Genomic DNA, 144,179 nt, shown 5'->3' on the forward strand with positions numbered 1-144,179 from the left:
AATATTCTAATTATCCATTCTGTGTCTTGTAGTAAATAACGGTTGATGACGTATGCAGATATTTTGTAACCTTCTTCAGATTCAACAATCAATTAACGACAGCCTTACACAAACGCTAGAAATAAATATTTACATGTCACTCTCTGTTTATCTAATAATTAATGCGATCAGTTGATAAACCCACCTATAAATAAGTAAGGGATCAATTTCTAGGTAAGATAATGCCACTTTGCCATCTACAAAACGATAACATTATCTTAACCAGGGGTCTAAATCTCTCGGTACAACGTTAATCCACCCCTGAAGTAATTAACTGAAGAGAAACAGTCTCGGCGAAGCACGCTTTATAAAGCGGGCGAGTCTTCCGGCGTATTTAGGGGTTTGTGTTGGGACCAGGGTGTAACCTCTGATGTCATCGCTTTTGTTGCAGGTCAAGACCCCATGAAATGACCAGTAAGACAATGATTGATCTGGTCAAAGATGACAGTTATGTTGTCTTGTGGGTCGGTCGGTTGACGCTCAGCGTGTTGACACTAGTCCCATGTGAAGTCCCTATTGAAAAATGATGAATGAAATTTCATAACAGTAAACAATGCGTGGCTGCCCGTGGCATTTAAATTTAGGTCATCGAGTAATGTACCATTCCTTTCTTCTTCGTGAACAACAAAAGTTACTTCTACCTCGACGTGTTAGTTACATGGGAAACTGTCTGAAAGACAGCCGTGTTTGCGCAGGTGATTTGTACGAACGTGAAAAATTCAGCGTTTGCACAATTGGTATTTTCGTTGATATTCAACAGTAAATGCACATGTCCTTTTTCAAAGGATTTAATTTGATGAAACTTAACAGACAGATTAATCTCCTCCAATAGAATTTATAATTCCATGCGAAAATGGATTTCATATCTCTTACCGATCGCCCTTACATTTCATCCTTTATTAGATTTCAGAAACATAATTTTAAAGTCAGTTTTATTACAGCCAGAGGGTTGATTACCAATATGGACGTATGGTCCGATCATACGCCCTAGAGACCCGTATGTAATATAAATATACGGATCGCACAACGTGTCGTTTTGTTTGTAATCAAATCATTAGCATTTAACAGCTGAAATATACAAGCATATACAAGTAAAGACGTACACGGTATACACTATAATAGGAATGCGTTAAGCTGTAATTCTAGAATGAAAAATTCAAAATGAGTCAGTTATACCTGTTTCATATTTCTGAAAAATATTCACATGTTATTTTTGTTGTGCAAACCGATCCTTAATGCATGCATTTTGTACATATTGTGTTGTTTCTATTGGCGATTAATTACAATAAAACATGAACTACGTATAATGACATACTATTTTAAACAGTATTTCCATACCTTTAAGTACAAATATTCCATAAACAATTTCGGACATAAAAGTAGTTTTGAATATTAAGTGCTGTACATTGTGTCACATGACAATAATTAGTTTGCAAAATGTGATGTGACATATCTTCTTTTCTGTATTCACGCATTATAAATAAATATGAATTCAGCAAAAAGGTGTTTCGCACTAATTGAATTTCAAAATAGTACTTTATTTATACATTAATGTGACATTAAATTTCATAACTTATAATGTATGTACATGTATATTTCAGAAGTATTTTATATCCAGGATTTGTGAATGTCATGAATATATTTGTCCTAAACGATGAATACTTCTACAATAATGAGAGAGAGAGAGACACACGGAGAGAGAGAGAGAGAGAGAGAGAGAGAGAGACAGACAGACAGACAGAGAGAGAGAGGGTGTCTGTGAAAGAGAGGGAGGTATATATATATATATGTGTGTGTGTGTGTGTGTGCGTGCGTGTATGTGTCCTTGTGCTGAATCCGCCCATACACATACACGTACGTACGCATAAGCACAATATGTATATGTGTGTGTCTGTGTCTGTGTGTGTTTATGTGTGCGTGTGCGTCTGACGGTATGTTAATCTTCATTAATGTTTGAGTGTTTGATAAACACCTGTGAAACACATGACACATGTCAGAATGTTGGTTTCTCCTGCAGAATGTGATAGCATCTGAAGCCGCTGCTGCTGATACAGCCCCAGTCTTGTAGTAACACTGACATTTGTTTTGACATGCAAAAAAAACTTCATTTAATTATGATATAGAAAATATTCTAGTCTGGGATGCATACCAGTTATGCAGTTACTTCTAGATACCTTTAGTATTTACATGTTCATAATTGTGTTGATGAAGCAATTTAGCTCTTTAAGACTTTCATAAACCGTTAATATTACACAATAGACAAATTCTCCTGGCACATATCACTTGTTCTAGTGGCGTGAAACATGGGTTCGTTGCTTACAGATGGGCAGTAATTTGTATACATGTCATCTTTCAAAAATAAATGGAATATATTTACCAAAATAAACGTTTCCAAATTGTAAGAAATGTAATTTATTTCCATTATCATTCAAATGCTACTGTATGTTTACGGGATATGCACTTAGACCAATTTTATGGATTTTCGTAAACCACAATGCGTTCTTCATCTACAATAATTGCAATACGTACATGATAGAAACATAGGGTAATGAACAAGTTGTACATCTCAGTTAGTACACATTCTAAACTGTTCTATGGGGAACACTTTTGGTTTTAGAAAATTAAGAAAATTCCTGAAAGTATCATAGTTAGTGGTGAGGGATTTCAAACCTAATTTATATCTATCTTATCTGATGGTAGTTAAAAGCATTCCCAAGTCTAACTATTTCACCGCAATGTACAGGATGAGGGAAGGCATTGCAACACCAGATGGTCGTCACTACTGCTAGATGCCAACTTGAAATGTACGAAATCTCTGACATACCCAGATATCAGAATGAAAAGGTACATCTTTCTGTTAAAAACAGTACCAATATAAAACATAGCATTATAAATAATATTCAGTGAGAAACACTGCTAATCAATATTCATAATGTGAAGGGAGAAAACATGAAACAAATCATCAGTGATATTTACACTTGTCAATAACAAAGACCAGTAACGAAAATTGTACAATTCTACAAGTTGGTCGTATCGCCAAGAGGCAAGGCTCATAGACACGGGGTGTAACAACTTCACGGATCATGAAACAAACAAATAGTTAATCAGCAACAGTTACGGCCATGTAAATAACACTTAAGTTTCTCAGTATACTAATTATCCCAACAATGCTCAAACAAATAACAACAAAATGCCCCGAAGAACTGATGCCGCTGACACAAACAATAAACAACGCCAGTGGCCAAAGCGTCACGGCCACCTAATTACCGTCGACTAATTAACGTCAGAGGGCCACTAACGTCACGGGCCCTGCACAGGAGAGTTGGGATGGAAGGTTACGAAATACCCAGGGGTATTCCTTGATGGTAAATGCATCGGAATCTCTTTATTAAACCATTATACATCGGTGTGACATGTAAACAAAGGCAATTAAACAGTATCTAATTACGTCACGTGACGTCGAGCATCAGCTTTGTTCTTATAGCGTTGGATGACGCACGGAGTGGCTCCTGAAAATGTTTCTTTGTATGTTGATGATCATGAGGTATATGCTGTATACGGAACGTTTATTTTCATTATGATATGACAGTGGGCGTTGCGGCTTTTACTGGTTCAGTAAGACTGCAAACATTAGCCTTCAGTTCTGTACCGTTTTGCCGATAAACACGTAGTTTGATAATTGATTTAATACTTAAATGTGATGGAAGTGTAGCTGATTAATATATTAGCACAATCCAGTTTCAATTTGAGATAGTCTAAAATATACATGGGTCCATCGGTTTCATTCGTTTTGACGTGTTCTTTTTTCTTCAATTCTCAACAACATGTTACATCAAGGCTTACATTGAAGATGGCTGCTTAATTATCATGTACTCTACATCCCGGGATGATCTCCACTTGTGTTCAAATTGTACATGAAACGAACATAAAACATGACATATTCCCCTTACGTCAGCCTGACACGTGGTGTTATCATACAGGTACTGATTCAGACAGTTTTACATAAGCTTAAAAAGTAATGGAGGTTTAAAACACGTCCAGCCGTTAGAGACAGTTCGTTAACAAGGCCTCTTGAAATCTCGGGGTACATCTCTGTAAAGTGATTTTTGTTAGCGACTGAAATAGTGTAACACAGTGTTATATTGCTGCATGTATTATGCCAGCTGGACCGAACCACAAACAGGGGCAGAAAATACCTCACTGATGCCAGTTGGGATACCCTTCCTTCTTATTTCGGAAGCTACTGGCGAACAAAGAAATCAGTGCAACAAACGAGATTTTCCTGCGTGAAAATAGACGGTTTAATGAAAGATGGTGGATGGAGAAGTTACAGCGAAAAACGATACTTCCGAGCATTCGTCTCCCCCTTCCCCTTTAGTTCTGACACCTACCACCAGTCTCATATTGTTTTCGGTACTCAACAGATGCTTGTTTAGCTGGGCAAGGTGAAAGACTGTTGGGGTGAGGACACGATTCCTGACCTCCCGGGATGGGGGCGCATTGTCACGGGGTGAGCTCGACTAATCACCACAATGTAAACGATCTTTGTCTCAGTTTGAAACTTACTCTATGATGCCACCGGTAGACTGTCATCAATTAATCCTCTTAACGGTTTGAGTGACCTCATCATCTAAATATGACCTTGACCCCAGATAGAGGTCCTCACCGTAAGAAAGTCTCCACGTACCCCGGGCTTTGCTCATATCCCTGAACGCATCACATTGTGACAGACGGGCGAAAATTTATTGTCCCTAATCGCAACTGGAATTTGGAACCCTAGGTTTTAGCCACGAAACCTATCGCGGAATCTCGCATAAGCGCCGTGGCGCGTTCAGAGAGAACCCGGCTGACGCTAGCTGTGTTAGTGCTGAAACGATAGTGGAACTTATCGATTGTGGAGTACTTTACTAAAGTTACTAAAACTTGGAGTAAGTTCACATAGCCCATCCCACGGAATACCATAAACCAATACCCTGTAAAACACACACGGGTCTGTGGAAACGGATTTACGGTCTGAAGGTAAGCAGCGAGATTAATGCGGAGCTAATATAACACAGGGAATCTCTTCTAATGTGAAATGTCATTATTTCTCAACTCGGGTAATTGAAATCTGAGGTTCCAGGGGTTTCTGGGATGTTCTGAAAGGATCCGATGAAAGCGTTTGGATGTGATAGAACGATAAGCTACTTGGATAGCCGCGAAATTCTGTAAACATTTTAAGAAAATCGTTTTATGGATTGCTCGAAGCCACGCGTGTGTATGTTTAAGTCGGTGGCGCATCAGCTCCGGACAACTTATCGAATGTAAACTTGCACCATACATCAAAAAGCTAGGAAATACCGATGTTAACTTTTAATTCAAACAATCTCCAAGCTTCACTCGAATCTTTGAGGAGCAGTGATTCACATAGAGAGCAATCTTTCACCAAGGGATCTGCCGCGAGAGTAGCTTCCTGCCGGCGATACAGCTACAAGCGCGGGAAATTCTTCGTTTCGTCTGCTCAGTAGCAGACGATCGCCGCCATGTCCGCGTTGCCAATTACGCCCGACACTAAACAACACCGGCTTCGGCACAAACAATAGTAAGATTTGTTTACTTCAAACGATCGAAATTCCAATCTTGTCGATCTCACAATCAACAATATCTGGAGATTTTGTATACATTCAGATATGAAGAGCGTTCGACGCTTTATATAAACTAGCACTGGTTACTTGCTTGGAAATTAACACCTAAAAACACAAAAGTTAGCCAGGGCCAGCTATCAAAGTTTTACATAGTGTGGATTTCACGTTTACATGTATATTTTTGCGATTGACAGGTGTTCAGGTGACGGTTCGATTATACATCCGGAAGGTGAAAAGGAAACTTTTGATGATAATATAATTGATGATTTATATATATAATGGCAATATACTATTATATACATAATGTGTGTGTGTGTGTGTGTATTAAAACAAGAATCAGAATAATTATCAGTCGTGTTACGATTTTTCTTGTAAAATAGCAGGTAGCTCGTTAAGGTAAGGTTCCCATGTTTATTGCTAGTTATATTCTAGCAGTACAGCACAGTGAGTGCCATGAAGCCATGTGGTGGAAATAACGGGAGGTGGTACATAGAAACTTCAACCATATCACAGAATCAAATAATGAGCGTTTTTGCGTGTGAGACAAAGAAATTAAACTTTAGAGTGAAATATTATTATTTTTTTATTTCATTCTTTTGCTGTAGCCTATTTTAATCTTCAAAAGAGTAAACTTTCGAATCATTATTCTGTAATTCCTCTCTAACGAGTATGTATTTCACGAATGCTGATAAATGAATCAATTGTACATGTAGATATAAACAATTATATCTACGGTTATTTATGTATGTGTAGATAATATGGGGAGGGGTAATGCGGATGCATTCATTCAAATTAGTATACTCATGCCAATAATGGTTGTCACACCCTCCCCTAACCCCCCACACACACACACACACCTCTCCAATTAAAAAAAATTGAAGGGGGTGACAACCATTATTGGCATGAGTATATAAAGGATAAACAGAAATGCAATATGAAATGACAGAGTATGTAAGGTAGCTATACAGATATATTCTGTGTCTCGCCCGACATTAACATGTTTTCATGAGTTCCATTATTCAAATCGATATCTTGAATATTTCAAAATATACCGTTATATCTTATCATAACGATATCTTCCTATTATATATCAGATATTACTAATCAAATTATTAAATATAGAAATACTATTATCTTGACACACGAACAATTTTGAAATCACCAATTTTAGAATTGAGCCACGCAAAATATAAGCATCTGGCTCTCCCGTCACTGAAAACACTTGTATCAATATGTAATTCAAAACTATCCGGTTTAATAGTCAGTGTAATTGCACAGCCTATATTAAATGCATCAGACTGCAATGGTTGTAATAGCTTTAGGTTAGGATTTATTTCTAGACCTATCTCCATATGTTGCTAACTTTTAACAGCGTACCATATAAAACGAGACACAATACACCGAATGTCTGTCAACACGTCTATATAATACTATGTTTACTCAACATTCTATCACATTCTATTGTTAAATGATTTAATACTAAATGTGATATTGAAGGATGGAATTGTATTTTTGCATCAAACAGTCATTGTTGAATATCCAATTTGACATATACATTCTTAATACCCAACGTGACAAACTAATGGTACGTATTAACTACGAACACTGCCAGTAAACGTCCATGTTGAAACTGAAATGTACATCATACCAGTTATGTCAACAATGGGAAATGAAAGTTTCTTGGTATAATGAATTGAGAAAGTGACACATGTAAATTTCAATTTGGGATGTAGTAGTTGTACCTTTCAATCAGCTTCCCTAAATTATTCCACGACATTTCAGAGCAGCGTTCTCGGCTCCATATCGTCTCGTACACTAATACAAGTTCTATGTATGTTGATCAGTCAACGTTGTTTACAAAGCTCTAGAAAACAGACCCATTGTTTATCGTATAACTGAAGTGACCCAGCCATTAAGTTGGGGCGTGCACGCGGATGAAATATACAAGCGGCTGCTTGGACGATACACAACATCGACAACGTAGCTTGTCCGGCACTGATGTCGCTCGGGCTGCCTGGGTCATTAGCTCGTGCTTAACAATGCCGGCTCCACCCACCTACACTCAGTTGTAAATTTCCTGGAAGTGATTTCACTGCAGGACTTGCTCGTCATGACGAATGTCAATTTCAACACCACAGGTTCTGTAGACGCGAAACGCGTGTTTTATGTATTCCCCACAATGGCACAGAAAAAGCTGGTGTAAAAAATATTTTCTTAGTATGAACATTTAAATGAGAAGTTAGTGAGGCGTCGAACCAAATTTTGCGCATCATTTCAAAACACCCAAACTTTTAAATAGACATCAGCGAAGTGATTGCCAGAAATAATTTACTCTGAAGATGTGGACAAGTTGGACGACGTTATCAAGCCTGGAGAAATATAAGTTTATAACGGCTTTTAACACATATTTCATGTTGTATTGTTCATGACAAGTACTTCATCAATCTTTTTTTATATATTAAAGTGAAATTAGAGTTGCTTTATAGACTAAGGTAAAGACAAAACTAGGCTAACTGAAATGGCAATGTGATTAAAATGATGCTTTTTGTAATAACAATTCTTATAAATAATTATGTGTTTATACGTTTAGGAAAATATACTGATAAAGATTATTGAAACCAGCTATCTTAGCAGGTATAAATGCATGTTGTTTTTTATGTAAGAGGGAAGAAACAAGTAAGACACCGTAGTTTATGTATAAAAAACGTAGTTGATCATAACACACACGACTATGATTATTTGTCTGGTAAAGTGGTACTTTTCCCCAATAACATGGACACATACAACCTCCTGCCAGAATAAACAATTTGACATACTCTTGTAAACCCTGCTCCGAAACTGACATCGGCGAGCCCGTGCCACTTACATCACTTTGCATCAGTAATCAATTTCATAATATACCGTAATGTCAACAAATTGAAACTAGCAGGGCGGGAAAACAAAATAAACACAGCAAGTAGGTAGACATTAACTTGCCAACGAGTATGTCCTAATTGACAGGCCTGTGAAATCGACAACAACCTGGCTATCTGGCGGTAATGCATTTCACCTGCAATGTACATTTCTCCCCTGAATGGTGTCTATATCATCATGCAGTCGATCAATGAATCGCTCTTGCAGAAATGGGTGGATACAAAAGCTGTGTCGCCTGACAGATCAGCGATTAATGGAGAATCTTCATCGTCAATAGCAGTTGAAATCAACAACCACATATCGAGTGGCAATAAGTGATTATGAAAGTGTAGGTATTCGTGAAATTGACATCTCATGCTTCGCTGTTACGACTGGTGCGTGATCGGTGATGATTAAAACATAAATTCATTTATTCCGAATGTTATGGTGGTAATTTGATAAGCGGAAGAGAAAGAATAGCACAGTGAACTGATGTAAATTTCATGAACTACTGAAATCGATCGAATTGTCCCGCACTGTAAACATGCAGGCAACGCATTTAATCAGTGTATTCAAATGTATTCTGAATTAGGCAAGCTTCTGATCTACTCTCCTGTTTAATGAGAATATATTTGAAATTAATTTACTGTTAATATAATCATCAAACGAAACAGGCCAAACAAAACATTTGCGGAAAAACATAACATATATTGTCACAGTAATACGAACAAAGAGCTAATGTACTATATTTCATGTTGTTGTTTTGTGTTGCAATAGAACAACTTCAGGGGTCAGGATGCTGTTATTATTCAATACATGGGTAGAACCGAATTTTCCTGAACAAAGAAGTTCCCTGAAATGTTTTTTTGAAAAAAGTGAATTTCAGTGGGCAGTGGGCTATTAATTCCAAGTGAGACTTGTGACGAAAGATAAGTGACACTGACTGGCTTGGACAATGCGACTTGAGTCTGATTTGAGTGACAGAGTGGGAGTAAGGGGGACAATAGCCAACTTGGTATGTTTGTCAAATTTCATAATCAATTTTGACAAACTTTTGATGTGACATTTGTGACACGGGAAGCTCCCACCAAGGCAAATATGATTAATTCAAGAGGAACGAGGTACCGTTAGAATTTACCCCGGCTTATTTTACAGTGAAACTTTTAGCGTTTACAAACTGTCAAAAATTAAAATCTTTTATTTCGGACCGTCGGGAGCAGCCCCCCTCGACTCGTATCATTTTCACGGCAGTGCTGTAATATTCAATTTGCTCGGCCTATCCATCAAAGGTTTCATTACGAGTCAGATTGTTACGAATGAAAGCTTGTCAAATGAAGAGGTTACGAAATTGAGGGGCCACCTCTTAGACATCTCGAAGTCGCGACACAACACTTGCCGGGAGAAACAAGCGCTAAATACTCTCACTCCCCTATTAAACGAATAAAATCATCTTCAAAACACTTGATATGTCGAAAGTCCCTTGTTCTAGTAATTTTCACGTGCGCAAGACTAAGTCAGGAATGTTTGCGAACGTGCGTACGCACGCTATAGTTTGCGCAGTGTCGAGATGTAAAACATTGACTCATCGGAAGGAGGAGTTGGCCTGAATCTTCAGCCTGTCTCGGGCCAATAAAGGAAATGAAGGAAGACTGACAGAAGAGACAAGTTAAGGGTGGACGAATGATGGAAAAAGTATTCTCCAGATTAGGCCAAGGGGATGCGTGACACTTTCATTCTACTGGGACCAGCAAAGCAAATACAACTCAGTATGTTTATCCGATATATTGAGTAAAGAATGTCTGGGATCCTTATTCGTGACCTTACAATGTTTAGTATTTGATAGAGAAGGGGAAAAGTCCGGTGTTTAAAATACACGAACAAAACACTTGGTAGAGGGGTCGGAGTGTAATAGAACATGTCACTTATCCTTGTCATTCAAACAAAGTGTATCAGTAACAAAACTACACATCTCACTAATTGTCTTAAGGTATATATTATCTAGATAGTCCGTCACTATCGAGGATAACTTCTTTTTTTGTGAGCGAGATGTGATGTGGTGGGTGGTGTGGTCAGCGACTGGCCCAGCTTGAAAACTGTGATGACAGGTCGCTGTCAGGTATGTGGCTGTCTCGTCTGTTTCTCACAGTGTGTGATGGTCACAGACAGCTTGTTTATTTCTCTGACATTGAAATGCTCTACGTCTTCTAGCATGGATTGTTACGCGGGCAAAGATGTGTGGGAAAGACTGATTCAGATATAAACTTCATGTCGGTGATCTCATATTTCGATGTATATTCTATAACCCGTGCTACATACAGCGCCAACCTACGTGAGGACCCCTGCCAACATACATCAATATACTTCTTTTAGCTGGAATTGTTCCGTAAATAGTACAACGGAATGTTGCCAACTTACTTCGCGATACATACGATGATAAGTTGTCAATTTCTTCCAACTGCAAAGTACAAAGACTTCGATATCTGCACAAAACGTAAAATCGTGTTTGATCGCACCCCCACCATTAATCTGCCCCCTCCCCCAACCCCGTAACTAGATCCATGTGCGAAGAGGATATGAAACGAGGCTAGGGAATGAAAGAATGAATAATAGATGAATAAATGACAAACTTATGTGACGGGCGGCGTACTTTGCAGGAGTAGTAATCAAGTCTGGGAAAGAATATCCATGATAAGTCGGCCCCAACGCAGGGTCTGAGTGAAGCACTAGATAGACAGAATGAATAAATGATAAGCGGACGACAGCAGGATGAAATGTGAGTGTTTTCAATGCACAGTGTCAATTTCGCCTGGTGCAGATGGTACAGGGTAGAGTCGACCCTGATCCGCGTGACCTAATTGTTGGAAATCGATGCAGCAGTTTATTTGTTTATAATTTATTGATATATATGTTAACCATTAAAAGAAAACATCAAAAGAACTACGGCGTACATTCACGGGAGATTTATTTTTGTCAGAATTGTGCAGCAATATTACAGTGATTCAGGAAGTGGGTTGTTCTTGTGAAGCAAATTATTTACGTTGTTTATAGGAAACAATTTCTCAAACAATTTCACGTAATTGCTTACATGAGCCCAGTGAAGTTGTATAGTTTCACGGGTCTGTAATATCTGCTTTTAAAACAATCCCCATTGTTGGGGATGGCGGACTGTCACGAGCTGTTCCTGAATAATCTTCTAATTCGGAGCTGTAAGGAGAAAAATGAATAATGTGGTTTTCTAATGGATCGAACGTAATGTGAAGACTGAGAGTTTTCCGAAAAATACAAAATTGAGTTAAAGAAATCGTTTTCTTATCAGAGAGTGTCGCGACATGGGCAGATAACCCAAACAGACTCTATGGAGTGAGTGAGGGGGAGAGTGACAGATGGATGAGTGATAGACAGAGAGAGGAAATTGTGTCGTGTTACTAACGCAATCAATCAGTATTTCATTGAACAATTCATACCGGCTGGCGAAAGCGGCAGGATCGAAAACTTCACTGGAGCGTGTGTGAGCGAAGCGCAATATCGTTTGTTGCGGACGGCTTAGGGAGATAGTGAGAATTTTCTTATTAATAAACTGTGGAATGAAAGAAAGACGGGATTTGGGAAGTGGGAGAGATAGTGCGTGAAACGGATAAGCAGCGGTGAGAGGTGAATACGACATACATGTCACAGAAATCACTGGAACGAAAACAGAACACGAATGCGTGGCCGATTATTGGTAGATTTCCGACTCGGAGCAATTGACAAGTTCTGTGAGGCGAGCCCCAGTTCGATCGTAGCTCTAGGATGCGCGTATCTTCTCGTGAGATTGAAATGAACAGGGAAACGCCAGTGTCCTTCTCACCAGGACCGCGCCATGTGCGTTGTCGATTTCACCACGGATAAAATAAGCATCGTGTAGATTTCAATATCACGCCATCGTGTCCATTTCGCTTTTTAATTGTATAATTCACCATCCCGCGGATCCTACCTGTTTTGTCGTGTCAATGGTAGCCGTTTTGTCTGCAGTTGCTCTCGAATTGTTAAGTCCTCTGCAATTCTAACCCCCGTTAGCCTCGCAAACAGTAGAACCACGGTGAAGGCGGATATCTTGCTTCATTGTCGTCATGCCCTTTAACTGAACGTGTACAAATGACTGAATAATGAATGTATGATTGTATTGTACCTTGCTGTTAGGTTGATCATAATCCGAACATTGACAGATTTGTGTTATAAGAATAATTAATCTCTATTGAGAGAAGCTCCATGTGTAAAAGCGGTTACATCTACATGCGAAACGAAACGTCAGTTTCATCTTCAGTGATGTATATGATTGCACTGACAATTCTGCAGCAGCAATCTGTAGGTGAGAGGCCGTCGGTAAGATACACCAGCCCAGTGTTGAGTTTACACAAGGAGTAGAAATAGCCGAGTTCATAAAAACCACATATGCACAAGTGCAAATATCGCGCACCAGTGCTTTGTGAACGGCATCAAGACGGCATTGTTTAGGTCACCCGAATCTGATTGTGACATCAAGTAAGAATGACGTCACACTAGAAACGACGTCATAGATGAACATTGTTGACGTGGCTCAACAATTGCGGTTTGACGGCATATTTGATCAGTGTACTATTTTCTAAAATGGAACTCAAAAGGACTAAAAATGATAAGTAATAATGAATTACTACACTCGCACGGGTCTCATATTAAAATTACGAAACTGTGTGTGCACATTCATGCAATACACTGGCTCTCGCTCGTGAAAAGTCTTACACTCGTTTCGTAAAAACAGTATGACACACGTGCTCTTTTAATGATCTATTGACGTCTCGGATTGTCGATAACTGTCAGTCGACCTGTATTGTCTTCCTGGCCAACTTGGTGACTGTCATGCCACTAAACACAGTCATGTATGTCAAATAAAACACGTTTCCTTCAGTATAATGTACCACTGTCGCCGTCATGTACATGGGCAGCAGGTGGGAGACTGGGTTGTGCGGAGTTACGAACCGTCATGGTTTTGTTTCATATTCTGTTGTTGTTTATTGTGAGATCGTCTGTATTTACCGGCCGGTAATGAACGGTACGTTGATATATGGCTGGATGTTGGTTCGGAATTACCCGGGGGATGTTGGGATGTTGCACGTGCTTCTAAAATAACTAACAGAACAGTATCCACTCCACACATCCCGACATTTCCACGACAACGGATGTTGAATTCGCACTAAATTAGGCGTCTTGGGGCTGGCAAGCTTGCCAGTCTCTTTGCGTAAACGGCTAGAATTGCTACTTATGTTTTGGTGAAATCATTTCGCCGAGGGGCTCGTTTCGCTGTCGCCGAGTTGACGGTGGAGTCCTGACACGTCAACACAGGTCGTATTGTTGAAGTTAGGGTGCAGAGCCAGGGTGCCTTGCGCTGGGATGGGCCCCAGGGCTTGTGGGGAGGGAGGGAGGGGGTCATCGGTAACGAGCGCTCATTAAACCACCCAGGCTAAACACAGAAGTGTCGCGCCGAGCTAAACGCAATTTCGTTCGTACAATCTCGTCATGGCGAATATGTACAAGGACATCTCGTTACACTGAAGTCAAAATATCACCCGTGAGAGCCAGGCCCGAAGTGTGCCCATAGAGTAATTTCACGGTATCTGCCTCGAAAAAAGGCCAACCCTCGACGCTAGGTGAAGAATAGCGGGCCAGCTCATTAAAGCAGCAAGTCCATCGACAGTCATTTAGGGCCGCTGCGAGTGTCAGACAGGCCAATACTCCCAGCCACACCGTTCACTTCGGGGTGGCATTACATATCGAGAGGATAGAGGGGTCACCCTGTGCCACGCGCATTCGGCGTTGAAGTGGTTTCATAAACACTGGTCAGATACAACAAGCCCTGAAACAAACTGAACACCATACACCAGTTCTCTTTTCCTGAAATATGCATGCTTCCTTGTAGAAAAAGTGAAATGTACCACTGATGAGTGATGTGTATATCAAACTGCATGTTGATTGATGTAATTAATGGCACTCATTTTGTTGGATGCTTATCATGATGTAAGCAGATAGTTATCCTAGAGCTGCTTCTTGCCTCTGACAAGAGATAAACACGTCGTGTTTTAGTCGTTACGTGTCGGGGAATATTTTTAACAGGAATTAACAGTTATATGGTCTTTGGTCACATGTAATGTGCTGAACTGCTGATTATTGCTGTGTGGGATTTACATTACTGATTTATAGGCAGCGTAATACTACCACCCAAAGGTTATAGCAATTGTAATCGTAGAAAACGCGTTTTCAGGAAAAATGGTCGACATTAAGATACTTCTTTTAGAGACATGTGAAACTAATAGCAACATTTGCAAATTGCATAATTAATGATTATCACATAATGTGCTCATATTTGCTCAATTTCGTGAGTCACTGATACCAATTATTGGCCAAATATCAACTATAAATGGAAATCACCAACACCCTATTGACGAGACGTGATGCCTGGTTCGTATAAACAATTTGTTGTATGTTTCACCTTGCTAATTGCACAGATATGTACATGATACATACATGACGTTGTGAGTGCACTGGGAGCCCTCGTTACTCTCCTCGTAATGACAGCTCTGTTTGTGTAATAGTTACGACTAGAGTACTTATTGTGAAAATGCTATGAAATGATGGCAATATCGAGACGAATGCGGGAATTACACGCACTGAAACCGACATGACACCTGCATAGTCAAATACACGACCAAACTCATTTGACACAACATCAAAGTGATATAAAGCTGATGTATTTTGTTGCCGTTATTCCCACATTAATACGTGCTTTCAATGGCTCTTTTTAAAGCCCCTCGCTAGCAATGAGAACCAAACTGTTGGCGAGTGCCTATTTCATCGCCCAGTTCTATATTGCATGGGCTATATACAAACCATGTGTTATGAGGAGGCTATATTGGTATTGTAGTACCGCCGGTGTCGGCGAGGGCGGTTTACTTTGAAACAGACAAGGTGTATTTCACTCCAGGCTTGATTGACAAATCCCCGCTAGTTGTCAATATAGGCTATCCTATGCTATATGTTTACACATTTGCTAACAACAGCGGTGTTGGGGATATGTTATTTTGCTATTGGCTTTCGTGTTGATTTCATCCTTAGCTGAAACAGACAATTTCACATTGAGTTTCTAAAACTGGTTGCAATAAATAAGCGTTTCTTACAAATGACGTATACTGTTATTCAGTGTTGCCGTCCCTAAAACACGTGGAGCAGTATCTGGCGACGAGGCATGTGGGCCTAGGATCCCTTAATTCACACTTATTGGCAGTTTGTTCACTAGTAAAGACTGTCATTCCCACGAGGCGTTTTCAGATTATAATCACACACTGAATGCAACTAATATGGGACGTACACCGTGGCACACACAGACAAACGTATCATTGCAAGGTTTTAAGCCTCCGTCCTTCGTATGAGCTTTGCTTATTTCTATGCATGTAATTTCTTCTGTTTGTGTGAGGAAACGTGTATCATTATTCTTCCACCGCTGGTTATCAAAGTTTTCCACAACCTTAGGTAGGACGTTTAGCCATTAGCTGTTCACGAAGAGTATATATAATGCGAATAGCGAAGGTTCAAAATCCATTCTATTTAGTTGACCCCAGCTGACATACAACTCATGTGACAATATCCCGCAACATACTTGTCACATATTTGGAATAGGTAAGAGGCAAATGAATCTAGCTCTATTTCAAAACATAGAATTCATTGTTTTGACTAAATGACGGGCTTATTCTGGAAACATGGTCATGTGACCTACTCGAAACGCCCTGGTCTACGGAAGGTATAGACTGACGAGAATCTCACTCCTCTCTTAATGTAGTCATCCCAGATCAACCAACATTTCAAAATAAACCAAAACTGTTTTCTCATCAATAAAATCGTGTTTTGTCAACAAATCATAATTTATGCACCAATCAGTCTGCGACGGGATTCTCTTGGGACAGATTAGAAACCCCTAAGGTACTTTTGCCAAGTTATTTTAAATGCGCAGTGCTAAAATCAAATTTTGAAAATGATACTAGCAGACGTTTATTTTGATTAATTACGTTTAGCATGTGTGCTTTAAGGTCTTCTACGTTTTATCGCCATTAACAAATGAAATGTTACTGGAATCAGCGTAAGCTAATTATGAATTTAATCAGGGGTTCCATCTTAATGAAACAATAGGCTGGTGTTTCTTGGAGATTCAATTTTAAGGTGTGAATTTAAATATTTTTTCTTGTATATTTTAAGTTGAAACACCAGTTCATGACTTGTAATTTTTAAAGCTAATTTAAAACCGACATATAGTGTACGAATGTTTTCCCTGATAATATGATTGAACAAATTCATTGTCCACTGGAATATGTTACACAAATTTCATTACATTTCAAATGATCTATAGGAATAATTGAGTTAGCTTCTGTCAAAATACCAGAAGAAATCATACAGCTATTTTGATATATAATGCATTTTATAATAAACTCCGAAAAACATACTCAGAAAGTTAATATGATATTCAGTCATCGCCACAATATGTTCACGTAGAACGGCTTAACTCGCCTAGTGTTAAAATCAACTTTATGTGTCTACAACAGGCACTGATTGTAAACTATCCAGCGCCTCGTGTGTAAACTGTAAATGTATTTGAATGTATGATTAAGCGCAATTTAAATTCTGTCCATACCGCTGGTGATAATATACGTATTTGTCCCGCCGTGATGTGTATGTGTATATTCATTATAAATGCTTGAAGTATGTGTCTTTTAGTACCACGTTGAAAGTGCCGCTAACTGTACTAAAGCAGTTCTACGGATGTTAAACGATACGCAAATTCCAGTGAAATGACCTTTCTACGTAACTAGATAAATGTTACCTCTGTAGGTATGCCCGACAGTTAATCTTGTGGCCAAATAAGCCAGTCTCGGTCGTTAAAATTTGAGAAAATGTATAAACAAATTCGCAGACAATCGCCGGAGTGACGGATACAGAAAGACCTACGGAATTCCGTAATTGTCCCCGTAGTGGATGGATACTATTCGCTCAGTACTTATTGTCTGTCTATCTCAGGGGGATTTGATTTATTCCTGTTAAGCTAATAAAATCATGGCGCGGAAAATTGTGACGATTTCGCTAACCGATGCCAGGTAGGTGGGACTTAGCACGACATGAGATATTTCAGTGGTCATACTGTGAGAACGTCGTCACTTTATAATACCACCCTGTTTAGTAATTAGTGGGTGGTATTAATTATACCTTCTGTTAATTATATCAAGATGGCTAAAGACATAGACACCGTTTACAAGGGGTATTACTGCCGACATGTTATACTGGTATTTTATTACCCCAAGTGGTGGCAATCTGGTTGTATTTGACAAGAAATTCCTAAAGATCATTGTCGATAACACTAATGGCAATTTCAGATGCTCATTTCATGCAATCCATAAGCTGACCAGCGTAAAGCGTTAACAATGATTTATTTTTAAAATCAATAACTGTTTAAGCTGAAGATTAACTTTAAACGACAGAAACTGAAAAACACTTACAAAAAGGTTAGCATGAAAGAATGCGAAAATGTTAGTGTCAGTAGAATCCTCCTGAACAGCAGAATGCGATAGGGGCCATGCTTTTCTTGCGGTGTTCGAGTCTATCATAAACAATGGTAGTTCCATGAGTACCTTAGTTGCTTATTCCAGCAGATCGAGATAACAGACTTTCCTGTATATTCTCTTTTCCCTATATCAAATATTTCCCAAGCACTGGAACGTCACAAGCATTGTACACGGACCTAGTCCTTCTTGTCGGAAAACTCGGCCCGAAACCTTGGGAGCTGAGCCGAAGAAGTCGAATTTGCGCGGTGTATAGGCGGTCGCGCTGTGATTGGCTGGACGCTAACGCCCGATTACCCTTGAGTGTCATAGCTGAAGGGGGGCGGGGCAAGGGGCGGAGCGGACGAGTCCATTTCAGTCCGCGTGGCCGAGAGGGCGGAGTGTTAGGGATACGGGTATTCAGTCACAGTATGACAGTCTCTCTCCAAGTCCGATGATAAACAGTAAAGAAATATAGTTCACACACTTTGTCACAAGCAGCGATCGCGGAGAATACGGATTTACACCAAGACGACAGCTTAGGTATATGCATGGTTTAGTTATATTTTGCGCTAACGTGGACGAAAACACGTGGGGAACCTAGATTAAATTAGTGCCGGGCCTGTAATTTAATTCCGCTGAGTAAGGATACTGGATACTTTAACCGACTGGCGCCGAAACGATTTTCCTCGCATGCTTAGTTTTTCTGCTGTCGAAGAAGACTGCTATCGGATGGTAGATGTTATCGCTGGTAGCATGTAGGAAAGGAGTGCCGGGGAAAACGGGGTTAGGCGAAAAACTATTACAGCGCAATAGAGATAAACAATGGGCAAACTCGATACGACTGAAGTGATTCGGCTGACTGAGACCGATTGCCAGCAGAAATAGCAGCCAGGGATCTGGATAAAGTCTCCGACTGACTATCGGAAGCTCCGGTAGCTGTACTTTCCATAGTGTTTCTCCAGTTTGAACGTCTACGGCTTGCCACTGATTCAGAGCGTGCGTGAGTTTGTGTTATGTTGCAAACTCGGATCCCCTACTGGTTGAAGTCAGATCGCCCAAGGCAGGGCAGGCCTTGACAGCTCATTTGTTATCCCGTTCTATAGTAACCCTGGCTTGATTGACAGATTTAGTGGTACTAGCTATAGGCTGCGACAGGCCAGTTGTTAAACTAAGGTTGTGATGACGGCCGAGCCCAACGTGTTTGGATCTATGGAGCTTTACAGTGTTTGACAGTTTGTTTCTTCTTTGACAGGGCACTGGATTTGTTTATACCAATCTGGCGGTGGAAGTGTAAAAACTTACGCAATATCTGGACTTAGATTCGAGAGTGGAGACGCTCTCTCCCTTCGCGCCGATGGCTCAGAGGGTGAGTATTATACCTACACTCTTGTTTTAAATGAAATTTACGAGCTCTGCCGCTCCTGTTTATAATATTTATGAGAAATTGATACTGTGCTTGGTGGCACGTTGTAAGGTGTTGGTCTCTCTTGCAGTTTGACAATGAACTCCCACATTACGGGAGTATGGACGCCTCGGCTATGTACTCGGACCCCCGGTCTTTGCCCAGTCACCCTCTAACCCACTCCTCCACGAGTCTCAACCACGGCCCGTCCCCCATCCACCAGTACCCACCCTACACGTCCAGCAGCACTATGCCGGGGGTAATGTCATCCACACAAGACAATCAACTAAAACGGGATAAAGATTCGATATATTCGTAAGTATATCCGCTTGTGGTAGGCAATATTATCACCGTGTAGCGCGTCCTGGTCCAAAGTTTAGTTCACAACACACGGCACGTGTAGCCTTGCCTGTCGTCTATGTAACTGTAACACATTGAACCAATGTTTTGGTTCGGTCGCGGCTTTCCGGGTTTGTTTTGACTAAATCAGTCTTGACACTTGTGTAGTGGCCCCGTCTTTTGGCATTGCTCTCTGTAAATGATACCTCCAGTCCTTATGTCGGCATATTTTGTGGCATTTAGGGCCGATTTTCAGTGATGATCACGAAAACACGCTATCATTACCCAGTAACTAGCGGCTCCCAAAATGGCGGCCATATCTGTGATGTTAAAAAATAACTGTATCTTTTCCGCTTCTTTCAGACACGCACTTTTCCCGCTTCTCGCATTAATTTTTGAAAAATGCGAATTAGCCACATGTACCCCCCGAGAGCCAGGAGTAGCGGGTGGGGACGTGTGTTCATCAGAATCGTTCAACGAAGATATAGCCGTCTTCAGCAAACAAGTTCTCGTACGTATAAACATCATTGTCATCAGCATTTCAATTTCCCTAATAATTCTCAATTATTTCCAAGTCGTTATCCGGAGAAATCTGATCCAGGTTTTAATATTTTTACGCACACTGAATGCATCTGCAATTTCTAGGTCGTCTAGTTTTTTCGTCAGTTCTAGTAATCATGTATAGGACAGAAATATTAAACCAGTCGGTTGGCGACGCATTGTACGATAATGATTTCCAATCAAACCGGCACATTTCATTACATGTTTAGATATTCCGCTTCCACCGTAGACAATAGAGGAAAAGTGAGAATTTTATTATTGTAACCTTGCACAATGCCTCAATTTATTGTCCGCCTTTTATTTCATCACTGCTCGCCCGAGAGTTATAGCGCTTTGCAGAGATAATGAGGAACATAATAAAATAAAATGGTCGGGATGGATGTTGCGATGTGATTTGGTTGAATTCTGTATATAGAACCCCATACTTGACATGGCTGTTAAAAGCGAGTGTGGTCTAAATGTAGAGACAGGGAGAGGTTTGTTCCAGAGATGTGTAATAACATTGAATTTATTCGGTCAAGTCGATAATAAAATCCAACTGATACGTGCAAAATGATTCCTATACGATTCTTTTATTGATACATGGATCCAAACATTTCCATCTTCCATATATATATGTATTACTACTCTTTTTCCCGTTTTCTAATTTTTCCTTGGCAGGCCCGGTCGGACAAACCCTTTTTCTCAGCAAACCACGAATTGGACAGTTTGGTATGTTTTCCTTTTTATTTTCCCTCAAATCATCAGTAATTTACTTGCTTCCGACTCGGAACTAATAACGACCATTTCTCCTCATCCCCAATGCACCATTGTGGCCAAGTCGATGGAGATTTGTGATTCGGAACGGTCTAGTTTCATCAACTCCAAGTGCCACATCGCCAAATGACCGTTTTGGAAATTTCTTTCGCAAACGGAGCGAGTAGTTTGAGCCTCAACTTGCCCCATGTTTTCGCTGGAAGGTCGAATTCGCCAAGTCACCCTAATGAACCGTGAGACGCGAGGGAAATTCTGAAAATAGCGCCTGGACTGAGTATTTTACTTTAGACTGATTCTGCCCGAGAAAAACGTTCCAGATGGTTTTATGGGTTAACCTCCACTGGGAAGACCGTCTTCCAAAACAAAAGACTCCCTGTAACAGATACGAGACTTTTCCATCTATCCTTGATTAGACGGCGGGTCTCAACCAGCTACCAGAAATGATACTTTTAGGGCGCAAGTGTTCAAGAACCCAAGAGGCATAAAATAAAATAAATTAAACTTTAATTGGCATCTGGTTCGAGTGGAAATTGAGAGCCTAAAATCGCCCATGGTCTGTTGTGAATTTGCTGTATCGTCTCTAATATTTGATGGGGTATTATAGGTCGTGTTTTTATCGTCCGTATACGTTTCGTGCTTCTATATGAAGTTTCAATTTTTCCATGTCATTTTTTCCAGATGATTCAGTCAATCCAGGTTTTACGTTTTCATCTGTTGGAATTAGAAAAGGTGGGTTGAAATATATCTATATGAATTGTTTCCCTTTGTATATTGCCGCTGAAACATCGTGGCGTAGTATTGTTTAATTCACGCTGTAAACAGCTGAACAAAGAAATTATTATCCATTGCTGAAATCTTGTCTAGTTTGCATGTCACGCGGGTATTTTGACGGTGTCCATTACAATATATGTCATGAAATTGGCAACTGTATGCGTTGGCGATAGATTTTGATTAAATCTCAAAGCGGATTAACTAGCTGGCAATTTTGTTACATGTGAATAATTAACTGTTTAATCCCTGTTTTATTCACACGTATGAAATTAGGCGTTTCTTACATGAAATACGATGTATAAGAAATGTATGCCATAATTTCGATCGTGGATGTCGCTTGTTGTATTAAGTGTCAGGCCGATATCCACCCTGTTTCTTGGTGATATCGGCATGAACTCCACTGAAGAAAATTTCCTTCATTGATAACAGCATTTCCTTCAAGTTTATGCAAACACATAGGACCCGAAACGATAACGCGAAGTGAGTCGCACTGAGCTGAGTGTACTAAACGTTCTATACAGTCGTCGGTAGATACCAAGTCTGTCACCTTATTACTAGGAGGCATAGAATCTGACATTGTCAACAGCGGATATGTTGTTTAGAAAATATCATCGGCAATTTAGTTTTGACATTTAATATACAAATTGCGTCCTTTTTGGAAACCACACGGCGAACGAAGCGCCCGAGAAAATCCGAAACTGCATTTGTTTTGGTCAATGCCTCGTGCCAGCATGGCGGTCTGTAGCAGACGACGCATGTTCGCCATGTTGCCCGAGCCACTGGATACAATAAAAGGCTAGCTCTGCTCGGAGCGTTTAGCCGTGATCTGCATTCGAAAGACGCTAATAAGGCATAAGGATTACTAATCTAATAAATGAGGAAAAATCCCTCCACGAAATGTATGCCGATTTTGTCCTTTTTGCTGACCAATTTTCGAATCAAAATTTCAGATTTGCGAATTAGCAATGGACTTTCAGTGCGAGTCGTTTCGCTTGTTTTCATTCGTGGAAATTCGCATGGTGCTTTCTCTCTCTAATTGAATAATGAAAATACAAGAATGTTTCTGTAAGAAATATGTCTTTAAGGAAAATTGGTATAATTTATTTTGTAGGTGCACGAACTCTGTGACAATTTTTGCCATCGGTACATTAGCTGTTTAAAAGGCAAAATGCCCATAGACTTGGTGATCGATGACCGCGAAGGTGGGAGTAACAGCACACCTTGCAAAAGTTCATCATCTTCAACGACAGTGAATTCTTCAAATTCTGATAACCCCATTGAACATAATTCCGAGACAAATAACCAGGAACAGGTAAGCACACGTTTCTTTTTCTCCATTTTGTTCGTCCGTAGTTTCATGCCTTTCCGTGTGTCATAATTCACAGGTGCCATTGTTTACATTGTGGTAGACATAACATTAATGACACTCGTATAATGTTGTGTCTATACGTCCAGTTGGGCTAGTCACGTGCCAATTAAAGCAGACAAAATCATACCCCGACATATACAACGCATCAAATAATATTATACCTGAACACTAGTAACAGTAAACGGTATATCATGAAAGTTGTTTTTTATGGTGATATTGGTTGTTCGACGGTCACTTTAAGGGCAGAATGAAGAAATTTAAAGCCACCGGCGCCGCCAAGTGATCATTTTTATGAGCGTTAATGAATAAAAATCTCAATAGGCCTATCGTAAAAATGACATTGGCGCGCAGTGTCACCATGACACCGGTATTGGACATTTCACCTGTAATTGGCAATTCTTATTAACATACAATTAGACATTTTCAGTGAAAAATGAGATAAATGTATTTGTTTGAACCAGTGCTTCAATTTGAATAGTTGTTTGGTTCAGACGGGGAATTAACGTGGGAAAAGATGAACCGCTAAAAATTAATTCAATTAGCTATGTCTGTTCCGTTTCTTTTTGCAACTCAACCGTTGGTGTATTATTAGATTAAAATAGTTTTGTTTTGGAGTTGGTTATCATTTGAAGGAAGCGCTGTTTTTGATACAGACATAATTCAATTATTTCATTGAGGTATACAATTTTCGTTCTTTCATTGTGGTTTATTTTACCAACATTTCGTGAATATTTAATGAAATGATATCATTTGGAAACTGAAAACTTTGGTATTTTATGAGAATAAATGTTAAGTTCTAAAATATACCACTTACTCCGCATTTATGAGATCAATTATTGACAGAATGCAGTTAATTGTAATAAATACACGTGTGAACTATCCAGTTGCATATTAGTCTGCAGTTCCTGAAAAACTTATACTCTTGGTAACGTCCATATTGTCCGATTTGTCAAGTTTCCGATTTTTATTCGTGTTGTGATCTGAAATTAATACTTTGTGCATTTCAGTGAATGATGAAATGTACACTAGTTAGATATTAATGGGCCTTAGTTGTCTATAAAGATGACCGTTTGTTTAGTCTTTGAGATTAACTAATAATAATTTGATTTTATCGAGATAATTCGGTTATTGTACTCAGGGGATTATGTCAAAAATTGTCAATGATACTTTGGTCGAACTTGAAGGTTTTGGTTAAGAAACAATTCTTTTCATCCCTCTGAAAACTTTTCAAGTTGTCTGTACTGGAATCTACCGGACACGAATGTTGTGGAGTCGGATGTCTTATCTAGTGGCCATAGACTTACAATAGGCGTTGTTGGTTATCAGGTAAATGATTATTATTTGGTGCTACACCAGGGCGGGATGTCTGTGGTCGTTGCCCGTAATAATAGCTTAAATGATTCTTGTTTTGGAGGGAATTTGAGGGGCGGTGTTGTTTCTATAGGGACCTAAGACATTTCGTGGAGTTTTCTTTCTGCTGAACTTACAGGCGGGTCAGTGGTGTGAATTGGTATAAATCGTGTCGGTACATGTGTGGGTGTTTTTAAAATTCCTAACAATAAGAATTCACATTAAGCGTTAATTTTCTGCGGTAGTTCGTGGCAAATTCTTTCATGGGTATTCGTGTCAAGTCCTCTAGTATAGCCGTGTTTTCTACTCTGGTAGTTTTGTTGTTCGATTTTGCTGAAACTCGTTGAAAGAAAATATACTTCTGCATGAAAAGTTTCACGTAAAATTAATGGTGGGTAAAACTAAAGAGCTAAACACAATCCCCGTTCGTTTTATTGTCGTTTATGGAATGACTTTTTAATATTTCCGTAGGGTTTTGGGTGAACAGAAAAGTCATTTGTCATGCAACGGTATTGTTGTTTTAACAATCGACAAGTTAGGAAAATTTACCCCATTGATCCAGCACCACAGTGCCTTGTTTTATTTACATTTCCAACTACAATAGCGATTACGACTAGAGTTTAAATTCCCAAATAAAAACTTGTGAAAATAATCAAATAGATTAGGAGCCAGCCTTCCGGCTACGAAGTCGGGCTATCTTTTTCAAGTGGAATGGAACTTTCACTTAGCACTGGTTTGTTATTATTGTGCCTGCGATGGTCAGTTACCATTGTACCTCTCTTCAAGCAATCAGTGCCCTGAACAAAAAGAAGTTAGACTTAACGACTATAAAATGACCCATGGTAAAACGTTTATCTCGTTTCAAAAGCAGTGTTTAAATTTGACTCGTCCGTGTCCCGCCTGCCAAAAGACGGTCACTTCGCCGTTGGCTACCGTTCTTCTGCATGGCCGATTCCATTGATAAAAGGGTGGGCCGGGCGCACCACCCATACCCTTATACCCTTGAGAGAAATGGGGGTTACGGTTGAATAGTTTTGTCCAAAACTGCCCTTTCTAGAAGGGAACGATTAGTGTGGCTTGCCCCAGAAACAATTCCCCAGTTGTAAACCGCTAGGGAGCCGACACCAAAAAATTCCTATATCTTCTTATCATGGCCATTATCTGTTAATTAGGAAAGCTCTCGAGGGATATCAAAGTGTTGACATTGGCGACCGTTTGGCCACTTCAAAACAATCCCCGATTTGCAAATCCGACGAGGATTTTCTTTCTCAGATTTGAGTTTATATTTCTACCGGCTTTTGTTTAGGGTGGTTATTTCTATTATACATTTTAGCAATCGCCTGTCTTCTTTTGACAAGTAGCAACTGATGTAGCAGTTTCTCTCCGATCAATTAAAGATAAAATAAATTGATTTTGCTGGAGCTTTGATCAACGATATTGGCGCTATAGGAAGAATGAAGTGACGCGCCAGGATCGTTCAATTATCTTGTTCCCTACTTAGAAGACCGTTGCTAAATAGTTAGAAGCAGATCTTGATTTGTACATTGCCATTGTTAAATAAATACACACACCATTTGTGCTGGTGGACGGACAGCAGGATGAAATGGCATAGGTTATAACAATAGATGGCAGTGTCTGTATCTTGCACATGCCGGAGCTGAAATATTCAGTTAACCAAATTTATACATTACGGTATATGTGGTCTAAGGTTTATGTAAATAAGCAGATGTATATTTTTGACTTTACGGTTCAAAACAATAAAACAGGAAGCCAGTGTTCTAGTTAGTGGAAAAACTCTCCGAAGCTGCCAAATAGGAAAAAAGAAACCAGCTTGTATAAGATATTTTTGAAGATAAATTTCATAAATCATGCTATGTCAACTGATGTGAATTTTACAGACAGATTATGAGAAAAAGTTTTAAGTTCATTTCGGAGAAATCAATTTTGTGTTGTTTTGTATTTTTTTCACCAGCGGGAAAGTCTATTTTGCACCGGGAATTGTGTCTGTGGGTATAGTTACAACAGCTGCTGGTAACAATATAACACAAGTGAAATTTGAGATGACAAGTGTTAGAGTCCTATGAATGAGAGATTTTATCTGTGTCTCCTTGGAATAGACTTAGCCTCTCTTCTTCCCCACCCTCCCCAAGTTCCCACCCCCACAGCTGGCGATCTGCCCCTGGGTTTATATTTGACCTACTATCTACCTTCCACACTCACTTTAGTTTTCAATCAAGAAATAAACTGATAACTAGAGTTTATGCTGTTAATATAAATTTACTCCTGGATTTTGTTGTGGATTTCTTCTTTGTTGAGATATTTTTGGAAAAAGCAATTAATTGCAACCAAACTGGTATCTTTAGCTTTCCCATGGGAAATTAGTAAAAATGGTAAAAATTATAAACAAACATAGCATGCTTTTAGAATGAGTAAACATGGATTGATGTTACCTTGCTGTGTACTCCATATTACTTCATTAAAGATTCATTGTGGCAAACTAATTTTTCTCTTTTGTTTGCATTTTATTGGCTGTTAACAATTTATTGTTTTGTGATGTTCTGTCATTATTTCATACTTGGTTAGGAGATGGTATCAGTTAATGTTAAAAGTGATTTAAAATTAATGTTAAGTCTGTTAGTTAATATTTGATAGTGACAGGTGATTGAAGTTGTCATAGTGATATATCTACCTGTGATGATTGACAGGTCAGTTTGAATGGGCCATGTCTGTTTCAGTTGAATTCTTGAACATAAATCAAAATGCCAGTTCAGTGATGACACACATTTCAGTCAAGATTGGCAGATAACTCAAGTTTTTGTTGAAAATTGACATATTACTTGAAATAATTATTTTGAATTCGCTCACTAAGTCTGATGAAAATATAATCAGTCTAGAAACAGATTTATAAAAAAGCAACAAGTTAAAAAGATGCACATTTCAAGGTGAATTGGATCTAATTTCACTTTTTTCACCCATTTTGTTACTTCCCCACATCCATCCGTAGTGTTTTCATTTTGAAATGAATAGAGTAATCAGATATTTAGGATTCATCCATTTCACATCTGGGTCCTGATATGTGTCTATCCGTCGCAGGGAAATGTCTAAGAGGGGCCAGAGAGACTCAAATTGCTTTTAAAAAACGAAGCTGTCAAGAGTTATAGAAAATGTCTTCCAAGTGGAGATTTCTCCACTGCCTTTTACAAAATCAATAAATGTGATATAGATTCAAAATCGCACACACTTTAAAAAGTGTATTGCATTTTGCCTGGACCAAGAACATAGCTAATGGCCCCTTTTCCTTATTTTGTCAACCCTGTCTTTCCCTATGGTGCTTCTTCACCCAATGACAGAGTCCTCAAAAGGGCCAAAGAGTTCTAGAGATGAGGTGCTGGCACCTTTGTTACTGAAACTTTGACAGGTTTTGACGACAGACATTTTTTCATCAAGAAAATCTTGAAATTTGTCTTTCAAAAGATCAAACAAATTCTTTCCAATAATTTTTAATGATTCTGGGGTGAAATCTTCTTTTTTTTCTTAGAAATAAGCAAGAATAATTTTGGAACTATGATAACAAATTTTGAAATCATTTTGTTGTAATATTATCACCCAAAATTATTTTTACTGAATATAATTACAGGGAACTATTCACTGCCTTGATTTCTTCTACAGTTATATTTTCAGAAGTATTATTAATTTTGGAAATTTCAACATATAAATTGAAAGAAGATTATTACACCAAAAGTCGATAAAGACTTCTTTAAGAATTCATACCTTACTCCATGATGAATGCAATGTGAAGTTAGCCATTTTGAAATTTTAATCAGTTGACTCAAACATTACTTAAAATTCAAGAGTGCATCATCAATTATGTTTTAATATATACGAGATAACAAAGGCTTCTATTGATTTTTATAGAATATACTTATGTTGTAATGGATTTTTTGAGTTGGGAAAACTTTGTCTGAAATCAGACAAATAAAAACACATGTTTCAATGTGGGAAGTGTTATGTGTTTCAAAGACTGACAGGAGCTGTCATGAAGGTAATAAATCAGTAGGACACGCAAAAATGACTGATTTCTTTTTAAATCATTAGCCCACCCACAGGACTCTACATCAATTAGTATATTATTGCATCAACCATAGAAGGTCTCAAAGGGGATATTTTTCTTTCAAGATCTAAAATTCACTACTCCTTGGAAATTCTTTGATTTTTTTGACAGCTTACAATCTGATATGTTTCTTGTTGTTTAACTGACTTCCTCTGACGTGGGTCATTAGATTTCGTAATATTGACACGAGGGTGTTTGATACTTTTTGTCATCAAATCTCCAAAGGAAATTAGCAGTTTTTACCAGGTTTTTGTGGGATAACCAGTGACATATTTCCATAATGATGATGGTAAAAATATTTTGATAATTGGACTGAGAATGTTTATTTTCAAACAAGGGCCAGACGGAAATCCTCATCAATCAGTAGCAGACCTATCAATAAACAGTAAGAAAGTGCATTGTACATTTCAAGCTGTATCCAAGCATTAAATCAGAGTGTCATGCAAGGCTAGAGGTACAACGCCAGCAATACCCTTAGCTATCCAGTTTCACACAACAACCAGACTCCAAAATACTAGCAACAAGGGAAAAAAAAATGCAGACTTGCGTGGAATTTTGGATGCGTTATTGAAATTTGATGAAGTTTTCACGAAAGCGGTTTGGCCCCATGGCCCCGAAGTGTCGCAGCCCAATGTGGGAGTTGGATGGAGACTTGGGGAAAGGATTCAATTATGAAATATACGATTTAAGTGACAACATTCATGTATCGATTTGGATCAGCAAAAACTAGGAAGTAATTCTCCTCACTGACAAATATTTTTCTCAAACTTTCAGCCAGGATGGAAACGGATTTCATTCAATAATACTTTTGCAAGCAAATTCAATTTTATTGAATCAAACAGTGGAAGTATATTTTTTAATTTTGATATATGTATTTTAATGATTGACTATATGTCAACAATGATCTAACGTTATTTTAGATATGAATTTGTAAAATATTTAAGAACAAAATATTATTGAAATTTTCAAAATTCATGTATATGTCCTATTGCATCAAAATTAATGATAAGCTATGTAACCATGTAAGTTGTGGATTTCACTAGATGTATATGTATATGATATGGAAATAGACAACTAGGTCAGTCAGGGGCTATTTTTAGTACTTATCACCACTCATATGTGGTGTGATATCGGCAGCAAATGCAAATAGTTACTGATGATCTCCATACCTGTGTTGACCTGACCGTTAAACCCTAGTCTCCTGGTCAAGGCAAGATAACGCTTATTTCAGAACATCCCTGTCTTTGATGAGTGAACATGTCATAAATTAATGATTAGAACAAGTGTCCCCAACACATGTACCTGTGACAGACAGGGTCCCAAGCACACTCAGTGCTTTGAGGAGACAGTTTTCGGCTGTTCAGCATTTACAAAAAAGGAAAAGCTTTTAAAAGTGTGAATTTGGTCAGGTCAATTATTTACAAGTTGTCGCCTTGTACACATTGTCAGTTTCTTTCAGGCCATCAGGCTTGCTAGCACATAACGTCAGTCCCATGGGCTTTCGCCATACTACACACTTTCAGCCCAGTGAAAAACCCAGCAGAGGGTGTCTGCCCGTGCCCACAAATGCTGATATCAATTCACGCCTGTGGTGTCATTCCACAACCTTTGTATCATTGGGTTTGTGCCATAAAAAAATTACTTGTTCATTCCTTGGAAAACAATGTCAATTTCTGTCCTCACATAAGGTCAATGATTCTTGAAGGCACTGCCCCATATCAACCCCCATCAATGGGTTTACCGGTTAAAAAAAGATTGCTCTTTCTCTGACCAATCATGTCAGTTTCTATCGTCAACACAAAGTCAATGATTCTTGAAATCCCACCACCCAGCTCTGAATTCCTGTGTCAGCGACATGACACAGAGACATGATGTATATTGTCATTAACGTCAGTTTTTGTAGGTTTAACCTATATATCTTGTCAGCCACCCACCCGTCACCTCAGGCCAGACTTGCTTACCCTGCACAGACTAGCATCAGCTGACACAGTGTTAATTTTCAGTTTATTTTGTGCTGCATGGTCGTCAATTGCACATCATGTGAGTCCACGGCCCTTGTCAGCCCATGTTAAGTGTCTCAAGACAAAGATCGTTTATGTCCAAAGTAGATTCGCCTTAGTTCAGGTCACCCTGGCGGCCGCTGCTGGCCAGCACCGTCCCCTGTGCTGGACTTGGCTTTATCAGAAAATAATGAAATTAGAAGTGAGACAAATGCATTCTGATGGATGTGAGCGGTATACTTGGCCTAGTAATCACAAGAGTAAGTGACTCGAGAAACACCACCAGTTCAGCCCCCAGCTGGGCTACAAACACAGCAGATTTTACCCATTACCACCACGCATTTTCTTTAGGGAGCGTGTCCTGACAATGTATTTAATTTTCCTGTTTTTACTGTTAAAATCAATATCATGGACAAGTCTCAACATTTATATTTGAGGGCAAATTTGTGTGATCATCACTTACAAAACATTTTATAGATTCCTAGAATGTTTTTTTTCCAAAAGTCGTTTAACTAAATATTTTGTTATCTGAATCGTTATTGATCTAAAAGTGCTTTTATGTTGACAAGAAATACTTTGAAATGAAAATATTATTTGCACTGATTATAATGATGATAATTAGTATACATATTATAAGTGATAAAATCTTATCTTCCTTAAACTACTGCATAAACAATATCTTTACTTTTACTTTCCCTTCTACAAAAATAATAATGATGGTATTTAGTAATGATAGTGATAGTCTGTCATGTACAAATTACACATTAATATGCTGATCTAACTGAATGCATAGATTTCCCTATGAAAACTACAGTACTTCTATCACCCCTCTTCATCCAGTCCCTGATGGGATGCTGTAGGGACTTGCCGGGCCTTTGAGGTAACAAAAACACACTAATAGATTGAAACACACAGGGAATTAATTGTGTAAATATTATAGAGGTTTGGAAACAAGCTGCCTAAGGCTGTGAATGCAGCCAGCCCGTGGGGTCAGAATGTTAAATGTAAGCTCGTGGCAAAAGTCTTGACCCGAAAACACTGAGCTGGTTGTGAACAAACCAAAAGCCAAATGCATCGTTTACTTAGCGTTCACTTTACCTGTTTAAGCATACTTCTTAGGATTCAATCTGTGTAGGGAACCTGGGCTTTTGTGCCCACGGCACCTGTCCTTTATTCCCGTTTCTCTGTGATCCCCTCAAAGCTCTTTTGCTGACCCACTCTGTGCCTCGGCAATGTCAATGAAATTTGTAAGAGGGGGTAACCGTCCGGGCTACCTTCACCATAAGATTCCAACAGTGCTGTTCACAATTTTGGACGTCCTTTTTACAACCCCTTGCTTTCATCCTATTGTGAATAACGTCAAAACTTCATTTTAGCGAAATGAAAACTGGTAAAAAAGATCTTTCGCAACTTGTGGGGTTTGCCATTGATGTGTTGCTGTTAGAGTCTCTATTAGCTCTTTCTTTTCTTAATACAAATGGACAAGAAATACCGATGCGGTGGTTGGTTTCAAATTTCCATGATTTTCCTTAATAACCAACCATAACAAAACATGTCTGTTTGAGCAATAGAGGAGAAGGTGGACAAAAGTTCAACTTGAATTAAATCATATTATGGGGACTAATCTATAGAATTTCAAGAAAAGGTGTAAAGCTGTTGAAAAAATAACCAGAAAGCGTGAATCTTTAATTAAATTCTCAAAACATCAGACAGGAAGATTATATATAGCATGATGTATTGCCACATGATGAATGACATCAGCTGTTTATTTGTATCAGTAACTAGGTTTAACATTGACCAAGGGGGGGACTTATAGAGTTAGTAAATAAATGTCAAGTTCCATCAGGCTATCTAGAAAATATGTAACTATTTTTCAGTAGAGTTAATTATTTTGGTTGGGGGACTGTATTTGGTTCTCAATGTCTTTGTTCAAGGGGAAGAACTCTGTTCTGTTTTCAAGTTTTCTCATATTATATATATTTACAAAACTAACCTTTTAGTATTCTACACACACATTATTACATATGAATGAAATCTGCCCATAATTTATTATCCAATTTTCAAAGTGAATGTGATAAACCATTTTAAGTGAAGTACTTATCCGCTTAATATTCATAGAGAAATTCCTGTCTCGGGCGTGAAATCAGCATGAAATCAACATGTTTTATGTGCTAATCACCAGGGCATCTCTATGTAATATACATGGATCAACGACTATTAAAGCCTATAACTCGCACTATTTATGAATAGAAGACTGAGATTTGGTGATTCAAGGAACATTGGGTTTATTCCTCAACAAATTGACAGCTATGAAATTGACGATTGTGGTGTTAGACCGTCCAGGTACGTTGCTTGTCCGATTGTTGTCCACGACAGCAGGGTATGACACTTTACAGCCCATACCACCCACAATTTCTAGCTGTAAAAAACTGTCCTCCACAGGGGGGGACATGAAAAGAGTGACTATGGCGAGCTAATGGCGTCATGGCTAATCTCATCACCATCTCTTGAGTCCAGCTCACAGGAATTGCTCTTTATTTGGGATGATTCACTTTGATCGACAAAAACCATGGCAGTGTTGGGTCAAAAAAGTTTCAGCTTTCTGACCCTATAATGTGTTTGGGTGATTGTCGTGTTCTGTGGGTAGTGTGGGTCATTGCTGATTGCTGCATGTAGGGAGATATCTGTACACTGATTGTAGGCTTGTAGATTACGTATCACTTCTCTGTAATGTACATTTCTCATCAGCTTCATGTAATGTAAAAAGTGTGTTCAAATTTCCTAACTATCTTATTATATTTTGGATACTGCTAGATTTTAAGGAGATATTTTTCAGAATAACTGTAAACATAACAATGCTTATTAATAAACAGTAACATTAGAATCACTCGAGAATAATTGATACATTTAAAATATTTGTTAATGTGTAAAATTGACAAGAACATGTAATTGTGTTCATTATTGTCAGAGCATTGGAATGTAAAGTTGCTCAGTATTTTGGCTGTGATCTTTAATGTTCTGTCAATTTAAAAAACCAGAGACTTGTAAATTTTGTTTATTTTTGGCCAAATGCAGGAATATTGCTCTTTTCTTGTTTCTTTCTATCTCAGCACTTCCAGCAATTCCCAACAATGAATCAAGGACCAAAGCAAAACAGCCAAGTGATCAACCAGACCAGCTTGGCGCAAAGCTTAATGTCCTATAATATTCATGGCTGAATAAGCTTCACGTTCTTCGTACCCAATGCACGAAAGGACAGGGATCCTATGCGTTCCATTAAAACGGCCGTGCTCGTGGATGAGGAACAATAGTGCCCGACAATGGACAACACGGGCAGTTAGAACACATTTTACACTTGACGGACTCAATCGTTGTCCACAGACCACCTTTCTGTTCCTCCCATCTGCAACCCAGCAATTCCCCCAAACCCCAGTGTGAATATTCTCACGTCCTCATGCATGTATGTGCAGCATAATTCGACTGATGGGGGAAATTTCAGCTGGGAGCTGGTATAAGACTGCATGCATTTGCGCCGTCAGATCTGAATAGTCTTCAAGGGTTACTGTCTCTTCCACATGTATCAGATAGTGCTTTTTCTCAGTTGTGATATTTCACTTATTCCCATGCTGGATGATGATTTTGTTGAATATTCATTATAACGATTCTGTTTCACATTATCATCGAAAGCATAATTCTTTGAAAATTTGCGTGATTGAATAAATATTTATTTTCACAACTGGGTTGTGTTTTGCACTGGACGTGAACCTCCAAGAATAGCAACACAGAAAAAAATCATTTTGTACCAAGGACAGTTCATTACAGAAAAACGCTGATCATATTTTGTTGTGTCAGACATGTACACAAATGTAGAGAATACATCCAGATTACCAAAGCTGTGTCCAAAAGCATCCCTCTGTGGAGTAGTGTTGTTTCGCCGGCTTTCTCACACTTCTTTTCTTCTGTTGAAGATTGTAATTTTCCCGAATGCGCCATAAAAAATGAGTTTCGTCTGGCAATTGATCAATATCTGTAAGTTATCAATAAGTTGTCTGGGAATTACTAGTCCTGGTCGTTTTGCTTTGCTCTCTGATTTACCCGTCAAAGTGGATAGTATTCGGCTGTGATCTACACTATTTGCAGGCAGAAATCCCTCTTAAGGTCACTCTCCTCGCGCCCTCAAAAAATTTCAATTCCCTCATCAAATCAGTGCCAGATTTGTCTATTTCAAATCATGTTCATTTCGTTGTGCATTTCACAGCTTGTGAAATGCCTTCCCCAATGGCAATCACTTGTGCTGTATCACCATTAGCTAACTGATGATTCTAGCAGCAACCAGAAGCAATTAAGTCATGGTATTTGCTTGATAACCACAGCCATGTTGCCTACCTTGAAAAACATTCTTGAGCATTATTTTCCATTTCTTTCTTGAATTTTATCAGTGATTTATTGCAACGGTTATGTGTCTGAGTATCTTTTGAAACAACTTCATCAAATATTTATGACACATTTTCATCAACTACGTGCACATGGGCTATTTTGTAGTTATTAATTCATGCAAACTCATCACATAGGTCTCTAAGAGTCATTAAATAGGAATAAAAAATACCTTTTCATAAAGGCTGTTAAACAGATCTGTGACCCCTACACAAGATGACCTGATGAAATGTATAGATGTGATGACCCATTAAGCTTCATGGCTTTTACGCCACAGCATTGCTTTTAGCAATAATTCTTCATATCTCCACTTCGTCAAACTGTTCAAGTCTGTAATAGCCTGATCCACATTCGTCAAACTGTTCAAGTCTGTAATAGCCTGATCCACATACACTTCAGCATTGTTAATTACAATCTCAAGCACATGTCAAGAATGACACTTTGTAAGCGAACAATATACTGCAATCAGCATCACCTACACAACAAGGTATTTAAACAAACAATCAATAAGACGCAATCCATATCTAAATTTACATTGCAGTGTTTCATAAGCTACAGTTGAACCATTACAGGAGAAGAAGTTTGCCTCATCTTGGACTGCCAGTAGATAAGCACAGAGCACTTGGCGCTAACATCTCCCACTAGGCACCATGACACGTATACAGATTCTGTCTCACACAATCATCATGGCGAAGAATTCAACTTCCTTATTCTGGCCAAGTTCCGATCCCCAAGTAATGCTTCAGTGTAGCGAGGAGTAGCCATTGTTCTTGTTTAATTACCCAGACCTCTTCCAGCCCCCTCTCACAGTCATATCCTCAGCAGCTGACAAACAGCTGACGAGAATTAAAATCTTGCTATTAGGCATTTTTTAATTCACTGGCAAGTCTTAGCCTGTCTGATAATGGCTTGAGATTTCAGAAGAAGAGGTCGCAGTCCATCCATCTCCCAGTTAATTTGTTGTGTGTTGGTATTAAAGGAAAGGAGTTTGGCAAAATTTTGAATTGACCACACCTTGAAAGTATAAAGTAATGTATCTGATATTCTTTGTTTTCTTGGTAAACATCTGAATGTCTTCCACTTATTTTTCTTGTGCAATATCTTAAAGAAATGTTTGGCATCAAATGTTGGCAAAAGTCACGAGAAAAATTATGAATACTGAGGCCATGACAAAAATAGAAACCTTTTTTTTTTCCCCTGATCAGAAAGCTTCTAATATGGGGTTGCTAATGATCATGTATTTTTGTGTCGACTTAAGCCAGGTTTTTTGCAAAGACGGCTTAATTCTTCAAAGCACAAGTGACAGGCTGAAACACCTCCAAAGTTGCCAAAATCTTCTCCTCCAATTGCATATTCTCATTTTGAGCTGTGGTCAGCGGCGATAGTAAGCTGTGTAGTACCAAGCAAGCTCCTTACCGCCCAAAATCCCTGCTACGACAAACCTGGCAGTGGAATAAATCCCCTCTCCTCTCAGTGAGTTCATTAAAGGTATTTTCAACAGAGATTGATTGATTTTTGCAACACAAATGCTGGGGGAAATCCCAAGTTGGCTCTAAGACACCTGAATGCAATACGCAGCAGCGTAACTCCGGAATACGAAAAATGCTGTGTTTCTCATTTGGCGTGAGTTGCACTACAAGAGCATACGGGGAACAGAGGAGGAAAGACACAAATACCATCTGATGCGCTTTTTTTCCTTCTACATAATGAAATTAGTTGGGTTAATTAATATGTCGTGGTACCAAACATGAAATTTATCTGCTAATCTCATGGGAAAAACAAGACAGGATTAATGGCTTTTCTTAAAACATTATAAGGTTTATAGGGATTGAGGTATTTTTTTTCTTTTTTCCTTAGAGATGCTGTTTGATAATTATCTTGATGTGTGTCCTTGAAATGGCCTCCTGACAAGGAACCATTAGAAGATACCCTGAAACCTTCACTTGCACATTTCATTAATTGAAGTGATCATGAAATCTACAAACACGTATATTTCGGATATAGTGAAATGGACATGGAATGCACTTCAACAGGACATTCTTAAGCTGTGATGGCATCCTTAGTTATTCTTTTGATCTGGAACAGGTGGCCTTAGGAATGGAGAAAGACATTATTTATTTTAATTGATGAACTAAATAGCATTACGTCACTGATTTAGAGGGCAGCCATTGTGTTGCGTTGCGTCATGACAATGCATCATTAGCGAGGCAAACATGGAAACTGTTTAGGAATCTGTGTAGAAAATTAATGAGTTTCCTATGATGTAATGTGTGTGTCTGAGATGGCTGCATTCAGGTGCAGAGTATGTACATCCTGCTACTGGCCAAAGACAATGGGGCTACACTTGAACCCTATGTTTATTGATTGCTGTCTTTGTTTCTACTTGCCTGTCTCATAATCGAGTACTAGAGGATTACTCTGCCATAAATCACATCAGAGCACAGGTTATCTCTTCCCTGTTGTCTATTTCACTGGCTAGTTATAGACATGCAATAGATCACCAATGGCAGGCGATTTGCCGTTCATTCATACATGCTGCATTCATCCGTCCATTGATTCCCTCCTCCCTGCGCACCAACATGTTGCATTGTTTTCTAAAGCCTGCTAGTAAAATTTTCCTCAACTCTCAACATAAATGAACAAAATCAATGAGACCCATTGATAAACTGCAGCTTGTTTCTAGTCTAGCCTCTGCACAGAAAGTGTACTTCTCAAGTTCATTCAACGAGAAATAAAACTCACATTCGACGATATAAGGCATGTTGGGAAATCCATTCTGTGGAACATTTCATGCATCGGTGAAACTATGGATCTATAAAAGAGAATATAATCGGAATCCCACCGGCACTGTAAGCTTGGAATTAAGTCTGACAGCGAAAATAGATAAAACATCAACTGCATTTCCTGGTTTGCTAACCTTTTGTTTTGTTGGTGAAATTTACATGAAATTTACGTATGCAGATTACATGGTTTTTGTGAAGTGCAGTTAAAGTGCTGCAAGGGCCACCTGGGTAGTGGCTTGTACAATTCATTCCCGACAGCTATACCTGTACAAACATGGCAGAGCCTGTCAATTTTATGATCACGTCTATTGCAATTTTATCATCCTTCCAGTGTCGTCAAATCGGCAAGACACCAAATAAAGCACCAGGTTATCTCTCATAATAATCCAGTAGTTTGCAGACAATGTTTTTGACATTCTATCAAATCACAACCACATTATAGACCTGGGTTTTATGACTTGAGCACATGTTGCATTTGATATTGACCAGTCGGCGTCTACTTCCACGTCAGATTACCTGCGCCAAGGGCAGGTTATCTGGCCATCAGCAAAAACTCGGCAGCGTTTTAATTGCAGCAATCAGTCGATGACTTGTGCGTACATTCAATACGCTAACAGCGATACCTCTCTTTGCATAGTTTCAAGTGGAAAAATGTGTTGCGGATCTAAATTTCAGCCAGTGTCTGTACTATGGTCATTATACACCAATAGAAAATTGCGTATAACAAAGACATGAAAATTTGCCAAATGTTATATCAATACTAGTTTGAGGCCATAAATGTCATTTCTGACAGGTGCCCATTTGCAAGGGATCACAAAAGACCTGGCAAGCCGAAACAGGCCTTTGTGTTTTTGCTCAGTTGAGTGGAAAAATTCTATCGCAGATCTCAAACGGTATTCTCTAGATGCCTGTGTAATCAATAGATAAAAGTGACTGAAAAAAATCTGATCGTACAAGCTCACTCTTCCCAGGAAAAAAATCTAACTTAATTTATTGAGAGTGAAAACAACTATCACCCATTTGGACAGCATTGCATCAGCCTGCTTGGGGAGTCAAATATTAGTCTTATAGATTGTATGTGTTATTGATAATCAATAAAGACCATAAGATTCTCCTTTACATGAATTTCCATAATAAAACGTAGCTTCAGACCTTCTACTCCAGAGACTATGGATTTTTCTCTCTGTTTCGGCCGATTCTTTCAATATACTTGTGAATTGCAGGGAGCGTGTTTCCTTGTTAGAAATTCTGAACACGTGGGGGAGACGCATAGTTTCACTTTTCCAGAATTTAATGTGCACCTTTTTATACCAATTCAATATTTGAATTGCAATATTTTTTAGCAGCATTTTGATTTTTCTCAGCAGAGGGTCTAAGTCTCTATTGTAATGCTGTCAAGTAGGAAACCTTACCTTGCCTTATCTGAAAGAAGGAAACATTATCAAAATAGAAATAAAATCGACTTAATTTTCAATATTGTCCATATTTTACACGTTGTTTTTTTGGCATATATACTTTTAACCACAAACTAGGGATGGTGGCACACAAAGAATGCTTGTCAAGAAAGTTTTTTCAACACTGGGTTGTATGACATTTTTTTGCAAATAAATGACAAAGTATGAAAGGAGGTGGTGGCAATGGTTGTTTTGCTTATAATGGCTCTTGAATTTTGAACCTTATCATGTGAAAAGCTGTCACTAGAGCTATGAAATGAAATGAAAAGGGGAGCAACGAACCATATTAGCCATATTGGTGAATTCATTGGGTCATATAATAATTATTGTGCATTGATAGTTTACTTGAATAACGAGCATAAAACTTGCACGTCCATACATTCAGTGAATTATATAACACTAAACTCTCACTTGGGTAGGTGTGCTGAATTAAACAGTCCAACTTGTGTCTTGTAACTGCTAGCTAATGTCTGGTAAAGACTTTCCGTTTGATGTTTTTTCAATAGAGAGGTATGCATCCACATGGCTGGGATAGAGCTTCAATGACAATTTGCACGCCATAAATCACATGCTAGGATCGAGTTTATACACTTGCGTACCAATTTAGTCGTAGTTAAAAGGCAAACTTTACACAATCAATTATATTCGTATTGTGAATTCTTCCAATGGGTTGTTCATCCAGGCATTTAACGTGTAGCTTTTCATTTTTTGGAGCACACGGATATTTATCTATGTGTATTAAGAAGCCAGGCTTTATCACAAATTAATACAGCGAATTGATAGGTGCATTACAGCAGGTAATCCCGCGGGGCTGTCGTAAACACGGCCCACAGAGAATAATGGGGGACCAGTGGAAGGATGAGAAAGCGCCTATTAATCACGACGTTTACTGGTCGCACTAGGCTTAATGTTATATATACAAACCTTGAACCAGTGGAAATATACATGATTTATCATTACCCATTCTTGACACAAACCCAGCCTCATGCAGAAACACGGGCAAATAATGGGATAGATTTGACAGACCCAGTAAAGAGGCAAAGCTGGCCTCTCTCTTTCTGTATTGAAGGAATACGCCAGGGATTTCAATTTTTCTAGCCTCAAGGTAGCCTGCATATGTGGTTGTCATATGCACGAGGCTCACTGTATAAATCCTCTTCACAAGTGTTTTCGCCTCAGGACTACTGATGGTAGCTACCCCTCCCATATATTAACTTTGACAAATTTCATCTTGGGACTAAGTAGAGAGAACTGTCAAATGGCTTAGACTGCTTGGAAAATCCTGTAAGTGATCTCTTCCTCAGGGCTACAGACAATCTGGTCATAGATTGCTATAGTCGTTACATTTACTTCTCCTTCATTCACATTGCCCAGCTTTATACTTCTCACTTGTCACTGGTACTCCAGAATTCTCTCCAGAAATGCAAGAGGTAAGATTCTTTTTCGTTTGCAGAGAAATATACAGGGACATATTTTGCTAATCTTAGTACAATGACTATTTCTTCACAAAGTTAACTAAGCTTAGACAACCAAATGTACTGTGAAATTTTTTCCTTTTCAAATACGTGGAAGTTAAGTTCATTTGTGGGTAATTTATTTCACAGATACGAACCGTTTATTTGACAGTTGCTAAGGCAAATATGTTATTTCCAGATAATTTATTGATTAACAAATCTTAATCGAACAAATGTCGTTTTCCTGTCCCATATTTGCTATCCACAAGCTAGGGAAAATGTCACAGCGCTGACCCAGATGACGCCTGTTATCACACATATCAGCAGCACTCACCTGCTGAAATATCCCTGACCCTCACAAGAGGGAGATATTGCTTCAGGTATCCAGTTAGACTTTACCGGGCACTCAAGGAATTTACCCATACATTTAGCTACATATGGACTGGTACCAAGACTGTACAAAAGCACAAAATAGCAACAAAACTATGAGATAATGTCTCAATGGAAATATGGCACAATAAAGTTTAAAACCTGTCATCAGTGCTTAGCTTATGAACTTGCATCTCTGTGTACATTACAGACCAGGGCTAAACCCGGGTTTAAGGGGATGTGTGGGCTTTGGTGTGTGTGCATCGGAGGTTTGACCCGGTGAGATTGCATGTTGACAAACGTATATTTCAAGCTTAAGATCCTCTAATATCTTTCTACAGATATGAATCATAAGAAAGCCAGCAATGATTTGATAAATAGCAACTTATAACTCGATTTTCACATGACCTTTTGTACATTTCATTCACCCAAATACCCTCAAGCTTCTCTTGAAATATTTTTAAAAAATCAGGTCCATTTCTTTTCTGTCTTTTGGAGAGATTTATTTCCTAATGTTTGACTAAAAACATATTTTTCTCTCTTTTCCCTTTTTACCAAAGAGCATTTGATGTTAGTGTGTCAAATATATTTCAATTACTGTCAATTCATCAAACAATTTTATGTTACATTTTGTATTGAATTTGTTATGGCTTTCAGCTCAATTGGAAACAGTTGTTAATGTGTGCTTGTTAATTTCTGTAGTATGTGATGGTTGATCAAACCGATCCCACACCTGTTAATTGATATACAATTACAGCAGGTAGGCAGTTTCAACCTTTGATTGTAGCTTATCATACATCCATCTTTACCTGAGGGATCATTCATTATCTGTGAATGTCTGCCTGTCACCTGCCTCTATTAAGTACTTAGTAAGGCTTTGTTTAACTGATTCCTCCCTTGATCAGAGATTTTTTAGATATCCCAAGGCCACTCCTATCAAGTTTTTGTTAATAAATGGCTTCAGAAATGCATCATTAGATTTTAGCTCAAGGATAAGGAAATGATATACTTATAAACATATTTAGATAACTGGATTAGTTCATAATACAAAAAGTATTCCATTCAAATTGAATGTAAAAATAATTTCTTTAGGAAAGAAAGGAACAATTGTATATAAATATTTTTATGTCCCTATTTTCTAAGTAATTCTCTGACTCTGATATTTGGTTGGATTGTTTTCAATTTTATTGTTTGAAAATCAACCACCCTACTCCATGTTGAAAGTGTGTGCATGGCCCGGATCTGCAATGTTTATCTGTTGAGGTGGAGTGGTTAGGAGTGTTTACTAGGGTGTAATATGTCATGAAGAGCGTTGGTCAGTGAGTGGGTCAGTCAGTGTTTGACCCTGGTCACTGTTGAGATTAGGACAGGTGGGAGTGGATAATGACAGAATCTCCAGTGGGTTTACTTCACCATTACCATAAGCTCTAGGGCTTGTCTCACAAATAAAAGTGTCAATTTAGTTTAGAAGTAGGTAAATTTATTATAATCATGATAAGGTGATACTTGTTATTATCACACATGTATGTACATTGACATACTACCAGGAAAAAAATACATTTAAATGATACTTCATAACAACTTTTGACAATAATTTTGGCAAAATCCAACTTTTGGTACCGTCAACACATAGTTTAATATTTTGTTTGTATTTTCATATTTTAAAAAAATTGATTTATTTTCAAACAAGGCACTCTGACATTTTAGCATGGGGACATTGTAAAGCTGTTATAGCTATTAAATGCTTCACAGGCACTATTGTCATGTATGTCATGGGGGGAATTTGGACGTGCTGATATCTACCATGTCATTCTAGACAGAACATGAAATCAAACCTATGCCAATCCCTCTAACTCCAGCAAATATCTGTTTGTTTTTGCTTGTGCCATGTTGCTTATTTGTTTGATTTTCAATTCTATACCATGATGTACCTGATAGACCTATGAGCTCCCCCTACTCGAACCTTGCACCTAACAACTGGCCCTTGTGTTCATTTCACCTCCGCTAAAAAGAACCTCAGATAATAGAAAATGTAAACAAATCAAAACCCCAGTGCCACGAGATCAATTTCTTACTTACAGGAGCTCAAGTATTTTGAATTCATTCACAAAGCCATGACAGTTAAACTGCAATCGATCACTGTCGCTTTCGCTTGACAGATGGCGGACTGACAATAACGTACATTTCCCAATTTATTGACAAAGATCGCCGGAATAACAAAACACATTTTGTTATATTTGTGCTGGCGTGGAAAATTAGGATATTGTGATATACAGAAGGCTAATGATTTTTGCACCCAGCGGCATTTAAAATACAATTACACATGAATAAGTGGCCATGTGTGGCAAATTCTGGATAAACTGGTTGATTCTATAGTGACAGATAGATATCGATAAGGTTGTAGGCTGCAGATGTCTGTTTCATTGTATGGATATTTTCCTGGCTGACACATGAAGTCTAGGGCTGATAGAGTTACTTCTGGTAATAAATATAAAAGGACATTTTGCAGACACTTTATCCTACAATATTTTGGTTGTAAATAACACAGTATAACTGGTGACTTGATCACATTTATACTGGCATGGAATTTTAAAAAGATCTAAATGTTCCAAATTCCTCCATTAATGCACTGACGACAATTAGTACATACTTACAAGTCCCAAGTTGTGATTGATCAGGTATCTGATAATGCTGTCACTTGATTGAGTAGAAAACATGATCGAAAAAACTGATTTCTGTATAAACTATTAATATTTACAAAGCATATTTATTACAATTCATGTATGTTTTTGGGTTTTTTCAATAAAATATATTGTAGGTATACTTCATTTCAAACTGTTTCTATTCGTCACTGACATGCAGGAAACCTGTGAGGGGCTGGCTAAGAACGACACACCTTATCAAAATGAGTCACGGGAAATACAAATTACTGTTCATGTACCTCACATGACCTCTAACCTTACACGTAGCACGGAAAAACTTGCCATCAGAAAGCAGAAAAAAATATATCCCTTATCTAACTTTTTATGTGGTAATCAAGTAACTCATTTGAACAAGGGTTTCGTTAAGACATTCATTAATGTTCATATCCAACATTATGCTCATTTTACACAGCTCTGGAAATGTTTTAAGTTTCATATGAATTATCTACTCTTGATTTTTAAAGTACTATGGATCAGCAATTAAAATATAAATTTCAATCACTTGTTATTTTAAGTACATATTTGTAGTGTAATACTATAATGTCAGGTAGAATCTGATGGAAGTGAAATACTTCAACTGGTATTTTTGTTTATGTTATCTCACTGAATGATTTAACATCACATTAATCTCCACACAAGTCCACATGACTGATCCACTTAGAGAAAATAGCTCTTCACTTAATTGTCATTAGCAGAACAGGTGATTTTAAGATGTTAATCTTGGTGAAATGTATCTGTTCAGCTGATAGTATATATCTGGAGAAGCGATTCAGCATTGATAAGCTTCTGGCCTAATGTGCCTGCACTGTGGCGCTATCGAACCTTAGGTATGATACATCATATCTACCGTCGCTATAGGTGGCAGTCTGTGTCCGTCACCCAGAGTTGTCCCTACCTGTCGGTAGTGGTGTCGGGTGAGTCGTCGCGACCACGCAATTCATGAACAGGCGTTAGTCGTGCATGAACCTTGGGGCCATGTACTCATGATCAGATGACACTGGCCTGCTATATAAGGAGCTGCTATCACAGACAACTGCTTCTTGTTCTGAAATTGACCGAAATAAACACTGTAATATACACCTGCTTGTCTATTTCGCTGTCGAGTTGTAACTTTCATAATTTATATTTCAGTTTATGTTTAAGTGTATAAATGTTGCAAGTGAAAGTTTGACTTTTAACTTTTTAAATATTTTTAAAATGGTTTTTTTGTGACAGGATTGTGGGTACATCTATTCACCTGTGACTTATATATTTAACGTATTCATAATTATTTGTTTAAAATTTATTCCTTTTCTCTTTCATCAGTACACACTTGAATAAAACCAACTCAGCTGGGTTTGCTTTTGGTTATTGGGACAGACATTGTGTCATAAGTTAACACCCACCCATGGTGGCACTTGCTGGAGGGACACGTAACCCCCTCCACATCGTCTCAACATGTATACTGCTAGCTTGAACATTTATTATCAATGGTAGGTGTCTCTGAATCACATAAACTTGAAAAAACTATCTGCTGAACAATCATTCAGCTCATCTTGTAGCAGGAGTAAATCTGACCATCAGAAATTACCCCGTGTGAGATTGACAAAGTCAATGTGCCAACAGCACCATGCAAATTTTTCTGCATTTAGCACTGTGAATACTATCAGGCTATCTGAGCCACGGCGACTTTAAGACCATTCAGATCGCCAGCGTTGATTTCAGTCTTTTATATAGTGGAAGTATTCGATAATTACAGAGAGCCGTGGACACTCCAGGATTGTATGGGATAGGTAGGGCTATTCACAATTGTCAACAATGCACAGCTTTATCGTAGACAGATAAAGTTCCTTCTAACCCTGTGTGTCAAGGAAGTCGTCGTGGGACATTCTTGCGCTTTGCAAACTTTAACAGACTTGCTATTGAGGTCTCGTCACAAATGAGATTTCAACAGTGTTAAAGACTCACACACGATACTACCAGGTCCCACCACATTCACCAGTCAAGGGCGGGTAAACACCCTTTTTCTTCTCCCAAGTTTGAGAGCTTCAGAAAGCAAATTCATCCATTTCATATTTGTATGAATAAAAATATCATCTTGCCTGCCTTATACAGTGTCGGTAACCCACAGACATTCAGACATGAATAGAAACCTAGTTAGCTCAAGACCATGAGCGCAAGTGTTAGTAAAAGTGTCTAAAACCTCCTTTCAAGGGCCTCAATATGAGATTATCGCTAGAATAGATTTGGCAGGAGTGGTCGAATGTAAGAAAAACTAGAGAAAGCCTACTCCATGAGCCTCTATGGTAAATGCAGTTCCTTTCTGTGGAGTATTTTGTTCCCAGCGTCCTAGCTCCAACTAGCAAACATTGTGTGTGTACGGGCAAAACTCATTATGTATATGGTATCCTGAGACTAAGGGTTGACTTTGTATACAGGCCGCAGTAAACCCTCCTTGTTACCCTGCCTCGTTGACCCCAGTTGAGGAATATCACCTGAAACATGCAAATAAATCCCCCTGTCAATCAAAAGGGAAATGTATCGCACAAAATTAACAACATTGACACAACCTTTCCTCATTAAATTGAAAAAAAATAATGTTTTGATGCAGTAAATTTGCTGAGTTTCTACTAGGGTGGTCATATGAAATGAAATTTATGAAAAAAAGTGTTTAATTGGATTTCAAAATGTTTCTATTTCCAGGGAAATGTGTTTAAAAGTTTATATGTACATGGTGTTGATGTTTGTTTTTGCAGAGGCCGCCATCACAAAGTTTGAATTACAGCCAGGCCGATGATACACAGTCCTCCCGGTCTGGGGATACACCAGTGCCATCTAGTCAGCCAAATACTAATTCCTCACACAATGCAGAAAACAACAGCGAGTCAGGTAAAAACACATTTATTTCATTTATACTATTTTTTAAAAATCTATTCATGAAATTGACATTTATAATGTCAGTCGCACAGAAACTTCATATGCACCCAAATTTCATGCACCTAAAAACAAAATGAAAATTTAGAAAAAATATCATTTTCAAACTTCAGGCTTCTCTTTGATTATTTTGTTTGAATTTTAAATTTATTCTCTGACAAATAAATATCTGTAGTAATGAGAGAAAATCAGGAGAACTTTGAGCCCATTACAAATCCAGACTTTTATATTCAAAATGAGAAATGTGAATATCAATTCAAGTTAAAAGCTCAATTCTGTTGAAATTTTCAAAGTTTAGAACTAAAAGGAGTTGCAAGTTCTTTTCTGTGCGACTCAAGATCTCGTCAAGTTAGCCGAGGAAGAGCGGGTTCACTCACTCTATTGAAAAATGATGCACTACATTCTTTTGAAACATTACATCTGGCCATGGTGCTTGTTAACCCTCTGACCTCCATTTCCCCCTTCGGTGGCCATGAAATCAAATTTCAAAGAATAATGTCTTGGAAAACAGGGTTAAAAATTTAGAGGCTTTTATTTGAAGTTTATAGAAGCATAGTTTTAGATAACTTACGTAAAGTCTTTGGCAGTTGTGTCTTAAACATCAACACCAGGACAGAACCGTCCCATCTCATATCTCTAATCTTTGATGATACTAGTCCAAAATTTGCTTTCGGGGGTAAGGGGGTAAAAATTCATGATGAAATTTAGAAAAAAACATGGAGGTAATTGATTGCCAAGATGTCAGTCGTCATAATTTGACAGGTTTTGAGTTTCGGAATTGATCAGGTTTTTAGCAAGGAAACGTGCAGTTTTTCCAACTAATGGATAAGAAAACATGGCAAAGTGAGCCCTGCCAGTGTGGCAGAATGTTGGCCAGCTTGTCTATTTCGGGCAGAACGATATGTACGTGTGTATATAACAAGGAGGAATGAAAAAGAAGACACACAGATAAGCACCCCAATTAGATCGCAACAGGAACACAACTTCTTCCCCTCCTCATGGGAAAAAGGAGACAAGTTTATTGTTTAGTTTCAATGAAACTGCAATGTCTTACTGTTAAAATGGTTGATGTCAGCCATATCTAGGAAGTGTATTCTGTACTAAATCAGTCTAACTATGTATCTGGGATTTCAATCATGCCGTAGATGTGGAACGAAAGTGATGCTCGTTTGTTTCAACCCTCGTCCTATGTACTTTTCCTTATAATCTGGGGCCTAAACAGACACAAGTTTGGAGAGAGGTGATTTTCAAGGGAACTGATCCAGAAAATAAAACGAAAGGAGGTTTCTCACCCCCCTGAGTCCCTCCCCCTCCCACTTTCCCCCCAAAGCAGCCATTCGAACAGGCACTGGATATATCAGAAAAGAAATCCAATATTGCGTTTTTCTCTTTAGGTCCGAGGTTTAGTCATGTGCACAAGTCTTTGACTCTGTTGGCCTTTCTCTTCATGCCTGACTACAGTGCTGATGGAAAACTTGTTATCCTTGCAAGAAGGGATTGTTTTGAGAAGTCGGAAGGGGCTGTATAAGCACTAACAGACTGGTATATGGCCAAACAAATTCAACATCCAGTAATGAAAAAGCTGCAAAAATAAAATATTTACTACAGAAAGGGCATGATCTGTTTCCCCTACTCTGGACGACCAAGACATATGTCATCAAATTATGAGAAAAACTTGTGGCCAAATCCCATTTCACCACTAAGCATGCTGATTTCATATTTGATTAACAGTATCAACATTCTAATGTTTGTTGATTTCTACCTACAAGCTAACAGTAGAAATAACTCACCTTCCGGTTTAGTGAAAATCAGCAAATGTTGAAATTTGTTAGGTACAAAGTTAGGGTTCATTGACTATGGTTTATTTCTACCCTCCGAACAGTTGTGGCAAAGCTGGCTATCATTACTCTAATAATGTTGAAGGATTTTAATTTCATGTTGAAATGTGCATGACATAGACAATGAATGTGTGTGTCAAATGACCATTGTTGTGTATCTCTATCCATCAAATCAATAGGACGCCAGGAATAAGGAAATATCATTTACGTGTGTCAGTAAGCTAATACTTGTCATACATGGAAATACACACTTTCTAAGCGATATTGTCCATTACAGTTGCAGAAGATATCTGCCTATCTCCTATTTCATGTGATGCTATTTCTGATTGCTTTTATGAACTATACAGATCTTTTAAATTTGGATTGATATCTGAATAGATACTTAATGCAAGTAAAATTCATAATTTTCTTTTCAGTCTGATTTTTTAAATTCTAATTTCACGATTTCAACTTGACATTACAAGCTTAGTTCTGATTACTGTTCATATGTTCAATCCTTATTGTGACTTTGTAGAGAGAATAATATACATTTGTTACATCAGGGGAAAAAGTAGTTTCTGGAGCACAAAGATGATATTTTATGAGTATAAACTGGACATGCAATCATAATGTTGCTCTTAAAAAAAGGATTGACATTTTTATGTCCTTGTTTGGCTATGGCGATGATATTAAGTTTGTATTTTTCATAGCATTCATTAAAAAGCAGTTAGATTATATGGGAAAGCTTGCAACACATGATTTTAAATCAATATTTTTACAGTCAATTGCTGCAAAAGTTTTATGAGAAAGACATTCTTCCCAGACAATTTTTAATTCCAATTTTTCAAATGAACCACCATTGCTATTTTATCAGTTTCGATATGAGTTTAGTCTCTTTATAATTGCAAAGAGTTACTTCCAAATCAGCAAACATGTCAAAAAGGGTAACCCAAATTTAATAATTTTGAGATATTCTGTACATATTTCTGATTTAGGACAACTTAATAACTACTGGCCAGAAATTGGTGAAGAAAGAGTTGTCATCATAATTTGGATGAAATAAACGTTAGCTCGTCACCTAGTCTTCCTGTCACCAACTTGAAATTTCATTCAGTTTACGGTCAGATTTTATGCTTTCTTGGGAGTTGCCAACACAATTGCAACTGTCAGTGGAATAACAAATTAGGCAGATTTAATAAAGTGTCTTCTCATAAAGTTGGAGAAGAACACGGTTTTTGTATGTCGTCTGAAAACGACCAGTTCAAAAGGGTGGCAGTTTCTGGCTATTGATTCGAGGCTTCCGATGATCTTTTTACTGTCCTATTTATGACATTGGGACATAAATGTCCCAACCATTAATCTCTTGTCTTTACAACGACCTATCTGCGACCATACAGACACAGTCAAGACGTGTCACACGTTGACTTAAGAATCGCACAGCGTGGTTTTATGTTTAGAAGATGAGAAATCAATTATTTATTAAATTTCAAAAATATTTCTGAATTTTTGTTTTCGTGACCAACTGTATACATTGGCTAGAGTTGAGATTTTATTTCTCAGTGCTGGGGGTAAAATCAATAATATTTACTTCTGATTATTTATGTTGGATAAAAAAAATAAATTTAATAATTTGCCTACTTGGAGATATCTGCTTTGGGCCGTTGAGAATTGTTTTTATTCCTGCTTCACATGTTTGCATTCTTAACAACACGAACATTAACCTTTCCCGTTCTTGATGTGTTTTGGATTGCCACAAATCGAAAACGTGTGGGAATGAAATCTAAGTCCCTTCCCCTCTCAACCAGCCACCCTTCCCCCTTAGCGCCTCCCCTCCCCATCAGTGCCCTCTCCCCCCTGTACAATCATGTGGCCTCACCTGGTCTGCAAGGAGCATCTCATAAACTCATTTTCTAAATGTATTTCCTGCCATGTTCAAATGTTCCTCAGCCCTGTAGAAAGAAAGCTTGATCATTGTCAGTGATAGGCGGTTAATACTGGTCGGAGATTGCCGAAAAATTTCTGAAAACACTCGAAACCCCTTAAAAACATCTTCCTTGGGGTCAGATTTGATACGCCATTCCTGAGCCACTTGGGATGGATACACTCAAGGCAAGGAAATGCTAAACAGCTGTGCCAGGGAACAATTGGGCAGGCCAAACAGCTTCCAAAACAAACCCAAGAGAATAATAGTTTGGTGTAGAGATTGATAAGGCTGCAAGGTATGGAGAGAGAGAGAGAATGAACTGATCCCAGCAACATGAGAAAAGCCTTGAGCCCCCTAGTTTGTGTAGATAGAGCGCAATGCAGGCAGCTTGAGTAGATTTCCTTCACCATAGTCCTGAAAGGAACGACCGATCAGCAAGATATTAATTCCTACATAGGGCACCCTGGGTTAGATTCTAAGATCACCCTATAGTTGAGAGGTAGCTGTTATCGATTGTTAGGTATGGAGCTTTTGAAAGTCCCGTTCCAACCGCCCCAGTCTTTATCATAGTGCATTATGGTTTTATCAACGTGGGTTTGGGGAGCACGGAGAGTTTGACCAGGTAGTCACTTGTGATCGCTGTTGGTACGCCAGAACGGTAGGCATTGTCACCCACTGTTAGGAAACACGGCTATTGAGAGACACAGTGCACTGGCATTTGATTTCATTTCACGGCTCTTATAATACTCCATTCACCGGGTTTAGCAGCTGCGAAGCTGTACAGTGAAAAAAGACTGCCTACTATTCAATGTCCACACAAATCGCAACAAAACGTTTAGTCAACTCTCTGAATAGGGCTGTAGAGTTTAAGCTAAGGAAACCACGATCCTATAACACAAGTAACATTGCCTAAAAGGAATTAATGTAGGAAGGGTTGGGCTGTCATTTGTACCGGACAATGGACCTAATGGTCCTTGACTGGTCAATGAGGCCTAAGACCATGCGATTTGATGCCCAGTCGGGATAGGTAAAAGATGAAATTATTACGAGGGATAAATGTCCCATAAAAATCAAATAGACTGTTCCGCCTAGTTAGGATAGGGAGGACAGTTTGCACAATTCCATACCTAGTTTTTTCCGGGATTTTCTATCCGCTTCATATTCAGCCAAGTTCTCTTCTGAGAGTATTTTGATAAAAATGAATGAAAAGCAGGCCCCCCTCAGCTCCCCAAATTCTATCAGCAAGCCTAATGTGAAAATAATGGTATAATTCCTTAGCCTCTGCCCCGACAGTCATACATCTAAAGAAACGAATCCGGGTTGGCAGAGGCAAAAAAGAAGCAATTCCTCCATGTTTACAAACATATTCTTTCTGCTATTCATAGATACTTGTGCCAGGGTGAAGCTTGGACAATTAGTGTTTTCACCTTGGTATGATTTCGGTCGACCCAGGTGCCAGGTAGAAGGAAGGTTCAAAGTGAGTTAGTGATCACTGTGTACTTTGATGTATGCTCGTCAGAACACATGGCCGGCCAAAGCCTCTACCTCTCCTCAAATATTCTTAATATTCTATTCCTTGGCATACTCTACAGGGAGATGGGAGGGAACGGAGAATTATTTCCAATCCACAGATGTGGGTGGCTCAAATTTCATCTGGCACAGCCAAGTTAAAAACAATTTCCAGCGTATCCCGAGGAATCGGTAATTAAATCGTGCATTCATCTACATACAACAGTGGTGGGGCAAGTCCAGGTCCCAGGGGCCACAGACCAAAGTGATATTCCATCAAACCAGTCTCAGTGTCCCTCAACCCACACCTGGGCCCGCTTGTCGCAATGCTAATGAACATTGATTGGATATTATATTATGAGGATAATGGACTGTTTATCCAGGTAGATTTCATTACAGGTAATGTAGCAGTCGATTTCTTTAATGGGAGATCTGCAGAGGGTGGGGGAAACTAGGTCAGGGTGTGGGGGGTAGTTATTGAGGGGTGGGGATCTAGGAAAGAGTAACATGGCTACAAATGAGGAAGATAGTGATGCAAACTGGAGAAGAATATTAAGGTGAATGTACTGAAATAAGAATCCAACATAAGGAAGAGAGTTTTTATGGATGTCAACTTGTTTATTATGAGGAACACAACGTTTCGGAGTATATCCTTACTCCTTCATCAGGAACACAACATTTCAGAGTATATCCTTACTCCTTCATCAGTACACAACACAACATTTCAGGAACAACGCTTCGAGTATATCCTTACTCCTTCAGCAGGAACACACGCTTTGGAGCATAACACTCCTTCATCAGGAACACAATGTTTCGAGTATATCCTTACTCCTTCATCACACAACGTTTTGGAGTATATTTCTTTCAGGAGTATATCCTTACTCCTTCATCAGGAACACAGCAATGTTTGAGTATATCCTTACTCCTTCATCCTTCATCAGGAACAACGTTTCAGAGTATATCCTTACTCCTTCATCAGGAACACAACGTTTTGGAGTATATCCTTACTCCTTCATCAGGAACACAATGTTTCGGAGTATATCCTTACTCCTTCATCAGGAACAACGTTTCGGAGTATATCCTTACTCCTTCATCAGGAACAACGTTTCGGAGTATATCCTTACTCCTTCATCAGGAACACAACGTTTTGGAGTATATCCTTACTCCTTCATCAGGAACACAATGTTTCGGAGTATATCCTTACTCCTTCATCAGGTGAATGAATGGTATGAGGCAGAGAGCATATAGAGAGAAAATGTTTATTAAAGTGGCACATGCTTTTACAATGGGATACGATACATATATATTTATGTACATGTAAAAACAACAAAAGTAATAAGACAACAAAGATGAACGGAGAATTATTTCCAATCCAACAATTTCTTTTAGGGCAGTGAAATAAACACAACAAAATTGATAGCTATATATTGGCGCTGTTTGACCTGGGAAGATGGAGAGGGGATGAGTGTAGAGGAAGTGGAGTTTATCAACACTTCAAACCGATATGCATTTTGTATTAGATGAAATAAACATCACTACTGACCATCATCACAATTAATTAAGATTATTTATGATATGTGAAGAGGAATCGTACACATTACCAAGCTGTTAGCTTAGGGCCTGCCGTGGCCTGGGCTTGACTGGACATTAGGTGGCCGCAGGGCAAAATTAACGGAAGTGGCCAACGATTGAGGAAGTGAATAAAGGAAATATACATGCAAGAGGGTCAAGCATTTGGCTACTGCTGATGGCCAGTTGGACTGTGTCAGATAGTGGATGGGGGAGAGAGAGAGAAGGGGGTATCACTTTCAAATTAATGACATTGTTTTGAGTTTAAGCATTCTTTGAGATAGCAAGGTCCAGCTGTGGCCTGTTGTCAGGGACAAGCTTGGTCAGTTTTGAAGGGTCATTTAGCTGACCAACACCAGGAATTTTTCTGAGACTGAATTGCAGGAGTGGCATGGTGAAACTATTTTAATTGGCTTTGAGAGGACTGAGAAGGGAATTTGGGCACTGCTAATGAGGCCATATGAAGAATTTATTACCCTGGGATGATATTTAATGTCAGTTTGAATCCTTGGTGATAATCATGCTTGACTATACAATAATATGCCTCTGGCAAATAAATTACAAAGTTCTAGACCCCAGGAAATTTCTCAACTTGTAAGAAAAAAGGGCTGAAAGATTGATTTATAAAATCATTATCTTAAATGTGCCAAAACAATTTTCAAAAAATTAATTGGAACTGTCAAAAACAGGAAAGATTGAAAATAGTAGTAATAGAAATGATAGGTCAGAATTCATTTTGAAAAAAAAATCCCATTGTCCTTAACACTATGTTGTTAATGAATTGCCTTTCAATTCAGGAATTAAAATGTCTCCACCCACTTAGTCAAAGCCCTTTATTTCACAAGGTCAGGCTTCAAATGGGGATTCTAATCCGCCTCCCTCCTGGTTTCTGAGACAATGTTACAGTGATGATACCAGGGATTAGGTGTCCCAGGGAGACAAAGTGTGTTGGGGTGGGGGGCCCTGGGAAGGGAGGGAGGGGATTAGGAGCAGGGGGAGGCAGGGTGTCTCAGTTGCCAATGAGTGGGTTGTATTTCACATGAGCTGGCTCCACCCCCAACAAACCAGGCATGTCTTATCAGTGTGGATTTCAACTTTGACCTGGGGTCGAGAAAACTTGGTTGATGGCAGTTTTACCCAATGATTTTGAAATATTACCACTTACAGTTTGAACCAACTTTATGTTCTTTCTGAGTAATTGTTAGAAATTATTTTTGATTTTGATTTGAATTTGGAATATGTATTCATTCCTGTGTATGACATGGTAGAATAATGCTATATTTCAAATCTATAATTGTTCAGAAACTTAAATATTTTTGTAAAAAGTGCCTTTAAGATACCAGCTACAAGCAGGGTCTGAGTCAAATGTTTTCCTTCTTCAAATAGATGTAAATGATCTTCTACAGTGTTTTTTGTTTGCATAAAAAGTGCAGTTTTACCCCTCATTGTCAATTTCATGTTGAAGATTTGATAACCCCTCATGGTTTTATGCTGTGATTGACACTTTGACTGACAAGCCAAACAAACAGCCTTCTGAATTGAACACATTTGAATGACATTGTTTTCTTAGCAGGAGAAAGTAGTTCTGTTTTCATTTGGCTGTAACATATACATATGAATATTTGGATAGAAAATATGGCAATACCTTTAATCTTTAATTGCCAGTAGCTTCTGTTCCGTTAGAAAAACTGGGACCTGTTTGTTTTCTGTAACCGGAATTCTGCCTAAAGGCAAGGTGTACATTTCAGTAACGTACATTGTAAATACTCGACACCCATCGAGTTTTCATTGGTTAGAAACACAGAAATTGTTAAACTGACATCCGTTTTAACTAACATTGATTCCTGAACTGACATAGCTCAATCTTGCACTGCATCTGACAGTGTCATTAGTTGGGTAAGACGAGGAGAACAACTCGTTTCAGAATTGTTCATGAAATAGACAAAATTCAGGTGTCCAGGAAAAATGGATGTGAAATCAAACTCCTTTCTATTTCAGTTTCCTGAATCTATGAGCAATATATTTTGACATTTTTCCTGTGGGTTAGAATAGATAATTTGTTGGTTATACATATTTATTTTTCCATGATGAAATCGACACTTTGTCAGCAAGCATTGATATCAAAGTAATCCGTTATTTGTTGTAGCAGTCAGTGCAACATTGATACACATTGGAGTTTGTTATTGTGCATTTCACTATCTGATAAACAGTTCCTTATTTGCAACCTACCCTTGTTGATGCCACACATTTTTACGATGGTGTGAGATAGAGCATGAGCCAAGCGAGGGTGGCGACAGAATGAAAAGGAGAATTATCGTTGAAGCACCCAGCACCTGAAACAATAGCCAGGTTTGTTGCCTCGTGTCCTATGTTAACCTCTACAGTGTGAAACCTGGGTTATTGCAGTGCTTACTGACAGGTTTCCACAAGATAAATACATGAAAGAATTTCACAATTTGTTTGGAAAACATTTCCTTAATTTGACCTGTAATCTGATCGCATGTAAAACACTTGTTTCACGTTCACCATCGTCATTGGCGACTACATCAGCAGCAGATCCTGTCGCAGCAACGTCCATGAGAGCAGTGTAATTTGCACCTTTATTACATTGACTGAAACAAAGATATACTGAAAACACTATGATATTAAGCATAGCAGTATTTATCTTTCTTTTTCTTGTGGAATTAGTTGCATTAATTTCACCAGATCATGAAAGAGACGTATGTTGGAGTTTCTCGCTCAACACACACGTGGAGTTGGGTATTTGCCTACCAGGCTTGTCATGACTAACTCGGATATTCTGAAAGAGTCTTGGTCTGGATAGAAGGAAAATATTCGTCAGTAGCTTGTAGGATTGCATACAGCACTGTCTGAAATGAAGACATTTTCATGCCACTCCGATTCTTTCAGGATATTCTTCCAACTTTATGCCATAGTTTTAGGACTGATAATGATACATTAATTCAAAGATGAAAGTTTAACAGGCATTTGTGAAGCACAAACTAATTATTGAAATGAAAAAAACCATCCACCTCTTTCAGTATTTACACAATGTCATTCTGACAATAGACGTAAACTGAAGTATGGACAGAGAAGAGATAAATGAACTATTAATGTATACTTCTCACAACAAAAAGAAAAGAAAGCCATTACGTTTATGGATATGTATTTCAAATATGTTAACAGCTTCGATTTCTTTAAAAATATTTTCAGTTACATGTGCAAGTCTTATTACATTAGATTTATAGGCTTGTAGCAGGGAAGAATGTTTTAAGTTGTAACTAGTTGTGAGTTGCATTCTCTGGAGGAGGAAATGGAGGATGGAGCCTCTGGGTACTTCCCTACTGGGCTGATAAGTTGACTAGTTAAATAAGTAAACCAGCACAGCATGACTGTGGACAATGCTGAGAGGGTCTGATATTAAACTGAGATCTTGTTGACACAGACCACAGGGGTCTTTAGCATCAGCCTTCTTGAAACCTCACTTTCTTTTAGCAAGGAGAGAAATAAAACAAAGAAATATGTCGGTATGGAGATACCCAAATGGATATTTTCTGTAGCTTGAGGCGTAATGAAACGAACATGAATTTACATGATTGAAATGAACATGCTGAAATACATTACATACATGTCGAAATGTACATGTGTCAGTTTTGTTCAGACTGCACATCTTTCAAATATCTAATAAGTTTTAAGGGTTATTTTAGACTTGTTTAGATGTAAAAAAGCTGTAAAATTCCTATGAAGTATTGTAGTAGTGAAGGCCCAAATATTGAATGTCAACATCCTCCAAATAGCACAGTGAGCTGTGCTTCTTCTGAGTGGCAGAAATGAGGGCAACATTCCTGGAACTAGAACTATCTCATTTCACTATCAGGGACTCCATTTCCTTCTATCAGCTTGCAGCAGAAAGTTGGCCTGCCAAAAGTAATGTGGCTTCCCAATATATCTCAAAACTTCACACGCTTTCCACTCCCCCATTCCCCTCTAGATTAAATCTCAGCCTCCCAAAACAATTTTTTGCTGGGTCTTCAGAAAAAATACTTGGGTTGATAAAATTATTTTTTTGCCTTTTTGGCATTGCAAAGAATTTTTTCCGAAAACTGCATTACTATGTACTATTGGTTTTAACATGTGACATTAATAATTATTCTGATGTAATATTGTGAATAAGTTAATAAACCTCCCTGAAAATACTTATTATTAAATATTAAAGATTATTGTAACATTTGTATTGATGATAGAAGGTGTAGCATGTTCTGCATCCTGGTATGTTTGATCTTTTGTTTAATAAAGGCTCAAGATCATCTTGGAAGTGTATTTTACCAAAATTAGGATTTAAGACTGCAGAAATAAACAACTGTGAAAACTTTTAACACAGAATCGATTCTTCAAGACAGTTGTTGGCACAGTTTTCTGAAATATTTTTTTTTTTGAAGATATTAGTTTTTAATGGTTAGAGATGAGTTGGGCACGTTCTCCCGATTGGGGGAGAACAGGAAAAGTCCATTTCTTGACATTGAGGCTTTTGAGGTTTTGTCTGACTTAAAAGTGGTCAGAAGCATTTTTGCCTGTGGGAACTATAAGAGGAAGATCTTCTGATGCAAATCCCATGTTTGCACTGAAAATTAAGGCAGTGTTGCCGTTAAGTTTGTTTAGAAGTTACTTCACCTCGTTGGCTGACTTTTGACTTGGGAGGACTATTGATAACCCAAGTCCTCGATTGGACCAAATGAAGAAAATCAATGAAAGTTTGGGACTTTAATTAGATTGGATCGGGGAAGCCTTCCCAATTATGTTTGCCCAAAACTTGGGGAGAAAGCTGGAGATATTGTTTGCAATTAGCTCGCGCCATTCACCAATGATTTTTCCATAGTTTGGACTTGAGATCAGAAAAGTTACTATCAAATCTAGCCAATCTCAGCATTTTTATCACTCATTTCCAAATTTCGGCCATATTACCCAAGATTTCGTCTCCAAAAGCAGTGCCATTTTCCAACCTTATTGATTCTATCTTAGTAACCAATAAGCAAAGCTCCCAATACCCCCAGAGTGTCAGATTTGCCGTAATGAACGCCAGAAATCAATGCGTCAATGTTCATTTCAAGATTTGTCGAATAATTACTTCTGTGCTCCACGACAGAACGAAGACAACTTTGGCATATATTCATATCTTTTTGTTTTATGGCGCGTGGCATGGATAGATGGAAGCTATATTGTCTCTTCTGCTATTACCTTCATTTGTTTATGTACATTGCTAACTCATTGAGACGTTTGTCAATTTTCGTTTAATTATTGTGTTTCATCTATTACATTTCGTTGTACATTGCATCGTATGATGTTGCCAGTAAAAGTACTCCTTGGGAATATTTATTCATTCATTCTCTCCTTCTCCATCTATTCATTTATGACCAAGGACAATAGATCACCAGTTATTATTTTCTCATCAAGATATTTCCCTCGTTAATTACTGCCAGTGCGTGGCCTGTGAGCTGAGATTGACAGCGGTGGCAATAAGCATGACAGGAGCCATGTAAAGCTGTTTATAAGTCAAAGTCTTCATTCATTTAAACAGATTTAGAAATTTAATTTAGCAGAGCAATCGGTGCATATTTCAAGCCTTTTGAAGTTGCTATGGGTCACAACTGGTGAAATTTTCAATAGCAAACAGATTGGACAGCCAGTCAAAATTGAGGGGATCCTTGATGAATGAATTGAAGTATTGGAGGTCTGTGGAAAATCATTGGCAAATGTGGGGTTGTGCAGCGATTGGTCGAATGCTTGTGTAGTTAATTGCGATATCGGTGAGTGCAAATTTCAGGGCCAGGGCCTTGGAGAAGATAATAGCTTGACTACTCGCAGTCTACATTTATATGTGACAGTTTCCTCACTTCTCCACCAGGCTCCGTATCAGACACAGCCAGAATTAGCCCGATTATTTGTTAACCCCTGACATCCCTCCGACAGGGTCTGTTTGATGCCCAAACGAGGGTTCTGATTAGACAAACAAAAAGTTCATTACATGCAGGGCAAGTCCGCAAATGACCCCTGATGCACCCCGCGATCCTTTTCACGCATTTTCTCCAACAATATGCCATATGAAATTGCAGATCATATTTTTTCCCTTCCACTACATGACTAATAGAAGTGCTTATCTTGTTGTTAAGGGAATTGTAAAATCCTGAAACTCGGTAGGCTTGGGGTGGTTAGTGAGTGTTTAGCTCGTCACAACCAGGGATGGAACATTCATATTAGGTTATATTGGCCTGGATCGATAAGTTGCCCCCAGTAATGTCTATGATATTGCCCGAAATGATATGTAATCTTCCAGCCTGAGGTTTGCACCACCGATTTGATGGAATATTTGCATCCTGTCATCTTGTTCAAATTCAGCCAGCATTCCATCACACCAAGTCGACCGAGGGTTTTCTAAATTGCTGTATTATTTCCTCTCATTACCATGGCAACCAAAACATACATGTGAACAAAACAAAAATTCTGAAGTGGCTTTGTTGAAAAATTGCTTATCGTTGTCATGGTACGAAAAAATTATTTCTTTGGCAGTCTGCAAAATTTGGTTCCCGAATCCCACAAAAAAGTAGCAAGGCACAGCACTAAAAGGCAGGTTAAGTTACATCAGAAGGCTGTGAGCTCGAAATATCATGGAATCTGTTACAAACAGTCCCATGTTTTTTGTTACAGGATTTTTTTTTAGTACAATTAGTAAATGCCAGGGTTGTCACATGAAATTTGATATCTCACCTGCAAAAAGTCATCTTGCAACTGACAGTGCAGAAACTATGGAACATGATCATAAAGATGAGCTGTATGAAAAAGCATCTTGTTAAGTGTCAGTTTCACTGCTTTTGTGCAGTACATTTCACACATTTACTTGTCCTTTCTTCCTCATTGGCATTCATAGACACAGCGCTGCAATGAATAGAATGAATATTTTATTGTTTCTTGGACCAAAATACTTTACAATTGCTCTTTTATGTTTGTAAGTCCTCTCAAATTTTCACCTGAATTTTGAAATTTTGATAAGATTAATTGCCCAGTGTGTTTGGAATGAGGAAACTAGTATTTATGCCAGGAAGAGTGATGTTGATTGCTGTGTCTATATACTGGATCAAGTTATAAGGGGAGGCATATTTCACTATGTTGATTGTGCAGTTAGTGATTAATGCTTTCTCCCCGACCTATGAAAAACAGTTTTTGTCCATGTTGGTTTTTCCGTTTGCTAATTCATCAAGTCATGTTATTGACTACTATGAGGTCAGTTGGCTGTCACTGGGATACTTTTAGTAAATAATTGTGCAATGGAGCATCATAACTCTTAGTTGTAGGCTTTTAAGCTGCTTGCCAATGGCATTTTTTCAGCCTGTTCATATCTAACTGACAAGAATAAAGGGAGCTTACTGGCTTTTATCCCCTGGAAGATTTTAATCGTTTTTGTGAATGATCTACGAGTTCAGTAAGCATGTGTGAGAGGTTGGGGTCTGGAAATACCTATAATTGACCATGAGACAGCGCGGACTACATTCAACATTGGATGCGGATGCTTGATAACCGCACAGGGACACAGCCTGGGTACCGAGAGTCATATTTTTGATTCGATAAAATCATGAATTATGCATTTCTTCACCGGTAGTACGAGGGTAGGGAGGAGTGTAGGGTCCACGGAGAGAGTCCGACTGGTACCAGGTGATGATACAGCCTCTGCTAGCAAGTCTGGCGTTGAGAAAAACGATACTCCCAATGGGGCTAGTTCTCTCTTTTATCACCAGAGGGCATTGTTGTTGAGAGTTGCAGTCTGTAGGACTCCAGCGGGTCGGTGGGCAGCATCGGTTCTGTTTCGTGGCCACATCCCGGGGTGTTGGAAATGGTGTTGCCAATACCAGGCCTCTCAAACCAGCGCGCAATTGACGACAAAACGACATAGCCTGGGAGATGGTTTCAGCTGTCAAACACACACCTTCTTCCCCCATCACTGCTATAAATGAGGCTATTGTTGGTTTTTCGGTACAATTGTTCGAGCAATAAATATATGGAGGACAGCGTTGTCAGGCACAGGCCAGCGACCTCCTGCCATGGAGCAGTTAGCAAATCGGGTGCTGGTAGTCGACGTTGTCCCACATGTAACAAGCCAACATTGGGTGCACGTCGCTGCGGCGTCTGTCTCTTGGTGATAGTAACGAGATTGAATTCTGTGGATTAGGGCAAATTGGTAAGGTAATTTGATCCTTGTGAAAGGCCCCTTCTAATGGTTTCATATTAGATACAATGCTCAAAACTACAAATACAGATCTAATTTCCATGGACAGACAAACGGTAATATGCATCAATGATGTTGTAAATGCGGACATTTTGTTGGTGAAATCGGCGATCTTGTATTCTGTATGAGGTGATTGCTTCAAAGATCAGGTCAGCACCTCTGTCAAATTTCTATTTCCTATGGCAAAATGAAGCCTGAATGTAGTTGTACTTGTATAGTATACAGAAGAGTGAAATACCCACACATGAATAGGTTGGGGACTACATTAATTCCTCATAAAGCGTTTAGCCTACCGAGAGGTAAATTACATAATGTCCCCGCTCTACTATGCTTTTCTGGATCCTGGCCACATGAAAGATCACATTTTACCCTGAGTAGACGACTTTAAAAAAAAATTAAGTACTGCATTAAAAATCCATTTTGAACCATATGTCTTGCAGTCTTTCACAAGTAGTAAATCAAACCTAATGTGCAGCACAATTTGGGGCAAAAAATCCTGTTAACATGGTTGAGAAAATAGTAAATCTAATTTGCAAACATCATATCAATTTTGGATCGTGGATTTTCCTATCGAGTGAGTCTCTTTACTTTGACCTCTGCGTGTCTTTGTGTTAGTATTTGATGTTCTACGGGAACGCCAGTGGGGTAGATGACCAAATTAGTGTGGAATTTCATAATTTCATAATACAAATATTCCATCTTCATAAACGTCCATGGCTGGTGTGTCAATGCAGTTGTTCCTTTTTGCCCATCACTGATCATCAGTCAGAAGAAGTCGGCATGTAATATACATGAAACATGTCAATGACTGTCACAATAATGATTGATGGGCTCAAATTGATTAGAAAATTCATTTCCGAAATTGAATTTAAAACGATATTTTAAAAAAATGATACCAGTATTTAAAAATGCATAAATTTGAAAAAAAGGAAGTTATTGAGATTTATTAGGAGTGGCCAATTCAAAGACATTCCTCTTGACATGAGCTGTAATATACGTCTGACGTTAATTTCACTTGGGATCTGTCAATATCCTATGAGGTTTCCCAAGCTTTTTGATGTGCCTTTCTACCTGTATTACATTTGAGTTTACCTATGTGGGAATTTCCTGCGAGTCTTGTTAGGCAAGTTGGTACAAAGAATCGTGACACTAACGGAAGATGATGGAAGGGAAGATGGATGGTGACTTAAACGGGAAGTGACAGACAGTTTCAGTTGACTCTTTCTTAGAAATAGCTAATGAATTTCATCTTCAGTACCCAGCATCCATCCTCTTGTAGGCAGGGAGTATCTGGAAACTGCTTCAGGATGTAAATGGTTCTCTTAACTAATGTGGGTTAGCATAGTTTTCTCATTACTTATGCGTGTCAGTAAAATATTCCCTTTATGAATGCATTGTCGGTATTATTGCTGGTTACTTTTTACTCCTCTTACATGAAGATGTTATGTATTGAACTTTTGGACTTAATTAAGAATTTTTTTCACTTTTACTTATTTGTTATTTTAAACATATTTTATGTAATTTCAGTTAAGTTTTTTTAATTAATTATTAATGCTTCATTTAAGCTGTTGAAAATGTTATTTACTTTGGCATATCTTTTCACACATGCATTATTTACAAAATGCTTTTAATGTTGTTTACTCTCTCATCAAAATCTCATCATCAAGGAGAACAAAGTTTCTTAGCAGAGGGTGAAACAGTTTCGAAGTTTTCATTACGTTCAGGAAAATACATCTTAACACACAGAATGCTCTCTTTCAGCATTTCATCTTTTCAAATCATAATTAAGTTTTCAATGCAGAGATTGGGGGCTGTGTTGCCTGGGCCCTCGTGTGGCTGAAAACCCTCCTCATCCCCGTAACGATGTGCGGATATTGAAATTGTGTGCTTCCAAAGTGACACAATTGCGTCTACATGCAACGATCGCGTGATTTATATGCTTTGGTGATCTAGTGGAGAGGCTTTCGGCCAGGCTCTGTTCCCTCAGCCTACAGGAGGCCGCCAACCTTTCCTCCCCCCAAATTGATTGCTTGTTTGGGCTTCCAACTGCACTCTGGGGTACTGGTCAATTCCATGAAAATATAGGCTGGATATGAAAATATTTGTTTCACTGTATATTGGATCTGAACAAGTGGAGTTGAGTAAGAGTTGTATATTTCTTTCACTGACGTGTGATTCAGTGACTCAGATTGTCTTGTGATATGAATCAGAATTTATTTTGTTCATATTTTTTAACCTGCTTCTTGAGAACTTTAAACATGGTTCTGACATCGTGCATTTGGGACAGGTTTTGTTGAAAGTGTCAGTCTTTAAACCTGTGAGTAAGTTTCAGAAAGTAATATTTTAAAAAAATAACTCTTTACAGAGAATATCAACTTTTCAAATGATATGGATTGGGTGCACGACTTGTTAAAAATACGCCTGAACAGTTCAAATAGAACTTATTCATGTGATTGTTCATAAAAAACTGCAGATGTCAACATTACTGAATGAATAGAGCTTGATTAATGATTTTACAAATAACAAATTTTATAGACAGAAAAAAAGGAAGGTAAATGTTGGGTCCAGTTTTTTCCTCCATGTCATTTATTCAAGAAAACTGTTAAGAAGTCCCTGGACTTGTCCAATGATTGGAATCGAATGGTTTAGTTTTCCCAATTCAACAAAGTTTGTTCGGAGGATACAAAAGAAACAAATTGACGAGCAAGCTAGTCGGATTACCCATGATTCCTTTCAATCAGTTCGCCAATGTTGTTTGTTGCCACTGCTTAACGTTACTAAACCGTGACTTCAGTAAACACACTTGCTCGAGAGTTGCGTCATATGAAACTCTCTCGGCCATGGATTATTTGTGGAAGAAATTAAATTTGTCAGATCTTCCTCAATGGAGGTTCGCGCGCTTTGCCAGAATTTTCCCTCTAGCTCTTTTCGCAAGCGATCAGGCTGTAGCTTTTCAGGAAACGGAGATTGTTTTCACAATTTGTGGAAAGTAAATGCCCTATTTGTCAGTGAGAAAAGCCCTGACCTCTAAAGAAAACGCTGCAACAATGACGCTTCCTTGCAACAATGGATGCAAAAGGCTTAAGAATCATTCAGTCAACTGGTTCATGTTTAGATTGGCATGAAAAGTACACATGGTTTGAGAAAGTGTCATTTATTAAATGCCCTCAAGTTTGTATCTAAGATTAGATTGTTTGAACGCATCTGTCGCATTGTGTATTGGCAATCAGGAGGTACTTACAACACTAAACGTGATGACTGGTGCCAACTAAACATGTCAATTTCGGTATGAAATTGACAACATTTGCATCAGTCAAGGAGAAATGTTTATCAAACAATTATTGGTTTTTATTTTGGGGAATTGATTGGGACAGGAATGAGTTGTCTATGGTCATGGTTTATTTCAAGGTTACAAGTGGGTATTTCATGCTTGTGGTGATGTGTCTAGTGGCATGTTCTAGAATATTACTTACATAATCGTCAATATTGAACAGGTAACATGTTACTCCAGACAATGAGCTAGCTCTACATGTCTGCACGTATCGTATGTCAACATCATAGATTTGGTGCATATTTCAGCAGTGTGATCAACATGTGTATGTATATTTCAAATGTTTTATGTTTGTTCTGGCAGGTGATGGCCTTGACAATAGTGTAGGGTCGGCAGAAGGCACAGATTGCGAGGACGATGGAACAGGAGACAGTCGGTCAGCAAAACGCCAAAAGAAACGTGGAATTTTCCCCAAAGTTGCAACTAACATCATGAGGGCATGGCTATTTCAGCATCTTTCAGTAAGTGAAAACATCACCCCAAATAATGTCACTTTCATCACTTTTCTTCAGCAACTGCTAGCCACTTTGAAACTATTTACGAACTTATTATAAAACATAATTCAGGCATTTCCAAAAAAAATTCACTTGAACGACATAAAGCTGAAAAGGTTTATGTAGTGGTGATAAATTTCTCATGGTCAGGGATAATAGAATTAGCCATGATGAGACAATTGCTGATCGAATGTGAAAATAATCCCATCTCCAGTCCAGTTTAGTAGCTATAACTTTTCCATGGGTGTCGGTGCAGTGTAACCGGTGAAAAGTATTAGCTTTGAGGGGTAATGATAGATTGTTTTATTTTCACCAGTGTCAAAGAGAATGGCGTTGCGATGATGACATTACGATATCTACCTTCTAAAATCACACTTAAAATGCCAGGAGTGTTGATTTTATGCCTTGGTATGCTTAGCAGGATTTGTGGCATTAATGGCTGCAGGGAGAAGGACGCTGGTCCTCCATTGCTTCCATTTATTATAAATTTCAGTCACTTAGGGCTCCCGTTCAATATCTCATTGTTCATAATGGCGGCATTAACCAAACGCGCCTATAATCCAACCCAATACCTAAACCCACACTCTCGCTAGCGACTTTGCCAGTTGCGCAATAAAAAAACAGCCTGATTCAATGTGAAAAAAATCTCTGTTAGGGGGAACAGTGGAGTATCCTTTTGGGCCATCTTATGGAGTTGATATTTTTCTATTAACATTCATGACTTTAGGATGACTAAATTTGCCGAGTGGCTGTAATAGAAAATCCGATGATTATCATTTTTGGGCTGTCGATGATTGAACAGCAGATAGGGCTGATTTCGCACCCGCCAACTTTGTGATAATTCCCTACCTAGGAAGGTGCAAGAATTAGGGAGCGTATTAAAAGACTTCGGCAGTTAATGAGAAATCGGCGACTGAGTGACAGCTTGGGATGCCAGCCTAGACCCTGTGTTAGTTTTGGGGCTTTATCAGCCGAATTTGTTCGGCTCAAAGGATTTAGATGACAGGCAAATGACCAGTAGAAAGAAGATAGGGAAGTGTAATAGGGTCCACAGGATCGCAATTGCCGCCTTCGTCGATTTCACTAGCGCCCATTTCACTATCGTCGATTTTGGAACAAGTTTCACTGTCCAAGTATTGCCTCTCCTTGCCCCCTTTTCCAATTTTCCTGACTTCAAGAAGCCTCGCTCCATGACTATTTGTTGAGAGTAATTCTTATTTGATTGACCAACGGTCAAGTTATATGTCCAGATGAGAGTTTGATTATGAGGCTGCATCGGTCAACATGCCACATCCTCCACTGCTAGTTGGAGAGGCCCAGGCCATATATTCTGATGGCTCTGTGAAAAAACTATCCCTCTTGTCCCTGTACGGCAGCAGAGCTTATTATTATGAACATTACGTTTAGAAATATGAGCTAAACATTACTATCAAAGTTAAAAGTGAAAAGTTCTTCACCAAGTTGGCAAGGTTTGTGTTGCAGTGTAAATTGTCAGATTACAGGCTTGAAAGTAATTGAATGCCACTACTGGAGTAAGGATTGGTGATTTTCTTTAACTTTCTGCTTAATTTCCAACACTTTTAATTTCTTAGTAATGAGAATTTTGTCGGTCAACAACTCTGGAGAAAATGAGGAAGAAATTGCTGATTTTCTTTTGTTTAATCTAAACTTAATTTTCTTTATCTTTTTGATTCAGGGGCCCGTCTTTTGTGAGAGCGTGTGAGTCATTCCTACCGCTCATGATAAGAGAAGGGATGCCCCTTTCAGACCCCGCTTTGAACAATTTCTAATTAAAGAACCTTCCTTTTGAGGTGTCCAGAGCTTGATTAATGAGAATATGGTCGTTAGTATATTGCATATTATGTAATTAGGTAGTAGGAAAGTCACAACTTCCGCCATCAAAAGTTTGCTCCAGGAAGCAGGACGTTTCTGACAGATAACGGAAACACACAAAGACTACGTTAAGCAACATGTATTTTTCATTAAGCAATTAAATGCTCATTATTGGACAGAAGACTCCAATTGCACAGATTTTGTTTGAATAGCTGAAAATGTTTGGAGGGATGAAAACAATCTGGAATATTACACAGGAATATTTGGTAAAAATATTGTAACATAAGAAATGCAGAGTAATCCTTAGGGGTTTTAATGTCAAAAGATATGTTGAGAAAACTTTCAGTTGTAGCTCTGTGGGTTTAATTGGTAAAATTCTGTATTATGTTTCAAGTTTCTTGACTCAGTTGTTAATTGCAACATATCAAAATTTGCTTTGATTTCCAGTGTCCCGGGTTCGACTTACGAACATGAGATTGTTGATATCATACAAAAGGCAGCAACTTTAAACACAGTATCGTTGTTCCACACTTTTACTTTCGATAAACGATAGAAACAAAGTTACCCAAGAATAGACAACTTGAAAGAAGTTTGTTGAGCAGAGGGAAAAAAAATCTAAAACGGAAAAGACAGCGTCTAACGTCGAGCTATCTTGTTAATGTCGTCGGGCTGACTCAATTACGCTCGGCTGCCATCTTGCTTGTAGGCGAACCTTCGTAAGACCTCATTTCCGAACTAATGTGGAACTCAAAGAAAAGATGCCCTTTAATAATCTGAAGGCAGGTCGAAGTTCGTATAGATTCTTTAATTAATGGGCAGGTAAATCTAATTACTGCCTTTTTCAATCACGCGCACTGGCCAGCTGACTTAAATGAATCTGGGAAATCAGCAAAAGAATTCCTTTTATTTTGTTCGTGTCACAATGTTGCCGGCAAAGTTACCAATCAGTGACTATTGAATTGTTGTATTTTCCAACTGTGAAAAAATATTGAGGTATTTATCTGAAGTAAACAGAGCATTGCTTGCAAAACCTTTTACCTCAGAAGGAGGCAGAGCATGGGAAATATTTCATTACTTTTTTCCATTACTTTTTTAGTGCATCTTTAATTTAAATTTTCATATTTAAGAAGCATCATCAAGTCTGATTGTGTTTATTTCAGGTTGCCTAAGAAAATGATAAATTTAATTATTGAGCTTGAACGAAATAGTGTAGAAATGAAATTAATGTCTAGTAATGGTATCAACTTATATTTTTTCAGTCATCTACAAGATGGAGACTACTCACAATGCCAGTAAAATTGATGGAAATTAAGGCAGTTTTCTCCAATAGATTTCATATTTATGGTTTGTATTGCCAATGTGGGATGCAAGAATGTTATCGCAATATTTCCGAATCTTTTCGTACTTTTTCTCAACAATTGCATTACACATTTGCCTTTAAACAACTTGCAGGAATTTTTTGAAAAGTTAGATAGCTTCATTTTATCTCCTACAAGGCAATGTTGAAATCACAAGCCTTAAGGAAAAATCATTTTGTGCTTGAGTTCCCTTAATGGCAAACGAAATCTGTTTAAAACTTTCCCTACACTCATTTGATTAAAGTTGAAGAGTGATCGCACAAAATAAGATATTTATGAGTACTTCAAAGCTAGTAAGCGTGACAATTATATTTTCTTTTTATTTATGCCCAATGATCCGTGGAAGCTGTTGGATTAATCTGGTAATGTTTCAATTAAGCGGATATTTTTTCCTAGTTTACCAAACCCTACGATAGAGTTATTTTCTCTCTCATTTAAAAGGCTTTCAGGCAAACAATGAAAACACAATAATATTGGCTTTAAAAGCTGGGAGAGCTGACAAGGGGGTCTACGGGTGGTCGTTCATTCTGCTCTGTTCGCTGAAAAATTAGTGACCATGTCCGATTTGTGGGAATTCCGATAATCTGTTAGACAAAATGAGTCATTTCTATGCTGAGATATGCAAATCAAATATACATGATGAAAATAAGCAGCCTTTTCGCTGTCTTTCTCCAAAGTATTTACAGTCATTTGTTTGAGAAATTTCAGATAAACAATCTACTTAGAGTAGAGAGTGTGGGGCCAGTTAATCCCATTTTGACATTGGGGTGCTTACGATTCCCTTAACTGGATAGGGCGACCCGGCACTGATAACAGGCAATTCAATTTGTAGAAGAGCATGCATAATGCAGATGCTTCAGTTACAGCCTGTTTGTACAATTACTTTCGGACCTACACACCACAGTCTTGACATTGTATTCTAGTAGGTATATCACTTTGATTAGGAGAAAATGAATCGGCAAACCTACCAACAAAGCAAATGAGGAATTAGATTTCCATCAATTTATCGGTACTCACCACTGCTTTCAGTGACATTCAAATGACTTGAGAATCATGGTATTGGTAAATGGGTCGAATCAGGTCTTTAAAACTGTAGATTAAAGTTTTTCATATTCCGAGCTTGAGGCGATACGGTATACATTTCACACAAACAGTATTTGGTTGCAGCCATTCTTTTATTAAATATCCTAATGACAAGACTTTGCAGCGACCGTCTTTGTGGTTGTTTTGATGTCAGTAGATATGACATGGATCTGGGAAACTGATTGGAAACATGGATTTCTTTATCTGAGAACTCTTTGAAATATTTTACGACATCATCGCCAGGTAATCATGAAAAAAGAAACATTTAGGTAGCTGCAAGCAGCAACTTGTTAGTTGAAACATTAATTGTTTTAAGACTGGTCCTTTGAAAACAACGATTTGTTAAAGAAGCGTAACTAATTTCAGACAATGGCATAATTGCTCGGATGTGCACTGTTTTTTCTGCCACTAGCCGGATGGACAAGGAAATGAGAATCGAGCAAACGATGTAGGAATATAGACTCGCTTAAGTCCTTAAATTGCAGAGCTATTACCAAACGTTTTCCATCATGTTTTTGCGATAATCAAGAAAAGAGGAACTTGAATTGTTGCTTGCATGAATAGATCAATACATAATTTCACAATAAGGCTATAAGTTATTCTGTAGTATTACTGTTAATCACTGTTATATCATCCGTGTAGGTCCAAAACAACAAAACACTCAATTTGGCTTTTCGCAGCCTAGATGTGGCTTGTAAATGGATCCTTGTGTTTGGTAAATTGTTGATGTATAGATTGTCATTATCTATTGTGTCACTGGTTTGTCTTTGATGCTTGGATTTCAACTGCATCGTGCTTTTAATTACACTATCAATGCATCCTTTGATAAATGTAAAAGGCCTGGCCAAATTACTGATTCTGTGATCAAGTTAGATGAAAAAAGTCTTTTATGATGAAAAACTTACAAGCATGTGTTTGATTGGCTTGATATATGGTGTAAAACGACTTGGGCAACAAGATGAGACCCAACTCCCCGCACAGTATTTTGAAAATTTCAAAGCCAGTTTTAATTTTGTGGAAAAATGACACGACAAGTTAAAAGGCATGCTTGCCACGAGACAGGTAATGTGTTTGGAATGCTTTTTGAGAACAACGTATACCATTAATTGACAATTTTTACCTGACTGAAATGATTTGATGGACAAGAGAGATACTCATTTCAGTGAAATGGACAAGTTTTGACATTTTTATTAAACTAACATGTAAATGACAGATACATCACTATCAAAAATTGAAAAGTGCAAGTCGTAAATTTCAATTAGCTGTTTTAGATGATGATGGAAACAGGGTCTTTCCTTGAGTAGTTCTTACATTGTGTAATGCCCAAATCAAACATCCCTGTCGTAAATTTCAGGTGTCACAAAGCCAAATGTGTGACAGAGCATGGGGATGCCATAGAGTCTCCCTTATTACATGCAACATAAACCCTGATTAGCAATTGTCCAGGCCATCTCCGGCCAATCTTTATGACATCAATAATGCACTGACAAGCTGACCGACACTGACCGTCAAAACAAACACAGTTACCCGTACAATACCCGCCATTTAGCCACCTAGGGTAAATGCAGTGAACTGTGGCTACCCTGTGTCCACTGGTGTGACCACTCGATACAAGTGCCATCCCTTTGTCCCCCTCTGTGCTCCCTAATTGATGACCAGCCACCCACCCCTATTGTACACTCACTGGACACTGGGCAGCTGATCATCGGATCACTATCCTGCAATTACACTCCAGAGCTTATGAAAGGAGAAACTGCAATTTTCTGGATCTAATTTCAAATCTAGGTTGTGTTTGGAATTAAATATGCAGATTAAATGTGACTGATTGACGTATGAAGACAATGATGCCAGTGAGCTGTGCTATATTGAATTTGGAATTGCTTTCACTAGATGAATGTCTTTTTTGTCTATGAGAAATCTAATCAGTTTGGAAACAAATCTTGCTTCAATTTAGTATTTATCGGTAGTTTTAATAATTTTCATCTTATTGAATCATACCCAGACTTTGTCAATTTCATGTAACCTACTTCAATATGAGGCTTATTTCATTGATGAAGTACATAGTCTTGGTGTACTGGTGGTGTATCAAAGGCCACCTACATCAACTGCCTAGCCAGGAAACACAGAGGTAGCTATCCCTCAGTGGACAAGACCTGGGTTGGGGGTGGGGTCAGGCTGATTACAGGGGTGGCAAGTACATCATGTCCTGTGGGGGACTCAGCTGGGGGTAGTGCCCCAGTAGCTGTTGTGTCAGTCACTCACCACACTAAGTGTCCATGTCCAGCTCCCCACACCAAACAAACATCCCATTTCTTCAGCTGTGGGGCACATTCATTGTTTTCACAGATGTAATGAAACCTTCTCCCTCTCAGAGAGAGTTTCCGTAATTGTGTTTAATTTCTATAATTATTTACCACTTAGTGTTATTAATCAGCAGTCATCACTACCAGACAACTTATGTCACTTTTGAATAAAACTGATCGTTGTTTACATGGAGATCAAGACACTTTGCACGTCAGTATTTCTTTATAGATGTTAGATTATGAATTCCACTGCCCTAATTGATGAGACGTCATTATGACAGATGGATTCTATTTTGGTTAATGCTGGTTTAGATATAAAATTACTATCTACAGTCTCCAAGATGCTTTCATTATATTTCAAATAAACCAGAATGTTAGCCAGCATAGCTTCACCGTTGTACACATAAGTGATATTTCTAAAAACTTCCCTTTAATTCCGTCTACAGTTTAATGCCCCACTGTGTAGCATGATGAACTGAGATGAGCCCAGGCACCAGTCAGTTTCTACATCTTGCAGCTCCGTTTGAAAACTCTGGCAATGACCTAGAAATTGGGATGAAAATAAACAGACTTAAGTCTTTTGAAAAAGGGAAACATTTTTGTTTTGTCGTACCTTCTATCTGGTTAGGGGAAGTATTTTTGGAAGGATTTAGATTGATAATGTTTTATCTCACTGTAAATACTATTTTGAGACATATTGTATTTTTGGTAAAGCTGTTAAAATAACTATTTGAAATCTAGCCAGAGTATAGCAGATTTTTGTGGGTGCTGAAGCTGCGGCAGCTGAATTGTGTCAGGTGATGTACGTTACACTCCAGGTATTATCATACTCAGCACTGGAATGTTGTTAATTGCTAATTGACAAGAAATTGACATTCGTAACCAAAACACACTTCAAACTCTGTCATGTTTCAATAATAAATGCATGCATGCTCAGGAAAATAACCACACATTATTTTGAGAAAGTGATATGTGCTAATTTCCCAACACCTGTTTGTTAGCTCGGGGAAATTTTTCATTTCTACAATCATGTTAGTTTGCATTTTTTGTCTCTATAAATATTTCAAACAAATGTGACAATTTGATTTTTATATAGGTTATCTGTCTTAAGATAATTAGTTTAGTTTTTCAACTTGCAACATTAGTCTTATAGGTATCAAGGGCTTCTATTGTTTGTTTCCTGTTTGTTTTTTAGATAAGCTCGATTCAGTGGTTTCAAGATGTACTTGGCCAACTTAATTTAGCTCTATTTACATCATGCTCAAGGAAGACGTTACTTGTCTATAATGAAGAGAAATGGTTGTCCATAGTTGTCTATAGCTGATTTCTGGAGTGAAGGAAAATTGTTCTCTGCCAAAAAGTATTTTTAGTGGAAGGTCTAAATATACAATGATGCCAGGGTATATTATAGAGTGATGTACGAGGCAGGGTATTTTAGGCTGTTTTCTTTGTTTATAAGAGTGTTTTGCTGTGCACATATTTTGAAAGCTTGTGACTAGATGTAAATGTCATGTTAATTTTGGTGTTGCTAGTTTCACTGTTGTGTGACAGTTTACATTAAGGAGAGAATAAATCACTTCTTGCCCGTGATAAGCAGTTTGGTCACCATCCAGAAAGATAAACACACATATAATATTGCCAAATTACTAAAAATAAATAATATTCCCAGACATCATAATTATTACGAATAAACAAAATTTGTCTGGGCCATCTTAGACACATAATATGACAATAATATTATCAGCGATCTTGACAGGCGCAAGTGAGATTAGAAACATACATCATTTTGTTGAATATTTTATATCATGTTAAGCTCCAATCAGTAATCAAATTGGTTAGTTTGTTACCATTAGGTTAGAGAATCATAAAATACACAATCAGTTTCAGATACTGCATTATTGCATAATTTGGAATTATTCATAATGCTTTTTAGTAAATTGAGAAGTCTACAAAAGTATCAACTCAATGTTACAAAGGAAATAAGATCTTAGTAATCCTCCGTGCATAAGCAAGTCTCTGGCTTCCCTGTCGTGGGAGTTGTTTGCCTAAGTTGGCAAAGTACACAATACAACTGACTTTGTGATTGGGCGGTCCCGCCTCTATAAATTGTGAAAACATGGGGTATTTACCCTTTGTGTGCATAGTAGGGTCAATGTCGCCGAGGTAACTGAATTAGGAAAGTGCCACAATGAAAACTGAATAGCCGTGTTTTGCAGAATTGTCCTCCATGTAGTCTAAGTATACACAGAAATTCAGCAAATCGGTATCCAGTTTCCAACTATGTTTGGATAAAAACCAATTTGTTTACCATTCAGTATTTGTTATTTTTTAAATCCAGATTATTTTCTTTAATGTTTGAATAACATTTATTTGGTTTCACAGCTTTTTTTTGGCAAACTGAAAAAAATATTTTTGGATATTGAATATTTTAATGGAAACATATTTTGTAAGGTCATAGCTTTAGCTGTGTCGTTGCTGCCGAGGGATTCGATATGGAAATGATAATCATGTTATGATAATCGTTTTCTCAAACATAGAATAACGAATATGCAAAAGAGAAAAATTGTGAATTGATTATGATGGTCTTGACCTGCTTCTCAGTTGTAATGAACAAAAAAATCTGATTGGAAATCATGTCACTCCCAAAATCCCGCGAGACGTGATCATTTCTGTCAGCTCGCCTTGATCTGACTGGCCGACAAAACTTTGGCGAAAATTGAGGTCTCAAGTCATCACAACAATGGAAGTCTGACCCTGAGTCAGAGCAAAATACTGCATTGTTTTCATCTTTAAAATGTTTAACGAGATGGGAGTAAAAAGGGACGTGACATTTGGCCACCCCCCTCGCCAGCCCCCTATCTCCCAAATCAACCCCGAACAGTCCCTGTATTTCCTGTCCGTGGTTGCTGGAAGTGCTTGATGGCCCGTGGTTGTAATTTTAGCAAACTGCCACATGACCTTTCAGTGCTATTACGACTTGGTCCATAATCACGTTGGTATATTGTTTGTGCGCCATCACACCCCACTGGCATTTAACACCTTATTGTATGACAGTTTCAAGGATATACGAAATGGCCATTCTTAATGAGTCCACATTACACCCAAATTGTAAAAATATTTTATATGGTATTCTAATGTCACTGTATGGCAAGAAATTGGATCCAGTTTTGAAATGCTTGAATTGGTTTTACATTTATAGGCTATTTTTCAGGTTTTGTGCAACTGTGAATGTTGTTGAGTTTTGTTTGTGGATCCCATAAGAAAACGACATCTAACAGTGTGGCTTCTCTGTGCAGTTAAATACTGTTAAGTAGATGCTAACATTTAAGTAGGGTTTTATGATATTATATGTGTATTTATTCAAGCATATTTATTGCATTATTGGAGTGCAATGAAATCGAAATCCTGTATATTTGCTGTATATTCTGAGATAGAGTATTTCTAGTAACCCTGAGGCCACGAAATGAACAAAACATATAATATCAATCCTCAGTTTCCTTTTTTTCCACAATTGAAAATAAAATCTTTGCATATACTCCAGATGGTCGAGCCACGATAGAGACTGAACTTATTACTTATCTTCTGTTTAGTCGCCTCGTGATCGACACTGAAATAATATCCTTTCTAAACACATTTTGTTATGTGAACTCACTCCCATGGAAGATTTGAGTTCACAGTTTAAAGAGTCTTCCCCAAATCAAACAAATATTTTCCGAGGTAGGAGAATGTTACTCAATTAAATGGCAAGTGGGTAAACGCAGGTTTATTTTGACTGTGTTAATGACGTGGCATCTTTTGGTTGCAGCATCCCTACCCTTCAGAAGAACAGAAGAAGCAGCTAGCTCAAGACACTGGTCTGACGATACTACAAGTAAACAATTGGTAAGTGCCCTCAATGCAACCTTCCCCAGACTTGCCTCAACTTTAAGACCATTCTTGGAGATTCTTTGGGGCACGGAAAAGCTAGGAGACCCTCCAAATCATCTCAATGATGTCACCACTGCAAGGTGAAGCCCCACTAATGAGGTGGACGACTATATTCTCCCCGCTAGACGAACTACTTGAGAGGGAGGCCAAGTCTGTGGCTCCATTTGTCTAATTAGAGTTACGCAGTTTTACAATCCACCAAGATAATGGACATATAAAAATGGATGCTGGTTTACTGGCTTGTCATATCTTCCTGGAGGAATTTGAGACCATGTCTGCTGCACGACCGCCTCCACTGATTAAGGGGGATGTTTTTTAAGTGAGACGTTTTTGTTCCGCCTTTGTCGTTTTGAGGAAAAAATGTAAAACTTTACTACTTTTTTCCCAAGCCCAAACTGTTGAGTCCAACCTACCCATCATTAAGTTACAAACTGTCATTCTCTTGGGAGGGGGCAGTAAGTAGTGGCGTTCTTGTGTTTGTGTAGCAGGTATATTTGTGCTTCTTGATCGCTGATTGGCTGGAGGTATTTTATGAGGATATAAAATATTACAACGTCTCGTAACCAATCGGCTTAATATGCCCAACGTTTTGGGTTTATAATTTATAGATGGGTTTTCGACATGTCCATTTAATATCAGGTTCATGATGAGAGGCAAACAGGAATTCGCGGAAGTTTTAAGTCAAGATGGTCATGTGATCGGTTTCCCAGCTGACCTTGGAATGGGAGGGTTAATTGTTCCTGTAAAAGTAGCTCAACATTGCATTATGATAGCCTTGCAAGATTGCTATTAGTTTTGACTTGCCAGCTTGCAAATATTTTATCACTGCATATATCAAATTAGGACATTATTTATATACAAGCAGGTTATTGTTCTACACAAACTTATTTTGTCCATGATCTAAATTCAAGCAATGCTTTTGTCATACTGTAAGGGCCTAATCAGGTTGGTAAGGGTCAAAGGTTAATTCAGGAAGGTGCTCAGGGTCAAAGGTAAATATCATTTGCACTTCACAGTTTGAAATATTTCCCAGTGATGAAAAACGAGATAAAATGTGGGCGAGCAACTGAAATACTGTTTGTACACAATAATATGCCCCAGACAAGATTATGCAGGTGTAGATTTCTGAAATCTTGTTAAGTGATATTTTATCGGAAATGTGTTGATAGGTGACTTGGTGGGAGGGCAAGGACATCCTTCTTGCCCACAATACTCGGGAAATGATAAACGCCATCAAGTACGATTGGTACTCATGTTATCACCAAATCCTCACAAGCATAAATCTGTGTTACACAATGGCTGCACACACGATATTGTGCTCTGATTTGACAAGGTAGTATCACTGGATGTGAATTCAGGTAAGCAGAGGTCAAGCCAGAGTGACACATGTTGAAAGGTACAAAGGTCGACGTGGGTGACAGTGATTAGGTACACGTAACTTGCGATGTGGAGGACCAAGCACGGTGCTTTAATGTGCTATACGTCAGGTTCCGGAACTCTTGGTTCATTCAGTACATAATTTCAAAGACGTGGGCTTTCATTTTTAGGCTTGTTCATTTCATGGTTTGAGATGTTAGTTTCAGGAAGTTGTCAATTTCAGAAATTAGTATGTATATTTCACATCAGCATGTGTTAATTTGGCATATTAAGATGGTTTAGTTGTAGGATTTGATTAATTTGTGCAGTATGATGGCAAGCGCGAGTGTGTAGGAGACAGCGGTAGTTCTGTTTCCGTGGTGATCCAGGGATACTTTGTCAGTCTTATCTGGATCAGTGAGATTTACTCTGATATATTTGATGTAGGTAGCTGTCAGTCATTCTCGCTAGGGAGAGCACAGCCAACACACTGGGATCAGGGTTAATTGTCACCAATGCTCTCATTCCAAGGAGCAGCGGTTGCTTCGCTGGACTGAAATGAGACTAACTAGCCAGTTTGACAAATCATTCCAATCTAGTAGAAACATTTATATCAATTAATGATCTCACTTGCAATTTATAACTGTTTGGTTAATATTAGTCATCATTTCAAGGAAAACAGACATCTTAAGTTTTTAGGGACATAATGAAAATCTTCAATAAATAACACGCCAGTATTAATTCAGGGGAATTAAGCTGGAAGAAAAAAACTAGTTGGAAGGTGTGTTTGTTGGGATTGTTATCTACATGGTAATTATAGGCAATGCTTCGCACACGTGGCTGTGTAGTTGGCAAGGCTCCCATATGAGAGCAAGCCAATAGAGATTTGTATTGAATACTGCCTGTTCTGTCGTTCATGTCTTTGGCTTTCTGGAGAAATACCCCTTGAGCATTTCTTCCACAGTGCAATTGACAAGGTCAAAATATTTTGGCATAACTCTTTTAACTGTGGAGCCACAGGGACCCACAGGGTTTGTTAGTCTTTGAACCAAACCTGGCACAGGGAATTTGCCTTGCTGCAAATCATTGGTCTAACATTTCAATTACAGCCAATCTTCTTGGGATTGTTTACTGCACTGTAGATTCTCCTTGCATGGGTGCAATACATGTGTGTTACGGTATATTTACATTGTCAATTTCACACATACAGTTTTGCCGTTATGATGCTCATTTCTCAAAATTGATTCCGAAATTGACAGCTCTGTTTATGATGGAAGTTATCAAGAAATAATAATCTACAAGATTTATGGAGAATATAATGAATTACTTATAGAATTTGTTTTGATAAAATCACAGCTTATTGCAAGTAATGAAAATAATTTGTGGAAATATTGGTTGTATGTAAACAGTGGTCTGTCTACATTATCTATAGGAAACACTGACTTCTTTTACCATGGAATTCCAGGAATGTTTATGGCTTATCTGAAGAGGGGGAAATTATCTTACTGGCTACAGTGGCCATTATGATTTTGGCACTCTTTGTTGGCATTTACTCTTGTCGACTAACAGGCCAGGAGATTGCATTCAAGGGAGACAAATTATATGAGATTAGGTATACTTGACCTTAAGGAAATTTAAAATGTAGCCAAAAAATGGTTCATGTTAAGTTTCAAGTTTTATACAGTCCTTGAATTGTGATGTTATCGGTCCATGTATATTTCACTTGAAATTGACATGACTGCACCGACATGCAGGCTAGTCATTTGCATGTTATGTGTTAGTGATGATGTATGTTTCAGCCTTGTCTGTCCCCATGCTGATAGCTGTTAACTGATAACAATCTCCATTTCGAGTTATGTAGCTGGACAAAGGAATCATCTTGTGTGTAGAAGGACTTTTAAAAGTTTTAAAATTGAGGTTCTTATAAGAAAAGAAAGCAGGCTAACCAAGAAATCATTGACCCTTCACAGAGACCAGCACTCTTTTCTGCTTGGCTCGCCAGCGTGTAAGCATGGTATATAGAGGTGAATATGAAGACTATCTTAGCTTATATCTGTGATCCCTGTATCTTCTAATAGTGCCCCACCATCGGAGCAGCAAGCTTGCTCTCTCAAATGTAGGAACACTCACAATGGATGACGGCAAAATCACAAAAAAAAGAGCATCAGCCAGTTTAGGCTTTGTTAGCTGTGAATTCATTGAAGGAACTAACAATGCTGCGCGCCCGGGTGGAAAGATTGCTTCGGGCTTCGTCTTTTGTGAGCATCTGGGTAGCCCGTTGCCAATTCGGAGGGGTCCTCTATCAAAATGCATCTTTTCGCCAAAACGGAATCATTTAGATAAAGCTGGTCTCAAGGAATGTATGTCAATTTCGCTGGAAGGGTTGTATTTCTCCTGTATATCTTTGTCGATATCAGCACTGTTTTTTGGTACATATCTCCAGGCGTTTGGGTCAGTTTCACATTCCTCTACAATTTGTGTGTCCATTAGGCTCTTGACCTATTTATTCATGAGTTGATACCTCAATTATCTCCCTGTATGACCCCACCCTTGACAAGTAACCCCACCACATCCACTAGCCACCCACCCTGGTGCACATTTTATTCCCATTACATGTAGCAAGTCGAAATGATTCAGTTACATTCAGTCTCTTATATCACAAATCCTTTATCCAGAGTCACAGTTTATTCATTTAACTGTGTTTTAATGGAATTTCAAACATTGCTGTGAAATGTCAAATAACAGCCAGCCTTATAAATTGCACTATGATGTCTCCTCAGCTCACAGCATGGTCACAAGATGCTTTATTTAATTTAAGGAGGAAATTCTCGTTTACACACTAATATACATGATATGTTTTAAAGGTCATAAAAGTCATCGTCATTTCTCCCAGCAACCACTCCTAAATTTCATTTATTGAATCGTGAAAACTTAAAATGCAGTTTATGGGCTAGTTTCTCTGCACCAGATAAAACCCTGTCCTTCAGCTCATGTGATGAAATGTTGGCTGGCCCGAACTGGCCGGCACACCACTAGGTGGCAAAGCTCTGCGTTTACTTATCTTATCTTATCACCATGCATTATGGGGAGCAGGCCTGCTAAAGGCTCCAATAAGCAGTTAGATTGATTCGATTTTCGTTTCACATGCAACCTCACAACACCCTGTGGATTTTGAAAACTCTTGGAGTGTTAAGACTGTCTGCGTGGCTGGAACAAGAGGGGCTAATTCTTCCTGATCAAGGGGGTTAAGTACAAGTGAGAGGTCCAACTTGCAACTGGGTGAAAGCCAATTAAATCTGCTCTAGAGAATCGTTTGTCACAGACTTACAATTTTTCCTCAGGAGGTCCTCCCGTACCTCGCCCTTGCTTAAACTAATGGTGTGGGGATGCCATGCTGACTTACATATATTTATTTCAATTATAGTCAACCCATCACTTCTCCCTGCCTGTAGTGTTTAAAAGCCACATAGGTAACTCCAAGTAGAGAGCTCATTGCTGCCATCGAGGAGTTAATTACTGGTAAGATAGTTCCAAAATGTTTATCACCAGTTCTTACCTCAAATGACATCGCATTAGATTAGAACAGGCAGCATAAGTAAGAAAGTGTTCAGAGTTATGACCAGGAACCAAACTACTCACCTTCGAGAAGTAATAGAAAAAGGCCAACATCTGGTGTGCCAAAAATTACCCTTCATATTTTGGGTTAAAGGTTCATTATTAATGGGCTTCCATCTCTCTCAGGATTTGGGATATTTTTACCCCCCTGCCCATTTTTCGCACCATCCTTGTCAATCTTTGGCTGATTATTAACAAGGGAAGCTGCTCATGTTTCATACTGGCCAAGGAAGAATGTCTTGGTGTATAGAATATTGCTGTGAAATGAAGCAGATAATAAATTCAATAATTACATGGGGAACAAAAATGGTTTATCGAAAAGAGCTGGGTTTTTTGACCACGGCTGAGAGGTCTCATCTTCTGTGGGCACCTTTGTGTGAAATAACGCATTAACTGGAGCCAACTGCAAGCATATCGCTTCACTGAGAAATAATTGGGAGTCTAGACAAGCGATTCAGAATACAGTCCCCTCCTCTCCCCTCTTCGTCTACCTTTCTGGGGTAGGTACAGCATCTGGGGATTTAGCATCATCATTTTCATCATCTTCAGTTTGTGTCTTTACTTGTAGACAAAAACTTGTCTGTTGCGGAGAGACTTTTGACAGTTGACATGTCTATTGGGGTTGCACATGTAATCTCAACAGATTCACACCAAATGTTCCAATCTAGAAATGGTATTGACATCTGAATTGTGAACATTTCCTATGGCTGCATGTACATAGCCCATGTACATTTCTCTGGTTGCCTGTATCACATGGACCCATGTACATTTCTCTGGCTGCCTGTATCACATGGACCCATGTACATTTCTGTGGTTGCCTATATCACATGGACCCATGTACATTTCTCTGGCTGCCTGTATCACATGGACCCATGTACATTTCTCTGGTTGCCCATATCACATGGACCCATGTACATTTCTTTGGTTGTCTGTATCACATGGACCCATGTACATTTCTCTGGTTGCTTATATCACATGGACCCATGTACATTTCTCTGGCTGCCTGTATCACATGGACCCATGTACATTTTTCTGGCTGCCTGTATCACATGGACCCATGTACATTTCTTTAGTTGTCTGTATCACATGGACCCATGTACATTTCTTTAGTTGTCTGTATCACATGGACCCATGTACATTTCTCTGGCTGCCTGTATCACATGGACCCATGTACATTTTTCTGGCTGCCTGTATCACATGGACCCATGTACATTTCTTTAGTTGTCTGTATCACATGGACCCATGTACATTTCTTTAGTTGTCTGTATCACATGGACCCATGTACATTTCTTTAGTTGTCTGTATCACATGGACCCATGTACATTTCTTTAGTTGCCCATATCACATGGACCCATGTACATTTCTTTAGTTGTCTGTATCACATGGACCCATGTACATTTCTTTAGTTGTCTGTATCACATGGACCCATGTACATTTCTCTGGTTGTCTGTATCACATGGACCCATGTACATTTCTCTGGTTGCCCATATCACATGGACCCATGTACATTTCTCTGGTTGCCCATATCACATGGACCCATGTACATTTCTTTGGTTGTCTGTATCACATGGACCCATGTACATTTCTCTGGTTGCCCATATCACATGGACCCATGTACATTTCTCTGGGTGCCTGTATCACATGGACCCATGTACATTTCTCTGGGTGCCTGTATCACATGGACCCATGTACATTTCTCTGTTTGCCCATATCACATGGACCCATGTACATTTCTCTGGTTGCCCATATCACATGGACCCATGTACATTTCTCTGGGTGCCTGTATGCTATTGAGTACATGTACTTGGTGCAGTGTGCTGGTATCTATATCCTGCACAGAGATGTACATTCCTCAAGTTGCCAGATCACAGTCTGGGCCGGTGTAGATATCTGGCAGATAGGTGACCAGTGTTTGTTTACATTCAGGACGGGGATGATTCACCTTGCCATAACACTCACTATCGCAGTTTACCTGAAGAATTAAATCATTGTGGAGACCGTGCTGTGATTTACAGTCTCCCAAAGGAGGCTTTTTATGGTAATTGTGATGGCTCTTCACCTACAGCTTCCAGTTTCACCACAACTATAAATGTGTCTGCGCCATATCGCAATAGTCAAATATTTACCAAAAAGCACAGCTGGTTTTAAGGAGTCGAGGGTAAAGTTTTCAGACGGGATACACAAATTTGTAACATTCTAAAATCTTGACAACTTAGCAATCCAATTTTGACGCCATCGCAACCTGAAGTTCTTTCTTAAAATCTGTCCATATGTTTTACCTACTTAAAAAGTTTTCTGTTTCTACAAGAAACACTGTTTATTATTTTCTGTTCAATTAGATAATTTGAACACACACAAAATTGCAAATAACATTCGACATTTAAAAAGGCCATAATTATCTTTGGTGATTTAACAATCCTCCCACAACTAAATCATATAAACAATAAGTGGAAGATACAATGAATTACTATGATTTTCTCCCAGTGTGTCGTGTACTCTTGCCTTGCCATTTCCCAAGCAGACAGCAACGAGCTGCCCCACAATATAATGGAGGCTTCAGTCCTAGCTTACATGCCTGAGGCTTGCTATTAAGCTAATTTTCTTAAGTTGTGCTTGTGACAAGAAAGAATACTCGGAGGCAGAAAGCAAGTATTACTCTGGTTGTGTTCAAGGATGCTATTGATAATCAGAGTATTATAAAAGATATCATCTTTATATCATGGCTTCCTTGAGGTAGTTCTGGCTTTCAGTCCACTCTGATATTGGTGATTGTCTTTTATCAAATCACACAAAATTGACACAGCGATCCCAAGCTAGTATTTAAGTTATCTCCGTTGGTTTACGTCCTTGTTATTGAGTAATAGTGATCATGCTGATTGAAACACAGTCCGATTAGTTCATTTCAGTGGCGTGTGTCCCTAACATGCCTGGGAGGAGATAGACAGTGGGGATCGGCGGAGAAATACACGTTTTATGGTACTCAGGCGTCGTCAATAGCACTGCCCTGCAGCCTGTGTGGTAGCTTTCAGTCTGGATTATACCCAGACATTTAATGGAACTTTATACTTAATGTATACTTGCTGTATAGCAACTGTTGATTGATTGTAGTTATGTTTATTAATGTATTTCGAGTAGTGTTAATTAATATATTTGTATTCAATAATGAATAAGTAATCTGCTTGTTTAGAGTTCTTTGAGCTAATCGTTTTCAAATATTGTTTCTAGGTCGTTGATTTCTAGTTGAGTGTTGAATGTTCCATAACACTTCAATTCTGTCAACATATGCTGTACATTTCAGTAAATTTTCATAAATGGATAATTTGAATTCTTTTGACTCCAAGCATAAGGGTTAGATGCTTGAAGCGTGTGACAAATGAAAGTCCTGTAAAGTAAATAGATAAGGCAATGTCAACAGGAGAGTTGAGTGTTGTCAATTACAACACTATGACATAGCAGTTCCTTAATGGGCCACTGACTCGCTGTAGTAAATGGCAGAGATTTCAACTTGCCAATTTCACTCATCATGCGCCGATTTACCTGATTAATTTTCCATGGAGTGAAATGCTAATTATTGCCTCCCTCCCCAGGAGGGTATATTTTCATGTTCATTTTGATGTTCTTTTCATGCACTTCTCCTTTCATGAGCTTTGATTAATAGACAAGATTATACAAGGAATTACCAAGTCTATGTTTAGAAGAGATGATTTATGTTATAAGCAATCTGCTTTGCTGTTTGTTTACACAAGTAGCTTATCACATGATCATGATTTATTTAAATAGGCTAGTTCATCCTGCGACTTCATAGTTGGTTCAAAAGGCAGCACTTTTTTCAACACCACTAAATGTTTGACTGTGAGGTAGATTTCACAGCAACACTGCTTCCATTATGTGGTCAATTGTGTTTACAATTCCACTCCAGAAGACTTGTGTCACAATGTCAAACAAATTTGCAAAGAAAATTTTCCATGGTTGGTTGGCGCCACTGGGACATATACTTGACTGTTGACGTGTGTGAATTGCATGTATAGTGCTGTCTGTTTGATAGATACCTAATGTGCCAGATCCCCCTTACCAATCAGGGATGTATTTGACCTAATGCAGAACACAGCCCAGTTATTCGCCTTATCAAACAGAAAACACCATGTGTCACTGGTTAAAAAAAATCTCAATATTTTTCTTCTCTATTATTTTGAGCCTTTATATGGTAATTAGACTAGTTAGGGAGATGCGTGTTGAATGCTCTTTGAAATACGGCAATAAATTCTTCTTCCCGCCTCTAGCTAGCTCCTCTGCAAATATTTACTTTCTAATCCGTACGAGCTATTAGCTCGCTGCTCTAAAGTAGAAGAACCCTTATGCATTATGTATCAGCATCGCATGTCGGCTAGCGGACCACTGTGCCATATACTCACACTTCATTGACAAAAAAACAGAATAGCGAGACTGTGTAGGGAAATTGATTACTTGATTTGGGCCTGCATGGTCCACGGATTGCGACCAGCCGACCGACCGACCACACACCACCTGAGAAATACATGCCCACGGCAGGACTATTCATCTGTCTCCACAGTCGGCCTCTCTCCTGGACAGTCTCCATTTTAGCTGCATTTGTTTTTGTATCATATTTACGTTTTCTGCATACTGGCAAACGAATCAGCATGGAGATTCAGGTCTAACTAAATTGAAATTGTCTAGGCTATTGAGGCGGGTTGGAGCATGACGCTGGCCTAATTGAAGACTTGGAATCAACATATATCCGATTACAATTATGGATTTGATATTATGAGCTAATGGTGGAAAATTGTGGTGAATCTTTCCCTGTCTGGAGATTGGAGTCGGCCTGCAGGCAGTATGATAAGAGAGTGTATCAAACCCAGGTTTAGCTTCCATGCTGCTTCAGGTTTTGTTGTTTCTCCTTTTCCCATGTTCTTCCGCACTTTAGTATTCAGTCGTTGTCTCCCTGTCGGCTCTGTGTGAATACATTTCCCGATTATACGCCAGTGTTGTCAAGAAAAGTGCACATTTGCTGCGACGGTTCCACCAGCCTAGATGACACTGTAGCTTTAATACCATTACTAACACTGGAACAGAATTTCAGAATATAACTGTACCAACTGCCTAATGTGATACCTTCTTTGTTTGAAGCGTACAGGGCACAATCCCGCTCCGTCTAATGAGATTTCCGTATTAAGCCATTCGCCACACAAGCCACTGATCAGACAATGGTACTTTATCGGACCCATTATGGCGGCATGTTTGGGACGGAGAAGTTAGACAATTAGCATTTGGCCACAGATTTCAAGACGGCCCCTTTGCATTTTCGCCCATTATCTTCTAATCCGTAGCTAAGCTGTCTATTCCTTCGATACAATGCCTAATGATAGTTTGGGATGGACGCCCCAGTTAAGAGCCATCACCAGTCCCTACATCGCTAGATAAGACCTGTTTAATACACCATTGTATATTAGCCCCTCATATTGCCACATTATTCTACGTACATGATCACTGATATGGGGCAAGTGTGGCTTATTTTCTCCTCCCTTTTCCTCCCCGATTTGAATTTCATGTGCTGTTCATCCAGCCTGAGATGACAGTAAACCAGCAAATGGATAATATCAGTAATTGGGACAGACAGAAATTTTGCAGATTTTCCCGAAAGTCGTATCTGTATCCGGCATTAGCTTTGCTAAATATATGTAACCGAGTCGGGCTCCCAATTATGAATTTTCATGGAGTACGAATCATCCTTTGAGCATTATGTGATAAGATGGTCAATCTAAGAAAAAAAACTCATTGTGCTAAATGGATTATTATCGTTAGAGATGTGAAAATTTTGCAACAGTAATTGGACTCATAATTTGATTATTACATCATGTTCCACCCAAGATGTCCCCCAGATTTTTTGAAAGGATATAATGAGTACAGTATGAGCAGATCATATCAAATCTCAGTAAGAAATGTGTAATTGAAGAAAAATGTGATTTTGCACTACATGACCTTTGGTCTGAGAAATCCATCACATGTCCCCTTGTACATTTCAATATAAATCAATATCAAAGTAGTTCATATGATGTTTTGTCTCCTGATTCTAAGACAATGAAACGTCACAGAAACCTTGACAGTCAAAAGAAGGAATAGTGTATTCACTTCAGTAATTTCATTTTGTGATTTTTCAAAAATAACATTTAATAAGGTATCATTCTGTGTAAATCTGGGGATTTGTTTGTTCTAATTCTAGGTTTGTTATTAAAAAAAATGTTTAAAAATCCTAAATCGAACCAGCAATCATAGGGAGCGAGAGACTGTTATTATTTGAAATCATATTACCACATATTCGTCATGCTTATTTTCTTTTATGACGGGAAAGATACCAAGGGCTGACCCAATGTGTTTGAAATCTCATTTTAAGGAGGCAAATCGCATCTTGGTACGAAACAGTGCCGACGAGTTGTTCATCCCTTCGCGTCCCACGAATTGATTAATCCATTCATTTGGCAAAGTCTTAGACTTGTAGTCTCCTAAGTTTTGAAAAATTGATGATATTGAATTAAAGGGAGTCATGAAAATTCTGAAACGTAATCAATAGACGTACATTTCATATCGCCAGGCAACAGTTCCGATTACAAGGGATTTTTTTTTCAAATTTACCAAAAAGCAATTTTCACTGGCAACAGATGTGGAAAAATGGGTAATTGAGAATTGTTCTTTTTGAATAAACGATAATTTTCCCAGTTTAAAAATGGCGTGAAATCGTATGCTCAATATCTAATCTCTCATTACATACAGCTGTGACTAGGGAAACAGCCCTGATTAATATCTGATCAGTTGTGATGTAGTGATTATATGTTTCTGAAGTCTCTCAGGTGTACTGCTTTTACCACGGCTTGTCCTCAAGCCTGCTGTTGTAGGTGCTCCACATGGGCTTCTTGGATTCACGGGAAATGCTGTGTACATTATGATTTCTTTATACACAAGATGTTCAAAGGAAAAATGTGATTCTGATTTAAGCTTCTTATACTGACATAGGTATATCTGGTTAGAACGTGAAAATTTGTCAGTATAAAGGGAGCATTTATAACATGATTAAATCATCAAAAATCTATATGAGGGGGTGGGGATGGATGGGGTTGCGGACCATTTCCTTGTTGTTGTTTTTTTGCAGCTTACATATTTGAATTCTGAAGAAGCAAAATAAATTAAATTATACTAATTAAAAAACACTTCTAAATATAGTGTCTTAATAGGATGACATGCCTATACGTTGTTGCTGTGATGACCTTTTGCAGCAAATATCATTTGAAAGTCGGCATGAGATTAAATTTTACATACGGTTCACTGATCCACTTCTGTGGGTGAAATAGCCAGGGGAATTTTCTAACTGACCCCCTTGGAGGGACCTCGAATAATGGAAAATGGGGGAAATTAAATAATCCTTGCTTTATGAAAGAAGTAATTTGTGGAGGGGATCTCAGGTGAAAAGGTGTATGGTATGGAAATGGAGTGTAATGTACCTGGTGTTGTGTTTGTCCAGAGTGATTGTCCGCCAGTAGGTGCTGTACACAGCTCGTTTGCCACAAGATTTGATGCTGGAGAATACTTTGTCATTGTGTTGGGTGTTTTGGACAAATAGGATTGGTCGAGAAATGAAAAGTAAATCTTTGGTCTTGATTTGAAAGGTCCATAGAGGTCACCTCATCTGCTCCTAGGACAATTGAGAAAAAGGGTTTTAAGAAATGGGTCTCTTTTGTGGAAGCATTTACGTTGCGATGAGGATTATTGAAGATGAGGGGCCTTACCTAGATTGGACAGGATCAGGAAATTTCCTAAGGGGCACTCGAGCGGAGAGAGGCAGCCAGGCTGTGTATGATGACTTGCAGGAGGCCTTATCGATAAAGGAAATTCTTTCATTTAACTTCTATATTCGACTGTTTGGCTTCATGCACAACTCGGCCAATTATCCCAATACTTGAAAGCTGGTCGTAGCAAATGCTACCTCTGTTTTCGGCCGAGCCCAGGTCAGCCTGGGTAATTTTCACAGACCATTGAAGCAATTGCTGTAGAAATCTCCTCATTGGAAGGAGGAAAAAAATAGAGGTCGAGGGTCAACATGATGTGTATTTTTGTCTGATCGTAGAGAATCACGCGAATCTGTCATTAAGCAACACATTTTCTAGAGAATTTGGGTGCCAGTACTGTTGAACAGCCTGGCGTCTCTTGTTAGGAAAACAGGTAGCAATTTTCTCCCTGGCTGGGTACTGTGTGGTGTCCTACAGGAGCCACAAGGTAGAGTAGGACCACTGGGTCACAGATGTGAGGTATATTACAAGGAACCGCCGGACACCCCATAGCATGATGGGAATTTATCCTCATCTCTTCAGATAAAATGTAGCATTTATTCAGTCAATCAGTTGAAAGCTTAAAGATGTTCTGCCAACTCAAGGCCATTATGGTAACCCTATGGCCATTATATCACAATGTTTTCTACCACTTGAGAAGCAGATTGAATGCACTTTGATTATTAAAATTGTGCTCAAGGGGAATTCTAACGTGCTAAAGTTAATGAAAAAATATTGGTTTTAATTTTGCTAATTTGCTTCGCTCCATGCGTGCCATACCGTTAAAAATTTATGAATATAAACTTTGTGATTATTGTGACATTTTGAAGGGCAAGGATACATAAGATTGTTTCTATTCTGTTTCAGACTGCCACCCTCTGTCCTATACATTTCACATTCATTTAGCAAATTTATGGACAAAACAAGCTTTTTTTTACAGGCAGCTATGCAGTGTTGTTGAGTGTGATGGCTAGCCTGATCTTTGTTGTATTCCCAGAATGGTGGAGAGTTTTGTGCCCCCAACAGAGAAGCAGGAATAAACCCAGTTGTATACTCATTTGACCAGACTCAGACAAATCATGCAAGAAATTTTAATGTCTTCCAACATGCTTTCATGAAAGGCCCACCACAGAGATAATGGCATGTATTTCAAGCCTGTTAAGTGATCAAGGGCAATGAGACGGCTTGTTAAAGCTGAAAAACCTTTAAACAAGTGTGGTGGACAAAGATGACACACTTAGTGATATTACCAATGTATATGAGGCAGGCTTGGCAATACAACATGTTACTTATTCTCACATAACGAAGGCATATAAATCTCCTCGTGTGCAGTGGGGTGTGAAATATGACTGCAATCTAGATCCAGTGGTGCGGAACACTTCAGTGGCAAAAACACTGATCATTGTTAGGAGCACTATCTCTTCAGACAGTCTTGTTTACGATCCTATTTGAATTTGCAACATTGTAGCTGTTGTGATGGTTTAGTGTGGAGACGTTGATTTCGCGTGAATTCGGCTTCCAGTAGTCACATGAGCAATAAAAATGACAGTAAATTAATTGTTGTTATGGATCTGTGATCCGAAATACATCACAAGAAACATGTCGACGCCCTGTGATTCATAAACGTTCAACCTTACCAGACCTACGTGAATGATTATGCATATGCAGATCCTATTTTGATGCGTGACCAATTAGGCATGAGGCAAGAGCACTCATGTATGTAATTTGGCCAGAATTAATCTTGTATTAAATTTTGGCAAAAAAATTGGGCATTTTTCATAATTCCCCATTTCAGTGTTCAATTTGGCTGTGGAGTTTTATGGTGATTTTATTAGAGTTATCCCACTCTGAATATAATCATTTTACGATGATTTCAGCAAGGATATAACTCAGCTAGATTTGTCCTTGTGTTGATGGTAAGGCATGAATGAATTTCTGTAGGTGGAGAAAAATTGATATTTTCTGTTTTAGAGACAAAGTTTGATTACTCTTAGGTTATTGTGTCATGGAATGTTTAGACTCTTTGTTTTGCCAACTCTTTGATGTTGAAAGAAGATCAAGATGTGAAAATCTTAATCGCTAATCAATTTTGCTGCACAGCTGGATTAAATATTCAAGAGGTATACCCAGAGGACAATGAAACCAAAGAAATCTCCTGAGTAGCTAAACAATACAAATTTAATATTTTAATGCTCTCAAACACTTTCTTAATCGTTATCAGTAATTATCCTTCTTTAGTTATCTCTAGAAACTGGAGAAAAGAGATACGGTCTTTAAAAGATTCTATTTTCAAAGTTTGAATTTCAAAACTGACATTTTGAAAAATATTTAAATTCTTATCTATTGGAATGATCCGATCAGCTGGAGACACCACAATGGAGATTTCTGAATAAATACATTAGTTTACAAAGTATTGGTTTGGATTCAACTCCCAAGATAATCACATGATACAGGGTTGATTTATGTATAGGGCTGTATTGGAAAATTTGGATTATGATTAACTCAATCTTAGGGAGTCTAATGCAAAGATGGTCATTCGACACTGACAATAGTCATCTAAGACTCCTCTTGTTAAGCCATTTAGTGAGGCCACTTCAGTCTAGGCCTATCCTCTTCTTGGAGACAGAGTTGTAATTTTCTCGGGGAAGGTGCGGGTTTGGACCATCTTGGAGCCACCTTGGTAGCCAGTTAGTTATTATCCCATGTATCCAAGACGTTAAAGATGGCCGTAATAATATCATCAATGTGGAGAGAATCTCATTATGGGAATTTGATGATGGTACGGTTTCTGAGGGAACTGCACAGAATCTATTGGATTGTAGGGAGCAGTTTGTGCCCTGATGGTACCTACAGTAGTCACTGGACAAAAAGACTGCAATCTCTGACGTCCCACTCTCAATGCTTTTAGATATTGTTCACATGTGAGGGGTTTTAACATTGGTCATTAGAATATTGCTTGGTCAAATACAACAACAATAGGAGGCAGGCAGTGTAAAAAGCATGACTTAAAGGGATGTTTTGTTGAATTATATTGCTTTTGAATGAAGAGTAAAAAGGGTTGCCGGATGAAAAGCTGTGTCCAGCATAAGGGCTTAAGTACTTCCCTTTCATTGTTATGCAGACATTTGAGTCCAGGTTTTGCTCAACAGGAGTCCATGAATGGTGGACTAAACGTGTGAGTTTGTCAATGAAGCAGGGCGGGTAAATTTAGGTATCCATTCTATAGGGGGCGCTGCAACATTGTCCTCTTCCTGCCACACTGTGAGGCTTTGTATAAAGGCCATATGCCCTTATTAAGGGTAGCCATGTTGACCGGTGTTGTATCTAATGGGTCAGAAGTAACATGGTGGTCAAGCTGACCACTGTTGCAACCCACCCCCTAATCATTTGTCATCTGTCAAACCCAATAACACGCTCAAGCCCTTCTATTCTTCCTAATAGCCTTTCTTCTATTGAGCTTCAGCCACCCCTTGGAGTCCCCTCTGTCCCAGCCTCCAAATACCAGTCTTTGCTTATGGAAGCATCTCTGATTTTCTCTTCCCTAAACTGTATTTAATTGAAACCATTTGAAATTGGTCGTCTATGGAGGCTTTTTCTGCCACTCCGATCTGCTTTCCTCATCTGAAAACATTATTGAAGTATAGGACGAAAGAGAAAATCTCTTTTTCGCAGCCGACTTCGACACAAGATATCATCTTTGATGCAAGGCACACTGCCAGAGTCCTCTAAAGCTTGTGAAATACTCATAAAAGAATTCTGTGGTCACTATCTGTGGTCAAGGTGTCCAGAGTGGCTGCACACTAGCCCCTTTGCCACATTTGGCCAAGCCTAATGGGGTTTTAATGACAAGAGTTTAGGAAATCAAGAAGATAGGGTTACCCCCTTTCCTTGGCCTTGTGTGTTGATGGTTCACCTTCACTTGAGCCAAGTGAATAGATATCTTTCTTGATCTTCTACATAGGCCAGCCTTTACATCATAGGCCCACAGGCAACCGAACATGTGGCTTCCATCTTCCTCCCTTCTCACTCTCACTGTACTTCCTCTTGTATTTGTATTTTCCTTGTGTTCCCTGGAGCTGTTCCTAGTCGTGTTCTGATGTTCTGAAGAGAAAATAATGCACAGCTTTTGCGAGGGGCTATTATCATACAAGAATTTATCCAAATATCACTCTTTTATCAATAAATATTTTGAAAGATTATACCAAAGCTTTGAGTTAAAGGAGAAACACGCTCAAATGTTACAATATGAAGCGAAATTGTTTTCCTGGCGCTTTCATGCTCATCTTCTGTTAATATTTGTTTCCAAGCATCGTAATTATGCCATTGTTTCAAAGATGACATTACTTTTTAAAAAAAGCAAGTTGCATCTAATATCTAATTGCATTTAATATTAGTATGTCAAACCAGAGAAAAGTGATAATGTCAATGACAATTAAATATTATTTCCAGAATGACATCCCGGCAATGACTGCGGTTTATTTGTGATATTAGATTGTAGCTAAGTCAGAGATGCTCAGCAGTGAAAAAGAAAATGTGTTTTTTTCCCAGTCCCTCCTCTACCATCATCAATCAAATATATCACGTCTGTCATACTTGTAATAGACCAAGACAAATTGTTGCGAGCAAGACACTGGCTCAGAAAGAAAAAAAAAACAGTTTATGTGGTATCACACTGCTTTAATTTAAGGACTCGTCAGCCATAATGAAACTTGCCTCATTTTGACCTGTGACTGAAACAAATATGCTGAACAGAAAATGAATAAGGAGTTTTGATTTTTTTTGACAGGTAATGAGAATTTTGTGAAATCTGCATTTTTTTTAACAAAAATATAAATAAGATAAAATACACATCCATCAGTTTAGGAAGCAGGGAGCCCTAAATGTATCTTATTCCACTGCTGACATTCCTGTGTCTGGTACCCTCAAAGTTGTAAGTGGGACCCCTAAGGGCTGACACCAACAAGGGTACTCATCTCTCACCTCTGACCCCCGTGTGGAGGAGGGAGGGGGGTGGAGGGAACCCCAAGCTGCTTGCTGCCACAGTAGAGCATAGCATGGGATGATTATAGTTTTTTGGGGAGCAGGGTAATTTTCACAGTCTTATCCAGCCCACATCTCGCATTACATTTTAATGTTGTTTTCTATCCCTTATCAGAATTTTAATTTGTGTTGCCATGGTGACAGAATGGAAGGAAGCTGGAAGGGGGAATAATTTATGAGAGAGGGACAGGGAGTTTAACTATGTCTCCCATCCAGCCACCCACCTCTCTTTTCACATAAAACAAACTCCCAATGCGCTGGCTAAGTCAGAAAGTAGATCCATGGCTTGGGACCATTTCATAAACTATTCTCAAATTACTCGTCTCTTCCATTTTGTTTAAATTGAATTATTTGTGATATATATTTTTTTTCAATTTTTGAATTTGGAAAAAAATTAGGGACCATAAATTCAGGAATTAAGTGTGAAGATTTGAAATCAGGTCAGGATCATAATTCAAATATATTTTTTTTAACATCCGTAGCTTGAGTGATTTAATATTTGAAAAAAAATGTGAACTAATAATACGAAATAGAAAAAATACTATATGCCAGTCGGCTCAGTTGAGAACAATCCAACTCAAAGAATATCATTCCAGGAAATTTTATTCAAGGAAGATTTGAATACACCAAGAAAGACAAATAGCAAGAGACTGTAATGAGAAATGCGAGATGTGGCTTCCTTCTCTTTATGGCTTGTCTTCCTAGACCTGATGAGCGACGTAGCCATCCATCACTGCCCGGACAGTAGTGTCATATCAGGGTCTGTCAGGGCTAGATAGGGCCCTCCATACAACCCTGGCCAACAAGCTGAAAAATTGTGGCTTCAGTCTTATCAGGAGAGACCCATCATCCTGGATAGGCGCAGGGAGAACCCACTGGTGCTAATTAGGGGCAAAAATTGGGAGTTTGGCCATTTCCAGTATAGATTGATGTATCGGTCTGAAATTATGTCAAGAAATATGGATTTGAAGATTAGTTCCTTTTTTTTCACTGCCAATAATAGATTTTGTTGTTTTAAAAATAACTCTTTGTATTATTCATCTGGATTTGAAGTTTTTGAGAAAAATATGTGAACTTTTAAGTATTGTTTTTTATATATTGTTTTCGTGTACTAATCTAATAAGTCCAAATGCATTTCATACATTTTGCTAATTGAGTTGCCGATGTGAATTGCATCGTTGCGGTTTAATAATCATATATGTCAAATTTACATTTCTGCAGTCTGTTTTCATCAGAACGTCCATTTATCAGAGATGTCATGTTGGGGAATTTAAATTTATGCCAAATGCCAGAAATGCGTGGCGTTGGTTACCCAGAGAGTGTACAGAATATGCCATGCTAGCCACAAGCCACACACATCATATTTACACCGCTTTTCAAATTCATCACCAGGATGGGAACCAAACAGACAGAGGTTGAAATATGCAAAGGTACTGATAGCATTCATGATGTAATATGTCAGAAACACTGAAAGCATGCTGACTGCACTGCAGGTGCCCTGTCAAGCCCACCTTTCCCTGATCAGGCTCGGTGTATTAGAGAGATGGAGATTCGGAACCTGCACTTCCAAATACTGATAATAAGCCTGTCTGGTTTTAGTTGTTAATGGTCCTCGCTTGGTTGACTCGTACATCATCCTCAGCAAGCAAACTGATTTGAGAATAACCCTGCATGAATTTCAGGGTTTATTTCCAGCCGAGATGGACGCTCATGCCACATTTGCTAAGCTCATTATCTCCAATCAGATAAAAAGAAGCATAATTTCGCCAGTGGTGTCACAGTTTTTCAAACTGGTGTTTACTTACCAGTATGTATACCAGTTGATGCCAGCAAGGAGGAACACCAATAACTTGATAAGAACTGAGACAAAAATTGCTTCATTATATCGACTCAATGACATGAGGCCAACATTACGATTTAATGGCTTTTCAAACTGCCACTTTGGACTAAGATGTACATAGATGCCCAGCTACCCTACTGAATATTAAACTTCCCAGCTCTCCCTAGCAGACACGCGCATTCTGGCACACTCGTAAAACTTTTACAGGGGGCAGTAAAGCTCCTCGTGAAAACATATCTGCAGGCTTTTTACATGTATGTTGCTGGTACCGTGCAGAGGAAATGCCATTAAACTTCCATACATCTTGTGGCATTTTCAATACGCTGTCTGCACAGTAATCTTACTGTTTTATGAGAAAAGTTTCAATTTGTATGTTGGTATATGGTGCAAGGTTGACTCGGAGAACCGTTGGGATGCGTAATTAGCCATTTTAAGATTGTGTTCTCTTCATCTATTTACATTGCGATCATCAGGAGCATTACTTGTACATTGATAAACGTTCTCTTTTACATCTGGGTCCTCACAGAGGATTCCTACTAAAAACATCTCGACTTCATTAACAAGACATTGAGCCAATAAGGGGGGTAACTCATATGTGCCATTCAAATCTTCTGAAACATATTTGAAATGATCTGTAGTGATTTTCAAAATGGACAAAAAAATTAATAATTTTATTTTCCTTAGTTAAAGGAAGCATTTACTTGCCAAGTGCATGGTAGACTTTTGTGAATTTCACAAGTATGTAGGCAGGTGTGCTTGAGAGTTGTTAAATAGTCATAAAACGCTGTATTTATATTCACAATAAATCTTCCGAATCTATTCTTAGGGACGCGAAGGACGACAGCCATTAATGATACGCACTAGGAAACTCACAATTACGTCTTATAGTTTTTCATGACTAAATTCCAAGGTCCTGTTTATTGCACTCTGTTATGTTTATTGTACTCTGTTTACAGTCACACGAGGCCCAGGTTATAATTACAGTATTCACGCTGGTAAAATTAAATTGATAAAATTTCTATGTTATTATTCAGAGCATATGTATGTTTCTATGTACACATCACAGTGATGAATGTAACCTATGAATAATACTGCATTTCACTTGCTTCATCAGCTGTCCATCAGTCTATGTAACTCCTGGCCTATATTTCCATTGTGTGTCTATAAATGTATGTTATGATGTTAATATCCACTACCTCTCAACTTACGCGAGTCACAGTGTCTATGACTGGTATCTAACCACTTTAATGCGATAGCTTAGTGCCCTTTTTGCAAAATTATCGCTAATATCCCAACCTCCCTGCTGTTTATGACATTTTGTTTTCATGGATGATAAACGAGACATTTGCACCGTGGGTGATTGGTGTTTGTGCTTGGCCTCTATTATAAGTAACCGCACATCGCGTTTGTGCTGCATTAAGTGTCAATCTCTCGTAATTGACAAATTAAGAATTACAATCAGCAAATTATGTGTTAACCCGGGTAATATCATGGAAAAGAACAGGTCAACCTCAGGGTGTGGCTACCCACTCCTACTATTTCCTACACCCATTTTCCTCCGTTCATTTATAGATAATGACATCAGTGTAGTTCCACCAACATTTGGAGATGTTCCTTGTGTTGTAGAGATGTACATCGCAGTCAGTGTGTTGCTTCTGACTGACAGTGATGAAATGTATGCCTGGTGATTGATGGCTTGACAGCTCCGAGATGACAGTCACCCATTAATACTGCTTCTGTTTTAATGAATAGAGACAATGCCATGTTGATAACAGTGCAGTCCTACATTACAGTTAAGACGGAAGGTATCAGGTCAAAGAGTGATGTGAATTTTATACTTTGTAAGGATGTATGATAAATGGATGTAATTATCTAACAGATGTTCATTTAAGTGGATTTATGAAAATTCAAGTACTTACAGAAGGATGTTCAGGTCAAAGTTTCCCCAAACTTGAAAAATTTCATGACTTGGTAAGACACTTTGATTTTTTTAGATTTTGTTTGAGGTAGATTTTAATTCAAATTGTAAACATCTAGAAAGACGTGACTTGTCATCATTTCAAACAGTCATGTCTCTTTGGAAACCTCACTGGCAATAAAGTATTCATCACAGGATCCTTCAAATTCCTACAAATCAAAGTTTATCGTGGGAGATAAACTGTGGAGGAAATGATACCAAAAAACGGCAGAAGGATGTTTATTTAGATACAAAAATCCCATCAGTGCACATTACATCGGCAGTAAAGTGGGGATGAAATTAACGAGTTAAGTACATACTATCAGCTGGCACATGGCTTTCACTAGAGACGCTGATTGCGTCGTGTTATGAGCACTGATACAACTGGTGAAAATCGCCAGGAAATGAGACTTTTCTAAACCTGTTTATTAGTGCTATTTTGTGCACGGTCTCATTTCAGCCCTTTACGGACTAGCAGAAAATTGCCATCGCCTCAAACGAGCACTGAAGTACAACTGATGCAATCGACACAGAATTGAGTTTATTGTAGGATTAAAAGAAATGCACAACCCTGAAACAAATGTCATTTTCGTGAAACTTCAAGGTATAGAAATAGCATTTTGTCGGGGGGCAATCTTGGTCAGCGATGGGGCAGGTGGTTGGAGTGGAACTGCTTCTGTTCAAGGCTTGCTTGTGATCACTGATTTCAGTGGAATGTGTTGCCTGTCTCTTGCACCACTGACATGACAACCATCTCTCAAGCATGTGCATCTTTCTGTATTATTTCATGTCCTCATCTACGATAGCCAGGGGCAGTATTATAAATAATCGATGCCATGGCCACCTTTAGATACAATGAAGCCATAAGGATGGTTTGGTGTCTCTCTACTTGTCTAAAGGATGAGACTTCGGAAGGTGAAAGTTGTTAATTTCCTGAATGGAAAAATGAACACATGGCAATTAGCGAAAATAAAAGGAGGTTATCTGAGTGTCATATCCTGTAGACACATTGGAAGAGGCCTTAAAAGACTTTGTTATTACAGGCTTAAATGATAATGAGAAGCTTATGTCAGTGTTGTCTGTTTCAAGAACATGGCTGTCATATGTTGGCAATACTAGCTGGAGAGAAATAAGTAAATTATCTCATTATTCTAAACAAATTCGTTAAGAAATATGATCAGTGCATGGGAAACCACAAAAGAAGAAATCATCATTAATAGCAGGTAATACATTACAGAAAATTAGGTCTGATGAAATGTAGAAAAAGCTACCTTGAGTTGAAATGAACAAGAATTGATCCAGTCAGTGCGAAATCGATTGATAAGCAGTGAAATGATTAATCACAATTCTCATAGAGAAGTGAGAGAATAGGCTATAGTTAGAAATCCGTTTTTCTGTGCAGGCCTATATGGTAACTGGGCACCTCAGTTAATCAGGAATATCAAGAGATCCGCTATAGTAATTTTTGGAAAATGGGGTTTTTATTCAGGGCGCTTCTCCCCTAATTTTCCTATTGAAAAGTGCTACCTTTGTAGAACTCTCTCGGGAAAGGGGAGACACAGAATGGCGGCATAGATGTGGAGTGCGGAGACTCGGGCTAGAGATGATCAGCAGTTTTACGTGAGGTACAAACCTCGTAAATATCACTTATGGTTTATATTTCCTGCACAGATAAGTTTCACACTCAAGTGAATGTCAATTAGGGCTTGGTAATTGTGCTTTATTGCACTATATTTATGGAGCACGTACATGTCAGATAAACCACAATTCCCCAAGCCAACTTACATTAATCATACCTTTGTTTATGTCATAGGAAAAAACATCATGTACATTTCAATAATCATATTCTTGTCAAACAATCATCACAAGGATTTTCTCCATATCTTCGTGAAACTGAATCTGTGTGTTTGTGAAATATGTTCCCTGGTGAATCTGTGTGTTTGTGAAATATGTTCCCTGTGTGAGGTTGTATGGTCCTTGACTGCTATGTTCATTTCACAAAGCGCACAACACGTAAATTTCACTAATCGTGTCCATGCAGTGCAATCAACACAAGAATTGCTTTTTCATTTCACTCAAGATGAGTCTAGCAGCTTAATCAAATTCCTAGCAAAATATTCAATTTATAAAAATCAGATCAGTTTCAAAAATACAATTTTAATGTCTATAATCTAATAAAATTTCCACCTTTTGTGAAGATGGTAAATTCATTACTGACACATGTCTCCCGTTTGACTAGCTGTGGTGCTTGGTGTGCCATGTGAGGACTAATGATTCAGTAAGTGGTGGTCCGTGGCACTTGTGGAACATGTGTAATCTGTGCGCAGAGTGGTCCCTGGCCCCTCCATGGCCCCTGCAGGGCGCCAGGCAGATGCACATGGTGCAGGGCTTGTCACTCCTAACCCACTTGGACTCGGGCAGCCAAGCGTAGGCAGTGACACTTCCGTAACCCGGGCACCAGTGGGGGAATTGTAACCAGTTGGGGACATACATGTACTTCACATCTCACATCACGAAATGTACATGGTATTGTCACATCTCACATCAAGAAATGTACATGGTATTGTCACATCTCACATCAAGAAATGTACATGGTATTGTCACATCTCACATCAAGAAATGTACATGGTATTGTCACATCTCACATCAAGAAAAGTACATGGTATTGTCACATCTCACATCAAGAAATGTACATGGTATTGTCACATCTCACATCAAGAAATGTACATGGTATTGTCACATCTCACATCAAGAAATGTACATGGTATTGTTACATCTCACATCAAGAAAAGTACATGGTATTGTCACATCTCACATCAAGAAATGTACATGGTATTGTCACATCTCACATCAAGAAATGTACATGATTTTGTTACATCTCACATCAAGAAATGTACATGGTATTGTTCACATCTCACATCAAGAAAAGTACATGGTATTGTCACATCTCACATCAAGAAATGTAAATGATTTTGTCACATCTCACATCAAGAAATGTACATGGTATTGCTTATATTGTCACATCAAGAAATGTACATGACATTGTCACATCTCACATCAAGAAATGTACATGATATTGCTTATATTGTCAAATCTCACATCAAGAAATGTACATGGTATTGCTTATATTGTCACATCTCACATCAAGAAATGTACATGACATTGTCACATCTCACATCAAGAAATGTACATGGTATTGTCACATCTCACATCAAGAAATGTACATGGTATTGCTTATATTGTCACATCAAGAAATGTACATGACATTGTCACATCTCACATCAAGAAATGTTCATGATATTGCTTATATTGTCACAACTCACATCAAGAAATGTACATGATATTGTCACATCTCACATCAAAAAATGTACATGATATTGTCACATCTCACATCAAGAAATGTACATGATATTATCACATCTCACATCAAGAAATGTACATGATATTGCTTATATTGTCACATCTCACATCAAGAAATGTACATGATATTGCTTATATTGTCACATCTCACATCAAGAAATGTACATGATATTGCTTATATTGTCATATCTCACATCAAGATAGGTACATGATATTGTTATATTGTCACATCTCACATCAAGAAATGTACATGATATTGTCACAACTCACATCAAGAAATGTACATGATATTGCTTATATTGTCACATCTCACATCAAGAAATGTACATGATATTGTCACAACTCACATCAAGAAATGTACATGATATTGCTTATATTGTCACATCTCACATCAAGAAATCTGCATGATATTGTCACAACTCACATCAAGAAATGTAGATGATAGTCTCACATTTCACATCAAGAAATGAACATGATATTGCTTACATCTGTTTCATATTGTCAAGACTTGGACAATATAATATACTCATACAATAAACAGTATAATGCTGATATCCAATCATGAAACATGCAGATATTCTATCATGAAAAGAACATATAATATAATATCCCAGCACGATATAATCTAGATATCCTATTGTGAAATGAAATTTATAATGCCGATATCCCTTATGCCTTATCACCCAGAAATGATATAGATATACGATATACATGATATAGATGTTGTTTCAATTCAACAATGTGATTTTTGTATGGAAAATGGTTTGAAGGTGTTCCTTTTACGGCTGAATAATTATCTTTATATCCCATGACAATATTTATATGAATAAATCCTTGTTTGGCATTACATTGGACATATACCTTCTCCAACATGCCAATGTTGTTTTAGGTGTTAACTCTGAGTTAGTGTTTCAGCCTGGATCTCTCAGTCTCCATCATTAGATACTCGCAGAGAATGTTTTCATGAGATGATCATGCATTTGTAATTCTAGAAGCCATCTGAGACAGTTTGTTTGTAGTTCAATTATTGACAAGCTAAAGATGATTTTCCTTAAAAACTCTACTTGACTCGTATGGATCCGGAAAGATAACATCATCTCCATAGCCCTAATTGATCATAGTAATACCTCTACTTAGACCTATAAATATCAGCCGGAATATAAACTGATTGATAAATGGGCCCTCGTTTCATCCATAAGCAGCAACTTTTTCATATTTGGAAAGAAAACACCATATCCTCTCCTTGCTAGGAAACACTGCCTCTCGGATGCAGCGCTTCCTATGAGGGAACAGGGAAAAAGAAGGTCGTAATAGCTCAGAAAGGGCGAAGGAAGTCGAAAATTGGACGTGTAGTCGGAGAAAGCAGAAAATGATAGTAATACAAAACTAGGCAAGGAAGTTAGACATCCTTGATGCGAAGTTCTTACGATCAGTGCCACCTGTCCGCCATTAGATGGAGGTCGGCTCATTATAAGTCAAAATAATTGCTATATCCCTATTAACTGGGGCTAGACCCCCACATGGTGATAAGGGGGTACACGAGAGCAGGAGTATTCTCCACAATATGTACAGCTTCAGGATTTCACTGGGAAAGGCGGATGAAACTCATGTGTGGATACTTTCATGAAAGAAGTCATTTATCTTGTACGATAAGTACAATCCATACTGACTTCTCTGTTAGGTTGGGAATCAAGTCGGTAGAATTTATGCAATTCCATTTCAAGTTTAGGTCATTTTTGAATGAAATTGAATTGTTGTGTCTGCTAGAATTTCATACTCTCATATAGATTTGACAATCTTGAAGAAAAATCACAATTACTAGATTTTTGAATGATGAGTATTTTTTTTTCAACTCTGGGGGGAATTTCAACTCATTTCCGACAAGGGCAATTCATTATTTTATGACAGTTTAAGCAAGTATGGATAGATGACAAGCTGATAATGCTGACAGGTTTAAGAGGAAAGAAATCCTAATGTAGGTTCTTAGATTCTAGATGTCAGTGCAGGTAATGAAAGAATGTTTCTCAAGTTTAAACTCTCATATTCATACATATTTTACTTCTTAAGTTTCCTTTACAGTTTTTTTTTCCATTTTTTTAAAATTGTCAGTTTTACTGAATAGAATTTAGCATTTTTGAAAAAGGTATAAATGTGCACTATTTGTGAAGTCTTTGCCATGGTATTTTTCACAAGCCAGAATCATGGTAATTTAGAAACACCCGCTACAGAGAATCAAAATTTTGGAAACGAGGACAGGGAAATGGAACTGTTTTCGACTTGATCAGAATTGACTAAAAGAGAGCCATCAGAAGAGTCTCCCATATCCTTCAATATCAAAATGTCGTCAGGAAAAACTCGCATGGAAAATGGCCCTTCAAGTCCCATGGGAAAGCAGTAATTTCTTCAGTAGATTATTGTCGGATGATTGGTACACTGGAGGTCGAGGAGGGCCTGCCCCAGCCCTGATGACCAAACGAGACGACCTTGACAGAATGAGGGATCCTGAAGGGTTAATATTGCTCAGGAAGCTGGCAGGATAGGTCAGTGAAGTTATGAAACTGTCACGATGCCATCAAATATTTCATTCAACATACCCAGACCAATATAATTGCCAGTGAGCATTTCTCTTGTTTCTCAGCACTCACTGAGGTTACCCAAACAATCCTGGCATATTAGCCCAACCTCATATCGATTTTAAGGATTCGAACACCTTCGAAGAAGCATTTGCATTTCAATTATGTTGAAGATTTAGAACATTTTTAAAGGTTTTAAAAAGTCTTTTAATTCAAGGTTTTATTCTTAAATTTTTTTAAATTTTTTTACTCAGAAGATTTAGTTTTAAAATTCCTAAAATGCAGAAGTGCTTCAGGCATTTGAAAGATAACCTAAGGGAAGTAACTCCTTCCACCTCTGTTGTCCCTGTCATGGACAATATGTCATTTCTCTCTTCAGCCCGCAGACACAATACAAACTTATTTCAGTTGGTGGAATTTGAAATACGTGACTGTGGAAAAATGGATAAAGTTTCTTAATGATATAAGCTATCTGTTCACATAGAAAGGTTATAAAACTATCATACCATGACAATGTTGATGTCCCCAAATTTGTGAAATAGACCTAGGAATAATAGGTAGCTTCACATCCTTACTGGACCAAAACTCAACTTTGCATAGAAAGTTGTCTGTAATTTTTTTGCCTATCAATCAAGGCGGACAAGCTCAATTGAAATTTGCACCATTTAGCATAACTGGAGAACGCTTCCACTAATGAGCATTCAGGAGGGAGAAAAATTTATTTGCACAAATTGTTGAGCCAGTGTTATGTCAAAGCCAATATTGTAGCTTATGGGTCATGTAGCTTACATTAACAAGGGATAATGTGCTCATTAGTGCCATCAATGGTACCACCAACCTAAGGCTTTATTTCAATTATCAGTTGGGCTCAGTTAGAGAATTTCCAACAGCTCAGGACATCCTCGGGGAGGCTTTGATTAGAGTCGGAATTTATTGTAGATGGGACGTTGCCTGCCCGTAACTGCCATTTCTTGTGATCCTGGCATTCTGAAGTGCAAATGAAAATGAGGGGGAGAGTCATTTGTCGTGCAGTTTGGGTGGAGGCCCCCTGAGTTCCCCAGCTCCATGTGTTGGGGAGGGTGGTGTACAGCGCAGGCTACACTGGGTTGAGGATGGGGAGCAAGAGGGGGAGAAGAATATCATCAAATCGTAACCTGATCGCAGCGGACCTGGCTAATGAGAATGAAGATGTAATTTGGACCAGCAGAGTCTTGGAAAGAATATGGCAGAGCCCCGGGATTCAGAGATCGCTTTCACCCCTTCCGCCATTAATCACCCGAAAAACGAAATTTTAATTTCAAAGAGTGTTTTTTGTCAGCCCCATTTCCCTAGCCTCTCTCTCCTCCTGGGCCTGTGGTGCAATTTGTGCAATTTCTTCGGAAACTATCTGTTCCAAATGGAGTCAGAAAGGTCATCCCCTGACCTCTTAATGAGAACGAGTCATCCCAAACCCAAACTGCCACAAATTGCCAAGCTAGGCAGGTTCGTCTTGACGCCTCCATAGTGTATCCAGCAATTAATCATAAGGTACTCTGCAAACTACAGAGTTCTCCACAAGGATTTCCCCACCACGAAAACTCTGTGGTAATTGTTCCGACTGGAAAACTGTCTAAGACAAATTTGACCGATCTGACATTGAGATTTTATTTACCCTCCCCACACAAATTATCCCTGGCTTTTTCCAAGTTTAAACCAATGTCAGAAAATTATGCAATACAGCAAATTATTTGGAATGAAGATTGGGGATATGAATATTTCGAGAGGGTAATATGCAGGCCCAGTGGGACCCTATTATTTCAATTATTCAAATGTGCCTTGTCAGACCTTCATTTCAATTCACATAGGAACTAGTCCGTAACTCAGAATTTCATTTGTGTCTGTAGCTGTTTCATCATTAGACTATGTGGCACATGTCAGGTTTTTTAGCATTAACCCATAAAATGTTCAATTTGTTTTTAGTCAGAAAATTTTCTCTGATATCAAAGAAAATATGATTTTGATAATTTTGGGTGTTTGAAAGCTTTGCTGTCCCCAGTTCTAGCATCAGAGGAAAACTTATTAGATTTGAGGCTATAGATTTTGTGTTAATGCAATCATTACAAAAGTTCACAATTTCAGTTTTTGTGTAAGTTAATTTCTAAAACTTACAGATCAGCATGACATTTTTAGTGGTAAAAATATGTAAATATAGAAATGTGTTTGGGATGGGTGTAAAACATATTTTATTATTGAACACTTGCCTGATAAAGGGCAGAGTAAGCCTGGGTGTGACAGTCTGATATTGTGTGTGTCTATACAAGGGGCCCTTTATTGCTTTGTACAAGGCACAGGCTTTGTATATTGCAAATATGATAAGACAAGTCAATGCTAGCTATGGACAAGGTAGTGACAGCTATGGACGTGGTTAGGGGCATTCTGCTCTCAACAACAATCTTCAAGCTTCAAATAAAAATTAATTAGCTAAGTTTCAAATTTCAAATTTAAATTTTTGTAATCAGTGTTTTGAGAAAATATGAAAAAAGTATTGAAAGAGGGGCTGAAGGGAAATACTGCAGTATGAAATTAGCACCCAGTGTCAATATCGCCCCTTGTTATTAGCAAGCCCTCAGTTGTGGGCGAAACAAGGTGGGAAATCTGGATGCTTGTGATAGGACCCCCAAGCCAGCAAGCAAATTAAGTTCAACAAATAAAACGATTGGCATTGTGAATCAAAAACTTGCTCCGCCTAGAGTCTCAACATTGGTATTGTTGCTATTAGCCTATGCTAACAGGTTAGCGCCCTCTAGTGCTGCGATCTACTTCAGCCGAATATGCCTTTGTAGCTAAGCAAATAAAACAGATCCCAATTATCCCTAGTAGGTTTCTGTCAAGGAGCATTGGCATATTATTATTGAGGAATGAGAACTCGTTTGGAGAAGTTTGGAGATAGTTTTCAAACACTTTTGCTTCTCATTCTTACCTCGCTTGGCTAGTGGCTTTTATTTGTATTACTTGTATTGAGAATGTGCTGGGAGAGTGTTTTTTCTTCCACACAATATCAAGTGGACCATTGTGCCTCTGACAGAATGAGAGTGCCTAGAAAATACAAATTGTGAAGAAATATTTGTGGAGGTTTCTGCTTCTGATTATCACCCCTACTTTCAATAGTAGCGGGCTACTTTAATGAAGCTCTAATAGCACTTGTCACTTCTCCAGTGGTTTCAGCAACTTTCTGCTGTGAAAAGACTTTTCAGACTTACAAGAATGCACTGATGGGAGGCCCAGGTACAAACCATCCAATTACACCCCTGTTACTATAGGGCCTTTCATGTTTGGATTTGGGTGTCAAAAATTATTATTTAGCCTGTTAATTTTGGTGTATTATATGTTGTTCCTTTGTTCATCCAACTTTCGTCACAGTGGCAAACTAGCTGCCTTGTAGAACAAAGGCGTGATAGGGTTAGCTTGATGCTTTACACCATTTGGGAGATTATTCAAGGAATATTGTTTTTTGCTTTCAGGTTTATCAATGCAAGACGAAGAATTGTTCAACCAATGATTGACCAATCAAATAGAGCAGGCAAGTCATCTCAGCTGGTAACTGTGTTCAAAAATCGGAGGCGTAAGTCGTCATCAGCAGAATCTCTCGGCCTCTCCCCAGGTAAAACTCGGACTTGCGGTCCGAAAAAGAGAGAGCACATAATTGCTCAAAACACAACTAGGAGAGAGTAGAGATCACTGGAGAGAGGGAACTGACCTTGACCTGTGACCTTGACCTAATATCGGTGAAGGTCACTATCCTGCCCCCAAAGCCCTTTCCCACCCACCCCTCAAAGAGATGATGACTTACCTTTCCAAGAAATGTGCATGCGCTTGCAACATCTAGATCTAGTCTCTTTTTTCTTTCCTTTTTGTAGCATTTTCCTGTGTCTCTTTTTTCCCATTTTTGGATGATACTGGTACACTCATAAATTGCATGCTGCACTTTGCACTATACATTGACCATTCTCCAAGTATAGCCTCTGACACATCAATCAAAAGTGCTGTCAGAGATGAAATAACATTTTAATGGAATGCCCTGATCATGGGCTGTATATCAGTATTAACTGGACATATTTGTGTCGGTCTGATCACCAGGTAACATGATCATGGGTAATTAATATCCACCAATAATCACCACACAATGTGTTTTTTAAAAGCAAAAATTATTTTCTTGTCGTATTTTATGATACCTGTTTAAATCATGCATGACTTTTATCAGCATGTCATCAACTTCTTAATGAAATGGACAACATAATCTGACAAGCGAAACGATTTCCATCTTTCGTCTCATTAGTGGAGATGCTATATAGAAATTGGAGTCTCACTCAAGATGTGGGAACTTATAATTCACAGATGAAACATGCTCGCGCATTGCACTAACTGTCAATCACACATGCATGAAAGTGCACATTTTTCCAAAACCCATGCTGAAATTGGCGTGCACCTTTCTGTCAGCACTACCTACTCCTTCGCTTTGTATGTATCCCTCCTGCTGTTCCTGCTAATCTTTCTCTCTCGTTAGTTTGTAGACTTTTCTGTCATTATTTAAGCTTGTACATTTCATTGTGACAACTTCCGGGAACAACATGCTTATGAGTTCCACTGACACCCACGCTTGTACATATCACAACTGTCGCAATATTTGCTGTAATTAGTAAATAAATCTTCTCCTAGTGGTGATGATTTTTATTCAATTGTTGCGCTTAATTAGTCCAGTGGGAGTCTGAATCAAGCAGGTTTTTCTCGGAATGTGCGTCTGTTTTAACTTGATTATTTAATTATCCCAATCAGACTGTTTGATGTTTAATTCTCTGACTTTTTCAATGGTGGGGCAAATTACAATAATCAAATTTCCAATCCATGTGATGATATGGGCACTATGCCATCTACGACAAATCATATGCACCATTAACAAAGATGTGAGGCTGATTTTTCAAGTTTGTACATCACTGAGCTCTTACAGCTAAGCCACCATACCAGTCTTTTCACCAGTTTGTGAAAGAATTTTAAAATGTCATTTGAAAAACTAACATTAGCCAAGGTCTCCCTGGCTATCCATCCGTCCCAGCTCAGTCGTCGTTATTGACAGAAATCAACGATCTGTGATTAATTCTGGAAAGTGTTTAGAGATGTTTTTACATTGGCTTAAACAAGGGTACCTGCAGCTTACCGATTACTCAATCTGTGGAATAATTCACAAGTGTGCCCTCTACTACAGCCTAAAGGTTCACGTCCATTCACTCTCATCACGGTAAACCATCATAGATCACTAGTCAAGCAGATAAGAATTGTCAGGAATCTGATTGGTTAAAAAAAATTCAAATCCTCTGTGGGCTAAAATTCGGAAGCAGCAGCAAAGGCTCATTTGAGCACTTTTGCTTTGATACCAGTTGCAGTTAATACTGGGATATTTTATTTTCTCAACATCTTCACAGTCAAAGTGTAAACATTGAACAAGTGGAAATATTTTGAAAGTTATTTTTTCAAACTTAAAACAACACTAAACAGGTCAATAAGGCATGCCTACCTCACCTGCATGTTGAAAAGTTTTAATCTTTCTACTTTGACCTATTGCTGCCTGTTCTAGTTGTTTCTTTATGCATGATGTCACTTACCTGTCAATCAAAATGCAATATACAATCTGAAAGTGGCACTATGACAGTGTTCAATGCACAGCCATGTACTGTCAATCCAAAGAAAAATTTGATCAACCAACAGATCTATATATCTGTATTTATTAATTATTTGTGTCTGTGACCTATAACAAATTACTGAGAGTAATCTCATTTGCATCTTGATTAACATTATCTCTTTTCACCTTGATAATAGATTTTGTTCTTCTTTTTCAATTGCATGAACATCTTTTTTCCTAATTTGCCACTGAACAACCGACCTTCCCCATACAACATGGAATCATCCTTCTATTGCTTCTGGAAGAGTCCATCTTGTCGAGGGGGATGCCAGACACACTTCTTCAGTTTCTCATGTCCGTTTCTGCCATTCTAGGTCCAGGAGCACATGCAGCATACAATCCAGAGGCAGGGATGGGTTACCTTGACAACCAACACATGCAGATGGGAAGTAAGTACAATATGAACAATGTGGTTGTTTTCTGGCAAGTTGTCAAGTGTCATTACCCTGTCAATAATACATTGCTTGTTTAAAATACTGAATGTCTGTATCTAGGAAATATGTAATCACATGGGAGTTTTGGAGAAACTAACTTCTAAAATTTTGCTCATTCAGATATGTGATTTTACCAGTGCTTATTTTACTTACATTCTTCAGTAAAATGATTCACTCAATAACTTCATAACAAGATTTCCTGCTAAAATTGTAGGTGAATGTTCAATTGTAAGTTTCTGTTTTTCAACAAGTGAGAGAAAATCCGATATGATTAATGGTTAAACATTCCACACTCCTCAGTTAAGATATTCCACTCTGCACGTTTTACTCAGTCCTCACAACATTTCTCCACAATTTAACGCTCCATACACCACTCAAGAGGGGGCAGTGGGGTAGCCTAGTGGTTCAAGCGTTTGCTCATCACACCGAAGACCCTGGTTCGATTCCGACTTGGGTACAATGTGTGAAGCCCATTTCTGGTGTCCCCCGCCATGATTTTGTGGAATATTACTAAAAGCAGCGTAAAATCATACACACTCACTCACTCAAGACCCCATATGTTAAACCCTAAACGCACCACAGTTTTACCACCCAGTGTTACAGGAGAACTAAGTGTTATGTGTGTGTGTTGCAGGGTTGCAGGGTATGCACGGAGCCGACATGTATGATCCCATGAAAGCAGGGTACTCCCACCTGGAAGGATCACAGCGCTATGATATGTTGGGGGTGCAGGGCATGCACCGGACTGATATGTATCCACCCCCTGTCAGTGGGTCCTATGCACAAATGTCCCAGTTCAGCCCCCCTGTGCACTCGCAAGCAATGCTGATTCCCGGACATCCACATCACATGATGATGGGGCACGGTGCCACAGGAATGGCTCACCATGGGATGTCCGCTACCCAAAGTCCTCCCCTTCACGCCAGCATGGACGGAATGGGACAGCATATACAAGACATTCACGCTGGATAAACGCTCAAACGGGTTCTGTCAAAAGTGTGACGATTCTTGTTGATCCTCGTTATATGTTCCGAAAAATCGGGACAAAATCGCGAGGGAATATTTGGCTGTGGCCGAGCGTCGCCAAACCGGCAGCTGTGCACGTGCTGTGCTTGATTATGTAACTCTGTAGTTATAAACTACGGTGCAGCCACATGCATATGTCGTGACGCGACCAGTTCAACGGGTGGATGGATGAACGGAAGACCAGACTTCTGGGAATGTGGTGGTGGTGATTCACAGCAGACGCTGCAAGGGAATAAGATTCCCACAATGCTCTAGTTGACATTTGCAGTGCGGAGTTTTGACTTGGAGAGTTCCCAGAAGCTGTGCTACAGTGTGTAAATTCTAACAGGACCTAGTCACTGAGGACATTCATCATAATGTCTTTTTGCCATTGTTAATTTCCTGCCCATGCCAACATGGTGACATCACCAATATAAGACATGGCACCACTGGAAAAAAAAATATTTTCAATCTAAAAAAATCATTCTTAGCTCCTGATTTTGAGTTAAAAACTTTATTTTCCCTCAAGACAAATGATATGTCGTTGGTTTAGTTTCCCCTGCCCAGGATATGATATCAGTGTTATCACTCCCCTCCCCCAACCCCTCCCAAGTCAAATCAAATAGCAAGGAATGTATGTACAACATTTATAGACTCTGATACTGGTGACATGTTTGTCCTGCAACAGCTTTACAAAGACTCGAAATACCTCATTTCAATGTTTTAAGCTTCAAGAACTGTGTTAAGATGGAACATAAAAATGTACTTGCATTCCAAATTAACTTATTGAAATTAACTGGAGCTGCAGAGCTGTGAGCAAAGAAGCACAGACGCTTTATATCGCTCCAGATCTGGTGGAGGCTGCACACCGCCTCAAATATAGCCCATGTCAGGCAGGGCCTATGACCAAAGTATTTTTTAGTCTCTCAATCTGTCCTGATATAGACAGGTCTATAGTATTAGCCAGTTGTTATGTTAACGAAGAACCCAGTCACTGAACCAAACTGTTCATCTGGGTCGCTATGACCTGTGCTAATTGGGTCACCCTGACCTCACTGTCCTTTTCAAATTTGTACGTGTATCATAGAAAAATAAGCAAACTTTTGCTGTGTAAAACTTGGTGCAAAATTGTTGAGTATTTAGAATAAATGCTGTTGATTTGTGGAAGTTGCTGCATGGTAGAGATACATGGTGAGCATGTAGATGTCCACTGTAACAATCTGTACGTGACCGTATTATTCAACCAAGATTTGATGCTACAGGAATAAAACATCATTTTCAAACAGTTGCTCATACCAAATGTTAGTATTTTGTTTGCTCGACATTTTTCTTTAAGTGTGTACCTATGTATGTCATCTTCTCAAAGCATTTGAAATCAGTGAGTTAACTTACCATGACATAAATCAGTTGGGCATGGTGCTAATGGAGAGACCAGGATGTACATTATGGTTCCTGTCTCTACATGGCACCAAAATTGGCGATGTTTGTTTCACTGTTGCTGCATGGGGTGACCAATCTGTGATGAAAGATGCATGGTGATATATATCACTTGATTTATGGCATGGCAAGTACAAATTGTATTCTGTAAAACTTTGCATTTACAAATCACTCCTTCAAAAATATTTTCTTGTAACTTTTGGGTAAACTGAGACAAATCATAAAAGAAACAAATGATTTTGTCATAATGTTTTGTGATTTGGTCAGTTACATAGAAACACATTTTTATGAAGTTTTATCATGGACAAATTCAAACGTGATATTGTCATCTACAAAATAACTGTGAAGAATAACTTATGAATACTTGAAAATAGATTATGAGAATATATTCAATTCTCAGTACCCAGAAGTCTAATATAGTATCAGAAGTCACTGATCATTATAAATAACAAAACCCATCTGAAAATATATATTCCATTATTCATAAGGCAGGTTGCTTGTTTGTTTCTCCATGCTGTTTTCTGAAATCTTTCTTAAGAAGGCATAAGAATGTTTTATCTTTCCTAAGAGGTTCAGAAAATATAGACATAGAAGTTCTTTGTCATATTTCCTCTCTTGTGTCTTAATAGTAGCCATTAATGATTCTCACACAAATATCCAAACTGCTTGAGCCAATATCTGAACGCATCATTCAAGTCTCCTATTGTCTCTTTTTGTTTAAAACCACATAGACTAAACATACTTTAACTATATGCAGAGTTAATGTTTCTAAAATGTAATTTTCCATCTTGACAGAGTGAAAATAACTTTACAATTTTAGGAATTATTCCTCTATTAATCTCTATTGGAGAGCCAAAATATCATATACACATTTTGTTTGGAAACTAATACTGAAGACTTTAAGTGCACAGTTGTGTTAGGCAACAGTTGGAGATAGTTAAACATTATTGTCAAAATGGCGGTTACAAATATCAAGGGAGACAACTCTTCTAGACAATTCATCATGGGAGATAACCTCTGTAATGCTAGCTGCTGCTCTTATGTTTGATGTCAAGCACAGAAAGACAATCAGAGAGGGAAGATCAGGGTTTAACCAGATTTATAACATAAATAGCCGATAATATTTTTATTACAATGTACAGTTTTGTAGATAATGAACATACAGGTTCCTTCATGTTGTGGAAGATTCCCAGGTCATTTGTTGTATAAATCTAACTCTGTTTATAGTGTTCATACCTGTCTGTATTTCGTGTATTAATGTCACTCTGCTTCAAGTCAACATTTTGGTGTAGCTCAAGCCCATCTTTGATGTTATTGTGAGAAAAAAGGGAAGTAACTGGGTTAGATATCATTGAACCTCGCTAGACTCTGTGTGACATATCAATTTGATATTTACGTGTAATGTGCAAGAGGTGCAAGTATTTATATTTCTGTTGAAGTGATGGTATGTATATATGTGGATTTTGTCTAATCACATTATGACGACATGCTTCCTGTGTATTAAATGAGTTCAACTTCATCATAATCGCCAAAGAACTTTCTTTTCCTCATTTTCCATATCTAGAGTATGATATTAGATTATTTCTGTTCAAGATATGCAAATTTTTATTTCACTGAAAATCGATAACTGTTTTCTATTTCTGTGATAATCATTCATCAATAAAAATCAAATTTTTTGCCAAATTTTTATTTTCCATTGCCAAGCTTTAACTTTGCTGACTGTTGTTCAATACACTGATTACACCAAAGATTACTATTTATTTCCTTCAAATTGAATGCCACACAAAGTTTAAAAACCATGATCTGTAATTCATACACGGCAGGTTTAAATATTCATAATCCCTCCCTTGTATTCCAAATGGACTCGTCCAAAGAAAATAGAATTTAAGGTCCATTATGGGAATATATGGGAGAGGGAACCTCATTCAGCTGTACTCCACTTTCTTTAGCTTTCAAATAATTACAGACCAGATTTTTGGTTTTGCCATGAACTCTTGCAGAAATAAAAATATCTTTATTATGGAAATAAAATTTGTGTTGGTTATTTGTACTTGTTGATATTTCAAGACCAGAGCTCCCGAAGAAAGGCCAAGGCATTGTATCTTGTCTCCATGTGGACAAATCTAGCTTCATCAAAGACTACATGTAGGTACATTTCAGTTAGGTTGTGATGGAAGTATCAGAAACTGTGTTCATTCATGGATTCAGGACAGTCTTCTTCAAGTCTTCAGTTGTTGCAATTGTACCCTCCCAAAGGAGTTGAGAATTTCATAATGGATATTTTCACAGGGGGTGTAAAATTTACAATCATGACACCTGATTATGCAAACATGAATACTGAGTGCTACTTTTGTTGACAAGGACGAAGATAAATATCCCATTGGAGACAGCACAACACAGGTGAAGTGTTATGTACACCTAGGTTTGACAGGAAACAGTGTATGAAAAGAAAATCCTTCAAACGTCATGTGTGAAAAACTAGAAACCATTATTTGTGAGTGTTGGATGTCTGTGCAATTTTGTTACCAGGTTTTTCAGTTATTGCTACCTTTTTGACACAACAGCTGCTTGACAAAGGGCAGAGCTATGTATATTGGGTCATCTGCTTTATATGTACTAGTATATCCTGCACCCATCTGATTTTCACAAACATTTCAAATACAATGTACCTATACACTCCCTCTACTCACCTTGCACACACAGTTAAAACACTCAACACACCAGCTACCTCACATAATAGACCCTCATACTTCTCACCTCTCATCTCTCATGCACCTCACACTAACTCTCTACCAACCTCACACACACCCTCTACCAACCTTGCACAAAATCCTCACACACCTCACACTAACTCTCTACCAACCTCACACACACTCTCTACCAACCTCACACAAATCCTCACACACACCTCACACTAACTCTCTACCAACGTCACACAAATCATACACAAAGCTCAAAGTCTCTACCAACCTCACACAAATCCTCCACACAGCTCAGACAAACTCTCTACCAACCTCACACTAACTCTCTACCAACCTCACATACACCCTCTACCAACCTCACACAAATCCTCAACACACCTCGCACAAACTCCCTACCAAACTCACATACCTCTACCAACCATGCACACATCCACTACACACCTCACACTAACTCTCTACCAACCTCAGACTAACTCTCTACCATCCTCACATACACCCTCTACCGACCTCACACACACCCACCACACATCTCACACTAACTCTCTACCAACTTCACACAAACTCTCTACCAACCTCACACACACCCTCTACCAACCTCACACAGATCCTCCACACAGCTCACACAAACTCTCTACCAACCTCACACACATCCACCACACACCTCACACTAACTCTCTACCAACCACACATACACTCTCTACCAACCTCAAACACATCAACCACACACCTCACACTAACTCTCTACCAACCTCACACACACCCTCTACCAACCTCACACAGATCCTCCACACAGCTCACACAAACTCTCTACCAACCTCACATACACCCTCTACCAACCTCGCACACATCAACCACACACCTCACACTAACTTTCTTCCAACATCACACACACACTCTACCAACCTCACACAAATCCTCCACACATCCCTCACTAACTCTCTACCAACCTCACACCAATTCTCATACTAAATCGATACCAACCTCACACACACCCTCTACCAACCCCACACAAATCCTCCACACATCCCTCACTAACTCTCTACCAACCTCACACAAATTCTCAAACTAAATCTCTACCAACCTCACACACACCCTCTACCAACCTCACATAAATCCTCCAGACAGCTCAGACAAACCCTCTACCAACATCACACAAATCCTCCACACACCTTTCACTCATTACCAACCTCGCACAAACCCTCTACCAACCTCACACAAATCCTCTACACAGCTCAGACAAACTCTCTACCAACCTCACACACACCCTCTACCAACCTCACACAAATCCTTCACACACGTCACGCTAAATCTCTACCAACCTCACACACACCCTCTACCAACCTCACAAAAATCCTAAACACACCTCACACTAACTTTCTTCCAACCTCACACACATCTCTACCAACCTCACACCAACCCTCTACCAACCTCACGCAAACCGTCTACCAACCTCACACTAACTCTCTACCAACCTCACACTAACTCTCTAGCAACCTCACACAAATTTTCACACTAAATCGATACCAACCTCACACACACCCTCTACCAACCCCACACAAATCCTCCACGCACACCTCACACTAACTCTCTACCAACCTCACACAAATCCTCCACACACACCTCACTCTAAACCACTACCAACCTCACACACACCCTCTACCAACCTCACACAAATCCTCATCACAGCTCAGACAAACTCTCTACCAACCTCAAACACACCCTCTACCAACATCACACAAATCCTCCACACACACCTCACACTAACTCTCAACCAACCTCACACACACCATCTACCAACCTCACACAAATCCTCCACAAAGCTCATACAAACTCTCTACCAACCTCGTACACACCCTCTACCAACCTCACACACCTCACACTAAATCTCTAGCAACCTCACACTCTCTACCAACCTCAAACAAATCCTCCACACAGCTCAGACAAACTCTCTACCAACCTCACACACACCCTCTACCAACCTCACACTAACCCTCTACCAACCTCACACTAACTCTCTACCAACCTCACACTGTCTACCAACCTCGCACAAATCCTCCACACACCTCACACAAACTCTCTGCCAACCTCAAACAAATCCTCACACTACCTCTCTACCTACCTCACACAAATCCTCAACACACCTCACACTAACTATCTGCCAACATCACACATATCCTCCACACACCTCACACTCTCTCTCTACCAACCTCACACACCCTCTACCAACCTCACACAAATCCTCCACACATCCCTCACTAACTGTCTACCAACCTCACATACACACTCTACCAACCTCACACACATCCACCACAGCTCACACTAACTCTCTACCAACCTCACATACACCCTCTACCAACCTCAAACACATCCACCACACACCTCACACTAACTCTCTACCAACCTCACATACACCCTCTACCAAACTCACACACATCCAACACACACCTCACACTAACTCTCTACCAACCTCACATACACCCTCTACCAACCTCACACACATCAACCACACACCTCACACTAACTTTCTTCCAACATCACAAACACGCTCTACCAACCTCACACAAATCCTCCACACATCCCTCACTAACTCTCTACCAACTTCACACAAATTCTCACACTAAATCGATACCAACCTCACACACACCCTCTACCAACCCCACACAAATCCTCCACACATCCCTCACTAATTCTCTACCAACCTCACACAAACTCTCAAACTAAATCTCTACCAACCTCACACACACCCTCTACCAACCTCACATAAATCCTCCAGACAGCTCAGACAAACCCTCTACCAACATCACACAAATCCTCCACACACCTTTCACTCATTACCAACCTCGCACAAACCCTCTACCAACCTCACACAAATCCTCCACACAGCTCAGACAAACTCTCTACCAACCTCACACACACCCTCTACCAACCTCACACAAATCCTTCACACACGTCACTCTAAATCTCTACCAACCTCACACACCCCCTCTACCAACCTCACACAAATCCTCCTCACATCCCTCACTAACTCTCTACCAACCTCACACCAACCCTCTACCAACCTCACACAAACCGTCTACCAACCTCACACTAACTCTCTACCAACCTCACACTAACTCTCTAGCAACCTCACACAAATTTTCACACTAAATCGATACCAACCTCACACACACCCTCTACCAACCCACACAAATCCTCCACGCACACCTCACACTAACTCTCTACCAACCTCACCAATCCTCCATGCACACCTCACACAACTCTCTACCACACACAAACCTCACACACACCAAACTCTACCAACCTCACACAAACTCAACATCACACACTCTCCACACACTCAGACAAACACTCTCTACCAACCTCAAACACACCTCTCAACACAAATCCTCACACACACACACTAACTCTCAACCAACCTCACACACAATCTACCAACCTCACACAAATCCCTCCACAAAGCTCATACAAACTCTACCAACCTGTACACAAACCCTCTACCAACCTCACACACCTCACACTAAATCTCTAGCAACCTCACACTCTCTACCAACCTCACACAAATCCTCCACACAGCTCAGACAAACTCTCTACCAACCTCACACACACCCTCTACCAACCTCACACAAATCTTCCATACACCTCACACTAACTCTTTACCAACCTCACACAAACCCTCTACCAACCTCACACTAACTCTCTACCAACCTCACACTAACTCTCTACCAACCTCACACTGTCTACCAACCTCACACAAATCCTCCACACACCTCACACTAACTCTCTGCCAACCTCAAACAAATCCTCACACTACCTCTCTACCTACCTCACACAAATCCTCAACACACCTCACACTAACTGTCTGCCAACCTCACACATATCCTCCACACACCTCACACTCTCTCTCTACCAACCTCACACTAACTCTCTACCAACCTCACACACCCTCTACCAACCTCACACAAATCCTCCACACATCCCTCACTAACTGTCTACCAACTTCACACTAACTGTCTACCAACCTCACACACCCTCTACTAACCTCACACAAATCCTCCACACATCTCTCACTGTCTACCAACCTCACACTAACTCTCTTCCAAACACACACTAACTTTCTACCAACCTCACACTCTCTACCAACTTCAAACAAATCTTCCACACACCTCACACAAACTCTCTACCAACCTCACACTAATTGTCTACCATCCTCACACAAATCCTCCACACAGCCCACACTAACTCTCTACCAACCTCACACAAATCCTCCACATACATCTCACACTAACTCTCTACCAACCTCACACAAACCCTCTACCAACCTCACACACACCCTCTACCAACCTCACACAGATCCTCCACACAGCTCACACAAAACTCTCTACCAACCTCACATACACCCTCTACCAACCTCACACACATCAACCACACACCTCACACTAACTTTCTTCCAACATCACAAACACACTCTACCAACCTCACACAAATCCTCCTCACTAACTCTCTACCAACCTCACACAAATTCTCCACATACATCTCACACTAACTCTCTACCAACCTCACACTAACTCTCTACCAACCTCACACACACCTTCTATCAACAACACACACATCCTTCCCCAAACTCACAAGCAACCTCCCCAAACTTACACAACATCCTCAACCCTACACACAACCTCCCCAACCTCACACACACAACCTTCACAACCTCACACACACACACAACCCCCACCAACCTCACACACACAACCTTCACAAACTCACACACAACCTCCACCAACCTCACGTATATCTTCCGCCACCAACCACCCATGTATGATAGATTTGGCACACAATGGACAGCACACGAGTCTGAAGAGGTCAGATTCACAGCATGTACAATACACGTGCAGGATGTGATCCACACAATTAACCAGCTCACACCCTTTATAACCAATGTTATAAAACATGACTTCTTCTTGGATGATTAAAGACCTCCAGTTTTCAGGAATGTTCCACTCACCTGTTTAACCAAATAAAGGTAAATCAAGGCACAAACCTAAAACGTACAGAAAAAGTGAATCAGAAAGTAAACTTGAACCATACCGAGAACACTCCAAGAAAAACACCGTACCCACATTATGCTCAGACGGGGTGATGACAGGCTAGATATTGAACTGGGTAGAAGAAAAAGACCAACGACACCTTTGAGTAACGTCACGGAAAGTCCGTGAGGATGGAGAACACTATTATATGTCTTATAATAAATGTTCAGGTGTCAGGCTCCCCATATTTCATTCCCTTTCTTCTAAAAATATTCATTTATTTTGAAGCCTTATCATCACAGAACAAATTAACCTCCGTTTTACGAATCATTAACAATATAACTTAAAAATAATCTGCAATCATATATACAACCTCAAACAAATCTACCCGTGAACCTTTGGGTTAGAATTGATCTTCAGTAACCCATGCTTGTCGTAAGAGGCGACTAACGGGACCGGGTGGTCAGGCTTGCTTATTTGGTTGACATCGTCATCGTATCCCAATTGCGTAGATCGATGTTCATGCTGTTGATCCCTGGATTGTCTGGTCCAGACTCGATTATTTACAGACCGCCGTCATATAGCTGGAATATTGCTGAGTGCGGCGTAAAACTAAACTCACTCACTCATTCACTGAAACAAATCTGAAATAACTTTGAAAATACTATGTCACTACAAAATATTTGTATTAGTATGTATTTTGTAACCTGGACTTATTATGTGTCTTTATACATCTTTTAAATTATATGTTTATCTGGTTAATGGACTATTGTCACTGTTTCTGCACGGAAATCTTGAACCTTGTATCTTGGTATGAACGACTGACGAGTCAGACAACCATTCCCGTAGACCGACATGTACCGCTAACGGGGATGGCTACAATTTGTAACGAACATAACTCACAGACTGACATAGCAAAGCATGGATCTATAGTTGAAGTACGAAAGTATGCTACAACAACCAGCCATGGGGGTCTATCTTCACAGACCCCTTGTTGTCTCCTTCAAAATACTAGTTTTGGTCTATTTGATATCTTCACAAACTATCAATTCCAAGATGTTTGTTTGGCCGAATAAATTTCAAGCATTAGCCCTAGCATTGAGCATGTTAATACAACCTTTACATTTCAATGTCATGTCGGCAATGTATACATACTTAATTAGTATTAACAACCATCAAATTGTTTTAACTTTATTTTAACGATATATCCAGTAAAGTTTATTTTTCCGGCCAAGATATTTCCGGTGAACATTCCTCAGATAAATTGTTTACTTGAACACAGAGGCCATCATAATGATATCGACAATGTTTGTAAACATGCGCCCCGTCAACTTGCAGGTGCGTGTTGGGATCGCCCTACAATCTCCATGGCAACCACGGAACTTGCCACACGATGACACGAAAACTTCGGATCCTACGAAATTCAGCAAAACGCATTTGCAGCACATGGGTTAGCCTTGCTCCAAGGCTGTACCGAATGCTGAGCCCATGCATGTATAGTAATTCTACCCTTTAAAGAGGCAAGTCTAGATAAGCGGACAGTCTAAGGACGCCAGATTGTCAGAGGAATATTGATATATTTTTAGAAATAAGCATTTAAACTATTAATTATCACCTTATTATATTGTGCAAGTCTACACGATGTTGTAACGAGTTCATTATGTAGGCATGGGAAGAAATGGTTCAGCACTGAGAATCCATATGTATCTCCTGCACTAGCTCTAGACTAACAGCTAGTCTCTGAAATCAATATATTTTACAGAAAAAAATGTTTTAAAATTACAATAAAATATACTCTCCCAAAAAAGAAACGCATCATGAAAATAGCAAGTTCATGTAGCAATGAATTAAAACGTGATTCATTTTACAAAAGGTTTTGCTCTGTTTATGAGTCCTATGGTGTTTATGTTTTGAAACATCACAACAAAACGCACCATCCGTAAAATACCCGTATTTAACAGCATGATTTTCAATTTCGGCGTGTAGTGTCACAGAATACACAATTCACATGCCATGCACGTGAAAGTTGGGGATCAGATAGTCTCAATAATGGGTATAAAAGGTTGATCGCTGTCTGTCGATTATTCACTGTATTTGGAATATTGTTGACGAACGCAAAATGCCACGCCTAAGTGAAGCCAATCGTCATATCGCCATTGGTTTGCTTGAAGCTGGCCAGTCTCAACGTGCAGTTGCCCGACGCATGAATGTTCACCAAAGCACAATTTCACGGCTCTGGGAGAGATATCGCCGGCAGAATGCGGTAGCAGATACCCCTCGTAGTGGGCGACCTCGAGCGACCACTGCGGCGCAGGATCGCTACATCCGGGTACATCACCTGCGTCATCGAACAGCTACGGCGACCAGTACCGCTCGACAAATACCCGGATTGAGGAGGCTTTCTCAACAGGAACAGGTTGAGAGAGAATGGTTTACGTGCCAGAAGACCTTATTTTGGCCCTGTGCTTCGACAACAACATCGTCGACATCGAGTTCAATTGTGCACCAACGTTCAAGCCTGGCACCTACCGAATTGGCGTAGAATCTGGTTCACTGATGAATCACGATTTCTATTGGAACGACGCGAGGGAAGAATGCGGGTGTACAGACGTCGACGTGAACGTTTCGCCGACGCTTGCGTTCCCCAGGTTGACAGATTCGGCCGGGACAGTGTTATGATGTAGGGAGGGATCCTGCCGTAGGAGAAGTGATTTGGTGATGATCCAGGGCAACCTGACCGCTCAACGGTACTGTGACGAAATCCTACGTCCACACCTCCTTCCAATCATTGATCGCCAGAGGGAGTTGTTTCAACAGGACAATGCCAGGCCCCACACAGCACGTCACACTAGAGACTTCCTCCAGAACCACAACATCAATGTGCTCCCCCTGGCCCTCAAGATCACCGGACTTAAACCCGATCGAACATCTGTAGGATGCCCTGGACAGACGGGTGCGACGCCGTAACCCTCAGCCCCAGACACTTCAGCAACTCGCACAGGCACTACAGGCAGAGTGGGCTGCGATTGGGCAACACGAGATTCTGAGACTTATTCGTTCGATGCCGAGGCGATGCCGTGCAGTTCTGGATGCCAACGGTGGTCACACGAGGTATTGACTTCAGTGCCACCACACGTCTCCATGTGACACTCAAACTGACTTTCCTCGAGTTGGTGCCAAAGACGGGTGAGTCCGCATTCCCAGTGTGCAATTTCGCTATATTTCATTGACTCATAAAGCCTACAAGATGTTTCAAAATAAACATCAAAATACAGTTGAAATTCTTTTATGCGTTTCTTTTTGGGGAGAGTATACATTAAATTAACCCTTATCAGAGGGGTACACACAGTCCTGGATGGGACTTAACCCAACAAAAGTACTAGAATCTGTACTTTACTGAGAAAATGTAATCCCAAATATAGCATATGTTAATTTGAGATGGGTTGTTAAAAATATTTCAGTGTGATCAGTTGATTGCATTTTGTTGACGGATCCGGCAAAGTGAGAATGACTTTCTGGTTCCTGCTTCTAAACTGTGACTCAGAGCGAGGTGGAGCGGACAAACATCGACATCTTTGGTAAACTAGAACCTAACAGATGCGTGAATGAACACAGTGTAACCTCACACCTTGTGTACTAACAGTGTTCTGGGTAGAGCTGGTACTGGTTCTGTAAGCACCGTTAGGGCATCTGTAGATGAAATGTGTTGGTGCATCCTCGCAGCGAATACCCACTTACGTTTCAACGTGCATGGAACAATGTTTGTTTGCGATAACAGGTATTACTGTTTACAAGGTGTCTTTGCTCGAGGATCTGGTGCTGAATTGCAGCATACATCTACATTATGAAGTTTGTGTTGTAAAGTGAGTTCGTTACTGTTTTAAGAACCTGTTATATGCATTATACGGGTTGAGGCACCAGGTAAAGAGAATGATTCTTTTGTAAATATTGGAATCAAACTTGGTAGGGCTACTAACTGACCTGAGACAAGTCTCTTTAGTCATTTTGGTACCGTGTTTAAGATATTATAACGCCGTGTATCAATAACACTGACCTTTCAATGTTACTGAATGTTACCAGGATGACTAGCAATCCGATGAAACTGTCAGACTATGTGGTGCTGTGTCCATGATTTTTGTAATGGACAGGCAGATGTATGGGTGCCCTCAACACAAAACCACGTGGCCATGTCAACTTAATAAACCATTCGTCTTATGTGGCAAGAGTAATCAGCAATACGGACACATTTACGTAGCAATCTAGTCAGTAATATACACATAGTTACGTGGCAATGTAGTCAGTAATACAGATACAGGTACGTAGCAATCTAGTCAACAATACAGATACAGGTACGTAGCAATCTAGTCAACAATGCAAACACAGGTGTGTATCAATGTAATCAGTAATACAGATACAGGTACGTAGCAATCTAGTCAACAATGCAAACACAGGTACGTTTCAATGTAAGCAGCAATACAGACACAGCTACGTGGCAATGTGGTCAGTAATGCAGACACAGGAACGTAGCAATCTAGTCAGTAATACAGATACAGAAACGTGGCAATCTAGTCAGTAATACAGATACGTGGCAATCTAGTCAGTAACACAGACACAGATACCTGGCAATCTAGTCAGTAACACAGACACAGATACCTGGTAATCTAGTCAGTAATACAGACACAGATACGTGACAATCTAGTCAGTAACACAGACACAGATACCTGGCAATCTAGTCAGTAATACAGGTACGTGGAAATGCAGTCAGTAATGCAGACACAGAAACTTGGCAATCTAGTCAGTAATACAGATACAGATACGTGGCAATCTAGTAAGTAATACAGACACAGTTACGTGGCAATGTAGTCAGTAATACAGATACAGATACGTGGCAATCTAGTCAGTAACACAGACACAGATATATCTGGCAATCTAGTCAGCAATACAGACACAGGTGTGTATCAATGTATCCAGTAATGCAGACACGGGAAGGTGGCAATCTAGTCAGTAATACAGGTACAGGTACGTGGCAATCTAGTCAGTAATACAGACACAGATACGTGGCAATCTAGTCAGTAACACAGACACAGATACCTGGCAATCTAGTCAGTAATACAGGTACGTGGAAATGCAGTCAGTAATGCAGACACAGAAACGTGGCAATCTAGTCAGTAAAACAGATACAGATACGTGGCAATCTAGTCAGTAACACAGACACAGATACCTGGCAATCTAGTCAGTAACACAGACACAGATACCTGGCAATCTAGTCAGCAATACAGACACGGGTGTGTATCAATGTATCCAGTAATGCAGACACGGGAAGGTGGCAATCTAGTCAATAATACAGGTACAGGTACGTGGCAATCTAGTCAGTAATACAGACACAGTTATGTGGCAATGTAGTCAGTAATACAGACACACAGTTACGTGGCAATATAGGCAACTATGCAGACACAAGTACGTGGCAATCTAGCCAGCAATACAGACACAGTTGCGTGGCAATGTAGTCAGTAATACATACACATGTACGTGGCAATCTAGCCAGCAATACAGACACAGTTGCGTGGCAATGTAGTCAGTAATGCATACACATGTACGTGGCAATATGGTCAGTAATGCAGACTCAGTTATGTGGCAATGTAATCAGTAATACGGACACTTGTACGTGGCAATGTAGTCAGTAGTACAGACGCAGCTACGTGGCAATGTGGTCAGTAATAGAGACACCGTTATGTGGCAATGTAATCAGTAATACGGACACTTGTACGTGGCAATGTAGTCAGTAATACAGACACCGTTATATGGCAATGTAATCAGTAATACAGACACAGTTACGTGGCAATGTAGTCAGTAATACAGACACATTTACGTGGCAATGTAGTCAGTAATACGGACACTTGTACATGACAATGTGGTCAGTAATACAGACACCGTTATGTGGCAATGTAGTCAGTAATACAGACCCTTGTACGTGGCAATGTAATCAGTAATACGGACACTTGTGCGTGGCAATGTATCAGTAATACAGACACAGTTACGTGGCAATGTAGTCAGTAATACGGACACTTGTACATGACAATGTGGTCAGTAATACTAACACCGTTATGTGGCAATGTAGTCAGTAATACAGACCCTTGTACGTGGCAATGTAATCAGTAATACGGACACTTGTACGTGGCAATGTAATCAGTAATACAGACACAGTTACGTGGCAATGTAGTCAGTAATACAGACACAGTTACGTGGCAATGTAGTCAGTAATACGGACACTTGTACATGACAATGTGGTCAGTAATACTAACACCGTTATGTGGCAATGTAGTCAGTAATACAGACACAGTTACGTGGCAATGTAGTCAGTAATACAGACACAGTTACGTGGCAATGTAGTCAGTAATACAGACACAGTTACGTGGCAATGTAGTCAGTAATACGGACACTTGTACATGACAATGTGGTCAGTAATACAGACACCGTTATATGGCAATGTAGTCAGTAATACAGACACAGTTACGTGGCAATGTAATCAGTAATATAGACCCTTGTACGTGGCAATGTAATCAGTAATACGGACATTTGTACGTGGCAATGTATCAGTAATACAGACACAGTTACGTGGCAATGTAGTCAGTAATACGGACACTTGTACATGACAATGTGGTCAGTAATACTAACACCGTTATGTGGCAATGTAGTCAGTAATACAGACCCTTGTACGTGGCAATGTAATCAGTAATACGGACACTTGTACGTGGCAATGTAATCAGTAATACAGACACAGTTACGTGGCAATGTAGTCAGTAATACGGACACTTGTACATGACAATGTGGTCAGTAATACTAACACCGTTATGTGGCAATGTAGTCAGTAATACAGACACAGTTACGTGGCAATGTAGTCAGTAATACAGACACAGTTACGTGGCAATGTAATCAGTAATACAGACACAGTTAGGTGGCAATGTAATCAGTAATAGAGACCCTTGTACGTGGCAATGTAATCAGTAATACAGACACAGTTAGGTGGCAATGTAATCAGTAATAGAGACCCTTGTACGTGGCAATGTAATCAGTAATACAGACACAGTTACGTGGCAATGTAGTCAGTAATAGAGACACAGTTAGGTGCCAATGTAATCAGTATTAGAGACCCTTGTAAGTGGCAATGTCATCAGTAATACGGACACTTGTACGTGGCAATGTAATTAGTAATTCAGACACAGTTACGTGGCAATGTAGTCAGTAATACGTATCAACCGTGTCAGTGATGTAAGGTCGTAAATTATGTAGGGACACGTCACCTGGCGATGTGGTCAGTAGAAAAGACACAGGCTTTAATTCATACATTCCTGAACACATTTCTTTGTTGAAACAGACCTTGTACACCGCGAGTGTCTTTGTATGCGAATTCCCACGAAGGATCACGACTTCCGCCAAATGGTCATGTGCGCGCATTGGCATCTGATTGAACTTTGTCATTTATGACTGTAGTTTTTCGAGTTTAGGGACCAGTTTTAAGCTACATGTAAAATGAATGTACATTCGTTTTGACGTTGAAGGATCTTTATACATGAATATTGACTAAAAAACAGTACCTCACATTGGGGTCGGCCTCTGCGTCATTAGCCCATTGTGTAGTGCCAGTACTTATTGTCCCCGCGGTGACGACCGGCGTAAAAACACTCCATCACTTAACCTCCATCTAGGAAGCCACCAAGCACCCAAGTGATCATTCGGTGACCACCCCAAGTCGCATTACAACAAAATAAAAAACATAATACGACAATTTCCCTTTGCCCCTTGGGTGCAATGAGCGTATTCGTGGGTTACTCGTTCAAGAATTAGTTGGTTTGGACGAAAGTTTTTTTGAAGATTTGTCTAGATTTTTTTTCATGTTCTCGAGAAGCACAGACTACGCGGCATTTAGTATTCTTTTTTTTCAGCCGTCTGTATGAGAACAAGCCACGCGGGAACAATTAGATGAAAGAAACGCTTGGAAATTTGCGGGCAAAAAAGGTTAGCACTGAAGTAAATCTAACTATAATTGATAATAAAAATGGCCATTCAAAAATTAACACTATTAGATTCTACTTAGAATATGGTATGAGGAGTGGGGGAGTTTTTTCGGAGTCTCTGGCCGCCCCATGTTGGCAAACATTAACTGTTGCGACACGTTGCCAAAATGAATTGAAACACTTTCACGTTTTTGTGGTCATCTGCTCGTTTAGGATCACCCTTGATCCCGTCAGTTTGGAAGCTGCCAGATACCAGGGTCAGCGTCCATATTGATCAAGTTCATCTGTATTGATGTTATCAGTATTTAGATTCAACAGATGAAGGGGGAAGAACTAGATCTGAAACGTCTTTAAAAAATCTAAATAGTTTTGATCCGTAGTTAAATATATCCGCCGTGCTACACGTGTGACGATCTATGTAACACGCACCTTCCTATACAGGAAAGGAGCACTGTACATGCATAAATCACAACACCATTTCTATATTGAGACCGAACGAATTTTATGTGAAATCCTCAATATTAAGCATTTCATGTACATAGTTAAACTCGTTATGCAAATTTAAGCAATATCTGTCAATGTTGTCAAATGTGTGTATATATATATAACATGTGTGTGTGTGTCTGCGTGTGCGTGCGCGCGCGCGTGTGTGTCTGTCTGTATGTGTACATGCTACGTACGAACAACTTTGTGCTCCGTAAAAAGAGCGATTTACTGACAAATATCGTCTCCGTCTTGTAATCGTTTGTTTCCAGAAGAACTCTTTGCTTGTGATTTTTACAGTTTCACCACGTGCATTTTTCAGCCAGGAATAGGAATGTTGAGAATTTTACAAAACGTTCAAAATATACTTTCATACATATTGACCTGTTTCTAATGATCTCTCCTACCATCGTGTCTGTCTGTTGCTCATTATCACAAGAGGCAAAGACGGATAAAGTGTCGCATTGATCGGTCTGCGACCATAACAACTAAAATCTTATTTTCCAAACATGCTCGTTCAAGGGTAATGTTCTTCCTCATTTTGGTTATCATCTACCTGAAGAGGTTTTAAAGGCAGCCATTCTGACCAATTTGCTGTTGATACACACATATAGATCGGAGGCTGTTCCGAGGCCATGCTGTTTTCGTGAAAGCGATAAAAAGGCATTGCAGCATTCCTGGGGTCTATGGACAGAGAGGTGTGAAATTTGACGAAGGGTACATCCGCGCTTCCCTCTGCGTATTTTTTATGATGGTCTTTTTTTTCAGCGTATCGAGTTTCCTCCTCTGCTCGAGAGGCCATTCTCATTATATTCCGCATTCCGTCTTTTCTACCGGAACTAGCGCTAAACAGCTTTTAAATTAACTTCATCTTCGCTAGGCGATTCAAAATGGCTTGGGTTTCAACCCTTGACGATGGAATCGGGGTTTTGTCGACTTCAGTGTCGAACAGAATTCTTTTTCACATCCTATCTTTTTTCGGACTGGAAATATCGGGCGTCATAGACAGTTTTCAATTATGTTGTGTCTGCAGCGTGTTCCGTGTCCCTTGGAATCTTATTAAATACGATACACTATCAACATAAAGGGTACCATCGCTAACAGATAAACTCAGACAGAGCTTCTACACCAACCATTGTTTGCTTGAAATCGAAATTGCCCGTTGTTACAGCGACAGAGAATCTGTTGATATGTTGTCGACTTGTCCCCATTTCCAGCAGCTTCCAATCATCAGTCAAAGCGGCTGACGTGGTTCTGTAGTTCACCTATGTCATTCACACATGTGATGCCCCGAACCTCACTCTGGCTCTCTGGCTCTGTCCATTTAAATCCAGCGAAGTTAAAATACAGTGCATGCGAAACAAACTAAAATACCCACTAAAAGAAATTGCACATAGGGAACATGCATTGGAACTACATGTGCACACACATGCAGATGTAAACGGTATTTGCATGTGCGACGTTGCTTGACGTCAGTGGTTTCGGCATGGGCAATACGTTTGTGATGTGCATCTCAATAAACAGCGTGGAGTACATGAATGTTCAAAACTGTTGTCGTTTGGTTGAGCTTAATTGTTTTATGTTTGATCGTTCAAAAACTTAAACGGCTCATGAACCGCACATCATGGCACGAGTAACAACTGCACAACGCCGTGAGGCTATTTGGATGGTCTGTGAGGCTATTGGGATGGTCTGTGAGGCTATTGGGATGGTCTGTGAGGCTAGTCCGTGAGGCTATTGGGATGGTCTGTGGGGCTATTGGGATGGTCTGTGAGGCTATTGGGATGGTCCGTGGGGCTATTGGGATGGTCTGTGAGGCTATTGGGATAGTTCGTGGGGCTATTGGGATGGCCTGTGAGGCTATTGGGATGGTCTGTGAAGCTATTGGGATGGTCTGTGAGGCTATTGGGATGGTCTGTGAGGCTAATGGGATGGTCTGTGAGACTATTGGGATGGTCTGTGAGGCTATTGGGATGGTCTGTGAGGCTATTGGGATGGTCTGTGAGGCTAGTCCGTGAGGCTATTGGGATGGTCTGTGGGGCTATTGGGATGGTCTGTGAGGCTATTGGGATGGTCCGTGGGGCTATTGGGATGGTCTGTGAGGCTATTGGGATAGTTCGTGGGGCTATTGGGATGGCCTGTGAGGCTATTGGGATGGTCTGTGAAGCTATTGGGATGGTCTGTGAGGCTATTGGGATGGTCCGTGAGGCTATTGGGATTGTCCGAGGGGGATGTCCCTGTCCCAACGTTAGGTTGCTGTGTATGTTCACCATTTCTAACATCAGTTCAGCACTGTTCAGACGTTATCAAATAATGAAGTTACCGATCGCCAAGCATCGCCAGGTGCCACAACGCCAAGATGGATACGGGTGACCTAACTCCGGCATACCTTCAGACTACAGTGACCACTACATAGACTGTTCCAGGGTCCACTTTTGGGGATGATAACGCTGTTCAAAATCCAGGCCCACTTGCACAAAGCGACCTTTATTAGCGCTACGATGATGAACTCCCAAACACAGCCTCCGATCTATATGTGTGTATCATATTATATTTTCAACTTTAACATGGACTTCAGAGAGTTGTAGCGCTAAGATCGCAGTGTGCAAGTGGTCCAGGATGTCTGCGTTACCCAACCCAACACACACAGGGACCGCTTACGTCATTACGGTATACGACCACGTCGTCTCGTCAAACTACCCAGACGCAACGTCACTGAGGATGATGGTGCCGAAATCATGACGCCAACATCGGTTATGGTGGAGGACTGTTTGTACAGACGAGTCCAGACGTAACATCTCCCGTAGTGACAGACGTTGAGGTGTGTACAGACGTCTTGGGGAGTGTTATGTTCAGCTTGTCTCATGGACAGGAATCGCTTTGGGTACATTGGGATCTTGGCTTTGGATAAATGGAGAATGGGTTGGAGAACGCGTTTAGTAGTTGTTCAGGGCAATTTGACAACCATGGTGTACAATGATCAGATTCTAGGACCAGAGGCAATTCCGTGTCTTCAACATCATGGCCCAGAATTGACATTCCTCCTGTATAATGTCCGTCCTCACACGGCTAGGGTTGCTATGGTCCTTCTTCACAATGTTCCAGTTCTGCCTTGGCCTCCAAATTCACCGGATCTCTCCCCTGTACAGTTTGTGGTTAAATGGGGAACCGTCTACTCCGTGTACCAAATCCGCCGGATGACGTTCGTGACGTGGCAGCAGAGTTGCAGAGACTATGCCAAGCCAGCCCATAAGCCGTCTTTGCCCATTATATACTCTAAGCGTCGGTGATGCACTACTGTTCTCGGTGAGTGAACCCGTTATTGAGTTTGTGGCAATGTAGCTTGACCACTGTCCCACATTTGGACTCCTAATGTCCGTGTTAAGGACATAAAACCAGCTGTTCTGCCGCCTTCGTATAATCTCAATATCCACCTATCAAAGTTTACATGGAAGATTTACATTCATTGTTGTTATACTTTCAAATTTAGAATCAAATGAAGAATTTTAACAATACACACAGTTTCCTTTTTGGCTAGTATTATAGTGGGATACAATACTAGCACAATGCACGGTCTCCCATTTTGACGGGGATTCTATGAAGTGACAATTTCATCAACAACTTCGATTTAACCATGGCCATCTTCATACAAAACTTATGTTGATGTTGTCAGTGAAGTCCATGAAGTGTTAGGTTTCATCAAATATTATATTGTATTTGGAATGTGTATTTCGAAAGTCTGAGAATAACCATGTTCAGTTGTGGATCAGTACAGTGATCAGAGCACCATTCCAGACATACGAGACGCGGAGGTTGCAGCCTCGTAGCTCATTCACTGATGCAGATGATCAGCTGATCTTACAGACAGAGTGTACCAATAATGTCACAATTCTTGATTCTATAGCCAAGTAAATCAGCCATGTCAGTGAGTCTAAGTTGTGGGCATGCCAGGAACATGATCATCTTCCAGTGTTCATCCCTTTCTTGTTTATCATCCATGTTGAGTTTTCAACATGCTGACTATCTTCGACGTCTGGTCACTATTAATCTGGCTTTCAAGCCGCTCAGAACAGGGTTAATACTCACTCACTCACTCACTCGCTAACGACCGTCTCTATGCCTGTGTACATTGTCAACCTCACGGCTGCCCCTTTGTCGTTGTAAATACATTGTCTACCTGCTCGTGGAGAGTTCGTTAATCGGCGAATGTTCTGTTTTTGACATTCACAGGTAGCAAGTGATTCTTCATCCGAACATGTACGTTCAGTGGTGTGAGTGGGAAGGTGAGGTATTTGGGGCTAGAACTCACGTTGCGTTTGTCCCCGGTGATTACAGTTTGGTGATACGCGCAGGATCTGATGGTTTGAGTTAATTGGTTGAGTGGTTGGTTGGTTGGTTGGTTGCCCAGCTGGCTGACTAGTTGGTGCTGGTTGGTTAGTTAGTTGGTTTGTTGTCGCTCGATCGGGTGAGTAAGTGAGATTTGTTTATCGCCGTTTTGATGTGAATGTCACTTGTATCACATGTCGAAAGAAAACTCAGAGAAGACCATTGCTCTTAGGCAAACCCAACACGCACTACCATTCCTTCACAGATCATGACTACTGATCAGACCAAGCGGATCCTGCTAACACAACTTCTAAGAACGTCAACTCTGAATGCGTCGTAGGTTTGTTTCCACAGAAGTCAATATTCCAGTAAGTATCGGCAAACGTAAACAATTGTTTGACACCTCAATGCGGCCACATGAGTCATGTTGATCTCACTGATTATTCATGGTGTGCGTCATACACATTAAAACTCCAAATTAAAGATATTAAATGTAAGAGTTTTAGTGTAAAAGCCGTAAAATTCGTCCTCACAATAACCCCATGTCTAAGTGACAATAATATACCCTCATGCCTTAGGAACGTTCTCCCCATACACACTGCGCACGCAGTCGCATTTACATATGCATGTGTTGAACTTTGGTTATGATCTAAACGTGCGGCGCTTCAATCATTATATGGATCAGCAGACGTAAACATGCAATAATTTTCTACCCGAGTGAATTTACATGCAAATAATAATATTACGTGGAGTAATTACGACCCCCATCCCTTCGGCGACGAGGCAAAGCTTTAATTCTACATTCTCTAGCGGAACTACAACCGACCTTGGCCCTGTCAATCTAGCCACACATCTACTAGGAGAATTATGTTACGACAGTTTTCATTGGCTGATAAAATGTAACGCTACTTGTGAGTGGTCACAATGATTACATTTATCTGGCAATTCGGAGAATATGAGATAAACGGTCATAAAACCAGAGACATGCTTCTTTATTCACAGATCGATGGATATTGAGAGACCTCGCAGAAAGTGACAATTAACATCGTGCACTATTTTTATTCAGCGGGCGTAAAACGAGTGTAAATTGGCGCCGTCACGCTAACGGCGCATTTATTATTCCGCACATTACTGCTAGTCGTCTCGGACTGAGTTAAAGTAGAGTGTTCTCCGGCTGCAGTTCGCTGCAAGTGTTATTATCTATTGTTAATTCGTCTAAGTACACTTTCGCTCACGAACCTAAGTGAATAATCTGGCGGCGCTGTGGGTGTGAGAGGAGCGTTGACACAGAAGCGCGGCACGAAGAACGAGTTCCCCTGGGGTACGGGGAGCACGGGTGACTGTCGGGATTTAAGGAAAGCAGGGAGCCACGTGTAAAGGCTTACTGTCTACATATATTGTGATGGCCCCCGGGGTTATCATGGACCAGCCGCAGAAAAGGATCGGGTCAGTTTGGTCCTTACAAACCAAATTCTCTGAGGTGATGACACGAAAGCATGTCATGCTTCGCCAGGTTCAAGGTCGGTACTTGTGCGAGGGTCATCGCAGCGTTACTGCGGCAAGAGTTGGTATGAACGTCGTTAGTGAACAACATTTCAACCATGAACGTCCGCACAGTGGTTGAGTGAGTGAGTATGATTTTACGCCGCTTGTAGCAATATTCCAGCAATATCACGGCGGGGGACACCAGAAATGGGCTTCACAACGCGAAAGAGATCATCAATAACCAAAAACAGCCAACCTTTCTGCAGTAAAGACGTCGCCCATTCCAAACGATCGCACCTTGAATATATTCAGGTTCCGGCAGTCAACGTCAAGGTCGTACCTCTATTGACAGGAGATATCATTTTGTATGAGAAAAATGAAATAAATAGACATATGAGTGTGAGACCACTGTTTCAAGATATATTGTCTGAAACACATCCCATCCAAATAACCAAAGATGCAAATGCCGTTACACCAGGCGTCGATAGTTTCCGTTTGAAATAATATCATAAAATTTACCCACAGATCTTCCGGTGCCATTTTCTGTCAATACAGTCTAAGTAGACAGCAATGTGACCTGGTGAGGTCGCCTCACGTTCCCATGTCTACTGTGTGTATTACAGATTCAGATCGAAGGCAAACACATGGACAGGGACGCGCTGAAGTATATATATCACGGTAAATGTTTACAGTAAGTGTATCTTCTCGTCCCGTTTCCGAAAAAGAGATTGCCAAGCGTCCTGACCCCACTAGGATGGGCCTTGACGGAGTACCACGTTGTTTAACACTTACATAATCACACAGCTACTACCAGCACTATCATTTCCATAATTCAGCCCAATTAGAGTCCCCGCTCTGGGGGTGGGTCATCATTTGATAGGTGTCTAACGACTGAATTTATCATCGCTTTTCAGAACAAATAGCCCGCGGCTGCACCACACCGCAGTATAAATTTCAACCGTTGGCTAAAATATTCCCCGTCTTGTGATTGCAACCGAAGGGTGTTTTCTGTAGGCCGTCTATTCCCCATATCAGATTTGTGATAGCTCTTGAGCTTTGTTGATACAAGAACGGTAACTGTGTTGATATTGTAACGAGCAAAGTGTTAACTATATCCTTTTCACAGATACCCTTTTTTGTGGTTATCTCAACTCCCGACAAAAACTGAAAATCAACAAATCACAAGTTGTCATAATAAATGTGATTGACAAACATGTCGTCCTGGCAATTAGTGCTATGCGATATGCTTAATTACAGGACTAGTCAATGTTTGTTTTTGAAAACTAACGGTCTCATCGTGAAGAAACATGGACTGTCTGTTGACAACATGTCACTCTTTAACATTAGAGCTTATTGTCTGAACTGCCAAAATTTGCAAAAAGCAAAGATCTGTGTTACAAATATTCGCCATAGCGCAAGCAGGTATTTCTTCAGGTAATCAAAAGCTAATTACACTTTTCAGTTTTTGTGACGGAAGGTCACTGCAGTTGTCTTTCTATTCTGGTTCATGTATCCCCAACTACCTCAATAATACCAAGCACCGCAGTGTTCAAGATACCCTCATTTCCCCGTCATTGTGCCTGGGAATGGTGGCTTACATTATCTCTGGTGTTTTCTCAGTGTTAAGGAACAGACGTAATTTCCTCCTATTTCGAAGAAACACTGATTATTGCCTGATCCACGATGTGGTTTCTCAAATGTTTATAGTTGTATTTTTTGCTGTGCTTGATGAGGCATGTGGCGGGTTTATGTATTTGTCACGTCGCTCTTACATTAATAACATCCGCTGCCTTGCTCGCCATCACGCCTCGCTATATATCTATAAGCACGTAAAAGCATATTGCTGACATGGCAAAAATAGATGCCGTCCAGTGCATCCCGGTCATGTCTTCAAATATCCCCGTAACAAGGTTCCAAAGCCTGTAAATTGGCTCCATACCCTGTAACCTGGCTCCATACCCCGTTACCTGGCAATATTCCATGTAACCTTATTTTATACCTTGTAACATGGCTCCATACCTAGTAACCTGTCATCATACCTTGTAACATGGTTCCATACTCTGTATCCTGTCTCCATGCACAGGTGACCTGTGCACATTAAAACTTGTTCCATGCCCTGTAACCTGGCTATATACCATATAACCTGGCTCCATTGTAACTGGCTCCATGTACTGTAACATTGCTTCATACCCTGTAACATGGCTACTTACCATATAACCTGACTCAGTTGTAAACTTGCCATTTCTGGTGTTCCCCGGGATGTTGCTGGAATATTGCTAAAAGCAGAGTAAAACTAAATCTCACCGACTCACTCACCATTTAAACTGGCTCCATAACATGTAACATGTCTTCTTAAAGGTACCGCGGAATGATGCCTTGTCCCTTGGTTTTATACCTTCTGCCCCGACGCCATAATCTGTGTGTGCCATGCCGTCATGCCTTGTACCCCATACACTGTACCATGGCGTCATACCTTGTACCCCATAGTCTGTACCATGGCGTCATACTTTGTACCCTGGTTCCATACCCTGTACCCTGGTTCCATACTCTGTACACTGGCGTCATACCTTGTATCCTGACGCCAAAATCTGTGTGTGCCATAGCGTCATGCCTTGTACCCTGGCCCCATACCCTGTACACTGGCGTCATACCTTGTATCCTGGTTCCATACTCTGTACACTGGCGTCATACCTTGTACCCTGGGCCCATACATTGTGCCATGGCGTCATGCCTTGTACCCCATACACTGTACCATGGCGTCATACCTTGTACCCTGGTTCCATACCCTGTACACTGGCGTCATACCTTGTACCCTGGCCCCATACTCTGTACACTGGCGTCATACCTTGTACCCTGGCCCCATACCCTGTACACTGGCGTCATACTTTGTACCCTGGTTCCATACCCTGTACCCTGGCGCCATACCTTTTACCCTGGTTCCATACTCTGTACACTGGCGTCATACCTTGTACCCTGGCCCCATACCCTGTACACTGGCGTCATACCTTGTATCCTGGTTCTATACTCAGTACACTTGCGCCATACCTTGTACCCTGGCCCCATACCCTGTACACTGGCGTCATACCTTGTACCCTGGTTCCATACCCTGTACACTGGCGTCATACCTTGTATCCTGGTTCCATACCCTGTACACTGGCGTCATACCTTGTATCCTGGTTCCATACCCTGTTCAATGGCGTCATACCTTGTATCCTCGTTCCATACCCTGTACCCTGGCGTCATACCTTGTATCCTGGCTCCATACCCTGTACACTGGCGTCATACCTTGTATCCTGGTTCCATACCCTGTACCCTGGCGTCATACCTTGTACCCTGGCCCCATACCCTGTACACTGGCATCATACCTTGTATCCTGGTTCCATACCCTGTACCATGGCGTCATACCTTGTATCCTCGTTCCATACCCTGTACACTGGCGTCATACCTTGTATCCTGGTTCCATACCCTGTACACTGGCGTCATACCTTGTATCCTGGTTCCATACCCTGTACACTGGCGTCATACCTTGTATCCTGGTTCTATAACCTGTACACTGGCGTCATACCTTGTATCCTGGTTCCATACCCTGTACTCTGGCGTCATACCTTGTACCCTGGCCCCATACCCTGTACACTGTCGTCATACCTTGTATCCTGGTTCCATACCCTGTACCATGGCGTCATACCTTGTACCCTGGCGTCATACCTTGTATCCTGGTTCCATATCCTGTACCATGACGTCATACTTTGTACCCTGGCGCCATACCCTGTACCTTGGCGCCATACCTTGTACCCTGGCTCAATACTCTGTACCCTGGCATCATACCTTGTACCCTGGCGCCATACCCTGTACCTTGGCGCCATACCTTGTGCCCTGGTTCCATACCCTGTACCCAGGCGCCGTACCGTGTACCCTGGTTCCATACCCTGTACCCCGGCGTCAGACCTTGTTTCCTGGCCCCATACCCTGTACCCTGAAGCCATATCTTGTACCCTAGCGCCATACCCTGTACCCAGGCGTCATACCCTGTACCCTGGTGCCATACCCTGTGCCGTGGCTCCATACCTTGTATCCTGGTTCCATACCCTGTACCCAGGTGCCATATCCTGTACCCTGGCTCCATACCCTGTACCCAGGCGTCATACCCTGTATCCTGGTTCCATACCCTGTACACTGGCGCCATAACCTGTACCCAAGCGCCATACCCTGTACCCTGACCACATACCTTGTACCCTGACGCCATACTGTGTATCCTGGCGTCATACCTTGTACCCTAACGCCATACTGTGTATCCTGGCGTCATACCTTGTACCCTAACGCCATACTTTGTATCCTTGCTGTGCCCTGGCTCAGTATTACGACAGGGTTCCTAATGCCGTAGCCTTGCTGCATATCGTACCCTGGCTCCATTTCCCGTAACTTGTGTCTTGGCTCCATACCCCTGACCCGCCTCCCTGTCACGTGACATGGCTCCTCGCCAGTAGCAAGGCTCAATATCTGCCTAACGTCGTCAGAAGTGTCTCCGAAATCAGTGGGACTTTCCATTTTGATACAAAAACCAAAACAAACAAACCATTTATTCGAGTTCCATGGTGTCTGACCATTACACACCACCTTCATAACAACCACTTGATGCCGCATGTGACGGCATATATTGGCCATACAGTGCCATCAACCGTCAACGTGAGACCACCTCTTCGCCGAGGGCCTCCAAACACGTCCAATACAAACAACTAGACTGTTTTATTAGAGACAGACTCACGTATCCATTTCTGTAAGTGAAATATATCATATAGACCGCTCTTACTTCATTAACATTACAGTTCGCCGATTGTCTGCCGGTAAATAAAGCCAAATGGGTAAGGTTGTGGTATCTGGTCCAGACACATACGTTGATGTTAGCACCAGCGCGGTCCATGTAATTGCAGAAGACAGCGGAGAAGTGTTATACTTAATGTTGATATAAGTGTCTGTGTGCGACGGCAGTCTCCCTGATTCCTCCGTTTCACTATCACTCACGACCAGATTATTGAATGTCACTGCTCCTCGGGACGCTGGTTGGGCCTTTTTGACACTCTGATATTATTGTGTTGGACGAGTAGTGGGGACTTGTAGTGCTGATGCTTGTGCTGATGCTTGTGTTGGTAGTGCTGATGCTTGTGTTGCTAGTGCTGATGTTTGTGTTCCTAGTGCTGATGCTTGTGTTGCTAGTGCTGATGCTTGTGTTGGTAGTGCTGATGCTTGTGTTGGTAGTGCTGATGTTTGTGTTGGTAGTGCTGATGCTTGTGTTGGTAGTGTTGATGCTAGTGTTGCTAGTGCTGATGTTTGTGTTGGTAGTGTTGATGCTTGTGTTGCTAGTGCTGATGTTTGTGTTGGTAGTGCTGATGTTTGTGTTGGTAGTGTTGATGCTTGTGTTGCTAGTGTTGATGCTTGTGTTGCTAGTGCTGATGTTTGTGTTGGTAGTGCTGATGTTTGTGTTGGTAGTGCTGATGTTTGTGTTGCTAGTGCTGATGCTTGTGTTGGTAGTGCTGATGTTTGTGTTGGTAGTGTTGATGCTTGTGTTGCTAGTGCTGATGTTTGTGTTGCTATTGCTGATGTTTGTGTTGGTAGTGCTGATGTTTGTGTTCCTAGTGCTGATGTTTGTGTTCCTAGTGCTGCTGTTTGTGTTGCTAGTGTTGATGCTTGTGTTGCTAGTGCTGATGTTTGTGTTGCTAGTGCTGATGCTTGTGTCGTTTGTGCTGATGTTTGTGTTGCTACTGCTGATGCTTGTGTTGCTAGTGCTGACGCTTGTGTTGGTAGTGCTGATGTTTGTGTTCCTAGTGCTGATGCTTGTGTTGGTAGTGCTGATGTTTGTGTTGGTAGTGTTTGTGATGCTTGTTTGTGTTTGGTAGTGCTGATGCTTGTGTTGGTAGTGCTGATGTTTGTGTTCCTAGTGCTGATGCTTGTGTTGGTAGTGCTGATGTTTGTGTTGGTAGTGCTGATGCTTGTGTTCCTAGTGCTGATGTTTGTGTTGGTAGTGCTGATGTTTGTGTTGGTAGTGCTGATGCTTGTGTTGGTAGTGCTGATGTTTGTGTTGGTAGTGCTGATGCTTGTGTTCCTAGTGCTGATGTTTGTGTTGCTATTGCTGATGTTTGTGTTGGTAGTGCTGATGTTTGTGTTCCTAGTGCTGATGTTTGTGTTCCTAGTGCTGATGCTTGTGTTTCTAGTGCTGATGTTTGTGTTCCTAGTGCTGATGTTTGTGTTCCTAGTGCTGATGTTTGTGTTCCTAGTGCTGATGTTTGTGTTGGTAGTGCTGATGTTTGTGCTAGTGCTGATGTTTGTGTTGGTAGTGCTGATGCTTGTGTTGGTAGTGCTGATGCTTGTGTTGGTAGTGCTGATGTTTGTGTGGGTAGTGCTGATGTTTGTGTTGGTAGTGGTCATAATTGTGGTGACTGTGGTAGTAGTGATTTTTGTGGTGATAGAAGTGCTGTTTTTACAATTATAGTCGATGTATAGTACCTATGTGCATCACTAATAACCACATATGTGAATCACTTTCCATACTTTTATGTACACCACTTATAAACCACTCGCCGTGTATCAAACATAATTGACAGTACACACATACACACCCTCCATATACCCTCCATATATGGCCCATGCGATTTGATGATATTGCTGGACTATTGTTACAAACCACGTACAATTATAGTCTTTCACTCTTCTATACAAACCCACTTCACCATTAAACAACGTTTCAACATATACCTGGAAATAGTGGTAATTTGTAGCATGTCAATAAATTTCAATAAATCCAATTGTGAAATATGTTTTGAGATACTACGAAGATGGGTGTTTAGGAAATCTCGCCCATTTCAACTAAACCAATTACCGACTTGGCAATAATTTGCTTTGTTAATTAATTTTTCTCTCACTGAAGGCAGGATACGCCACATGCGCCGTTATTGATCGAAGCAGTGCTTAACTCCAAATCCAATTGTTCCCGACATTTGGAACGATCGTTAGCTACGGACTGTATGCCTTTAGTCGCGTAGATTTAGTTAAAAGTGTTTTTCGGTACCGTGGTCACTGTTTCCAGAGCAAATATGATCTATGGCATGGCGAGGCGGTGTGGGCTTGCTTGGGAAGATTCAATAATATTTACTTCATAGTAACATCAAACAGAAAATGTGATGAATACACAAAAGATGATGAATTTTTTATACAAGGAAATGTCTGCATCATCAACCAGATTATCTTTAGTCCTTTAAATTGAGTTAACTTCTGCGGTCGTGGTGGCTAATTCCGCGCATCTTCCGCGGTTTAATATACGCCCCAAGTCAACCGTGCGTTCGAAACGAGCAGTACTCTTGTATTTAAGCAGCAGTAGAAATTAGCTCGAGCTAAGTGGAATGAAAACAATAGTGTAGATATATTTGAGCCGCATATTTCAACACAGGTTCCATGTTGAACAATTGATACGTTTCAGCTGCAAAATATTTCAGTAATATATCAGGCTTCGACTCCCACTGAGAAAATATGACAGCATGGTGAATACTAGATAGGACCATCTATGTACAGTTTATTACTGTCGCACGTCGAACTGTGTACAAACATATGACAGCGGTACAACTGTGACGTCTTGCTATATACATCACTTGTAGTTACAATGTGTATCGGTACAACTGTGACGTCTTGTTATATACATCACTTGTAGTTACAATGTGTACTGGTCAACGACAACCGTCCAACTGTGACGTCTTGCTATATACATCACTTGTAGTTACAATGTGTATCGGTACAACTGTGACGTCTTGTTATATACATCACTTGTAGTTACAATGTGTACTGGTCAACGACAACCGTCCAACTGTGACGTCTTGCTATATACATCACTTGTAGTTACAATGTGTATCAGTCCAACTGTGACGTACATGACTTGTAGTCTAAATGTGTATTGGTCACCGACAACCGTCCAACTGTGACGTCTTGCTATGTACATCACTTGTAGTTTCAATGTGTATCGGTACAAATATGACGTTTTGCTATGTACATCACTTGTAGTTACAATGTGTATCAGTCCAACTGTGAGGTACATGACTTGTAGTTTCAATGTGTATTGGTCACCGACAACCGTCCAACTGTGACGTCTTGCTATGTATATAAACTTGTAGTTACAATGTGTATCGGTACAACTGTGACGTCTTGCTATGTACATCACTTGTAGTTACAATGTGTATCGGTCCAACTGTGACGTCTTGCTAAGTACATCACTTGTAGTTACAATGTGTATCAGTCCAACTGTGACGTCTTGCTATGTACATCACTTGTAGTTACAATGTGTACTGGTCACCGACAACCGTCCAACTGTGACGTCTTGCTATGTACATCACTTGTAGTTACAATGTGTATCGGTACAACTGTGACGTCTTGCTATGTACATCACTTGTAGTTACAATGTGTATCGGTCCAACTGTGACGTCTTGCTATGTACATCACTTGTAGTTACAATGTGTATCGGTACAACTGTGACGTACATGACTTGTAGTTTAAATGTGTATTGGTCACCGACAACCGTCCAACTGTGACGTCTTGCTATGTACATCACTTGTAGTTTCAATGTGTATCGGTACAAATATGACGTTTTGCTATGTACATCACTTGTAGTTACAATGTGTATCGGTACAACTGTGACGTACATGACTTGTAGTTTCAATGTGTATTGGTCACCGACAACCGCCCAACTGTGACGTCTTGCTATGTACATCACTTGTAGTTTCAATGTGTATCGGTCCAACTGTGACGTCTTGCTTTCTACATCACTTGTAGTTACGATGTGTATCGGTCACCGACAACCGTCCAACTGTGACGTCTTGCTATGTACATCGTATGTACATTGCATGTGTACACGAGCGTCTACTCTGTTGGCCCAGCTGACAGCTGACGGTTAGTTTCCGGTAAAAGGTCTCTAATGGCTTAAACCTGTCATTCACACACGCGAGACGACTCGGAAATAATACAACACTACAACGTGGGAGACTAATATATTCAAACATATCGCTGCTCTCACCGCGTGTCTGAAGAGGAATAAAAATATTTTAGAATTGTTGTGAAAAACACGGTGCCTCTGATCACAAATCCTTCTGTTTGGTGCTCATTGTGACAACTGCATTTTGTTAGCAGGAGAAATACACTATCAGCATCTACTTCCCACAGGAACATGGTAACGGAGAATACATTTTACGCAAGTCACATTGCGAATAATTATGGTTTCACGATAACAAACTATATAGTTCTCAAGATTGATATTATTAAAAAGTGGGATCGCACGGGAAATACTTTGGGATGATTTTAACCACGACTAGAAAATGATTTCAAATGTTTGATAGACTGTTGGTAATATTTTTATGAACCATTGGGCAATGTTAGTATTACAAAGACAGATGAGCAGTGATTCGTGTAGCTCACCTGTTCTTTACATTGAAGACCTCCACTGACATTGAAGACCTCGAATGACATTGAAGACCTTCTCTGACATCGAAGACCTTCTTTAACATTGAAGACAGCCACTGACATTGAAGACCTCCACTGACATTGAAGACAGCCACTGACATTGAAGGCAGCTACTGACATTGAAGACCTTCTCTAACATCGAAGACCT

At 39.6% G+C, this 144,179-nt stretch overlaps 1 protein-coding gene and 1 long non-coding RNA gene across 5 annotated transcripts; one reads left to right on the forward strand and one right to left on the reverse strand.

Annotated features, from left to right (window-relative positions):
* The first annotated feature begins 4,751 nt into the window (after nt 1-4,751).
* On the forward strand, nt 4,752-114,538 carry LOC124272894 (homeobox protein Meis1-like). 4 transcript variants are annotated; one of them, XM_046708117.1, is made up of 13 exons: nt 4,752-5,058; nt 19,404-19,517; nt 19,645-19,868; nt 20,256-20,403; nt 21,114-21,164; nt 21,888-21,938; nt 23,092-23,292; nt 46,742-46,874; nt 65,648-65,805; nt 76,221-76,297; nt 107,419-107,558; nt 109,946-110,020; nt 110,700-114,538. In XM_046708117.1, the coding sequence occupies exons 2-13, from the start codon at nt 19,506-19,508 to the stop codon at nt 111,035-111,037; spliced, it is 1,608 nt and encodes a 535-aa protein (XP_046564073.1). In that variant the 5' UTR covers nt 4,752-5,058; nt 19,404-19,505; the 3' UTR covers nt 111,038-114,538. The 4 variants fall into 4 exon arrangements, with proteins under 4 accessions (XP_046564073.1, XP_046564074.1, XP_046564072.1 ...); XM_046708118.1 differs by lacking the exon at nt 4,752-5,058 and adding an exon at nt 18,594-18,691; XM_046708116.1 differs by lacking the exon at nt 4,752-5,058 and having other exon boundaries at nt 18,854-19,517.
* On the reverse strand, nt 11,576-32,035 carry LOC124272895. The gene is made up of 3 exons (XR_006897473.1): nt 31,909-32,035; nt 27,389-27,441; nt 11,576-11,759 (listed from the first exon to the last, which is right to left on the reverse strand). It is a non-coding gene; the product is annotated as an uncharacterized LOC124272895 (long non-coding RNA).
* Nucleotides 114,539-144,179: the final 29,641 nt, after the last annotated feature.

The sequence above is a fragment of the Haliotis rubra genome, unplaced genomic scaffold, assembly GCF_003918875.1.
Source record: "Haliotis rubra isolate DU_JTF1 unplaced genomic scaffold, ASM391887v1 Scf174, whole genome shotgun sequence".
Taxonomy (NCBI): domain Eukaryota; kingdom Metazoa; phylum Mollusca; class Gastropoda; order Lepetellida; family Haliotidae; genus Haliotis; species Haliotis rubra.

Bases quoted from the DNA above. Each gene is read 5' to 3' on its own strand.
- LOC124272894 (XM_046708117.1), top strand. The intron at 19,869-20,255 runs GTAAGTATATCC...CGCTTCTTTCAG, and splicing joins GATAAAGATTCGATATATTC to ACACGCACTTTTCCCGCTTC. The intron at 107,559-109,945 runs GTAAAACTCGGA...CTGCCATTCTAG, and splicing joins ATCTCTCGGCCTCTCCCCAG to GTCCAGGAGCACATGCAGCA.